Genomic DNA, 144179 nt, shown 5'->3' with positions numbered 1-144179 from the left:
TTCACCTATATCCCACATTACCCTCGGGGACCTCCTTTTTAAATTCCTGCCGAACTAAGGAGAGAAAGAAAAAGAGAGCGAGTTTGAGTGTGAGAAACAGAGAGAGTGAGTGTGAGAGTGCGAGAACGCGAGAGAGAGAAAGAGAGCAAGAGAGCGAGAGAGAGCGATTTGCGCGAGAGACAGAGAATGCCTGTGAGAGAGAGAGCGCACGGGCGCGAGTGAGTGAGACAGAGAGAGTGAGCGCACATGAGTGAGAGAGCGAGAGCGCGTGAGTGAGAGAGAGCAAGCGAGAGTGAGAGAAAGGGAGAGCAAGAGCGCGTGAGAGACCGAGAGCGTGCGAGAGAGCACAAGACCACGCGTGCAAGAGAGAGAAAGCACACGAGAGTGAGTGAGTGTGAGCCCACGCGAGAGAGCGCATGAGTACAAGAGAGCACGAGTGCGCGCGCGAGAGAGAGGGAGAGTGTGCACTCATGCGCGAGAGAGAGTGAGGGAGTGCGCATGAGAGTGAGAGAACGCGCGAGAAAGAGTGTGAGAGCACACACGAGAGAGAGAGAGAGAGTCTGCATGAGAGACACAGAGAAAGCGTGCTTGCGGGTGAGGGAGAACGCGCACAAGCGAGAGAGAGAAAGGAAGAGCACGCGCGAGAGGGTGAGAGCGAGAGCGTGCATGCGTGAGAGGGAGAGGATGAGAGAGAGCACGCATGAGCAAAAGAGAGTGAAAGTAAGCAAGCAAGAGTGCATGTGAGAGAGAGAGAGAGAGAGAGCGAGCCGTGTGAGAGAGAACGCGCAAGAGAGAGAGCAAGTGCGAAAGAAAGGGAGAGCAAGAGATCGCGAGACTGTGCGCGAAAGAGAGCGCAAGGGGAGAGAACGAGTGAGCGTGAGTGCGCACAAGAGAGATTGAACATGAGTGCAAGAGAGAGAGCGTGAGTGCGCAAGAGAGAGCGTGAGAGACAAAGAGGGAGCGTTTGTGCGAGAGACAAAGATCGAGTGTGCGAGAGTAAAAGAGAGAGCTCGTGTGCGGGCAAGAGAGGGGGAGAGAGAGCGCACACGTGAGCAAGAGAACGCAAACGAAAGAGAGAGAGCACGCCCGAGAGAGTGAGAAAGAGCGTGCGTGAGAGAGAGAGCACACGCAAGTGGGCGATAGAGTGTGAGAGTGCACACGCAACAGAGCGAGAGACCGTGAGTGCGAGAGAGACAGAGTGTGAGAGACAGTGAGCGAGAGCAAGAGGCCATGCGCGAGAGAGAGAGAGAGCGAGAGCACAAGCAAGAGAAAGGGACAACAAGAGAGCGTGCACGAGGCAGCGAGAGAGCCCAAGACCGTGAGCGAGCACGCAAGAGAGGCAGTGAGAGAGCACGAGCGCGCGCAAGAGAGAGGCAGCAAGAGAATGAGACGAGAGGGTGAGCAAGAGAGCGAGCGAGCACACGAGAGAGCGAGTGCATGAGAGAAAGACAGTGAGACCGCACATGCGCGCAAGAGGGAGAGCGAGCGCACGCACAAGACCAGGGGTGAGCAAGTGAGCAAAATGGTGAGAGAGCACGCGAGAGAGACAGCGAAATGGAGAGGGAGCAAGAGAGAGCGAGCGAGTGCCCGAGAGAGCGAGCGAAAGGGAGAGAGACAGAGAAATAGCGAGAGAAAGAGCAAGAGAGAGCGAATGAGTGCATGAGAGAGAAAGCAAAATGGAGAGAGAGAGAGAGCATGAGAGAGCGACAAGAGAGCATGTGAAATGGAGAGCAAGCACAAGAGAGAGCGCACGAAATGGAGAGAGAGAGCGAGCGCAAGACAGCCTAAGAGCGAGAACAAGAGAGACCGCGTGAAATGGAGAGAGCGAGACAGAGAGAGAGAGCGCAAGAGAGCAAGCAAAATGGAGAGCGAGCGTAAGAAAGCGAGCAAAATGGAGAAAGAGCATGTGAGAGTGAGCAAGAAGGCGCGAGAGAGAGCGCGCACGAAATGGAGAGAGAGCAAGAGCGCGCATGAGGGAGAGCAAGAACAAGAAAGACTGCGCAAAATGGAGAGAGAGCAAGAGAGCGCATGCGTGTGAGAAACAGCGTGAGAGAGAGTGAGCAAAATGGAGAGAGCCCGCGCGAGAGAGCAAGCGAAATAGAGAGAGTGCACGCGAGAGAGTGAGAAAGAGAGAGAGAAAGAGCAAGAGAGAGTGTGCGAAATTGAGAGAGAGAGAGCAAGCACGAGAGAGAGAGGAAGAGAGTGCAAGAGAGAGAAAGTGAAATAGAGAGAGAGCATGAGGAAGTGTGAGAGCACGAGAGGGGAGGGGGGAGAGGGAGGAAAGAAAGAGGGGGGTGGGAGGGGTGGGGGGAGAGGGAGGAAAGAAAGAGGGGGGTGGGAGGGGTGGGGGGAGAGGGAGGAAAGAAAGAGGGGGGTGGGAGGGGTGGGGGGAGAGGGAGGAAAGAAAGAGGGGGGTGGGAGGGGTGGGGGGAGAGGGAGGAAAGAAAGAGGGGGGTGGGAGGGGTGGGGGGAGAGGGAGGAAAGAAAGAGGGGGGTGGGAGGGGTGGGGGAAGGGAGGAAAGAAAGAGGGGGGTGGGAGGGGTGGGGGAAGGGAGGAAAGAAAGAGGGGGGTGGGAGGGGTGGGGGAAGGGAGGAAAGAAAGAGGGGGGTGGGAGGGGTGGGGGGAGAGGGAGGAAAGAAAGAGGGGGGTGGGAGGGGTGGGGGAAGGGAGGAAAGAAAGAGGGGGGTGGGAGGGGTGGGGGAAGGGAGAGAGCAGGAGGTGGGGTAAAGGGCAGGAGAGGGGTGGGGGGAGAGGGAGGAAAGAAAGAGGGGGGTGGGAGGGGTGGGGGAAGGGAGGAAAGAAAGAGGGGGGTGGGAGGGGTGGGGGAAGGGAGAGAGCAGGAGGTGGGGTAAAGGGCAGGAGAGGGGAGGGGGGAGAGGGAGGAAAGAAAGAGGGGGGTGGGAGGGGTGGGGGAAGGGAGGAAAGAAAGAGGGGGGTGGGAGGGGTGGGGGGAGAGGGAGGAAAGAAAGAGGGGGGTGGGCGGGGTGGGGGAAGGGAGGAAAGAAAGAGAGGGGTGGGAGGGGTGGGGGAAGGGAGGAAAGAAAGAGGGGGGTGGGAGGGGTGGGGGAAGGGAGGAAAGAAAGAGGGGGGTGGGAGGGGTGGGGGAAGGGAGGAAAGAAAGAGGGGGGTGGGGGAAGGGAGGAAAGAAAGAGGGGGGTGGGAGGGGTGGGGGAAGGGAGGAAAGAAAGAGGGGGGTGGGAGGGGTGGGGGAAGGGAGAGAGCAGGAGGTGGGGTAAAGGGCAGGAGAGGGGTGGGGGGAGAGGGAGGAAAGAAAGAGGGGGGTGGGAGGGGTGGGGGAAGGGAGGAAAGAAAGAGGGGGGTGGGAGGGGTGGGGGAAGGGAGGAAAGAAAGAGGGGGGTGGGAGGGGTGGGGGGAGAGGGAGGAAGGAAAGAGGGGGGTGGGAGGGGTGGGGGAAGGGAGGAAAGAAAGAGGGGGGTGGGAGGGGTGGGGGAAGGGGGAGAGCAGGAGGTGGGGTAAAGGGCAGGAGAGGGGAGGGGGGAGAGGGAGGAAAGAAAGAGGGGGGTGGGAGGGGTGGGGGAAGGGAGAGAGGAGGAGGTGGGGTAAAGGGCAGGAGAGGGGAGGGGGGAGAGGGAGAGAGTTTGTGGGTGTCTGAGGGAGAATGTGTATGAAAGAGGGTCTGTGGGAGTGTGAGAGCATGTAAGAGTGTACATGTATGTGGAAATCAGCTTGGAGAAAGTGAGGACTGCAGATGCTGGAGATCAGAGGCAAGAGTGTTGTGTTGAAAAAGCACAGCAGGTCAGGCAGCATCCGAGGAACAGGAGAATTGATGTTTTGAGCATAAGCCCTTCATCAGGAATGTGCACGTATGTGTGTGAGTATATCATGGAATAGGGTCACCTGTAGTTTGACATGAACCCAAGGTCCCAGTTGAGGCCATCCCCATGATGGATACCAAACTAGACTATCAGCCTCTGCTTGGCCACTGTGCATCGTTGCAAATCCTGAAGTCCACCTTGGAGGACAGTTACCCGAAGATTCGAGGCAGAATGCCCGACTGCTGAAGTGTTCCCTGACTGAGAGGGAACGTTCCTGTCTGGCGATTGTTGTGCAGTGTCCCTTCATTCATTGTCATAGCGTCTGCTTGGTCTTGCCAATGTACCATGCCTCAGGGTATCCTTGTCTGCAGCCTCTGAGATAGACAATGTTGGCCGAGTCACAAGTACCTGCCGCGTACATGGTTGGTGGTGTCCCCACATATAATGGTGATGTCCACGTTGACACTCTGACATGTCTTGCAGTGGTTGCCGTGACAGGGTTTTGTGGTGTTGTTGTCTATGTTGCCCTAAGGGCTGGGCAGTTCACTGCGAACGATGGTCTGTTTAAGATTTGGCAGTTGTTTAAAAGTGAGAAGTGGGGGCATGGAGAAAGTATTGTTGAGAATGAGCACCTCGCCAAGAAGGTGTTGCAGGCTGCAAAAAAAACATGGCGTAGTTTCTCCGCTCCCAGAAAGTACTGGACAATGAAGGGAACCTTATCGATTGCATTCCATGTCTGTCTCCTGAGGTCATTATGGTTTGACGTTTCACGCACAAGGACTTCATCAGGAATTCTCCTGCCCCTCTGATGCTGCCTGACCTGCTGTGTTTTTCCAGCGCCACACTTTTCGAATCACCAAGATTGGTGTCTAAAGTCAATGTTGAGCATTCCTACAGCAACTCCTTCCCAACTGTATAACAGAGGTAAAAGTGAGGACTGCAGATGCTGTAGATCAGAGCTGAAAAATGTGTTGCTGGAAAAGCGCAGCAGGTCAGGCAGCATCCAAGGAACAGGAGAATCGACGTTTCAGGCATAAGCCCTTCTTCAAGCATAAGCGCTTTTCCAGCAACACATTTTTCAGCTCTGTATAACAGAGGTGACAGCTAAATGGTAAGTCTGTACTGGCAGTTGGATAGGACATACCTCGAGATGGGGATAGTGGTGTCTGGGACATTGTAAGGTTTGATTTGGTGAGCATATAACATTAACAAATCTGTCCATTGTCACTTTCAGTCCTGGGTGGATGCTGGTGCTGCTCCTTTCAGACTTTTTAGCCATTTGATAGAACTGAGTGGCTTGCTAAACAATTTCACAGGCCAGTTAAGAGTCAACAAGATTGTTGCAAATGGTTCCAGAGATGAAGAACTTCAATTATGGGAATAAATTGGAGAAGGTAGGGGTGTTTTCTTGGGGACTATCGAGGAGATTTGATAAATGTTCAAAATCTAGATAGAGTAGATAGAGAGGTCGAAGAGTTGACAACCAGGGAGACACAGGTTTAAAGGTGATTAGCAAACAAACCAAAGGCGACAGGAGGAAAACATTGTTGTGGTTCTGTTCGCCGAGCTGGGAATTTGTGTTGCAGACGTTTCGTCCCCTGTCTAGGTGACATTCTCAATGTTTGGGAGCCTCCTGTGAAGCGCTTCTGTGATGTTTCCTCCGGCATTTATAGTGGTTTGTATCTGCCGCTTCCAGTTGTCAGTTCCAGCTGTCCGCTGTAGTGGCCGATATATTGGGTCCAGATCAATGTGCTTGTTGATTGAATCAGCGGATGAGTGATTCAATCAACAAGCACATCGATCTGGACCCAATATACCGGCTACTGCAGCGGACAGCTGGAACTGACAACCGGAAGCGGCAGATACAAACCACTATAAATGCCGGAGGAAACATCACAGAAGCGCTTCACAGGAGGCTCCCAAACATTGAGAATGTCACCTAGACAGGGGACGAAACGTCTGCAACACAAATTCCCAGCTCGGCGAACAGAACCACAACAATGAGCACCCGAGCTACAAATCTTCTCCCAAACTAGGAGGAAAACATTTCTAAGCAGCAAATGGTTAGGATCTGGAATGTACTGCTTGAACGTGCTGTGGTGGAGGCAGATCCAATTAAGGGCTTTAAAAGAAATTTGAAGATATTTTCCAATCAACCTGTTCAGATACATTACACATCTCTGGAGCAGGTGGGACTTGAACGTAGCCTGCTCTCTGAGGCAGGGATATGACCACTGAAGAGAGATTTGGATAATTATCTGAAGAGAACATATTTGCAGGGCTGCAGGGAAAAGATTGGGAGTAGGATGAGGTGAATTGCTCATGCAGAGAGCTAGCAAAGGCATGACAAAGCACATGGCCTTCTTCTGGAAGTGTTCTATGATTACTTTGGTGCACAAAATGTACCAGAAAATAGTTATATAATGTAATAGTCATATTACAGTGTTTATTTCACTGTTCAGAATATTGATAAATCTTTGTTATGCACAGGTTTAACCAGGTTTTTTTATTTAAAACTTCTATCCTTTAAACGTTTAAAATAACTATTACTACACAGAATGGGCAGCTCAGTAATGATAATGACATGTCATTAGGAGGAGTTTTGACACAAAAAACCATGAGGTTCTGTCCGAAATACATACATTAGTCAAAAGAAACCATGTATTCAGTAACAAATTCTTTTGCGGCGTGTTTTAAAAAGGCCATTGACTGTAAATCTGTACAAAGATACATTAGTCATTCAGCCATTAGAAATGAGCAAAAAGATCAAGCTCAATAAACTAGGAGTAGTTTTATTACTTAGTACTTTTTCCATATCTCAACATATTTAATGGTTCCGACCTTGGCAAAGAGCCAGGGCAAATCTTTCCATCACTTGTTTGATATATAAACATAACTCAGCAAAATCAATAGATGTCAATCCTGCATTGTAATCTTGGTGACCAAACAGATCAAATCACTGAATGTGCTTAAGTTAATAGAGTCATAGAGATGTACAGCACGGAAACAGACCCTTCAATCCAACTCGTCCACGTCGACCACATATCCTAACCCAATCTAGTCCCAATTGCCTGCACTTGGTTCATATCCCTCTAAATTCTTCCTATTCATATATCCTTCCGGATGACTTTTAAATGCTGTAAATTGTACCAGCCTCCACCACTTCCTCTGGCAGCACATTCTATAGATGCACCACCCTCAACATGAAAATGTTGCCCCTTTAGGTCCCTTTTATATCTTTCCCCTCTCATCCTAAACCTATGCCCTCTAGTTCTGGACTTCCCCACCTCCAGGGAAAGGCCTTGTCTATTTACCCTATCCATGCCAGTCATAATTTTGTAAACCTCTATGAGGTCACCCCTCAGCCCCCAACACTCCAGGGAAAACAGCCCCAGCCTATTCAGCCTCTCCCTGTAGCTCAAATCATCCAACCCTGGCAACATTCTTGTAAACCTTTTCTGAACCCTGTCAAGTTTCACAAATCCTCCCAAAAGGAGGGAGACCAGAATTGCACATAATATTCCAAAAGTGGCCTCACCAATGTTCTGGTTAATGGTAGGGTCTTGGGAAGTGTTGCCAAACAAAAAAAAGAGTCCTAGGAATGTAGCCGTGCAGGTGCATAGTTCCTTGAAAGTGGAGTCGCAGGTAGACAGTGTGGTGAAGGTGGCATTTGACATGCTTGCCTTTATTGGTCAGAGCATTGTATATAGGAGTTGAAACATCATGTGGCAGTTGTACAGGACACTGGTGAGGCTCCATTTGGAATACTGCGGGCAATTGTGGTGGCCCTTCTAATAGCAAGAATGTTGTTAAACTGGAGAGGGTGCAGAAAAAATTTACAAGAATGTTGCTGGGATTGGAGGGTCTGAGTTATAGGGAGAGAACATAAGAACCAGTAGCAGGAGTAGGCCATCTGGCTCCTTGAGCATGCTTTGAGAGGCTGAATAGGCTGGGGCGTTTTTCCACTGGGGTATTGAAGACTGAGGGGCAATCTGAAAGAGCTTTATAAAATCATGAGGGGCATGGATGGGAGAAACAGCCAAGGTCTTTTTCCCAGGAAAGGAGAGTCCAAACCTAGAGGGCATAGGTTTAAAGGTGAGGTGGGGGGAAAAGATTGATAAAGGACTGGAGTCATAATTCTTTTTCATGCAGAGGGTGGTGCAAGTACAGAATGAGCTGTCAGAGGAAGTGATGGAGATAGATACAATTACAACATTTAAAAAGACAGCTGAATGGGTGTACGAATAGGAAGGATTGAGGGGGATATGGACCAAATGCTGGTAAATGGGACTAGGTCAGATTGGGATGTCTGGTCATGTCAGATAAGTTGGGGTGAAGGGGCTATTTCTGTGCTATATGACTCTATGACTGTAAATCCCCTTTCCACTGATCAACAGAAATATTTGCAAATGTTCTGAACTCCTACCCTAAGATCTGAGAACTCTATGCTCCTCCAATCTGTTGTTTTGTCTATCCCTGGATTTCCATCAGTCCACCAGTGACAGCCATTGCTCCATGAACCTAGCTCCATGAACACTATCTCTTATCCTTCTTCAAACCTCTGTGCTCCTCCTGGTTTGGCCCTTCACATATCCCTTCACCATTGGGTCCCAAGTTCTGGAATTTGCTCCCCAAGCACCCCTCTGCTTGTTAGACCAAACCGCTTTCTGTCCTCCTATCTCTATGTGGCTCATTTCAAATAATTGGCCAATAATGGTTATGAAGCACCTTAAATTGCTGCGTGATCCAACAGCTTTGCAAATTGAAATATGCTGGCTCGTTTCCTACTAAAGAAGGACACGGCATTTTAGGATCGTGAATTGTGAAATCTCCACAGAGATTCGGAAATAGCCAATCCTTATTATAAAAAGGCTCTATACACTTACTTGTGGTTTATGGGAAAGAAAGGGTTTGAGCAGATTGCAAATTTGAATCAATTTTAAACACATTTAAAATATTACAGAAAAAGCTACTTCAGCTCAAGTGCTGTTAAAAACAGCTGCTCAAATGCCAGTAAACACAAGCATTGTGTTCAGTGCCCTCACACAAAAAGCATTACTTCATTCCATCAAAAGTGGCTGGATTTTCTGAATGGTCACTAATTTAAAAATTTATAGAATACACGTGGAACATAAACTTGCAGTTTTAAAAATCCTGAATTGATGAAATAAAATATTTATAAAATACAAAGTGACAATAGGATCCCAATTCAAGAGTGTGTAGATGAGAATGAACAAAAAAAATGAAGCCAGAGTTTCTGCAAAACCATGGTAGATTTCACAGACAAATTGTGAATACTGTTTAAAAATGTAAAAAGGCATACAAGTAGCCTACAGAACTTAGCCTACCCAGAAAAAAACGTATTCGATTGACTTATATGTTGGAATTAAGTTTTTAAAATACATATTTGGCCCTTACAACTCTAACTCAGTGACCCTTTCAGTTAATTATTGCCCTTCTTTTACAAGCTGTGTGCTGTAACTACTGACCTCATCACCTGAAAGCACAGCAACTTTATTGCAAATAGTCAAAAATTCTGTATCTAAGAAGTGCACATTTGCCCTGTAACCAGTGTCAAAATACATGACACTGTTCAATCCAATCTATTAAAGTCAACTAGAAACAAGATTGTATACTTTCATGATCATATTGGTAATGATGCTAGTGAACCTGGCACCTGTTGTGACAGCAGCAATGAACCAGTCTGATATTAATGCCTACTGACATATTGATTATTGAAACCCCAACAATATTATAAAGTTTCAATTAATGGCAAATCCATTTGAAGGAGAATTTTGTTCAATTTCTTTTTTTAAAAAAAGGGTTATTTATTGGGAACAAGATTGGAGACAAAATCAAAATTTGGCAGAATTTATGAAATTGAAGTGTGTGTTTTAGAATGTTGTGTTGCAGGTGTCAGTTCCAGTAGTCCACCGTTTCAAACTAAAATATCTTAATGATAACATTGAATCAGAATAATGAATATCTACTCTTCAAAAGCAAAAGATCAAAATAGTCTGTTTTCATTACAATATGGATTAAGATCAAGATAATTTTTACTCAGTGGCCACAGTCAACTAGCCAATTTTAGTTTTTTTCATAGCTGAAAATAAATATTAGAAAAAGAAAATAACCAAATGAACCAGCTTGAATTTATTTTCTATATCTGCAGGATGTCCTACAGTGGTACACATTTAAATAAATACCTTTTAAATGTATGGTGGTGGAGGTGCTAGTGTTGGACTGGGGTGGACAAAGTTAAAAATCACACAACACCAGGTTATAGTCCAACAGGTTTATTTGGAAGTACAAGCTTTTGAAGTGCTGCTCCTTCACCGAGCTAGCTATCTGACAAAGGAGCAGTGCTCTGAAAGCTAATACTTCAAAGTAAACCTGTAAGACTATAACCTGGTGTTATGTGATTGTTAACTTTGAAATGCAGTTACTTTGTATGGTAATGATTTGCAGGAGTGAAATTATTCACAATAAGAACATTTTTGAGAACATTGTTGCGAGATGAATGTTGACCAGTACACTGGGAGAATTTTCTGAATGGATGATAATTAATTTCAAAGATAGACGATAATTACTTCATCGGTGAGGAGACTTCCAACAGTACAGCAGTCCTTATATGATGAGTCAGATTCAAACTCACAATCCTGTGACTCAGAGGGGCATGCTATCAATGGAGATAAGATGACACTCAAGGTACTAAAGGAAGCAAAAGTAGTTATTATTAATATGGCATTCAGCCTGCTTGATAAATCCTCTGATGTAAAGACAGGCAGACAGAATTGTATTTGTATACTGCCTTTCACAGCCTCAGGAAACCAGAAAATAATTAATTGGGTTTTGGGAAATGTCATTACTGCTGTAGTATAGGTAGCTGTTTAAGAAGCTTTAAGTTCAAGCATGCATCTTAAAGGTGATACAATTCTTAACTGCAGCAAGACTAAACAAAAATCAGTCACAGTGAAGACTTCTGATGTACATATTTCAGTAGAATCCTTTACATTGATTTTTAGAGCCTGAAATAAGGAATGTAGCATTGATAAATATTTTACAACCATAAAACTAAACGTCTGTAAATTGCCTCTAGGTAACCAATGTTCAAACCCTTCACTTATACTGTTGATATGTAACATTCATGCAAGAATGTACAGTTGCCAACACTTGTATTTGAAGACTGCCATTAAGGTTATTTTCAGTTCATTTAGGTGGGCCACCCCACCTTCAATGCAGTTTCTCCAGTTGTAGCCACCAGAGTGGGTCTTGTGTGTTCCAACTGACGTGTGCTTACTGCTTTGTCACTTGCCTCTGTGAAATCAAATGAGAGTTCCTCTCAGGACTTTTGCTCTTCAATTTTCAGCTTCTGGTTTTTATCCTCAACTCGTTGAAATACCGCAGTAAAATTCTGTCCTCCATTCCTTAATACTTTTTTACCTTCTTCTGTGCAGACACCAAGGCGATCAATGATGATGTCATCTTTCTGTTTTAAAGAAATAAATAAGACATCAGAAAGGTATCCCAAGTTTCTTTTAAAAGATGCCTCCCACTTCACTGACCCAATTTGAAATGACAAACTAGGAGCTGCATTAAATAGTAGCACAGGCACAACTCTCATTTTCCTTCCCCATAGCAGTGAAGGGTCACAAAATAACAGATTTTGCAACAAATTAAAGATCAAATTCCATTGGAAATAGGAGGGGATCCGAAGAAAGTCCCATAGCCTGGGATGAAGCAAAATTAGAAAGCACAGATACCGATAAATTCAAACTGAAATGGTCAACTTGGCATTAGAAGATTTCCAACTCAAGACTCAGAAGAAAATCTTGATTTCAGAATTATTTCACTTTTAAAAACAAATCTAAGTTGGACCTGGACATGGCTAGTTCAAAATGTTTGTGCCAATTTTCTCCTCAAAATCTGTTGAATTCTTTACTGGAACAGGGGCCCCATGGGCACAGAGACATAGAGTCATACAGCATGGAAATAGATCCAATTTGTCTGTGCCGATCACACATCCCAATCTGACCTAGTCCCATTTGCCAGCATTTGGCCCATATCCCTCTAAACCCTTCCCATTTGTGTACCCATCCAGATGCCTTTTAAATGTTGTAATTGTATTCGCCTCCACCACTTGCTTTTGTTCACATAGTTCAGTGTCTCTGACCTTTGGACAGGGAATAGAAAACCAACTAGTTCCTGCTGGATAGTGCATGAAAACAAACAACAGGATTGGGGGGCTGGCAAACTAAGAAAGGTGGAAAAAGGTTTTGTTCAAATTCAAATGTGAAGAACAGCAAGTTGGGAGATAAATCAAAAGGACTGTCAAACCTTATGGGAACTATCCAGGACCTGGGGGGGGAAAAAAATAGTATGAATCGAGGGGAGTGTTGATAAAACAATTGATGAAGGAAGAATTCTCTGAAATGTATTATATGCTTTAAAGAATTAGACTTACCATTATGCAAACCTTACATTTACATAGTGCTTTTCACAGTCATCAGATACTTCAAAGTGCTTTACAGCCAATGAAGCACTTCTGAAGTATACTTTTGCACAATTCAAATTTATATTGTAACATCTATGTGTATGCAAGTATAATTCTCACCAGTTTCTCTAGTTGAACGTATTCAAACAATGGGTGTTCCGTGAAGTGTTTGACCATCCACTCATGTACTTCCTGCACATCAGTAATTGTGTAGACCAAACCCTAAGGACAGAAAAAAAAAGTCAACATCAGATAAAGAGCTCTTATTACCCAAAAAGCACAATTATTTCATAAAACCAGAAGCAAGTACAAATCTGCACAGAGATGACCTTTCTCTGCACCTTCTTAGCTGTAACACGATATTCTGCATTCTGTTCTATTACCCTGATGTACTTATGCAAGGTATGATTTGTTTGGTTGGCATGCAAAACACTATATCTTGATAAAATGTGACAATAAATCAAATAGTACTGCCGAGATGAAGTGGAAGCTTATAATCAGGTGCTATCATGAGTCTTAACACCAATTATGGAATGAAAAGACACTTACCCCGACACGCAGTACATGAGCATATTCAGCCAGCAATGTAGAGCTAATTATTCTCCATTTGTGTTTTGTCTTTTTAAAATGTGGATCCGGAAAGAGGAAAAACATCTTACTTAGCTGCAAATAGAAACAATTGTTGTAGAGTTTTGAGAAAGTGCCAAATATTCCAGAGAAACATTAGATGATAAATGATTAAACTACCAAGGGGATTCTGAAATTTTCAGCACAGGAGTTCTACTATGGGAAAGTCACAGTTAATGAATAAACCAATCACTGTACCTGCCCTTTTTTGAAGAAGTTTGGTAAATACTTCATGGCATTGCTTCTAATGCACGCGATATTCTGGTACTTTCCAGGATTGGAAGCTCTTAGCGATTTGATGCGATCAATGACATAGTCAGATACCTTCACTCGGATTTCGAGACCCAGAATCAATGAATTGGGAAATAGATCAGATAACTCAACTGTGAAAAAAAGGTCCATTAATAAAATCTGCTGTGTGCAATTTAAGACCACCCTTTGGTGCTTAGCTCCAAGGAATAATGTAGGTTTGACTTAATCTGAACTGCATTAAACCTGACAGGATACAACAGTGTCACGCAAGGTGCAAGTAACAACAGACCTCTGCTATAGGAGGGTTAATTGGCTTTAAAGAGGCACCAAAATCCTAGATTGAATGTATTGCGGAGGATCTGACTAAAATTAGTGACAGAGTCATAGATGCAAGGACAGTTACTGATCAGGAAGAAAGAATTAGGGAACAATGAGGTAGGTGCTACAGTGCAATGTGAGCACTAGTCCCTGGTATTAACTCTTTGACACATGTACAATGTCAGCAATCATTGGGAATATTTTTGATAAAATAATGTGTAATCGAAATCCGATTGAATCGATCATCAGAGACAATATTTTTCCTCTTTTAAGTAAAATATTCTCCCAATATGTTCAATTAAACCAGACTCTTTTTAATTTAGCTCACTGACAATTGACTAGTTCATGATTTGTAATTATCCTGAACAAACATAATAGCAAGTTTGAGCTGAAAAATGTGTTGCTGGAAAAGCGCAGCAGATCAGGCAGTATCCAAGGAGCAGGAGAATCGACATTTCGGGCATAAGCCCTTCTTCAGGAATGAGGAGGGTGTGCCAAGCAGGCTAAGATAAAAGGTAGGGAGGAGGGACTTGGGGAGGGGCGTTGGGAATGCAATAGGTGGAAGGAGGTTAAGGTGAGGGTGATAGGCTGGAGAGGGGGTGAGGGCGGAGAGGTCAGGAGGAAGATTGCAGGTCAAGAAGGTGGTGCTGAGTCCAAGGGTTGGGACTGAGATAAGGTGGGAGGAGGGGAAATGAGGAAGCTGGAGAAATCTGCATTCATCCCTCTACATTGGGGAGACAGGCCGCCTACTTGCAGAACGTTTCAGAGAACACCTCTGGGACACCCGCACCAACTAACCCAACCGCCCCGTGGCTGAACACTTTAACTCCCCCTCCCACTCCGCCAAGGACATGCAGGTCCTTGGCCTCCTCCATCACCAGACCCTGACCACACAACGCCTGGAAGAAGAGCGCCTCATCTTTCGTCTAGGAACCCTCCAACCACAAGGAATAAATGCAGATTTCTCCAGCTTCCTCATTTCCCCTCCCCCCCCACCTTATCTCAGTCCCAACCCTCAGACTCAGCACCGCCTTCTTAACCTGCAACCTTCTTCCCGACCTCTCTGCCCCCACCCCCTCTCCGGCCTAGCACCCTCACCTTAACCTCCTTCCACCTATCGTATTCCCAACGCCCCTCCCCCAAGTCCCTCCTCCCTACCTTTTATCTTAGCCTGCTTAGCACACCCTCCTCATTTCTGAAGAAGGGCTTATGCCCAAAACGTCGATTCGCCTGCTCATTGGATGCTGCCTGACCTGCTGCGCTTTTCCAGCAACACATTTTTCAGCTCTGATCTCCAGCATCTGCAGTCCTCACTTTCTCCATAATGGTAAGTTTGCAGATGACACCAAAATTGGAGGTGTAGTGGACAGTGAAGAGGGTTACCTCAGAGTACAACAGGATTTTGATTTGATGGGCCAATGGGCCGCGGAGTAGCAGATGGAGTTCAATTTAGATAAATGAGGTGCTGCATTTTTGGAAAAGCAAATCAAGCCTTCGTAGTAAAGTCCTGGGGTGTGTTTCTGAACAAAGAGACCTTGAAGTGCAGGTCCATATGCCCTTGAAAGTGGGGTTGCATGAAGATAGGATAGTGATGATGTTTGGTATGCTTTCCTATATTGGTAAGAGCATAGAGTATAGGAGTTGGGAGGTCATGTTGCAGCTGTACAGGACATTGGTGAGGCCACTGTTGGAATATTTGTGCAATTCTGGTCTCTTTCCTATCGAAAGGATGTTGTGAAACTTGAAAGGATTCAGAAAAGATTTACAAGGATGTTGCCAGGGTTGGAGGATTTGAGCTACAGGGAGAGGCTGAACAGGCTGGGGCTGTTTTCCCTGGAGCATCAAAGGCTGAGGGGTGATCTGATAGAGGTTTATAAAATCATGAGGGACAGGGACAAGGTAAACAGACAAAGACTTTTCCCTGGGGTGGGGGAGTCCAGAACTAGAGGGCATAGGTTGAGAGCAAGATGGAGAACATTTAAAAAGGGACCTAAGGGGCAACTTTTTTCACGCAGAGGGTGGTGCGTGTGTGGAATGAGCTGCCAGAGGAAGTGGTGGAGGCTGGTACAATTCCAAATACCTTTTAAATGTTGTATGGATATATGAATAGGAAGGGTTTAGAGGGATATGGGCCAAATGCTGGCAAATGAGACCAGATCAGTTTAGGATATCTGGTCAGCATGGACGAGTTGGACTGAAGGGTCTGTTTCCGTGCTGAACATATCTGTGACTTTAAGTATACGGATTAATACAGCAGTAAGCATCTTTCCTTGTGTGAAGGTTTATTATTTGGAAACTTGGTTTACAAAGTGGGTTTTAGGCTGTAAGTTCTGTGAATGCTACTTTTTTGTTTAAGAGTCAGAATTGTTTTTTTAAAAAAACGTAGTGGGTCAAAATATCATTTTCAAGGCTAAATGCCTGGATAAACTACCTGGTGAGATAATTGCTGAAGTGTTTACTTGGTTAAACTTTTTTCTGCAATTCATAAAAAAGACCAAGGCCAGAAATAGGTTCTGTTCAGAAAGTAAAGATCCATACCAGCAAAAGGGCAGCTTACTTTTGGCCATTCGAGCTGGAATTAAGTATAAAGTTATTCTTGCAGTCTAAGTAGACAGGGCTGGAAAAAAATTCCTCAGCTTTTCTTAGAATTCTAAATCACAAACCATCAGTGAGTTACCCTCACTGTCTCTGGAGAGAGACAGAGAATTGGACCTGCAAAAGTGCAGAAATTTGCTGAAAAGAAGTGCATGCAACCTTGTCAAGTGAGTAAGAAATTAAAGAGTGATTCTTCACTCTGGTTGACTATCTATTAATAAAAGGATATTACTGGGCGAAAAAGGGTTGAATATTTCTTTTTGCTGCTTTGTTTTTGTCCTTTTGGCTTGTAAATACATTAACAGGCGCGTGAACATATTCAGTGACTGACCACAGTTGTCAAGTAGCAAAAAATAAAACTAATCAGATTTTCCTCTGCAATCTGACTTATCCAGTATTATCATTAGTTAGGATCATAACACCTTACACTGTGCAATAGAATGGCAGCAGTGTTAGATAACAAATTACAAAGATGATATTTCCAAAATGGTAAGTAGAAAAATCAGCACCCTGATAAGAGAATGAATACTCCAATTGAAAGCTGAAATTAAACACAATGTCTAAGTATTGGACTTCTGAATGCATTTGTAGAACTTTAAATTTTTTTAGCAATTTTAAAAATCAATGAATGTTCAGAAACAAAATTGCCCTCAGCCATTGATTAAACTTTGACACAAGCCTTGAACATTTAAAAATATAAGTCATCTTGGTTTCAAGTACCACAAGTTCCAGGAACTATTTGCTGTCCAAACAGTTCTGAAATATTACTTATTGACAAAGGATTAGTGGATACACAATTGGATTTTTCACCACTTTGTAATAAACACAAAAATCCCAAAACTCCTGTTCCCATAACCTAAGACACACTACATCAGGTTGTTTAATATTCCAGTACAACATTAAATTCCCATCACTAGATGGAGCTACTGCTTTAAGAATATTTTGACAATTCACAGACAACCAAATAACCATAATTCAGATTTTGAAAATGTCTGCTGGGCTAACACAGGAGTCTCTCAATTATTCCACATCATGTGATACTTCATAATTATCAGCTGTTCAAATATAATAGCTTTTGAAACATTTGAGACAATGTTTCATGAAACATATTAAATGTTTATATTAGAAAATTAGAAAAGTAATCTTTTAAAACAAATATATTGGAGGGTCAGAACTGGAAATAAATCCATCACTTGTATCCAATATTATGTAGTAACTTGACGGCATTTGTTTATTTATTCCTGTCTTCAAGTTGCTAAACATAGATCCCCATTGAGCATTTTTTTGTCTTCTTGTTGTAAGTCCTTCTCAAAAATACTCCAAAATAAACTTGGTGCATCCTAAGAATTTGAGCACAGGTGCTAGCCATTTGGCTCACAGCAATTGTGGAACATTGTAGAAGGACCTCTTGTAATGCAGTGGTAGTGTCCCCACTCCTGAACTGGGAGGTCTGGGTTCAAGTCCCACCTGCTCCAGAGGTGTGTAATAATATCTCTAAACAGGTTTATTAGAAAAATAGGCTGTGGAATGCTGTTTTAATCACTGCAATGCTTACTCTACAGTCCACATTATCTTTTGCGCACGATCTGAGTACTTTATGCTGAAACTGGGTAACCAAAATTTATTTCACTGCCAGGCACTGAAATCCTGAAATGAGGGGAAAATATACTAAAATGTCTTTAAAGAAATTTTTTAAAAATCGAAGGATCACACCTTCTCTCAATCAAATACAGTGACACTATCAGCACAACCACAAGCATTTGTTCAGCATTCCAAACTCAAGGCATCCAAAGGCTCTTTTCAAGTAGAAATAGAAAAGGTATGAATGGAAGATTAGGATTTCAATAACAACATTTGGATTTGGTTTGAAATAAAAACAAAAACAAAAATGCTGGAAATACTCAGCAGTATCTCTGGAGGGAAATAGGGTTAATGTTTCAGACTGATAATCCTTCATCAGAATGGAGGAAAAATAGAAAACAAGTTTGGAGCAAGTGAAAGGGTAAAGAAGACCAGAGGTCGCTGATAAGGCAAAGCAGAAAGATTAAATGATAAAATACTTCTTGGTACAAATCACAAAGACAGTGGTGATGGGTATAGCAAAGAAACAAAAGATGTGTTCAGATGAAATGTGAATGGCTGGACAGCAGCTATTTGAATGTATTGTAAAGGAGTAAAGAAAGAAATTAGAAAAAAAAAGCTAAGCCAGCAAAAAAAAAGGATACAAGATGGAGGCAGAGATTTGGACTTAAAATTGTCAGACTCAATTCTGAGTGCAAAAGGCTGGAGGGTGCCTTTCTTTGAATTAAATTGAATTTCACTGGAACATGTAGCAGGTCATGAACAGAAAGGTCAGAGCAGGAGTAAGATGGAAAAGTGAAATTACAAGCAATAGAAGCTCAGGGTCATGCTTGCAGACCAAATAGATACTTTAGTTTGAATAGATTGCTCTATTCCATTTTCCTCATGGAATATTGAGAGAATTGGTCATATGACCAGATTGCTCTACATCATTCATACCTAGTAAACCTCCATATCCACAGCCTATATCTGCAAACTCCACCTGGAACTTCAATTTCTTTTCATCAATGAGATCTTTCTCATCATCGTGATGGTAATTTTCTGAGCGTGGTTTGAAATATTCAGGGTAGTGCTGGGACCAGTCCATCTCTTCAGGCTTTACAGGGCTGCAGAAAGAAAGGCATATGTTACAAACACAAGGGATTGTTATCTATAACCTTGAGGGAATCATACGTTATCTGCTTGGTAAAACTGCAAATTCTCCATGGAAATTTGAATGGTTCTTGCTGATTGTTTTGAGTTCAGGAATTTGAGTTGATTTAATCAAGCTGTTTAAAATTGATAAATTAGTAAAAACAACAAAAGATAACCAACAAAAGGGGAGAGAATTTTTGAGGGTAAACTAGCAAATGATATAATGGAAAAGGGTAGTAATATGGAAAAATGTGAGGTTATGCACTTTGGCAGGAATAATTTTAAACTGAATATTATATAAATGGACAAAGACTGCAGAAGGCTGACGCACTGATGGATTTGGGATGCCTCATGCATAAGTCATAATAAAAAATTAGCACACAAGTTCAGCAGGTAGTAGAAGAGGCAAATAGAACATTGGATTTTATTTGAAAGAGTGTGGTGCTGGAAAAGCACAGCCAGTCAGGCAGCATCTGAGGAGCAGGAGAATCGACATTTTGAGCATAAGCTCTTCATCAGGAATGAGGGGGTGGCCCAAGGGGGCTGAGAGATAAATGGGAGGGGAGGGGTAGTCAGGAATGCAATAGGTAGATGGAGGTGGGGGTGAAGGTAATAGCTTGGAGAGGAAGGTGGAGAGGATAGGTGGGAAGGAAGATGGACAGGTAGGGCAGTTCAAGAGGGCAGTGCCGGGTTAGAAGGTAGGATCTGGGATAAGGTGTGTGTGTGTGTGTGTGTGTGTGTATGTATGTGTGTGTGTATGTGTGTAATCCACATTGATCCTGTCTGGTTGAAGGGTCCCAGGCCGGAAAATGAGGTGTTCTTCCTCCAGGCGTATGGTGGCTAGGGTTTGACGGTGGAGGCAGCCCAGTACTTGCATGTCCTTGGTGGAGTGGGAGGGGGAGTTAGTGTTCGGCCACAGGGCAGTGGGGTTGTTTAGTGCGTGTGTCCCAGAGATGTTCTCTGAAACATTCTGCAAGGGGAGGCATTCTGTCTCCCCAATGTAGAGGAGACCACACCGAGAGCAACGGACACAATAGATGATGTGTGGAAGTGCAGGTAAATCTCTATCGGATGTGAAAGGATCCTTTGGGGGCTTGGACAGAGGGTGAGGGGGGAGATGTAGGCGCAGGTTTTGCACTTCCTGCAATGGCAGGGGAAGGTGCCGGGAGTGGCTGGTGGGTTGGTGGAAGGTGTGGACCTAACAACGGAGTCACGGAGGGAATGGTCTCTCCAGAATGCAGCTAGTAGTGGGGAGGGAAATATATTCCTGGTGGTGGGGTCTGTTTGGAGGTGGCAGAAGTGGCGGAGAATGATGTGATTTTTCCAGAGGTTGGTGGGGTGGAAGGTGAGGACCAGGGGTTTCTGTCATTGTTGCAATTTGAGGGATGGGGTTTGAGGGCAGAGGTGCGGAAAGTGGAGGAGATACGTTGGAAGGCATCGTCAACCACGTAGGAGGGGAAATTGCAGTCTTTGAAGAAGGAGGCCATGTGGTGGAACTAGTCCTCCTGGGAGCAGATGCAGCAGAGGCGGATGAACTGGGAATAAGGGATGTCGTTTTTACAGGAGGCAGGGCGAGAGGAGGTGTAGTGCAGGTAGCTGTGGGAGTGGGTGGGTTTGTAGTAGATGTCAGTCGCTGGAAATGGAGATGTAGAGGTCCAGGAAGGGGAGGGAGGTGTCCGAGATGGTCCAGGTAAACTTGAGGTCGGGATGGAAGGTGTTCGTGAAGTTGATGAACTGTTCAACCTCCTTGTGGGAGCACAAGGTGGCGCCGATACAGTCATCAATGTAGCCGAGGAAAAGGTGAGGAATAGTGCCGGCGTAACTCCGGAAGATAGACTGTTCTGCGTGGCCGTCAGAGAAACAGGCATAGCTGGGGCCCACGCGGGTACCCATGGCTACCCCTTTGGTCTGGAGGAAGTGGAATGGTTTGAAGAAGAAATTGTTGAGGGTGAAGACCAGTTCTGCCAATTGAATGAGTGTGTCAGGAAGGGTACTGGTTGGGTCAGTGGGAGAGGAAGAATAAGAGGGCTTGGAGGCCTTCGTCATGGCAGATGAATGCGTAAAGGGACAGGATATTCATGGTGAAGATGAGGCGTTGAGGGCTGGGGTAACGAAAGTCATGGAGGAGGTGGAGGGCGTAGATGGTGTCCCGAACGTATGTGAGGAGTTCCTGGACCAAGGGGGACAGTACAGTGTCAAGGTATGCAGAGATAGGTTCAGTGGGGCAGGAGCAGGCTGAGTCAATAGGTTGACCGGGGCAATCAAGTTTATGAATTTTGGATAGGAGGTAGAAACGGGAGGGGTGTGGGGTTCCTGGACTATGAGGTTGGAGACTACTGGTGGGAATCCCCTGAGGTGATAAGGTTGTGGATGGTCTGGGAGATGATGGTTTGGTGATGGGAGGTGAGGTAGTGACTGAGGGGGCAGTAGGAGGAGGTGTCTGCAAGTTGGCACCTGGCTTCAGTGGTGTAGATGTCGATGTGCCAAACTACCACTGTGCCCCCTCCTTGTCTGCTGGCTTGATGGTGAGGTTCGGGTTGGAGCAGAGGGAGTGGAGGGTGAGAGGTTGGAGTGGGTGAGGGGGGTAGACAACAGAATGGAGTATAAAAAGAGCAAGGTCTTGCTAAAACTATACAAGGCACTGGTCAGTCCACATCTAGAATAATGTGAACAGTTTTGGTCCCATAAACAGAGGAAGGATATGTGAGCATTGGAAGCAGTTCAGATAAGGTTCACTGGGCTAATCTTGGGGATGAAGGGATTGTCTTCTTAAGGCGAGATTGAGTACATTGGATTTGCGCTTGTTGGAATTTAGAAGAATGCGAGGCAACCTTATTGAAACAAGATTCTTAGGTTGCTTGATGGGGTCAATGCAGAGATGTCGATTCACCTTGTGGAAGGCTCTCAGACGAAAGGGCAGAATCTCAGAATAGGGGGTCATACATTTAAGACATACAAGGAAGAATTTCTTCTCAGAGGGTAGTGAATCTATGGAATTCTTTACTTCCGAGGGTTGTCGAGGCTGAGACAGAGATCTTTAATCAGTAAAGGAATCAAGAGTTATAGGGAAAAAGCAGGGAGGGGAGTTGAGGATTATGAGATAAGTGATGATATTATTGAGAGGTAGGACAGACTCAATGGGCCTTGATTAAGCATGTTACACCATTCAGTTGAAGGTTTCCAGTCAAAAATGACAGACTTAGCAGGTAAGATTATCATGGACAAACACAGAATCCTGGAGAAACTCAGGTTTGGCAGCATCTGTGGAGAGAGAAATAGAGTTAACATTTCCAGTGCAGTATGACTGTGAAAACTTCTAACTCAATTCCAATTATAGAATCCCTAGTGTGGAAAGAGACCATTCAGCCCATTGAGTCTACACCGACCCGCCAAAGACCATCCCATGCAGACCCCCACTTTATTTTCATAAACCCATATTTACCATAGTTAATCCACCTAGCCTGCACATCCTGGACACTTTGGACAATTTAGCATGGCCAGATCCACCTAACCTGCACATCTTTGGATTGTGGGAGGAAACCAGAGCACCCAGAGGAAACCCATGCAGACATGGGGAGAAAGGGCAAACGCCACAGACAGACAATCACCCAAGGCTGGAATCAAGTCCAGGTCCCTGGTGGCGTGAGGCAACAGTGTCAATCATTAACCACTATGTCGCTCCAATTGCCATCAGCATCCACAGCCTTTTTGAGGGGGCATGGAGAACGAGAGAGAGGTATCCTAATGTGTGTGGAAAAGTGCTTCCTGTTTTCAATTCTTGAAGGTCCAAATTCAAGATTGTAGCCCCTTGTTCTGAATTCCTCCAGAGAAATATGTTTCTGGACCATTAGATGAAGGAGCAGAAGTAGACCATTTACTCCATCTAGGTTGCTGTGCCACTCAATGCAATCATTGCTCATCTGATAATCCTCAGCTCCACACCTCTTGATTCCTTTACTGATTAAAAATCTATCTATCTCGGTCTGAAATATACTTGACAACCTAGTCTCAAAAGCCCCATACTAGACTGGACTCGAAACATTAACTCTGTTCCTCTCTGCACAGATATTGCCAGACTTGCTGAGTTTCTCCAGCATTCTCTAAGTTAGTTTCAGATTCCAGCATCTGTAGTATTTTGCTTCTATTATTTGGGTATCAAGGGATATGGGTCAAAGGCAGGTAGATGGAATGACAGTATAGATTATCCACAGTAAGTGTATGGTAAATTGTATTCAAGGGGTGGGTTCCTTTAATGATGTATTATGGACTTGAGGGAGATTGGGGCTGGGATCAGTATAGAAAGGATTGGAGGATGCAACAGGAAGGCAGAAATTCTTATGTCCACCAAATTCTGATCTGGAAAAAAAAACCTTACTTTTCATTGTCATAGTTTTTCTGACAGATTTTCTACTATACATCCCTAAGCTTATGATTTAAACATGACCAAAAGTTTGTTCAAATGGGAAGGTTTTAAGAAGCAGGAGACAGCGATTTCAGGAAAGAATTGCAGAGCTTGGGGATCTGGCAACTGAAGACACAGTGACAAATTATAGAGTGATGGAAATCCACAATGTTCAAGAGGCCAGACTGGAACAGTTTAGATGGCTTTACGGTTGTGTGGCCGGGAAAAGGTTAGACAGCTAGGGAGGTGGAAGGAAGTGGCTGTGGAGAGATTTGAAAATAGAATGAGTATTTTAACATTGTGGCATTGCTGGGCCATTAGAGTTAGATCCTAATCATTGTCAATCAAGTATCTTGTGGGACTCAGCAATGAGCTTTCCAATGTTGAGAAAGTGACAGACAAACTGTGATTCCATACCAAAAGATAAAAGATCTGAGTATGTGAACTCAATAAAGTTATTTCCTTCTACATACACATTTCACAGTATAACAGTGGTCTGCTCAAATACGCTGCAGCGTGACCTCAATATTACAGTGTAGAAAGAAAATGTGACCCATGACACAATGTGGAGTAGGAACCCGATATTACAGTGTAGTTAAATAATGTGACCATGCTACACTTTAATCAACAAGGTTTGACCACCAAGATGTCCAGCACCCCAGATGAAGAGCAATCCACACATATGAGATGCTCAGGTCTACCAAGCCGAATATTTTTTTCTTCTATTTGCTTTAAAGTTGCTTTCAGTGCTTGAAAAGATTTTAATTTCTTTTGGTAATAATTTTGGTGCTTTAATTAAAAATTACCCGAAAACTAAGGTGACCACCCCCCCCCCCATGAATCTCTTCCTCCCTCACTCACTAATCGAAGACATGATCCGCCATAGGATTGGAGTGAGCACGCTGCCGGTAAAAACGTTTCTGAGGAGCAGATACCGCCATGATCACCGAGTTTGGAAAAGGAAAAGGAAAAGCCGAGTTTAAATAACGATGACAGCCCGAGAACGGCGCACACTCCGTGATCGGGGAGAAAACGTCATCACCGAGCGCCCGACTAGAAATTCGTGAAAACTAGGGTCCTTGCATTTATATAACGCCTTCAATGTAGAAATGTTACCCAGAGCTTTTAACGGGAACCTAAGGAGACCATTCAGTCCCCTCTTTGAGATTGTTATACAAGAACAGGAGGAGGTGCTCATTTAGTGTCCTCCTCTGAGCCAAGGATTCAAAATATTATATTTCTGACATACCTCTTGAAATTTTTTTGAGGGCTACTTTCTGATTTTCAGGGGCTCATTTTTCATCCTCACTAAGTATTTCATTGTGTGATGCATTTGTGTAGTAACATTGTATTATACTTTTGTATTCTTGTTGACATACATAGTATCTGGACTTTCAACAAAGCAAAATTAGCTTATAGCTGTGACAATTATGGAGGATACTGATATGTTAGACTTAAAAGCCATAACTCTCAAAGAAAGCATTAAACTTACTAGCCACAACAATATATAAATTGGCATAAGATAACAGGCATAATTTGTTTTTGGTCAGTTCAGCAAGTTGGTTCTTTTTCAGAATGGCAGCCGGTGACGAGCGGTGTCCCGCAGGGTTCGGTGCTGGGGCCACAGCTGTTCGCATTATATATTAATGATTTGGATGAGGGAACCGGGGGCATTCTAGCGAAGTTTGCCGATGATACAAAGTTAGGTAGACAGGCAGGTAGTACTGAGGAAGTGGGGAGGCTACAGAAGGATCTAGACAGGTTGGGAGAGTGGTCCAGGAAATGGCTGATGGAATTTAACGTGAGCAAGTGCGAGGTCTTGCACTTTGGCAAAAAGAATATAGGAATGGACTACTTTCTAAATGGTGAGAAACTTAATAAAGCCAAAGCACAAAGGGATCTGGGAGTGCTAGTCGAGGATTCTCTAAAGGTAAACATGCAGGTTGAGTCTGTGATTAAGAAAGCGAATGCAATGTTGTCTCTTATCTCAAGAGGGTTGGAATATAAAAGCAGAGATGTACTACTAAGACTTTATAAAGCTCTGGTTAGGCCCCATTTGGAGTACTGTGTCCAGTTTTGGTCCCCACACCTCAGGAAGGACATACTGGCACTGGAACGTGTCCAGCGGAGATTCACACGGATGATCCCTGGAATGACAGGTCTAGCATATGAGGAACGGCTGAGGATACTGGGATTGTATTCGTTGGAGTTTAGAAGATTAAGGGGAGATCTAATAGAGACGTACAAAATAATACATGGCTTTGAAAAGGTGGATGCTAGAAAATTGTTTCTGTTAGGCGAGGAGACTAGGACCCGTGGACACAGCCTTAGAATTAGAGGGGGTCATTTCAGAACGGAAATGCGGAGACATTTCTTCAGCCAGAGAGTGGTGGGCCTGTGGAATTCATTGCCACGGAGTGCAGTGGAAGCCGGGACGCTAAATGTCTTCAAGGCCGAGATTGATAGGTTCTTGTTGTCTAGAGGAATTAAGGGCTACGGGGAGAATGCTGGCAAGTGGAGCTGAAATGCGCATCAGCCATGATTGAATGGCGGAGTGGACTCGATGGGCCGAATGGCCTTACTTCCACTCCTATGTCTTATGGTCTTATGGTAGGTTTGTTGGCAGACATTTTGTCCTCTTTCGAGATGACATCATTAGTGTTGTGTTGCCTTCTATGAAGTGCTGCTGTACTGTTCTGCTTTAAATTGATGTGGTTCTGTTTGAGCTGTTCCCAGTTGATAACGGTTCCAGTTTTTAATTGCAGCGGTTTGTATTCTGGGTCCAGGTCAATGTGTTTGTTGATGGAGACCGTGGATGAGTACCATGCTTCCAGGAATTCCTTTGTTCTTTGTTTGGCCTATCCTTGAATCGTTGTGTTGTCCCAGTCAAACTTATGGTTCTTGTTGTCTGTGAGTATGGATACCAGGGAGAGTTGATTGTGTTGCTTGGTTGCTAGTTGGTGTTCATGGATGTGGGTCACGAGTTGTCTGCCTGTTTATCCTACATAATGCTTAGTGCAATTGCTGCATAAAGGAGAGAAAGCCCTAGAAGGACTAAGAAGGGACACAAACATAACAATAGTACCAGCTGACAAAGACCAAATGATAGTGGTAATGGTCAAAACAGTTTACAGGGTACATTCAAAAGGCTAAGAGACTACTTACAGATACCAACACCTACTAATGAAAGGAGTCGGACCCGACACCAGTACTAGCTAACAGAATCATCAACACACTACGGAACCTACAACGAAACTGACTCATAACCAAGACGAACTGACAAAGCATGAAACCAGAAGGTACAAACACCCCATGATTTTTTGGACTCCCAAAGGTACATAAACCCGACACCACCCTCAGACCCATTGTGCGTAGGTGTTCCTGGTAGGGACACTGACTTGCTAAGGAATTACAGCGATGGCTTCAATACCTCATCAGTGGAGCTACACACTCCATACATTCATCGCAGAAATTTCTGGACAACATCAAGAACATGAATATTGACAAAGACGAGGAGATGGTCTCATTTGATGTTATGGCACTTCAATTGACATAACGTTAGCCGAGGAAACTATAGCAAAACTCCTGGACAACCAGAACAGACAAACTGAATACAAACCCATCAACAAAGCCAATATATTAAAAGTACTCGACCAATGTCTAACAACACACTTCACTTCAACAGCCAGGTATATGAACAAATCAATGGGACACCTATGGGCTCACCTATCTCAGGCTCATAGCTAAAGCAGTAATGCAAAGACTTGAACAGACAGACCTCCCACAGATCCAACCCAAGGTATAGATCAGGTAGGTAGATGACACTTTTGTGGTAATCAAAAGAGCTGAAATCGAGAACACACACCAGAAAATCAACAGCATTTTCACTGGGATCAGATTTACCAGAAAAGACCAACTCCCATTCCTAGGTGTGATGGTTACAAGGACACAGAATGGTGAATGCATAACAAAAGTGCAGAGGAAGACCACACATACTGATCATATCTTAAACTACAACAGCAACCACCCAAACACCCACAAGAGGAGCTGCATTAGGACCCTGTTTAAGATAGCAGCAACACACTGCAACAACCCGGAACTGCAAGGACATGAAAAACACCGAAACAAAATATTTACCAAAAACGGATATCCCCACAGCTTTGTGCACAGATGCCTCACAGACAAGCAACACCAAGAAGACAAGACACCTCCCAAAGCACTGGCTATTCTCCCCTACATTAGAAACATTTCAAAACTGACTACCAGACTGCTGCGGCCACTAGGGATTTTGACAGTACACAAACCGGCAACCAGCAGCTCACTAGAATAAAGGACCCGATAACCACTGTAGAGACCGAATGTAATTTATAGCAACTGCACTAAGCACTATGTAAGATGAACAGGCAGACAGCTTGCGACCCACATCCATGAACACCAACTAGCAACCCAGTGACACAACCAACTCTCCTGAGTATCCATACACATGGACAACAAGAACCATGAGTTTGACTGGGACAACACAATGATACTAGGACAGGCCAAACAAAGAACAGCAAGGGAATTCCTGGAAGCAGAGTACTCATCCTTGGACTCCATCAGCAAACACATTGACCTGGACCCAATATACAAACTGCTGCAATGGAAAACCAGAAACAGCTCAAACAGACCCACATAAATTCAAAGTGGAACAGGACAGTAGCACTTCACAGGAAGCAACACAGCACTCAAGATGTCACATGGAAAGGGGATGAAACATCAGCCAACAAACATACCAGCTCGGCGAACAGACCAACAACGAATCCAGCCAACTCCCAAGTGACAGATCTTCATGAAAACTTTAAATAACAGGCATAAATTAGCAACAAAAGATTATTTTAAAACCTGACACTTTACGCAATCACCTTACGTATACTTTCTGGGAACTGGTGAGGTCATAGCTAAATGGTGTATGTTTGTCTATAACAAAGTCACCATGCCTCAAGTTATTCATAGTATGCGAGATGTTACAACTGTAAATCTTTGAGATAAAACTGTTGAGTACTGTATTAAATTATCCAATTGACAGTGTTCAATACAATAGCGTCCACTATGTTTTCCCCATGTAGTAAGTCTTTCGCAGCCTTAGAAACTCTACATTCATGTACAAGCAATTCATTAACTCAGCGATTTAGTTTTTCTGACGTTATGACACAGGGACAGCAAGCCAGACCAAGTCAGACTTGCTAACACTGGATTTGCAACACAGTGAAATTAAACCATTTGATGACTTTCAAAATTTGCTTAATTGTACCTAAATAAACTTTACAAATAATTAACACCAAGCTTGGAACTTGAACAAAAAATTAACAATTCATTTGTAATAATGTAACTTTAGCAGAACACAGATGAACTATAAGGCAATCTCATTAATATCTATGAACGAAGTCTTTGATTGCCAACCCCCAGTCACATCAACCAACAGAGGTAGTTCAGACAGAAATTGAAAACCAATAAAAGAATTGTAAATTATAGAGTTACCGAGCTGTACAGCATGGAACAGACCTTTTGGTCCAACTCATCCATACTGACCAGATATCCTAAATTACCTAATCCACCTTGGGGAAAGAAAACTTGTCTATTTACCCTCTCCATGCCCCTCAGGATTTTATAAACCTCTATAAGGTCACCCCTCAGCCTCTGACACTCCAGAGAAAACAGCCCCAGCCTATTCCGCCTCTCCCTATAGCTCAAACCCTCTAATCCTGGCAACATCTTTGTAAATCTTTTCTGAACCCTTTCCAGTTTCACAACATCCTTCCAAAGTAGGGAGACCAGTTCCTGTTTAACAACCATTTCAATGAAGAGTACCACACTTTCATGAAATCCAATGGGTTGTATTACAGGCATGTAGGATTGTACCTTGCTTGAATTATCAATCTTCCCTTGATTGTCAAATTCAAAATCCAACCAGTTGCAAGTCCCTGAGTATACTGAGGTACTACTTCATCTATAATGTTCTAAGAGCAGTAATTAACCCTTCTTTATCCTTCCAGGCCAGTTCCCAATAGCAATCATCAGTGTTTTTGTTCTCTCATTATTTTGAAACAAGCTGCTGTTCAAAGTTTAATTCTCAACTGCAACTCACAGATTCGAAACAAAAATTGAAGAAAAATAATGACTGGTCTCAACACTGATTCCAGGTTAATTGAGAGTAATCCTTTCTTGAAAGGTTTAAAACTACATCCTCCTTTTTGCAGCCCTTCTTCCTGACCCCCATCCACCTTTTGCAGCCATTCTTCCTGACCCCCACCGCTGTGCAGCCGTTCTCCCGACTGCCCCCTTTACAGCCCTTCTTCCTGACTCCTGCCTCCTTGCAGCCTTTTTTCCCAATCTCCCCACTTTGCAGCCCTTTTTCCCTGAACCCCCAACTTCTTGCAGCTCTTCTTGACTCACACACACCACCACCGCCATTTTTCCATTAATAACATGAATTACTGACTATGGAAGAGAGTTACAATATTCAACCTCCGTAATTTTCTAATTTGCTCCTGAAAGGCATGGCTCTAACTTTTTTTTTTACTGTGCCCCAGTCCTTGACACTTCAATCAGTCGACTAACTGTGAAAACTTCGATCAAAGCACCTGTTAACTTTCTAAAGGGCGGCACGGTGGCACAGTGGTTAGCACTGCTGCCTCACAGCGCCAGAGACCCGGGTTCAATTCCCGACTCAGGCGACTGACTGTGTGGAGTTTGCATGTTCTCCCCGTGTCTGCGTGGGTTTCCTCCAGGTGCTCCGGTTTCCTCCCACAGTCCAAAGATGTCCAGGTCAGGTGAATTGGCCATGCTAAATTGCCCGTAGTGTTAGGTAAGGGGTAGATGTAGGGGTATGGGTGGGTTGCGGGTCGGTGTGGACTTGTTGGGCCAAAGGGCCTGTTTCCACACTGTAATCTAATCTAAATTCCAGGAGAACACAACTTGAGTTTGTGTAATTTCCCCTATAATTTAACCATTAGAGTCCAGATATCTTTCTGACAATCTAATTAGCACTTTAAGACCATAAGAAATAGGAACAGGAGTAACCTGTTCAGCCTCTCAAGCCTGATCTGCCATTCCTCGTGTCCACTTTGCTGTTCTTTCCCCGTAACCCTTGATTTCCCTCCTTTGGATAAATCAATATGCCCTTCCTATTGGAATAGAATCACACAAAAAAAAACAAATGAGGAAACCTATCAGGAGATGTTAGGAGAGAGGACAAAAAGCCAGGTCAAAGGGAGAGGTAGTGAGACAGGTGAAAGAAGGGAATTAGAGTTTAGTGACCTCGGCAGCTAAAGGTGAGGCTGATAAATGGTGGGACGTTGAAGGAGTCTGGGGCTGTGCAACAGACCAGAGTTGGAGAAAAGAAGAGCTTGAGAAAAAGGAATTGTCAGACTGGACAAGCTGACAAACAACAAAAGGGGCTCCTTTAAGCGTGAATTCAAGAATTTGAAACTAGGAATAAAAGACAGACAGGATACGGGCAACAGAGCTTCGAATAAACTGAGATCTTTGGAACTTTGTGGATGTGACACTGAATTGGAGAGCATTGGAAGTTAATGATAATTTCAATAGGAGCAATGGATGATATTACTGCAGTGAATAGTTTAGTGATAGGAAAGGGAATGAAAGGCTAAGTCAAAATTGCAAGTAATCTGGTTCTGCCAGAGTCAGGGATCTGGCATTGTTTGTCAACTGAAATGGGTGGGGGGTGGGGGGTTAAATTTGTCTTGAAGTATCATGTTAATAACCAATAGAGAGTCCATTTTCCACTGCACCTGACATTCCTTTCCAGTCAAAATGACACTGATGGGAGAGTTAATGTATGGGGGGGCATGCTGTTATTATGATTGATTAATTCCATTTGAGCACGTTTTAAATTGCAGTCTTTTGATGGGAACTGTAGTCCACTAATGAGGTAGCGAATCACAAACAGCCATGTGAAGGAGTAAAATCCTTGGTTAGAACACATTTTTACACTTTCCTTCAAACGTGCCTGGCTCAACTTTCAACTTTTTTGGCAATGGGAATTGCAAGGCTGTCTTTCACTGGAAGGAAAGTAAATGGAAGAAATTAATGTGTGCCAGTTGTAGGTCTCAATTTGAGTGCCACTCCCTGGGACCGCTCTCCAAACTCAAAGTCGGGAAGGAAAAGTTCATCAACAGACCACCAGCCCCCCAATCCCTGCATGGAGTGGAAAATATTTCATTCACATTTATCATTAAATCAGATATTAAAAAGAAATGAATCGAATGCACAGTTCAGCAATATACATCTAGGAGGTCTGTGATGCATGAAATTCGGAAATTACTTTGTTAACTTGACCTCGTTACATGCTTGGCAGTGATTCCCTGTCAAAAGAACTATTAGAATTTTGTTAAGTCTGCACTATTTCTCAACCAGGGTGACTTTTTTTTTGTTATGTCACAACCCTGAGTTCCTAACTGGCAGGGAACTATGCCACCAATTTGCCACTTAGTTTCACGTTAATGGCTGTAATGTCTTAAAAGAAATACAGATCATCTGTCACAATTACTTGCCAAACCCAGCAAGTAAGCCACAAGACAAGAAAAGGACAAGTTTCTTTCATCTTTCTAACTCAGTCATGCTAAGGCTAGTGACAAACAGTTCCAGGGATAACTTCACCAACACATTCCATCCCAACCTTAAATTTACCTGGATCATCTCTGACACCTCCCTCCCCTTCCTGGATCTCTCCATCTCCATTAATGACGACCGACTTGACACCGATATTTTTTACAAACCCACCAACTCCCACAGCTACCTGGATTACACCTCTTCCCACCCTACCTCCTGCAAAAATGCCATCCCGTATTCCCAATTCCTCTGCCTCTGCCATATCTGCTCCCAGGAGGACCAGTTCCACCACAGAACACACCAGATGGCCTCCTTCTTTAGAGAACGCAATTTCCCTTCCCACGTGGTTAAAGATGCCCTCCAACGCATCTCATCCACATCCCATACCTCCGCTCTCAGACCCCACCCCCCCAACCATAACAAGGACTGAACCCCCCCTGGTGCTTACCTTCCACCTTACCAACTTTCGCATCAACCACATCATCCGCCGACATTTCCGCCACCTCCAAACAGACCCCACCACCAGGGATATATTTCCCTTCCCACCCCTTACTGCCTTCCGCAAAGACCATTCCCTCCGTGACTACCTGGTCAGGTCCACGACCCCTACAACCCACCCTCCCATCCTGGCACCTTCTCCTGCCACCGCAGGAATTGCAAAACCTGTGCCCACACCTCCTCCCTCACCTCCACCCAAGGCCCTAAAGGAGCCTTCCACATCCATCAAAGTTTGACCTGCACATCCACCAATATCATTTATTGTATCCGTTGCTCCCGATGCGGTCTCCTCGACATTGGGGAGACTGGACGCCTCCTAGCAGAGTGCTTTAGGGAACATCTCCGAGACACCCGCACCAATCAACCACACCGCCTCGTGGCCCAACATTTCAACTCCCCCTCCCACTCTGCCGAGGACATGGAGGTCCTGGGCCTCCTTCACCGCCGCTCCCTCACCACCAGACGCCTGGAGGAAGAACTCCTCATCTTCCGCCTTGGAACACTTCAACCCCAGGGCATCAATGTGGACTTCAACAGTTTCCTCATTTCCCCTTCTCCCACCTCACCCCAGTTCCAAACGTCCAGCTTAGCACTGTCCCCATGACTTGTCCTACCTGCCTATCTTCTTTTCCACCTATCCACTCCACCCTCCCCCTTAACCTATCACCTTCATCCGCTCCCCCACTCACCTATTGCACTCTATGCTACTTTCTCCCCACCCCCACCCTCCTCTCATTTATCTCTCCACCCTTCAGGCACTCTGCCTGTATTCCTGATGAAGGGCTTTTGCCCGAAACGTCAATTTTACTGCTCCTCTGATGCTGCCTGAACTGCTGTGCTTTTCCAGCACCACTCTAATCCAGACTCTGGTTTCCAGCGTCTGCAGTCATTGTTTTTACCTAATTCCAGGGTTAGGATATCTCCCATGTCTTTCAGTGACCATGTCTGGAACACTGCTAATAGAATTCTGAATTGTATCATAGTCTGAAGAAGCTCAGTGTGGTGAATCTTACAGCATAGAAAGAGGCAATTCACCCCACGATATCCATGTCATTTCTTTGAAAGAGGTATCCAATTAGTCCTACTTCCCTTTCCCCGAAGCCATGCAATATTGTCCATCTTCAGTTCCTTTTGAATCTTACTGCTGAATTTGCTCCCACCACAGTTTCACGCAATACATTTCAGATCATAACTGATTCATTGCACGAAAGAAATCTCTTCATCTCCTCTCGGAGTCTTCTGCCAATTATCTTCAGTCTCTATCCTTCAGTTGCTGATCCTCTTTGTCTACACTTCTCTTGGCCATTTTCTTTCCATATTTGTGTTACTCAAGTTGCAGTTATCTCCTCACGTACTCATTTTTATTCATTATGAAAGCATCAGCTCTGTTGAGGCCCTTGTCTAATAATTGAATTTTAACTGAAGCCAGAGAATTGAGTGGTAATGTGGTTTAGACACCATTGTTTCAGCTCTGCCACCTTGCATCAAGTGCAGTTCAAACTGATGGTGTGAAATCACCATGTCAAACAGACTTAGGCAATTTCAGTTCAACACCACATAAAACTCGAAGGGCAGATCAGAGGTTGACTCCTTTCATTCTGGTGCATTTGTGAAGGGGTGGGAGGCTGCTCTCTCAGCAGCATGTTGGGTCAGAGTAGAGGTTGATTCACTCTAACTGCCTGTTAGGTTTTACTCTGGCAGTACTTCATGCTACAATGGGAAGAGTTGTATTTCTCAATATGAACACCCTCATTTGGACGAGCACAACATTTTACATTTGTGCTGGAGAACTGGCTTTGTAGATGGGTAGGGCATAGCATGAGACACACAACATGGGGAAACTCCATCATGAGTGGAGAACTCACGTCCTATCATGGTCAATTCAGATTCAAGCCATTCAGTGAGACAGAAACCAAGGTACCTTTCTTTTAAGTACTCCATCTTACTTTTTCTTTTTATCCGGAAGTACTTTCACATACAAATGAACAGTTTTTTCTCCACCACCACCAAATCACTTATGGTATTTTTCACCTGTTATCCACCACCACCCATGTTTCCAATTAATTAAGTTATGTGCAAAACTCAATGAAGGCAATGCAGACTATCAAAAGTAACAGAACTACTCCGTCTCGCAGCCCCTTGCACACATCAGTCCCATCTGATACCCCTTTATAGTTTTTTTTTAATTGAATTCAGCATTTGTTGAAGCTGTGGTGAGATTTCAGCCCATATCCCCAGAACATTATCGAGGGGTTTTGGATTACTAGTCCAGTGACCATACCATTATATCACTGCCTCGCTTTTCCACCTTTTATAGATTTTTTTAAAAAACCAGCCTGTTCAGACATGTTATTACATGTCACAGATCAGATAGGACTTGAACCTGGGTCTCCTGGCTCAGAGAGAAGGTCACTGCCACTGTGCCATAAAAAAACCCCTTTCCACGGTTTAAAAAACATAACCTATTTTCCTAATCAACCTGTTCAGCAATGTTATTACACATCTCTGGAACAGCTTGGGTAGGGACACTACCCAAACAGCTCACATTTTCATGTGTGCAATTTTATTTTTAAACAGAGCTCACCCACACAAAGATACAACATGACAAGCTACCCCCATGTGGGATTCTAACCCTGGCCTCCATAGAGACCAGCACCTTAGACCACTAAGCCACATGACCATGCCCTTTCCCTCTTTATATTCATTTAGTCAATTAATTAATCAATTAACTCCAATCGCTTGCTTAACTACTTGGCATATGGAAGATAGTGCAATGAAGGGTTTGTAGGTTAGTCTGATCTTAGAGTAGCATAAAAGGTGGGCACAACATCGAGGGCCACAGGGCCTGTTCTGTTTTATGTATTTTATTTTAACTCCAGTATCTGTAAAAGAAAGAGGTGGTTGTGGTAGAGTGATGTCTACCTCTAGTGGTTCAAGACCCACCTGCTCTCTGTGAGTCACAACATGTCATAGAGATGTACAGCATGGAAACAGACCCTTTGGTCCAACCTGTCCATGCCGATCAGGTATCCTAACCTAATTTAGTCCCATTTGCCAGCACTTGGTCCATACCCCTCTAAACTCTTCCTATTCATAGACCTATCCAGATACGTTTTAAATATTGTAATTCTACCAGCCTCCACCACCTCCCCTGGCAGCTCATTCCATACATACACCATCCTTTGCATGAAAAGATTGCCCTTTAGGTCCCTTTTAAATCTTTCCTCTCACCCTAAACCTATGCCCTCTAGTTCTAGACTCCCCTAAGCCAGGGAAAATACCTTGTCTTTTACCCTATCCATTCCCCTCATGATTTTACAAACCTCTATAAGTAATCCCTCAGCCTCCGATGCTCCAGGGAAAATAGCTTTAGTTTATTCAGCCTCTACCTATATCTCAAACCCTCCAAACTTGGTAACGTCCTTATAAATCTTTTCTGATCCCTTTCAAATTTCACAATATTGTTCCAATAGCAGGGAGACCAGAATTGAACGTAGTATTCCTAAAGTGGCCTAACCAATGTCCTGTACAACTGCAGCATGATCTCCTAACTCCTATATTCAGTGCACTGACCAATAAAGGAAAACATACCAAACGCCTTCTCCACCATCCGATCAACCCATGACTCCACTTTCAAGGAACTATGAACCTGCACCCCAAGGTCTCTTAGTTCAGCAAGGTCATTCAGAAGGTCAGGAGGAATGGGATTCAGGGGAACATAGCTGTCTGGATACAGAATTGGCTGGCCAACAGAAGACAGCGAGTGGTAGTAGAAGGAAAATATTCTGCCTGGAAGTCTGTGGTGAGTGGTGTTCCACAGGGCTCTGTCCTTGGGCCTCTATTGTTTGTAATTTTTATTAATGACTTGGATGAGGGGATTGAAGGAAGGGTCAGCAAGTTTGCAGATGACTCCAAAAGGTTGGAGGTGTCGTTGACAGTATAGAGGGCTGTTGTAGGCTGCAGCGGGACATTGATAGGATGCAGAGATGGGCTGAGAGGTGGCAGATGGAGTTCAACCTGGATAAATGCGAGGTGATGCATTTTGGAAGGTCGAATTTGAAAGCTGAGTACAGGATTAAGGATAGGATTCTTGGTAGTGTGGAGGAACAGAGGGATCTTGGTGAGCAGGTAATAGATCCCTTAAAATGGCCACCCAAGTGGATGGGGTTGTTAAGAAAGCATATGGTGTTTTGGCTTTCATTAACAGGGGTATTGAGTTTAAGAGTCGTGAGATCTTGTTGCAGCTCTATAAAACTTTGGTTAGACCGCACTTGGAATACTGCGTCCAGTTCTGGTCGCCCTATTATAGGAAAGATGTAGATGCTTTGGAGAGGGTTCAGAGGAGGTTTACCAGGATGCTGCCTGGACTGGAGGGCTTATCTTATAAGGAGAGGTTGACTGAGCTCGGACTTTTTTCATTGGAGAAAAGGAGGAGAAGAGGGGACCTAATTGAGGTATACAAGGTAATGAGAGGCATAGATAGAGTCGATAGCCAGAGACTATTTCCCAGGGCAGAAATGACTAACACGAGGGGTCATAGTTTTAAGCTGGTTGGAGGAAAGTATCGAGGGGATGTCAGAGGCGGGTTCTTTACACAGAGAGTTGTGAGAGCATGGAATGCGTTGCCAGCAGCAGTTGTGGAGGCAGGGTCATTGGGGACATTTAAGAGACTCCTCGACATACATATGGTCACAGAAATTTGAGGGTGCATACATGAGGATCAGTGGTCGGCACAACATCGTGGGCTGAAGGGCCTATTCTGTGCTGTACTGTTCTATGTTCTATGTTCTATGGTCCCCAGGACCTTACCTTTAAGTGTATAAGTCCTACCCTAATTTGGGTAGAGATCAGAGTGGTGCTGGAAAAGCACAGCAGGTCAGGCAGCATCCGAGGAGCAAGAATATCGACATTTCAGGCAAAAACTCTTCATCAGGAAACCCTAATTTGCCTGTCCAAAATGCAGCACCTTGCATTTATCTAAATTAAACTCCATCTGCCAGTCCTCGGCCCATTGGCCCATTTGATCATAAGATTCTGGATTCCTGCCCGTAACCAGAAGGGTGATTACAACTAGTAGAAAAGTTCATTAACAGCCTTTTCAATACATTTGATAGATCACTTCGTAATGAGACAGCTCCCAAGATTACTTTCATCACAATTCCAATGGGAACGCTGGAATTATGCCTATTATTGCCCTCCTGCAATGGCTTTGCCAAATCTTGCAGGGTTAGTGACCTTGTAGAGGCACTTGTGTCCTCCCGACCAATTTTAGGGCCCATTCACCATGCCTGTGGATGAGGTGGAAGTGAAGGGGTTACTCAAGTGGGCGGCACGGTGGCACAGTGGTTAGCACTGCTGCCTCACAGCGCCTGAGATCCGGGTTCATTTCCCGCCTCAGGCGACTGTCTGTGTGGAGTTTGCACATTCTCCCCGTGTCTGCGTGGGTTTCCTCCGGGTGCTCCGGTTTCCTCCCACAGTCCAAAGATGTGCAGGTCAGGTGAATTGGCCATGCTAAATTGCCCGTAGTGTTAGGTAAGGGGTAAATGTAGATGTAGGGGTATGGGTGGTTTACGCTTCGGCGGGGCGGTGTGGACTTGTTGGGCCGAAGGGCCTGTTTCCACACTGTAAGTAATCTAATCAACCTCCTGGCAATTTGATTAACTCAACCCCCACCCCCAACATCACCACTGAGGGGGCTAAAGTGATAGTTATTTTAAGTTTAAAACAAAATTGAAACTGCTTTTCTGTCTCCCCTCGAGTCTCACCTTTTTGAACAAGATTTGGAGGTGCCAGTGTTGGACTGGGGTGTACAAAGTTAAAAATCACACAACACCAGGTTATAGACCAACAGGTTTATTTGGAAGCACTTTCGGCTCTTTGAACAAGCTTTTGATTCCTGTCCTAATACCTGTTTCCATCACTTAGTGCCAAATTTTGAAGGATTATGCCCTCAAGGAATGCCTTGGGATGTTTTCCGATGTTAAAAGCACTATATAAATGAATGCTGTTAATGAACATGTGAATGGCTTTGGATTAGTTCCTGAGGTCTGCTGTTTTCTCAAATTCTTTAAGCCATTTGTTTGTAAATATGACCCTATGCCAATATCGTGCAAAGACCATATGAACCCCAGAGAGATTTAGGGGTCTGGGAAGGTTCTAGCCTCTGCTTCCAAATATTATTCTGATGAAATCTTAGGATTGGATAGTTCCCCAGAAATGATAGGGCTTGGCAACTGTGATCTTCAGATCAGGGTAGATATTGTAGCTAAAAACACAAAGTACAATGTGCAAGGACACAGAATCTAAGTCAGTGACCTGTTTATGAGTAAATCTAATCATAGTGCTATCAAGCAGATGATGGTTATATTTTATATAAAGACATAATTTTTAAAAAACTATGAAATTGCTGGATTGCATTAGGCAAGTTTGTGACTCAAAGTGTTTTCCTCTAATGCCAATTTTGTTTTGATTAAGAAAAGCTTGCTTTTTATAGAGGTTTCATGACAACTGTTCGTCCCTAACTGTTTTACAGATAATGAGGTATGATTGGACTGTAATGGCAATCTATTTGTGCACAAGCTCCCACAAACAGCAGTGTGATGATGACCAAATAATTTGGTTGTGTGCTATGTTGATTTGAGGGCCAAATGTTGGTTTATGTCCTCAAGGAGATTTAAATTAAAGCAAAATACTACAAATGCTGGAGAAAATGTTGGAGAAACTCAGCAAATCTGACAGCAGCTGTGGAGTGGGGAAAGAATGTTAATGTTTTGAGAAACCTGAGAAAAGACTGTTATTGGATTCCAAAGTGTTTGTTTCTCTCTTCACAGATGCTGCCAGACCTGCTGGGTTTCTCCAGCACTTTAGGTTTATATAAGGGGGAGAAGTCACATACATGGGAATCTACAGCGCTGAAACAGGCCACGTAGTCCCTGCTGATACATATGCTTCGTACAAGCCCCCTTCCAACTTTGCTCATCTAAATCGATAAGCGTAACTCTCAATTTCTTTCTTCCTCAACTGCTTGTCTGATCTCTTATATGTAACTATAGTATTCGCTTTTGACATCGTGCTATGGGATCATTTATATCCACCTGAGAATCTCACTCAGAAGATAACATTTCTACCAGTGTAGCAATTTTCGTTTCTTAAGCCTCTGGAGTGAGAATTGAACCAACAACCTATTGACTTAAAGAAGAGTGGGCTATCCACTCAGCCACTGCTGACATTTGTTATGCTTCACTTTTTAAAGCCTTTCTTTTTAAAGTTTGGCAAGTAGCATATTACCACCCTATCATGTGGATAAAAGACGATGAGTGATAAACATGAGATTTCAGCTAGCCCCCAATGAACCAGCAAGAAGTCCTGTCCACTATTTAATCTTCAACAACACCAGCAAAGCAGATTAACTGACCAATCATCTCCTTTACTATACTATAAGTGCTGAGTGACATAACACATTCATCAATTTGGCAGAAAAGGACATTTAAGAGGCCCACAATACATCGAGCACAGTCATTAGCAGCATGGAAATGCTTGCCATTTTAAAGAGTGGCTATTATTTCTGAAGCAAAGCTGAGCAAAGCATCCCCTGTTTGCCTGCTCAGTGTGGTTGTGCAATTTCTGTTGCAACTTGTGTGTGACAAAATTGTGCCAAAAATGCTAACCTGGCTGTCCTTCTTCAAACAAACAAAGGAGGTTTGGAAAACATGTTTTCAAGACACTTGTCAAGAAGTTCTCTCCAAATTTGCTCCAGTCTATAAGGTCATGCTGTTCTGTACAAGAAAATCCATTGGCAGTTCTCGGCACTTGGCAGCATATTAGAGTCAGGACCTGAGGGCTTGATCACTTATTAATGTATCATTCCCTGGGAATATAAGATTTTCTGTAAACTGTGCCTCCTTTTTCATAAACCCATCAAATTTCCTACGCATGGCACAATTCAGCTAAGAAACAGCAGCTAACAAGTAAAATACGAATACACGCTGTCTGATTTGTTTAACTAATGAGACATGGAAAGCCATTGACATGGAACTAAGTAACGGATTGCTATCTCCTTGGGGAAAATCAGTTTGTATTGCACACTAATCATTGTAATCTGCCCTCAATATTATGTGCAGTGCTTCCCCAGTGCGATGGATATTGGCTTAATTGTAAGAATATCCTAGAATGACTGTGGCTGGTGCTCGAGTTTAAATCACTAGTTTTTTTCCTTTCTTCTGGGGCTCCCCTTTTCCTTCATGCCTTACTGTCGAACAGAGAAGACTGGAAGATGTCAGTTGAATCTTGGTGCCATATTTCTAATTGGTCCATACTGCCAGCTAGAACTGTCTGCTGCCAAAGTGAAGGCTGTCAATCCTGTCCCAAATTGCAGAGATTAGGATGGCTAAAGTCAGTGACACCAGCCCTGCCTAAGGCCTGGAATCTTGGTGTGAGTTCACAATGCTCCAATGCAGTTAATATGGTTTAGTGGAGGATCTTTTAGGCTCCCAACTCAAAACTGCTATTGACCAACTTTTTAGGATAAGCAAACTCTACTCTAAGCAGTTCTATATATTAGCCCCTCTATGGAATTTCCTGTCTTCCTCTCCATGCAGTAGAATAAAGTTCCATCCCATTTTCTTATCTCACCATGTGCATAACTCCTTAATCCGCCTGGCAACAATATCTGAGAATTGACCAATTTATCTGTTTTAGAGGTGGTCTGGCTGAAGGATAGAAAGGACAGCTCCCTCTTGCATAGTGACATAGGAAGGTTTCTATTCTCATGTGAACAGTTTAACATCAAATACAAAAGACAGCATCTCCAAACTGAGGCTGACGTTCCCAGTGCACTCCCTCAGCACTGCACTGAGAATGTCAGCCTCAGTTTTCTTAAGTAAGACTTGAATCTATCACCTTCTGACTTAAAGGCCAGGAAACTGTTCACTGAGTCACAGCTGAGTTAAAAACAACACAAAAATGGGTGTCAAAACGTTACAGTTACCTGAAGACTAAATAAAAGTGGAAATCAGAAAGCTAGCTCCTATAGGTAGTTCTCTTATAATGCTGTAGTTGTATTCTAGCGAAACCTTGCTTAATACAAATGATGGGGCCTGTGGGAAAAGTGGGGTTAGGGGCAGGCCAGCAAAACATTACCACTCACGATTGCTCAAAAATCACCCAAAAGTCTAATGCAAAGTATAGCACAGCCTGAATGATGGTTGAAATCATATTTATTAACAAAGCAAAAGTAAATTTAACACAATACATTTAAAACATGTAAGAAAGCTGCTCTCTGTACAGTATCTCTCTTAGCTGCTCTGTTGACAGCTGACATTGGCACGTGCACAGTATGGCATGAAGACTGGCGCACACATCACACATGCACACAATGGTGCAGAGGTTTTCGTGTGGACACCGGCACATGCGCAGAACAGCACGAAGACAGGAACTAATGTGGCACATGCGCAGAACGAAGCATGCAAACTGATCCCCACTGGAATAGTGCTATTGCGAACGGAGGTAAGCGTTCTTGAAAAGACCGTTCCCTAATTCTTCAGCAAAGTTATAGCCAAATCATGCTGCTGAAACGCTTGTTATCCCAGAACTACCTGTATTTGATGAAATGGCAGTGCACAAGGACTGGAACAACTGAATGTGGTTAGCTTGAGGCCCCCTCAAAACAGAAACCAGGAAAATTAAAGTTTGTTGATGACCTACTTGCATCATTTGGTTGGCCTTTGAATATTTCTGTCAGCTTCAGGTGTAAGCACTATGCAGACCTTATTGCTGGATAGAGGGAACTTTGGAGTTGTGGAGGCAACATAAAGAGGTGTAATGGTTCACTAATCTTCTCTCCTCTGCCTTTAGCTTGAGAAATCAGACCCATGGAGCCTTTCCTAATCTCAGGGATTTGTAAAGCACTTCAGAGTTTATGAAGTGTTTTTGAAGTGCTTTGCAACCTAAGAAGTACTTCTTGAAGTGTAGTTGCTGTTCTAATGTAGGAAACATGGTATCTAATTTGCACACCTCAACAGCAATGTGATAATGATCAGATCATCTGTTTTTTGTGACATGGGTTGAGGGATAAATATTGGCCAAGACACTGGGGGTGTCTCTGAAGTAGTGCCATTGGATTTTTCACATCCAACCAAGGAGGCAGATGGGGCATTGATTTAACATCCCATCTGAGACTGTGCCTAAAACCATGAGTGTCATCAAAACAACATAATCCTGACTGCACACATCTATGTCTGCTTTCCAATATAGAGTCACTGATTAAGCAGGAAATGGAAATCAAAACTGGGTGAGTTTTATAACAGATGGGCAATCCACTTTGTCAATTTAGTCCCCAAGCAGTGAAGGTGAGAATAAGCTTTCAATCACTGTATAAGAACAGCTTAGATAGGTGCTTGAGCAAAAGGACATGCAGTAAGAACTGACTATTTCCATCTCATAATTTATATTTAAAGATTCTACCAAGTAAGCCAGTAAAAAATAAATACTTAAAAAAGAAATCATTCAAGGGATGTGTGTATTTATTGTCCATCCCTAACTGCCCTTCAGAAGGTGGTGATGAGCTACCTTCTTGTCCATGTATTGTAGGTTGACCCACAATGCCATTAGGGAGGGAATTCCATGGTTTTAACCCAGCAACACTGAAGGAGTGGTGATATATTTCCATCTCAGGATGTTGAGTGGCTTGGAGTGCAACTTACAGGGGCTGGTGTTCCCATATATCTGCTGCCCGTGGCCTTCTAGATGGAAGCGCTGGTGGATTTTTGAAGGTGCTGTCTGAGGGGTCTTGGTAAATGTCTGCAGTGCATCTTTAATTATGTATTGGTGGGGGAAGGAATGAATGTTTGTGGATGTGGTGCCAATCAGGCAGACTGCTTTGCCTGGATTGAATCAAAGTTCCCTCTATCCAGCAATATTGATGGAGCTGCACCCGTCCAAACAAAGTGGGGAGGATTCCATCACATTCCTGACCGGTGCCATCTAAATAGTGGACTGGCTTTGGGGAACCAGAAGCCAAATTACTCACTGCAAGATTCCTAGTCTCCAACCTGCTATTGTAGCTACAGTATTTATATGGTTAGTCTAGTTCAGTTTCTCATTGATAACCCCCAGGATGTTGATGGTGTGAAATTCAGCGATGACAATAGCCATTTAATATCCAGGGACAATGGTTAGATTCTCTCTTGTTGGAGATGGCCATTGCTTCCCACACATGTGGTGCGGATGTTATTTTGGCACTTGTCAGTCCAAACTGGTATATTGTCAAGATCTTGCTGCATTCGTATGGCGCCTTTCACCACTTCCAAACATCCTAAATTGCTCTACAATCAACAAAGTAGAAGTGAAGAGAACTGGACAGAATAAAATCAGTAATTGTGAAACAACTTAATGGATACGTATACCCGTTGTTGACAGTAATGAATTTAATGTCACATCCTGATGGCTGGTTGAGAGAAGACTTTCTGTCACAGTAGTCTGGGCTTTTTATTTCAAAACTGGATTCTATTGATGAACAGGTACTGTTCTACCTGATGCCACCCCTTTTTGTTATATTTTTAATCAATGGTATTTGTGATAAGTTATGGATTTGCCTGGTTTAAAATCCTAAAATACTCTGAGGGATATTTGGGAGTTAGTCAGCTGGTGACTACATTAAATTGGTTCCTGCTTCCTGGGATCAGTTTGCATATGAAGTGCACGTGTATTTATACTGGCTGGTTTGCAGACTCTGACGTCAAAGATGGATGAGTCATTTCCAACTAGGTGGACTGGTTAATGAGTGTTTGACGCAAAGGTCACCCAGGTGGTAGAAACAAATTATATTATCACCACAAAAAGGAGACAGAGATAATTGTTTTAAGATCGCAATCCAGGAAAGCTGTCACTCTTTGTATGACAACTGTTTTGTTTCAGGAAAACCTCAGACAGGTTGAATGCCTTGAAACTATTTTTCAATGACAGCTGAATTATGAAAGAAAGCTCTTGATATTATATTGTCTTACTTCTAACTTCAAAGCATAACTGCTGGCCTTTACCAAGGTTCCAGAATGAAGAGAAACAAGGTGGTTTTGGAGGGACCATGCAAAGAATATTGAATGGAAAACTTTCCTCACAGGTGTGTATTTCAAATTGTGAGGACGATTGATGGTGCAAGCTTATTACTTTGAAATAGACCTGAAGTCAAATGTATTTTTTCACGGTAATCTAGTAAAATCTGTTGAATCTGTATTTGCTTCAGTTAAATTTTAATTCTTAATAAACCTGATTTGCAGTTCCAAACCTGAAGTCCAGGTTTGTCCAGTAGTATTAGGGATTAAGAAAAAGACTTCAAAACTTTACTCTTTAGCAGTAACATAAGGGGTTGATTGCTGATCCCACCCATGTAACGAACCACATTACTTTGCATTTATGCTCATGTATTTATTCCAAAGTCAAAAATGGCCACTGTGCTCCATCTGTACATGCAGAGTTGCACCAGATTCGCAGTTCTGTGGGAATCAATCCTTGTTTGTACCATTCCTTTCGTTTTCAATCAGAGCTGAGTGTGCCCTTTGATGAAGACAAGCAGCTGGAGCAAGTCCTATTCTGTGCTGTGCTCCTGCAGAGAATGACTGTTCATGAAATGGTGAATCAGTGAACATGTCAAGAATCGAGGCGAAGGACCATTCCCACACAGAACAGCTGCTAATACAGTCAATTAGAGGCCATGAAAGTAACTTTCAGCACAAAGCGAAGGTGGGTGAGAGAATTATGGGTCAGTCTTCAGTTTACACATCAGGAGACACAAATGCAGTAGCTTGAGAGTTATATGAATCAGGTGCAATTCTCTCACATTTCATAGCACTTGCAGTTGGTGCCATAAACACAATCATCATAGAATCATCCAGCATGAAATGAGGGCATTTGTCCTCATGTATCTGTCCTGATTCTTCCTCTCTCTCATGCTCTCTTCCCGTAGCCCTGAAAAATTTCCTTTTTAAGCGTATATCTAATTTAAATCTCTTTCCACCACTGTCTCAGGCAGAACATTTCAGGCCTTTTAACTGGAAAATGTGATCTTCTGTCCTGGGCACAAGAACAACAATAGAGGCCATGGACAGAACTGAGAGACTAACTCTTGTTTTTGTCTGTGTTGCAATGTTTGATTGTTGTAACCTCCATATACATTTAATTTTGTGTATTTGATCAATAGTGGCTCTCTTGTTTCTGACTCATTAGGAATTATGGATTTCAAGACAAACTTGTGGGAATACTAAGTGAAGGGAGATTAAAGGTACACCCACTGCACTAATGAAGTGAGTCCACTTCTGATGTGAAAAAGTTTCTTGCTTTGTATGTTTTGAGTATTTTCAGTGAAATCAAAATTATTTTGGAACTCAGCTCCAAAACACTGTCATGACTTCCATATGAGAGCACAATTTGACTTTTTGGCTGAGATTTTAACTCAGTCAAAACCCATCCTCCTGCACAGTTCAAATGGTTCAGTGACCAAAAACCAAATCTATGGAGGAGTTGCAAGTAGCAGGTGCATTATATCCACGACTATATCCCCGTAATTATGTGTAAAGTTGTGTTTTAGGAACATAGAACACGCAGAAGCCATTTCCCCCTTTGAGCCTATTATACCATTCGATGAAATAGAGGCTGATCAACTGAACACACCTTTGCTCCATATCCCTCGATATCTCTTTGAAGAGACTCAGGAGACTCTTCGGCTATGTATATTCTGTTTCTGCAACAGTGTGTTCTCTATCTTTTTAAATCACACCAATTAGCTAAATTTTCCACAAATGATAGCATACCTTCATAATTAGCCCCCTCTGATGGGCATGTACATAATTACAAGTCATTGCCATTCCAAGCACAGTCCTCCATCCACGAGCAAGGCAGTACAGATGACCCTGATTTTACCTATGCAGTATGTGATTCACCAGTTGGTGATACATTTGCTTTTTTATTAAGTCAGGAACATTACAAAACCAGGACAAATGCTGGTGCGAGGACTAGAAGATACCTTTAAGTGCTCAAGAGACAGTCATCCATGAAAAAACAATTCGAAATTTGCTTCCTGAATTAGGAGTAGTCGCTGAAGTGAATAATCACAGGTTTGCATTTCACAATAAATAAAACATTCTCCCACCTCTAGAAAGGAAAAAGACATTAATTGACTTGCCCCAAGGGAAGTTCACCGAACCCAAATCAACATTAATGACAAGACCATAATAAGATCGTACAGTGAAACCCGTCCACTTCACATTTTAATCAAAATAGTCTACAACTTGGGGTGATTTAAGTCTTCCTTACTGATCAGCAATGAAAGGTTATTGGGTGAAAAAGAAAGGAGAATAGCAGAAGATGTCTGAGAAGATTTTCTATCTCCATTCGCCCAATTATCTGTTATTTGCGATGTTATATGCCCACTTTTCCAGTGCTTGCACTCCTTTCTATCAGTAACGTGATTTCAAAGTGAAGTCACATCACTCAGCACCTTGACAACATAACACTTGGTTATCCAATTGGACAACATTAGGCTCTTAAAAATGCAGCTATTGCCTGTAACCATCCTAGACAATGGTTAAGCCACTATCCCACAGAGAGTTATTAGTGGAGAGTGTCAAGCAAGCTACCTGCTTGCCTATCTAAGCAGGTCTATTGTGACCAGTATGAGGGGCACTGGAAAAGCTTAGCTTATCAATCCTGGAGTCTATAGGATAATCCCAAAGGATTGCCAACCCTGGGGAATGAGAATATTGGAGAGGTTTTGGAGTTTGTGGCAGGGACAAAAGTTAGTGGAGTTTCAGTTAAACAGGGCTTTTGAAAGTCCTGAGGTTAGGGAGATGTATTCAAATATAGGATAAAAATGGCTGAAGACTGTGCCACTAATGGTAGGATAGCGAGGGTGGTGAAGGGAATGATTTGTGTAGAGAAAGCCATTGTATTCAATTTATTGTACTATGTCACTGTGATGTCTACCTCATAGGATTTTTAAAAATTAATTTCAGTCCTTCTCATGTGATTAAACTTTGTAGGATGACTAACTTGCTAGAAACAATTAGAAAAATGGACTAACTTTATGTAATATTTGTTCTCTCCCAACAATCCCATTGCGCTTGTTTAATCTGAACATCAATTTTTTTTCTTCCTTCTGGCTTATTCAACCTTAATTTCCCCTGTCCAGTTGGACAAATGTCATTCAATTAAACAGTTCTAATTTAATTCAAGGCAAGTACCAAATCATGTCACTTAGAAAACCTGCTCATTTATATTTAACAATTCCTTTGCATGCACCAAATAACTGCAGTTGAACAATGGGAATGGTTAGATTCTGTTTTAATGGCATACAACCAATAGGTTATTTTCTGTTTTCTTTGATGCTTAATGACAGGTGCCCAGAAATATAGTTGGTGATGTTGGCAAATGTATTACATTCCTCTGCTCATCTGAGGTGTTAACCTGTCCAAATGTGTTAAATCAGCATCAAAGTAGTGTGGAGAGACATAGCTTAAAAATATAACTTTGGTAAATTGAATATCATTTTGTCCTAATTGGAGCGGTGGAGGCTGAGGGGTGACCTTAGAGGTTTATAAAATCATGAGGGACATGGATAGGGTAAATAAACAAGGTATTTTCCCTGGGGTCGGGAAGTCCAGAACGAGAGGGCATAGGTTTAGGGTGAGAGGGGAAAGGTATAAAAGGGACCGAAGGGGCAAAGTTTTCACGCAGAGGGTGGTGCGTGTATGGAATGAGCTGCCAGAGGAAGTGGTGGAGGCTGGTACAATTACAGCATTTAAAAGACATCTGGATGGGTTTATGAATAGGAAGGTTTTAGAGAGATATGGACCAAGCTTGGGAACTGGGACTAGATTAATTTAGGATATCTGGTCGGCATGGACGAGTTGGACCGAAGGATCTGTTTCCATGCTGTACATCTCTATGATTCTAAATACCCTTTTGAGAGAGACATTATTTTCAGGGAAAAAGAATTGGAAGTAAATACGCTTATTTTTCACACCTGTACAATAAATGGGAAGCTGCGTAATACATGCTTAATCCTATTCTCCAGGGAGAGCCTATAAAGCAAAGTCCAGTGGAGTCACCAGTAGGTTCTGCATGTTTTGTACAGATGAAATGTATGTTTCAAAGTTAAGATTTGTACAAGTGTCGACAGTCCCCTCTTTCCTGAGATTTCAATCTCTCTCACCTATTTCTGGACAGAATACAAGAAAAAGCTTGTGTGAATGCCAAACCTTCTTTCAACCTCCAGTCTCCAATGACTCTCAATGGCTACCTTTCTACTGTCAATTTATATTGTTCATATTGTGATGGTAATCACCCTGGTCACCCAGAACACACTCTCCTGTTCTAACTCATTCTTTCTCTGGGTTTCAGGACTGTGGTTCTCACCTGTGTTGCCTTTTCCCTGTATTCTACGTTTGAGGTCAACTAAACTTCACTTCATTAGCCTCATGTTTTCTGTGACTCATCAACCTTGGTGGCATTTTGCACCGAGAATCTTAGTTCTGTGCTTAGGATTCTCCACTTAAAACTGCCCTCAATAACTTTGTGTTTGACTGCATCATTAAGTATTGAACAGAGTGAGGCAAGCACAATTTGCCTGTGAGTGAGCAGCGTTTTGATTTTACAGACTGTCATATCAACATAAATAAATCTGGCTGCATGTGAGCTTGAAAGAAAACCTATCGAAGGCAGCTAATATGGCAGGGGGGGAAAAGAAGAAAAACAACAACAATTGATTTACTATGAACTCAATCAGTGTTAAATTCTCTACCTTGCTTCTTGGAGTACGCCTCGAATCCTGTAGTGTTCATACATCAGAAACCTGCAGAGAAATTATAAGTTAAAAAACAAATCTGTAACATCACAGTGTACCTGGCATGTAGTGTGTTCAATCTTCACGTGAAAAGGCATGATCAATTGTACTTATCTTTTCCTCTGCAGATCATGAAGACCCTCAGTGTGAATCTCAGTAACTGGCAGGTGCCAGTGGGGAGGTAAAGAGTGAAAGGGCCATCAGTTATTGGCTCATAGACTGTGCAACATTACATAAATGGAGTGTCTCTTGTCAAAGGCTGTTAAAAGAAAATGGAAACATGATTGTCTATTTGGATACTAAGAATGGTGCTTAGGATATCAAAACAACTTCAAAATTGAATGTGCCATGATCAGGAGAGTCCCAGGCCCATAATTTTTCGTATGCAGTTGCTTCAATTTTTTTCCCCACTCAACTTCAAAGCCTCAAATGAACCCTGAACAAAGGGCACTGCTGATCCAAGCCTGTACCATACAGAGGGCACTGTTTATTCAGGATTGTACACAGCCAGAGGACATTGCCGACCTGGGGCTGCACACAGACAGAGGACACTGCCAACCATTGGATGAACACAAATTCTCTACACGGAGCAAATCTTGGCGCTAACATGTACCTATAATCTGTAACAATACTAGCATTATATCCAGAATCAATGAATTAGGAGCAATTCAAGAAAAGTGCAAAGAATTATGTGACTTCATCACCAAAGCATGGTAAAACTCTCATTATGGGAAAGAATGTGAATTATTTAACCAGCATAAACTAGTGGGCCTAATAATAAATGTATGGCATTGCAACAAGAATTCCCAAAACTTCAGTAAAAATTCAAGAATTAAAATGGAATTTGACTTATTCAGGCATCATAAATTAGGGCTCTGGAGATTTCTAATTGTTTGTTCCCACTGATTAACTTGTTTGATTAGATGGTTTATTTGCTGTATGGCAATAAGACAAAGTACAGCAGAAGAAACTGAAACAAGGTCAAGCTCAAAGCAACTTTAACCCTGAAGTCAGCTGGCAGATTTATCAAAGAGGAAAGGTCTCACTGGTGGAATCATAAAATGCTACATAGAGCCATAGAGATGTACAGCATGGAAACAGACCCTTCAGTCCAATCCATCCATGCCGACCAAATATCCCAACCCAATCTAGTCCTACCTGCCAGCACCCGGCCCATATCCCTCCAAACCCTTCCTATTCAAATACCCATCCAGATACCTTTTAAATGCTGTAATTGTACCTGCCTCCACCACCTTTTCTGGTAGCTCATTCCATACAAGCACCACCCTCTGCATGAAAACGTTGACCCTTGGGTCCCTTTTAAATTTTTCCCCTCCCACCATAAACCTATGCCCTCCAGTTCTGAACTCTTCCACCCCACAGAAAAGGCCTTCTCTATTTATCCTATCCATGCCTCTCATGACTTTATCAACCTTTATAAGGTCACCCTCAGCCTCTGACGCTCCAAGGAAAACAGCCCCAGACTATTCAACCTCTCCCTATAGCTCAAATCCTCCAACCCTGGCAACATCTTGTAATTTTTTCTCTGAATCCTTTCAAGTTTCACAACACCCTTCCAATAGGAGAAAGACCAGAATTGCACACAATATTCCAACAATGGTCTAACCAATGTCCTGTACAGCTGCAACATGACCTCCCAACTCCTGTACCCAATACTCTGACCAATAAAGGAAAGCATTCCAAACACCTTCTTCACTGTCCTATCTACCTGCGACTCCACTTTCAAGGAGCTATGAACTCCAAGGTCTCTTTGTTCAGCAACACTCCCTAGGACCTTACCATTAAGTGTATCAGTCCTGCTAAGATTTGTTTTCCCAAAATGCAGCACCTCGCATTTATCTGAATTAAACTCCATCTGCCACTTCTCAGCCCATTGGTCCATCTGATCATGATCCCGTTGTAATCTTCGCTGCCCACTACACCTCCAATTTTGGTGTCATCTGCAAACTGACTAACTATACCTCTTATACTTACATCCAAATCATGCATATAAATGACAAAAAGTAGTGGACCCAGCACCGATCCTTGTGGCACTCCACTGGTCACAGGCCTCCAGTCTGAAAAACAACCCTCCACCACCACCCTCTGTCTTCTAACATTGAGCCAGTTCTGTATCCAAATGGCTAGTTCTCCCTATATTCCGTGAGATCTAACCTTGCTAGCCAGTCTCTCCCAGGGGAACCTTGTCAAATGCCTTACTGAAGTCTATGTAGATCACATCTACTGCTCTGCCCTCATCAATCCTTTTTGTTACTTCTTCAAAAAACTCAACCAAGTTTGTGAGACATGATTTCCCATGCACAAAGCCATGTTGACTATCTTTAATCAGTCCTTGCCTTTCCAAATACATGTACATCCTGTCCCTCAGGATTCCCTCCAACAACTTGCCCACCACCGAGGTCAGGCTCATTGGTCTATAGTTCTCTGGCTTGTCCTTACCACCTTTCTTAAACAGTGGCACCACGTTAGTCAACCTCCAGTCTTCCGGCACCTCACCTGTGACCATCGATGATACAAATATCTCAGTAAGAGGCACAGCAATCACTTCCCGAGCTTCCCACAGAGTTCTCTGGTACACCTGATCGGGTCCTGGGGATCTATCCACCTTTATGCATTTCAAGACATCCAGCACTTCCTCCTCTGTAATCTGGACATTACATTCTATATCTTCCATGTCCTCTTTCACTGTAAACATTGATGCAAAATACTCGTTTAGTATCTCCCCTATCTCCTGCGGCTCCACACAAAGGTCGTCTTGCTGATCTCCCTAGTTATCCTTTGTCCGTAATGTATTTGTAAAAACCCTTTGGATTTTTTGCCAAAGCTATCTCATGTCCCCTTTTTGCCCTCCTGATTTCCTACTGCCTTTATATTCTTCTAAGGATTCACTTGATCTCTCCTGTCTATACCTGCCATATGCTTCCTTTTTCTGAACCAAACCCTCAATTTCTTTTGTCATGCAGCATTCCCTATACCTACCAGCCTTTCCTTTCACCCTGACAGGAATATACTTTCTCCGGATTCTCGTTATCTCATTTCTGAAGGCTTCCCATTTTCCAGCCGTCCCTTTACCTGCGAACATCTGCCTCCAATCAGCTTTTGAAAGTTCTTGCCTAATACCATCAAAATTGGCCTTTCTCCAATTTAGAACTTCAACTTTTAGATCTGGTCTATCTTTTTCCATCACTATTTTAAAACTAATAGAATTATGGTCACTGGCCCCAAAGTGCTCCCCCACTGACACCTCAGTCACTTGCCCTGCCTTATTTCCCAAGAGTAGGTCAAGTTTTGCAGCGTCTCTATTTGGTACATCCACATACTGAATCAGAAAATTGTCTTGTACACACTTAACAAATCCCAGTCTATGTTTAGAAAGCTAAAATCAGCTACCATAACCACCCTATTATTCTTACAGATAACTGAAATCTCCTTACAAATTTGTTTCTCAATTTCCCTCTGACTATTAGGGGATCTATAGCACAATCCCAATGAGGTGATCATCCCTTTCTTATTTCTCAGTTCTATCCAAATAGAACTTGTTCAAGGAGCAACTATTGAGTGTCCTTGATAAGTACGTACCTATCAGGCAGGGAGGAAAGGGTCGTGTGAAGGAGCCGTGGTTTAATAAGGAGTTGGAATCCCTTGTTAAATGGAAGAGGGCGGCCTTTGTAAAGATGAGGCGTGAAGGTTCAATAGGGGCGATTGAGAGTTATAAGGTAGCCCGGAAGGACCTGAAGAGAGAGCTAAGAGCAGCAAGGAGGGGACATGAAAGGTCCTTAGTTGGTAGGATTAGGGAAAACCCTAAGGCTTTCTATAGGTATGTTAGGAATAAAAGAATGACTAGGGAAGGAATAGGTCCAATCAAGGATAGTAATGGGAAGTTGCGTGTGGAGGCTGAAGAGATTGGGGAGGCGCTGAATGAATACTTTTCGTCAGTATTCACTCAGGAACAGGACATTGTTGTCGATATGAATACTGAGGCACGAATAAGTAGAATGGATGGCTTTGAGATATGTAGAGAAGAGGTGTTGGAAATTCTGGCAAGGGTGAAAATAGATAAGTCCCCTGGGCCTGATTGCATTTATCCTAGGATTCTCTGGGAAGCAAGGGAGGAGATTGCAGAGCCATTGGCCTTGATTTTTGTGTCCTCTTTGTCTACAGGAGTAGTGCCAGAGGACTGGAGGCTAGCAAACGTGGTTCCCTTGTTCAAGAAGGGGAGTAGGGATAATCCTAGTAACTATAGGCCAGTGAGTCTCACTTCTGTTGTGGGCAAAGTCTTAGAGAGAATTATAGGGGATAGGATTTATGCACATCTGGATAAGAATGATGTGATCAAGGATAGTCAGCATGGTTTTGTGAAGGGCAGGTCGTGCCTCACAAACCTTATTGAATTCTTTGAGAAGGTGACGAAGGAGGTAGATGAGGGGAAAGCGGTAGATGTAGTATATATGGATTTTAGTAAGGCGTTTGATAAGGTCCCCCATGGTAGGCTACTGCAGAAAATACAGAGATATGGCATTGAGGGTGAGTTGGAGGTTTGGATTAGGAATTGGCTCTCTGGAAGAAGACAGAGGGTAGTAGTTGATGGCAAAGATTCATCTTGGAGTGCCGTCACTAGTGGTGTTCCGCAAGGATCTGTTTTGGGACCATTGCTGTTTGTCATTTTTATAAATGACCTGGAGGAAGGGTTAGAAGGTTGGGTGAGCAAGTTTGCGGATGATACGAAAGTCGGAGGAGTTGTAGACAGTGAGGAAGGATATGGCAGGTTACAGCGGGATATAGAGAAGCTGCAGAGCTGGGCAGAAAGGTGGCAAATGGAGTTCAATGTAGCTAAGTGTGAAGTGATTCACTTTGGTAAGAGTAATAAAAAGATGGATTACTGGGCTAATGGTAGACTACTTGGTAGTGTGGAAGAGCAGAGGGATCTTGGTGTCCATGTACACAGATCTCTGAAAGTTGCCACCCAGGTAAATAGTGCAGTGAAGAAGGCATATGGCGTACTGGCTTTTATTGGTAGAGGAATTGAGTTCCGGAGTCCTGAGGTCATGCTGCAGTTGTATAAGACTCTGGTGCGGCCGCTTCTGGAATATTGTGTGCAGTTTTGGTCGCCATACTATAGGAAGGATGTGGAGGCACTGGAACGGGTGCAGAGGAAGTTTACCAGGATGTTGCCTGGTATGGTAGGAAGATCCTATGAGGAAAGGCTGAGGCACTTGGGGTTGTTTTCTTTGGAGAAAAGAAGGTTTAGGGGTGATTTGATAGAGGTGTACAAGATGATTAGGGGGTTAGATAGGGTTGACAGTGAGAACCTTTTTCCGCGTATGGAGTCAGCTATTACAAGGGGGCATAGCTTTAAATTAAGGGGGGGTAGATATAGGACTGATGTTAGGGGTAGGTTCTTCACTCAGCGAGTCGTAAGATCATGGAATGCCCTGCCAGTAGCAGTAGTGGACTCTCCCTCTTTCTGGGTATTTAAGCGGGCATTGGATAGGTATATGGAGGATAGTGGGTTAGTGTAGGTTAGGTGGGCTTTGATCGGCGCAACATCGAGGGCCGAAGGGCCTGTACTGCGCTGTATTGTTCTATGTTCTATGTTCTAAATAATTTCTCTGGATGTATTTCCAGGAATATCCTCCCTCAGCACAGCTGTAATGCTCTCCCTTATCAAAAACGCCACTCCCCCTCCTCTCTTGCCTCCTTTTCTATCCTTCCTGTAGCATTTGAATCCTAGAACATTAAGCTGCCAGTCCTGTCCATCCCTGAGCCACATTTCTGTAATTGCTATGATATCCCAGTCCCATGTTCCTAACCATGCCTTGAGTTCATCTGCCTTCACTGTTAGGCCCCTTGCATTGAAATAAATGCAGTTTAATTTATCAGTCCTACCATGTTCTCTGCTTTGTCCCTGCCTGCCCTGACTGTTTGACTCGCTGCTGTTCTCAACTGTACCAGTCTCAGATTGATTTCTTTCCTCACAATCTCCCCCCGACTCCACCCCCCACCTTACTAGTTTAAATCCTCTCGAGCAGCTCTCGCAAATCTCCCTGCCAGTATATTAGTCGCCTTCCAATTTAGGTGCAATCCGTCCTTCTTGTCCAGGTCACTTCTACCCCAAAAGAGATTCCAATGATCCAAAAATGTGAATCCTTCTCCTATACACCAGCTCCTCAGCCATGCATTCATCTGCTCTATCCTCCTATTCCTGCCCTCACTAGCTTGTAGCACCGGGAGTATTCCAGATATTACTACTCTCGAGGATTTCCTTTTTAAATTCCTGCCTAACTCTCTGTAATCTCCCTTCAGAATCTAATCCTTTTCCCTTCCAATGTTGTTGGTTCCAATGTGGACAATGACCTCCTGCTGGCCCCTCTCCCCCATGAGAACATTCTGCACCCTCTCTGAGACATCCTTGATCCTAGCACTAGGGAAGCAACACACCATTTTGATTTTTACTGCTGGCCACAGAAACATCTGGACCTCAGACTGGAGAGTCACCTAACAAGATCAATCACTTGGAACCCGACATACCCCTCGTTGCATTAGAGCCAGTCTCAAACCAGAAACTTGGCTGTTCATGCTATGTTCCCCTGAGAATCCATCAGCCCCTACATTTTCCAAAACAGTATACTTGTTTGAAATGGGGATAGCCATAGAAGACTTCTGCACTACCTGCCTACCTCTCTTATCTTTCCTGGAGTTAACCCATCTATGTGACTGCATCTGCAACTTTTCTCCCTTCCTATAACTGCCATCCATCACATCCCCTTGCTCTTGTAAATTCCTCATTGCCTCTAACTGTCTCTCCAACCAACCCATTCGATCTGATAGGATTTGCAATCAATAGCATTTATTGTAGATATAATCCTCAGTAACCTGTAAACTCTCCCTAAACTCCCACACTGACAGGAAGAGCATATCACTGTACTAAAGACCATTTTTGCTCCTTCACAATCTACAGACCCAGAAAATAGCACTGTCTTATTCCTCTACAAAACACTGCTAAATTAATAGTTATGGCTTATATTTTAAGTTTAATCAAGAGACATATCTCAATAAAACATATAATCAAGAAAGAACCCATTCTACTCACTACTGCAGGTTACTGTAAGGCCACTTATCTGCTTCTGTGCTGTGACCTTTCCCAAACAGGTTCCTCCAAGATTAGTTGTGAATTTCATTGTTTGTTAATTTCCCCAGACGCACTCCAATGTCCAGCGATACATGAATTCAAACGAAGCAAAAATCTTGGTGTGAGGTTTCTTGATATTCATCAATGCCACAGTCTTTGATCAGGAGATAAAAACCCAAGATTGGGCTGATTATTGCATTCTGCTACCTTCAGCTGCAATATGGCCCACAATTATGAACAGGGTCTCAAAAGTATCCTCAGTAATCCTGGAACGTAAAAAGCATTTGCCATTTCAGAAGGTTTGAGAGACCAGTTGACATATCCAGTCCCACTGATCTTTGTGTCATTAAAATTTTGAGAGTTTTCACTTCCACATTCTGTCCATTCAGTACATTGATCAGTCTTTGAGAAGTACTTCATGATTTCCAGTCTGACGTTTGCTTTTCCATAGTTTGGCCCTGTGCCCTCTCATCCTAGAAAGCATGTTCAGTTTGAAGTGTGTTCTAAGTTAGTGATAAAATCCATTTTTATATTGATTTATGTTATGTAACCTGTGTGTATTTTAACATTCAGGGCATATCGTTCCACAACTGGTTACGTTTGATCCTGCCGAGGAATGGGGTGGGGTTTGTTGCAAGATTTTTAATAGATCGCTCGATCGGTTCAAGTGTTAGTCAGTTTGTCAGTGAAGGAGAGTTGGATGAGGTGACTCTGTATTGTTAAACTGCTCCATGCAGTTGAGACAAAGGACAATCCATGGGCAAGAGATTTCTGTTCACTAAAAAGAGAACTGGAGCTGTGCTAGTGATTAGATGCTGGAGTGCAGTCTTGTGATGCCCAATGGGATGCCCTGTCTGTAGAAGAAATTGAGCAACTAGGAAAAAAGAGGAGGGATGGCATTTTAGGTTAAGGACAATATGGCAATACTGGAACAAGAGGATGACTCAGGGGATTCAAGGATAGAAATGACTTGGCTAGAGTTCAGGAATAAGAAGGTTGCAATTAACATTGCTTGGTGTAAGCTATAGACCACCAATTTGTCGGAAGGATGTAGAGGAAGAAATCTGCAAAGAAATTACAAAGATGTGTGAAGATTATAGTTATAATGGGGGACTTTAATTTACCACTGTCACAGTCTATATGCAGATTATGTAAGCGGTAGCAAGGGACAGGAATTCCGAGATGCGTTGAGGAGAATTCCTGTAGCAGTATGTGTGAAGTCCAACAAGAAAGGAGACCCTGCCAGACCTGGTTCTTGGGAATGAGATGAGCCAAGTAGATCAAGTGTAGTGGGGGGACATTTAGAGGACAGGGGTCATTGTGTCTTAGGGTTTACAGTGACAGTAGAAATGACATTGATCAATCGGAAGTAAGGATAGTCAACTGGTGGTCAGCTGACTTAAAATTGGCAAGAATGGAGCTTAGCCAGATAAATTGGAACCAGAGGTTGGTGGGAAAAAATGGGCTACTTTCAAAGAGGAAAAGTCAAGATTATTCCCTCAAAAGGGAAAGGTGAATAAACAAATCCAGAGTTCCCTCGATAGTGAATGGGGATTATGAGAAAAGATTGGGAGCTGAACTTAAAGAGAAATCGTAGTCTTCTATAAGCACATAAATAGTTAAAGATGGGTAAAAGAAGGAGGAGGAGGACCACTAGGAACCGAAAAGTAGATCTACACCTCGAGACAAGGCATGACTGAGATGTTTAATGAATACTTTGCATCTGCCTTTGCCTATGAGGCAGATGCTGTCAGGCCAGGTCACGGGTGTGGAAGCTCAGTCACTAGAAGGGTTTAAAGTTGATAAGCAGGATGTATTGCTGTCTGTAGTTACAGTTGATAAGGCACCGGGATGAGGTGCATCCAAGGATATTGAACAAAGTGAGAGCCAAAACTGCAGAGGTGCGGGCAATAATCTTTCAATCTTCCCTAGCTTTGTGGGTGATGCTGGAGAACTTGAGAATTGCAAACATTGCGTTCTTGTTTAAAACGAGTTGTAGAAAATAGGTCCACAGGCCAGTTATTTTAACTTCGGTGGTGGGGAAATCTCCAGAAACAACTATTTGCAATAGAATTAATCATCACATTGAAAACTCAGAAGAGTCAGCATGAACTTGTTCAGGGAAAATTATGTCTGACTAACTTATTGGGAAGTGTGGATGTATAGAGGGATCTGGGTGTCCTTGTACACTAGTCAATGAATGTAGACAGGCAGGCGCAGGAAGCAATTAGGAAGGCAAATGCTTTATTGGCTTTCGTTGCAAAGGATTTTAGTTCAGAAGTTGGGATGTCTTACTGCAGTTATACAGGGTCTTGATGAGACTACAGTAGAGTATTAGATACTGTTTTGGTCTCCCTACCCAAGAAAGGCTGGACTTGCCATAGAGGGAGTGCAGCAAAGCTTCACAAGGCTAATGTCGAGGCTGGCAGGACATCCTGTGGGGAGAGAGGTTCAAACTGGGCCTGGATTCACTGGAATTTAGAATGATGAGAGGGGATCTGATTGAAACATAAAATTCTCACAGGGCTGGACAGTCTAGATACAAGGCAGATACTACCCTTCGTTGTAGAGTCTAGAATCAGTGGACACAGTCTCAGAATGTGAAGTAGACCATTTAGGACTGAGATGAAGAAACGTTTCTTCACTCAAAGGGTGGTGAACCTATGGAATTCTCTATTACACAATGTTGTGGAGACCAAGTCACTGAATATGTTCAAGAAAGAGATAGATGATAATTTTTTAGATTTTAAGGCATCGGGGGTATGTGAAGAAAGTGAGGATATGGCATTGAGACAGAGGATTAGCCACGATCATACTGTCCAGCAGAGCAGGTTTGAAGGGCAAATGGCCTACTCTGCTCGTTGTTTCGATGTTTATGTTGAAGTTTTTTGAAGAGGCAACAGATGGTTAAGCACAAGGATGTTAATGTGGTGTACATGGACTTCAAAACACATTCAGTACAGTGCCACACAACAGACTTGTAAGGAAGGTAATAGGTCATGGAATAAAAGGGAAGTAGCACCATGGATACAAAATTGGATGAGGGATCAGAAAAGAAGAGTGACAGTTAATGGCATTTTTCAGGCTGGAGTACTGTTGATAGTGGAATTCCTTAGGGCTTGACATTGGGACCTTTGTTTTTCCCGATTAAATATAATTAATCCAGATCTTGGTGTGCAGGGAACAACTTCAAAGTTTACAAATGACACAGAATTTGGAAGAAGAGAACAGTGTAGAACTTCAAAAAGGCATTGATAAGTTGGTGGAGTGGGCAGATAGGCATCAGATGAAGTTCAATGCAGAGAAATGTGAGGTGATACACTAATCTTTGGTACAAAGAACATAGTGAGTATAAAATAAAGGGTGTTATTCTAAAGGAGCAGAGAGACTTGGGAGTATAGGTGCGTCAGTCATTGAAGGTGGCAAGACAGGTAAAGAGAGCAGTTAGTAAAGCATATAGTGTCTGAGGCTTCATTAATAAGGACATAGAATACAAGAGCAGGGAGGTTATGCTGAACCTATATTGGACACTGGTTAAACCTTAGCTGGAGTATTGTGTACAGTTCTGGGTGTCACACTTGAGAAAAGCTAAAAATACATTAGAGAGAGTGTAGCAGAGGTTTATGAGAAAGTTTGGTTAGAGTCATAGAGTCCTACAGCATGGAGACAGATCCTTTGGCCCAAACTGGTCCATGCTGACCAAAATGTTCATCTACGCTAACCCCATTTCCCTGCACTTGGCCCATATCCTTTAAACCTTTCCTATCCATGGATTTGTCCAAATGCCTTTTAAATGTTGTTAATGTACCTGTCTCAACAACTTGCACTGGTAGCTCATTCCATATGTGTACCATCCTCTGTGTAAAAAAGTTGCCACTCAGGTTACCTTTCATTCTTTCCCCTCTAACCTTAAACTGATGCCCTCTAGTCCTCGATTCCTCAACCCTGGGAAAAAGACTAAGTGCATTCACCCTATCCATGCCTCTCATGACCTTATACACCTCTATAAGGATCCCCCCCCAGTCTCCTACACTCTAAAGAAAATAGTCCCAGTTTGTCTAATCTCTCCCTATAACTCAGACCATTGAGTCCTGGCAACATCTTTGTAAATTTCTTCTGCACTCTTTCCAGTTTAATAACATCCTTCCTATAATAAGGTGACCAAAACTGAACAAGTGCAACCTCACCAATGCCCTGCACAACCTCAACATAACTTTCCAAGTTCTATACTCAATGCCCTGACTGATGAAGGCCAGTGTGCCAAAAGCCTTCTTCACTGCCCTGCCTATCTGTGACTCCACTTTCAGAGAACCATGCACCTGAACCCCAAGGTCCCTCTGTTCCGTTACACTCCTTAAGGCCCTACCATTCACCATGAAACTCCGACCTTGATTTGACTTTCCAAAATGCAACACCTCTCACTTATCTATATTAAACTCCATCTGCCATTTCCTGGCCCATTTCACCAGCTGATTAAGGTCCTGCTGCAATTTCTGAGGACCTTCCTCACTGTCCACAATACCGCCTGTTTTAGTGTCATCAGGAAACTTACTAATCATGCCTTGTACGTTCTCATCCAAATCACTGATATAGTTAACAAACAGCATTGGGTCTAGCACCAACCCCTGAGATACTCCACTAGTCACAGGCCTCCAGTCCAACAAGCATTCTTCCACTATTACCCTCTGATTCTTACCAGCAAGCCAACTGTGTATCCAATTTGCCAGCTCCCCCTGGATTCCATGTGATCTGACCTTCCAGAGCAGCCTCCTATGTGGAAACTTATCAAAGGCCTTACTGAAATCCACATTGACCCTGCCCTTGTCAACCTTCCTAGTCACTTCATCAAAGGACTCTAACAAATTTGTGAGGCATGATCTCCCATGCACAAAGCTGTGCTGACTGTTCCTAATCAAACCCTATCTTTCCAAATTCATATATATCTCATCTCTCAGAATCTTCTCATGTAACCTACCTGACACAGATGTTAGACTCACTGGTCTACAGTTCCCAGGTTTTTCTTTGCAGCTCTGAATGAATAATTTATTCCTTGTTGGATCATAAATATTTATCTGAGACTGAGATTCAATTTAAATGTGCCTTGGACCATTAGCGTTCACAGGGAAAGTGGTGTGAAAGCTTAGACAAACTGTCTACGGCATTAAACTCATACAGTTAACTTTTTCTGACTTTAGGTGAACATATGTTGTGATGGGGTTATGGAAAGGGAAGACCTGATCTTCAGAACCTTGCATTGCTGATGTCACCTGGGACAGCAAGAAGGAAAAGAGAACTCCATTTATACAATGCATTTTACAACTGAAGGACATGTTTTTCAGCAGATTAAGTATTTTTTGAACTGTAATCATTTTTTAAACATTCTCCTCTTTGGTTTCAAATCCCTTTATGGCCGTGCTAACCCCTACAAGGCCCATGGGGATCACTAATTAATCTCCTCTTGGAGCTCATCAACTATGAATTCCCTTGATAGCAGGAAATGGCCTGCTCAGCTAGAACTCATCACCTGAGACCTTTTTGGTGCAGTTGTAGTGTTCCTATCTCTGAGCAAGGAAACTTGGGTTTAAATCCCGCCTACTCCTGAGGTGTGTCACAAACTCTCTGATCTGGTTGGTTAGAAAATCTGTCCCAACCCGTGGCCTGAGAGTCCCACCTGCTCCAGAGGTCTGTAATAATATCTCTAGACAATTGATTAGAAAAATAGGTTCAATTTTTTTAAAAAGAGCCAAGCAGGTTAAAATGTTTGTAAAAATTATATAACCATGGGTGATTTGGGCGGGGGGGGGGGGGGTAGAAAATAAAAGTCCTATTAAAACTTGTATATATAAATCCACGGGAAAAATGAAACAGTGGACAGGCCCTGTTCTAGCACAAAACAAAAGAGCCAAGCAGCTCCTCGTCAGTATAGTGGTGAACATCTCCGTCTGTCAGACGGGAGACTGGGGTTCAGTTCCCCAGTTCCCCAGCCTAGTATCTCTGAGATGAGGTGGGGCAAGGTTTAAGGCCTCCTGTGGCGCAGAGGTAAAATCTCTTCCTCTGGATTAAAAGGTTTGAGTTTGTTCCACCTAAAACATTTATACATGTCATAACATCTGTGAACAGGTTCATTTAAAATTTAAGAGAAAACCGACCCAGGGTTCTTGTGATGCAGTGGTAGTGCCCCTACCTCTGAGCCTGGACACCTGGGTTCAGGCCTCACCTGCTGCAAAGATGTGTAATAACATCTGAACAGGTTGATCAGAAGATATAAAGCAGACCCTGAGCTCTTGTGGAGCAGTGGGAGTGAACCCACCACTAGAGGCCCACATTCAAATTCCACCTGCTCCAAACCTGTATCTTGACATCTCTGAACAGACTGGAAAATATCTTTAAAAAGTAGACCAAGGAGGGTTCTTGTGATGCAGCTGTAGTGTGACTACCTGTGGGCTAGGACACCTGGGTTCAAGCCATACCTGCTCCAAAAGTGCGTAATAACACCTCTGAGTGGGTTGATTAGAAAACAAAAGCAGGTCCAGCATTTTGATTTAGCTCCTTCCCGCGCTATCAACTTCTCCGTCGTGTTTGATTGTTTACACTGCCCATAATGGGCCTTGCCAGGGAGCTGACCTTTAACACCCCAGTGGGGCGATCCCAATCCTTTGTTAAGCCTGGGGTCAGAGCATTGAAGATTGATGGTCTGTACATTTCATGGGTGTACATTCCAGCAGCCCCCATGCAGCAGGGTGCCACCCACCTGGTGTGGGTGGAGCTTCGTCTGTTTGGCATCCAGCTCGGGTCCACGTACTGGCCCTTTAACAACCTGCTGCTGGAGGGTGAGCGGTTCCCAGAACTCGCTTTGTTAGTTCTGGGCTGGCTGGAGAAGGAGGCAGGGGGGCTTCCCCTTCTTGAGGCTATGGTGGGATGTGGGAAAGACTTACAGCTGCATCTTCAGCCAGGAGTACACAAGGCAGAAATCCAGGATCAAAAAGTTGGAGAAGGAGAAGCTCAACTTGAAGTAATGTCTTGGTCAACCCGATGTGGACCCAGCCCTGCAGGGTGTGTACGAAGAAAAGAAGGCCGCGCATCAAGACTTGTAGCTCGTTGTGTCCCAGGCCGTATACGTGAAGGTGCTCCTCGAGGACCTGAACTGTGGCTCCCCCTTCAACTCATTGGAAAAAAAGACACCTTGTGCTGCTGGCCGACAACAGGTCCCTTGCCTCTAATCCGGAGGACATCAGGGCCCAGATCAAAGCCTGTTACTCAGCTCTGTTCTCTCTGTATGTGTCCAGCAAGGATGCTTGCAGTTTTGTGGAAGGACCTGTTACAAGTCGGCCTGGGGAATGCCAGGATGCTCGATGCTCCTACCACTTTGGAGGAGCTGACTGGTGCCCTCACCTAGCTCTCAAGGGGCAAGTCCCCAGGGCAGGACTGAGAGTTCTTCAGGGCATTCTGGGACGTCTTGGGAAGCGACTATGCATGGGTCCTGGAGGAATGTTTTGCTGCTGGAGAGCTGTGCCTGTCATGGTGCAGGGAAGTCGTCATCCTGCTGCCAAAAGAAGAGAGACCTTCACTTATTTAAAAAACAGTGTCCAGTCTCCCTTCAGATTTTTGTCAGGGTATTGTCATCCCGCCTGGAATCGGTGATGCGCCACATAATCCACCCTGACCAGTCTTACACAGTCCCTAGTTGGAGGATCCATGACAATGTCCATCTGGTTCGGGACCTGATCCATTTTTCCCAGAGGACAGGTCTGTCAAGCACCTGCCTGTTTCTCAGTCAGGAAAAGACATTCAACAGGGTGGATGATGAGTATCTTGTCTGGTCAGCTGCATTCCCTGAACGTGGAGTCTTTCCTGTGCCTCTTGCGGAGGAGGTTGTCAGGATTGGCTCTACGAAAGCTGGGGACTGTTTTTTAATCCTATGCAGATGACATTCTCCTCACATTCACTGAGCTGGCTACCTGGGGAGGATGCATGAGTGCCAGGGGTGTACCAACATCAACCTGGCCAAATGTTCCTGCCTCCTGGTTGATCCGTGGTGGGTGGATTCCTTTCCACAGGAGTTATGGAGGTTCAGCTGGAGCACCACTCATCCTCTCTATCTGGGGGTCTATCTTACCTCAGCTGAGGAATCCTGGCCGGTGAATTAGAAGGCACTGGAGGCTCAAGTCTCAGTTTGCCTAGGCCGCTGGACAGGACTGCTCTGAGTGCTATCTTACAGGAGCCGGGTTCTGTCACAAACTAACTGGTGGCCTCCATGCTGTGGTACTGGTTGGTCCCTTTGCCCCCTCCTGATTTTATCACAGAAATCCAGGAGATGCCATTCCACTTCTTCTTGGACACGAAGGTGTGATGTGGAGGTGCTGGTGTTGGACTGGGGTGGACAAAGTTAAAAGTCACACAATGCCAGGTTATAGTCCAACAGGTACATTTGCAGACACATTCTATTTGTTCAAAAACCACACAATCTGTCGGCAGTCAATATTTTTTATAATCCATGTGACATTTTCTAAATTCCTACTTTGCAAATAGAACCAGTCTGACCCAAGATTGGAATACAGACAGACTCTAACCTCACACCTTTAATGCATTGTCTGAGCTGAGATGTCATTTCTTTTTATAAAACCTTAAGTTATTTTGAGAATGTGACTTGGAGGAAGTTTTGGGATCTACATATTAATGAATCAAAACCTGCAACCCCTTCTAAAACATGAAATACTTAACAGCAGTCTAAGTTGTTCAACATGTCGCATCAATTATAAAGTCATAGAGCCGCATGACACTGTAATCTTTTGTGAAACATTCTGTGTCCTATGATCCTATTCCACTAGCCACCTATCGAAGGAGCAGTTCTCCAAACGCTTGTGCTTCCAAATAAACCTGTTGGATTAGAAACCTGGTGTTGTGTGATTTTTAACTTGGAACAAGAAGAGACACTGAGTCTCCCCATTGAGGAGAACATTCAGTCGCTGGTACGCCTTTGCACTCTGGTGGTGTCTTTCCACCTTTGGACCCTGCAGCAATATGTCCCAGATGGTGCACCCTGGCGATGTATTTTTTTCTGCTGTGTGCATGACCTCAATTATGACATGCAGCTCTTGATTATTGACCACAAGAGTCTGCAAGTCTCTCTCAGGATGCTGCCTGTCGTTTACCAGCATCTGATCAATATCTGGAAAATAGTCAACTTGCACCAGGTCTTCCTGCCATCAGGAGCAGCATGTGTCAGCAGAGAGCCATTGCTCAAGAATCTGCATCTTCAATATCGAAAGTTCAAGTGGCTAGTGGAGAGGGTGGCCATGGGGCTATCCAGAGTTAGGAATGTGCTGGGTGGCGGAGGCTCCGGCCTGGATGTTGCCACAGGAAATGGCAGACAGGGTGGCAGCGGACATCCAGTTTGTGGCCAGGACTATCTATCACCTGAAAACAGGTGTGCGGTGGAATCCCGTCACTGCTGACCCCTGCTTGGATGGAATTTCACATTGGCCCCAAGGTCCTAAACTTCCCTCAGGAGCCCGTGCCCCACAACCTGAACTGCCTCATGGGAATGTCCTACATGTGGTGCTGTGAAGTCCATGTATTTTAATGGTTGTGGAAAATTGCTCCCCCTTTTTAGTGGTTTGAGAAATCTTTTGCTGTGCTTTTGATTGCACTTCAGACTCCATATTCCTGATCTTTGGACATCGGTATAGAGGGGTGTGGGCAGACTGAAGGACCTCCTGGTGGGTGTGCTCCTGGCCTGACCAGGCTGGCAGTAAACAGGTCCAGGCAGCAGGCTGTGGGAGGGGGTCATATCTGCTGGCTGTCTGACCCTCCTATGTGGCTGTGTTCGTGCCCAGGTGTCATTGGAGAGGGAGCACACAGTGTCCACCAATGCTTTTGATGCTTTTAGACAGAGGTGGGCACGTCCGTGGATATAGTGCTTTATCAGTCCTACAATTCAATTTTTATATAGCCCCTTCCCACTCTCCCTACCTCTCCCTCACTTTATGATGGTTTGCATTATTCTTAAAGGGTTTTTCATGTGAAGTATTCAATTGGAGACATGGCTGATTTACTGGCAGTGGTGAATAGAAGGACAAAAAACCTGCAGAACTGACTGTCCTGGGTTGGGACTAGCCAGTGTGTGCCACGAGTAGTGGCTCTTCTTTTGGTGTTCAACAATAAACAATGTTCCTTTCCAGTTGGGCTTCCTGAGTTATTACAATGGCCTTGCAACTCTATATGTCTGCAATCTCCCCCAATTACACAACTCTTTAATGCCTGCGCTCCTTTAACTCTGGCCTCCTGAGCATCTGATTTTTAAATGCTCCACCATTAGCCTTCAATTGCCTGGACCCCAAGTTCTGTAATTCCCTCCTTAAACTTCTCACTCTCTAATTTGCTTTTTTTCTCTAAAACACTCCTTAAAACATCCCTCTTTGACCAAACCTTTGGTCATCTACTCTAAGATCTCCTTTATATGGAATGGTGTCAAATGTTGCTTTATATTTCTCCTGTAAAGTGCCTTGTGATGTTTTGTTGTAAACATAGGTTCTTGTAATGTAGGTAACATGGCAGCCAATTTGCAAAAAAGCACTCTCTCTTAAAAAAGCAATGAGATATTGACCAGTTAATTAATTTTTGTGATGTTCAGGGGTAAATATTCGCCAAGTAAAATTTCTCTGTTGTTCTTTGAATAATATTATGGGAAGCTTTACATCCACCTAAGCTAGACAGGTAATCAGTTCACATCTCATCTGAAAGATGGCAGCTCAGCGTGCAATATTCCCTCAGTTCTGTGCTGCAGGATCAGTCTAAATCTCTGCTCAAATCTCTGGTGTGGAACTTATGCCTCTGAGTCAGAAGGTCTACCTGTTGAGCCCCGCCCCACATATAATGTTAGAATTAGAAAGTGCCCACAAGAAATGAAAAAAGACCATGTTTGGGATACTTATGTCATTTAAGAGAACATGGCACTTACCACAAGCAGTGAGTGAGAGATGGCAGAGTGAGGATAATGTCTTTGAATGTAAGAGGAGCTTGTGAAATCTTCTGAATGAGGGTCTCAGGGATTTTGTAATGTCACTTGATCTTGGCAGTTGTGTCAGGTAATTACTATCTTACTGTCTGGGGAGAACGTCAGGAGCAATCCCATAATTAATAACTAATGCAATTACACAGTGTTTGCAGAGTCTCAAATAGTTTCTTTTGTGTGAAGCCCAAAGCAGATTGGTGGTTTTTGTTCTATTTTAAACATAATCAGCTCTGTGATTAGAGACCCCAAATGCACCAAGACTGCTGATACTGATTTGTAACAAAGTTGACTTCAATCCAAGAAGAAGAATTTTTTTCCATCTGAATTAATGCGAGCTTCAGCACCCAGTGCAGTGAGACATCCCTCAAATCAAATGAAAATCTTCAGAGCCCATGTAGTTTTCTGTTAAGTCACCACTAAACACAAGGAACAACAACTTGTCTTGATGTAGCAGCTTAAATGTGGTAAAATGTCCTAAGATATTTTGTACGGGTATAGGTTAGACAAATATTTACCATACTCTACCTTGTTTTTGCCTTTTTAAGATGCTTTTTAAAACCTTCCTCTTATACCAAGTTTTTAGTCACCTGTCCTAATATAGAGTCATAGAGATGTACAGCATGGGAACAGACCCTTCGGTCCAACCCGTCCATGCCGACCAGATGTCCCAACCCAATCTAGTCCCACCTGTCAGCACCCGGCCCATATCCCTCCAAACCCTTCCTATCAATATCTTTTTACTCAGTTTGCTAATCGCATCTGTGAAGGTCCCAGCTTTAAGTCTTCCTGTTGAATGGTTTTACACCTCTATCCTTTTTAGGCTGTCTCCCTAAACAAAATGACCATCTTCATCTTTAAATTCAGCAGGTGGGAGCTTTAATCTGTGGTGCGCATGAGAGCTCAGCGCTTCCTGGTTGTGCACATGTCATCGTAAGCCATGTACTGAGAAAGATGGGGAAGATGTATTGGGAACCTCTGTAGTGGGGAAGATGTTTGAGTCTGTTATCAAGGAAGAAATAGCAAGACATCTCAAAAGAAATTGTCCCATTGTACAGACGCAGCATGGGCTCATAAATGGCAGGTCATGCTTCACAAACCTTTTGGAATTCTATGAAGACATTTCAAGCAAGGTGGACAATGGGGACCCAGTGGATGTAGTGCGCCTAGATTTCCAAAAGGCCTTTGACAAGGTGCCGCAAATGAGGCTGCTGCATAAGATAACGGTGCATGGTGCTAGGGGTAGACTATTAGTGTGGATAGAGGATTGGTTGACTGACAGGAAGCAAAGAGTGTGGATTAATTGTGCTATTTTGGCAGGCAAGCAATGACCACTAGTGTGCCTCAGGGATTGGTGTTGGGACCACAAGTATTTACAATTTATATAGATGATTTGGAGTTGGGAACCACATGTACAGTGTCAAAATTTGCCAATGACACTAAGATGAGTGGCAGAGCAAAGTGTGCAGAGGACTGTGTAACTTTGCAGGGAAACATAGATACACTGAATGAGAGGGCAAAGGTCTGGCAGATGGAATACAATGTTAGGAAATGGGAAGTTGTGCATTTTGGTAGGAATAACAGCAAAATAGATTCTTACTTGGATGGTAAAAAGTTGCAGCGTGCTGCAGTGCAGACGGACCTGGGTGTCCTTGTGCATGAATCACAGAAGGTTGGTCTGCAGGTGCAACAAGTAATTAGGAAGTCAAATGGAATTTTGTCCTTCATTGCTAAAGGGATTGAGTTTAAAAGCAGAGAGGTTATGTTGCAGCTATACAAGGTGCTGGTGAGGCCACTTCTGGAGTGCTCTGTGCAGTTTTGGTCTCCCTACTTGAGAAGGGATGTACTGGCAGTGAAGGGGGTTCAGAGGAGGTTCACTAGGTTGATTCTGGAGTTGAGAGGGTTGTCTTTTGAGGAGAGGCCGAGTAGATTGGGATTATATTCATTGGAATTCAGAAGAGTGAGGGGAGATCTTATTGAAACATACAAAATTGAAATAGATAGGATGTTTCCACTGATAGGTGAAACTAGGACAAGAGGGCACAGCCTCAAGATTAGAGGAAGCAGGTTTAGAACTGAACTGAGAAGGAACTTCTTCACCCAGAGGGTTGTTAATATATGGAATTCCTTGCTCAGGGAAGTATTTGACACTACTTCAGTAATTGCTTTTAAAGCTTTTTGAAAAATAAAGGAATTAAGGGGTATGGTGAAAACATGGGTAAGTGGAGCTGAGTCCACAAAAAGATTAGCCATGATCTTATTGAATGGAGGAGTAGGCTTGAAGGGCCGGACAGCCTGCTCCTAGTTCTTATGTATCATGTGTACCAGGAGACACCATGAAGTGGTGTCATCAGGAGCAATCAGACCCATGACTTAATTTGGTTCCATGTACACAGTAATCAAGGCAACTTCATTTTAGCCTGGCTCAATTTATTCTTCACTTAAGCTGATTTTGATTGTTTTTTTACTTTTACTGCACGTAAGTGAAGTAAAATTGCTTTCCTCGTCTCCAGGCTTTTTGAGTGAAAAATACTGTACGGGAGTCTGACTCCCTTGTCTGTTGTAGGTGTGACAGAGGAGGTAAAAACAATGACTGCAGATGCTGGAAACCAGATTCTGGATTAGTGGTGCTGGAAGAGCACAGCAGTTCAGGCAGCATCCAAAGAGCAGCGAAATCGACGTTTCGGGCAAAAGAAGGGCTTTTGCCCGAAACGTCAATTTCGAAGCTCGGAGAGACAGAGAAGCCATTTTATAGCCCGTGAGATAACAGGTGAATTGGTGGAAAGTGTGCAAAAATCCTCTGAGCAACTCAGCTAACTGATGTCCCATGCAACATTTGTACACTTATGGCAGCCTGGAGAGTGCGCATTGGACTTACCAGTCTTCTCAGAACCCATCAAGCCACAGTGGAATCAAGTCAATCCCGGGTCAGAGGGGCTACTTAAGACATACTGGTGAGGATTGTCTAATTTAAAATTTTACAGTATTTTGGTTTTATTCAGGGATCTATTTTGAGTTACACTTCATTTCAGCTAGGTATGCACAATGTTGTACCAGTATGGGACACTATTTCAACTCGTACGTTGGTTTTTCCAGGCAAGAAATGTCTGAAGAAACCTAATTCTGGCTCTGGATTCCTACGGGAAACCAGGCTTCACTTAAAGTTGTTTCAAATGAAGTGAGGACTTGCCGGCTGAATAGTTTCCCTTGGCTGGAGAGTCTAGAGCTGTGGGTCATAATCTCAGGATCAGAAATTTAAGACCCAAGGTGAGAAGTTTCTTCACTTTGTCTTTGGAATTCTGTATTTCAGAGAGCTCTGGATGCTGAGTCATGAGTATATTGGGGAAAAAAAAGAAATTGATGCGTTTTTGGGTATTAATAAATATAGTGTTAGTGTAAGAAGGTGAAGTTGAGAGATGAGATCAGCCATGATCTCGTTGAATGGTAGAGGTGGCTGAAAGGGCTAGTCTTCCTCTTGGCTTTCCAAGTTGAATGAAATTATGGTTAGAACTGTTGGTGCCATGGAGCCACGTCTCAATTTAATAAGCACCTCATTCAAAAATAATATGAAAAACGCATTTAAACCTCAACGCTTGTTAGTTTTTCAGTGTTCAGAAATTACTCCACTCTGGGAATTTTTAATGGTGTTTCTTACGTAGGTGTCATCCACTTTTTATTGGCTATCTTTTGAACTTCCACAAGCTCTGTAAATCTTTCATTGTTCAAGCATTACATTTGAATTGTCTTGTTCAAGGCAATTTCAAAAGGAATCAAGCTCCCCACTCAGTCCCAGATTTACTTTTAATCCTTTAACTGTTATTTTTTAAAATGTGAATGGATTGATTAAGGAAAGGATTTGCAAAGCCAGCATTGCAACGTACTCCTCCCCTCCACCTCTCAACTATCCCATTTTAATAAGGGTCACTCAGCATCAAACAACATAATTAGGGAATGTGCCAGGGTGGACAAGGTTCCTGTTAGCAAAATCAGAAACAGAAACCTGTGCCTTGGCATTAATGCAGATTCCACATATTGCACTGTTGGATTGGATTCCTGCCCCTTGCTGTGCGCTCCCAGCAAGAATTTCAATGTGTTTTTGCATTGCTTTTATTTTGAACAAAAACGAACAGTAATATAAATGGAATTGGTGTAAATCATGTTCTCAAAGCCTGTGTTTTCTCCTCAATGATGCAGACAAGACTATATTAGAGAAAGAAGAATTTCAGGACTGAGGACCTGGTGCTGTAAAGATAGGAACACATAAATAAGATGAGAAATACTGGGCTTAAAGAATCAATGACATTGAAATGCATAAGCTTTTAAAACACAAGCTTTTCATCACAGCGGGGGGTAGTGAGAGAGCAGGAGATTGCTGCAACATAACAGGCAAAGATGTCACTATATAAAAGCATGAATCAAAGGTTGCTTACAACAAAGCTATGGGTCAAGGAAGGCCACGATTGGAAGTAATACTGTGGTGTGAAAAGGCATGGGGTCTCTTATTTCTACTTGGCAATTAGTTTGAACAACTGGAAGATCATAAACCATCAGATATTGTTGCATCCAGCATGAACCAGTTCATAACAAGAATGGTAGAAAGAGATGTCTACTTGAAAAGAATGAGACCTATTGCTACCTTTTGGACCCGGTGACATAGTGAGGCTTGGAGAAGCCATCTTTATGCTTCCTCATAAAACGTTATGCACAGATTTATCATATGTGAGACTAGTGTGTGTTTTTCTTATGGGTATTTAAGGTTAATGTTTTGAGATGAATCAATGCAGTGAATTATCAAATATTACTGTTTCCAGCTTTATGAATCCATTTAAAGGGTAAAAGGACTTACCCAACATTCTCCATATCCATAATACTTTTAAAATCTTACATCTACATACACTTGCTGTTTGTAAAATTTCACTTCCTGCTGTTATATTTTTGTCAGACCTTTCTCAGCTTTTCTCTTTTATAAATGCCCATCATCACCTTTATAAAGAATTTACGTATATAAACATGTCACATGGTAAGTATGCCCTCCCAGCAGTGGTGAGACTGAAGTACCCAATTTTGTGTCTCTCCAATTCACTGTACAATACAGTAGAGAATTTCCAATGTTCTGTCAGCTCTGTTTTCCAAATTATCAAGAGCCTTGTTGAACTATAAACACCAAAATCAATTGAAATTTTAAAAAAAGACAACATTTGACTTTAAAATAGAGTTGATATAAAAATAATTGGACACATCCTGTTCCAATTATCTTCTACCCTAAAATTCTATTTTCCTGGTACTTTGTTTTAATTCCTACAAACAAAGCCATAAGAGAGGGGTTAGGTGCACCCGACCTGCAATTGTCATACTTACTGCCTGTAGGACTTATTACACCTTATAACATCACTGTTGTCATATCATTATAACTCATTGTAAGCAGCAAACGAGGAGATCTGCCTGAAGTATGTTTAAAAGCAGTACATCTTGCATACAAAACACCTGAACACAGGAGTCAACCATTCTGTTCTCTCTGAGTGATTGGATTTCAAAAAGAAATACACAGGGATTTCATTCTTAGTTCTGACTGGCAGCCTTGAGCTCAATTTGATTCTGACTTCACCACAGACATTTTCTTCAATTACACCAAATACACTGTAAATGACCAGAGGCTGTTTACATAAAAACAAATAGACTTTGTGGCTTTAAAGAAATTATTCTCCGTCTTAGCAGCAGATATGTTGCCCATGATATGGCAAATATCCTTAAAGTAACAAATTGTACAGATACACATAAATATATATGTGTGTGCATATATACAAGTGTCATGTTTGAGATATGACCCTTTTTGCAGATGTAATCTGATTTTATTTTAAAAAGAGAACGGAACTGAAGCCTGAAATTGACAACTGTGCTCTGATTGACTTCAGCAGTAGCAACTGTCAGGATTTTCAACTCAGACTTGTGGTGTTAAAGGGCTAGCAGCGAATGATTATTAGTGTACAATACTAAAAGAATCCACTGTTACTTTTTAAAATCACATACCAGATGCCACAATTTGTTACAAATGCAAATTAATCGGAATGAAAAAGATACCACCTGCCAGCTTGGTCAATTGATTTTGGTGAAATAGCTTTGCAGTGATCTATATCCAGAAATTTTCAAACACCTAACAATCTGTAACTTGACTTATTCCATGAATTAACTTGTAGTAGGTCTGACCTTGAATGAAGTTACATTCCCCTTCACTACTTCAGTAACACTTGACTTGTCTCCAACATTCATGTTTCAACATTACAGCTGTGACAATTGAAAAGTACTTCTTTGACTGTAAAGTTGTCTGAGGTCCTAGAATCGTGACAGGCACTATATGAATGCTAGTCTTCTTTTCATTTCCAAACACAAAGTAGAACCCAGGATGCACCTAATATTTTTTATTCTCATGAATCATCCTTATTGAATAACCCAAGAGAATTAATGTGCTGGAGTGAGTTGATCTGTTCGCATTAAATGTACCGTTACAACTGATAGAAACTATACTAGACTGTGTCATAAGCTCATTTTAGGTCTTGAATGACTTGAGACAATTCTGTCCCATCCAATGCAGTGGCCAAAGTGGAAAGGCAGTGTCTGACACTCTGCATTACCCAACACTCTGCATCACTCAGTTTTGATTCAATTACACTCATAGTTGGACACAGGAGAGTCTAACGTTTACTGCACAGAAAGGCTGCTCCTTGCTCATGATGTGAAACGGTCATTAAATGAGTTGTGCATGCGAAATTTATTAGCAAACAGGGTACAGCACAAGTAGTGAGGTAAGACAGTGCTACATAGCTGAGACACTGGTACTGGGTTTATAGTTTTTAGAATGACAATGAATAGAAACAGGCTGATTTCCCTGCTGCATTCTGGCTCTAGGCGCTTTCCATCGAAATTTTGACTTTCAGCACCAGAGGTTCCAATAGGATCCAGAACTTGATTATAATATTGGGCTAGTTCTTTCTTCCATTGTAGCCTCATGACTGGTGTATTGAGCAACTGCAGCCACGTGAAAGAACAGCTTTGAGAACATCAACATTTTGGAGTGGGCTGGTAACTGCTCTCTCTTCATCATTTTTGTTTCCCCAAATTGAAGAGAAGACATATTTTCCAACCTGATAGCATCAAAACTGATGTGATATAAGTACCAGGCAAACCTACCACATAAGCTGCCTGACGAATTGACGTGTCTCTGGGGCATTCTGAGCTGGACTTGGTTAGGGCTTTCTTATGCCCCCAAACCTTCGGTGAATCAGTCTGCCAGAACTTGGTGTTTAGATTCTCACATAAAGAAAGACTAATTGGCCAAGGTACCAGAGAACTGTCAATGACTGTGAAATCAAACCAGAAATCTGTACTTTTCAGGAGAGGCTAGAGTGTGCAGGACAGAAGAAAAACAGAAAATCATCCCAAAAATGAGACAGTGAGATATATTACTCAGAGAAAAGGAAACCAGTTGTCATTAGTAGACTGTTTTGGAATTCCAGCGTATTATAAAAAGGCCTGACTAAACTAGCTTTCAGAGGCATTTTGTCTGTGTCTGGATTTCTGTAAACTGCTGATTGAAAAGAAACTACTATCTCATCTCAGATTTACTTAGTCGCTGATGGGCAACTGAATCTAAATGCTGTTACGACTGAGGTGATCTGCTGTTTTACAAAGTGGTGATAATGTTTTGGAGGAAGGAGGTGTCAAAGACCTGGTGTTGTCTTGGTTGACAACGCATTCTGCAGAGTCAAGACAATGCCAATATTTGGCCACCTTTTGTAATACTTGTCTGTTCCGTCTCTCCTGATTTTTCTCAAGCATTAAACCTATGCCAAGGGCACTATTACCCAGTTTCAGGCCTACTACACCATTCAAAATTTCCTTTCTTCACACGTGAGTTGACAGCTTTCTGACTATGTAGGGAAAGGAAAGCACACTCAAGTCTCATGCCATCAACCCAATGTCTACACGTTAGCTGCTTCAGTTGCATTACAGAAAGCACCAGCAATTGGTTCGCTGATGGCAGGTATTAATCTGTTCAGAAATGTTATTACACACCACTGGAGCAGGTGGGATTTCAACCCGGGCCTCCTGGTTCAGAGATAGGGAGATACTACTGCACCTGTAGGATAACCGATGGCATCACCAGCAACCATGTCAGGTCATATGATGTGCAGAAGATTTATTGAAAGATGGTCCTGCAGGGAAATCTCAATAAAATTCAATAAAAGGTTCTTGTGCCAAAGACTTGTTCCATGTCTGTCCCTGTGCATGTTTACTAAACAGAGATCAGGAGGATGGGAACCCTCGCTGACTCCATGCTCCTACCTAACCCAGGGGACTTTAATAGAAACTCTGCTACACTTCAAAGCTAAGACCAGCAAACAGTACAGACTGGAAACGAAAACTTGGAACCTCATTGGCTTATACAACTCAGGTGGACATGACACACAGCAACTGTAGAAACTACAAAGATGGTTCTGCATACATGGGAGATCATTTTAATAGACTGGAACTTTCTCACCTGGATTAGGAATGGTACGAGATGGTTAGTGAAATACAAGTGGATAGCTGTCGAAGTAAAGGAAAAAGAAAACTTGAATAAGCCCAGGAAGTCCCAAAGTGCAATGAAGTACTTTTTGAAGTGTAATCACTGTTGTAATGTAGGAGACATATCATACAATTTGCACACAGCAAACTCCCACAAACTGTAATGTGATTCTGATCAGAATCAGATGTTGAATGAGGAATAAATATTAGCAAGACACTGGGAGAACTGAGGTTGCTGGAAAAACTCAGCAGGTCTGGCAGCATCTGTGAAGAGAAATCAGTGTTACCATTTTGGGTCAGGTGACCCTTCCTCACTAGCTAGGAAAATGGTGGTTTATATGCAGAAGCTAGGGTGGGGGAGGGGCTAAGGAGTAAATGCTAGGTAGGGATACAGCCCAAAGAGAGAGAAGGACAGTTGAACAAACAAAAGAGTCAGTAATGATCTGGCTGGGAGGGTGAATAGCTCTTAATGGAGATTGTTTGTGGCTAACAATAGGTAGTGTCTAATGGCAGACTATGTCATAACAAGGCCTGGTGTGTGTTGTCAGGGACTAGGACATTGGGGGAGTTCAGGCCCTAAAATTATTGAACCTGATATTGACTCCAGAGGGTTGCAGGGTCCCCAAGCGGAAAATGAGGTGTTGTTCTTCCAGCTTGCGCTGAGCTTCACTGGAGTACTGCAGTAAGCCTGAGACAGATGTTGGCCAGGGAACATGGTGGTGTGTTACACTGGCAGGTAACTGGAAGTTCAGGGTCTTTTTTTGTAGGCAGCATGTAGATGTTCTTCAAAGCGATCACCCAGTCTACACTTCATTCCCCAATGTAGAGGAGACCACATTGTGAGCAGTGAATGCAGTAGACTAAATTGTGAGAAGTGAAGGTCAAGTGCTGCTTCAGCTGGAAGGTACGTTTGAGCACTCAGTTACTGAGGAGGGAGGAGGTAAATGGGCAGGTGTTACACCTTCAGTGATTGCAGGGGAAGGTATCGTGGGGCTATAGGAGGATTGTTGGGAGTGAAGGACGAGTGGACCAGGGTGTCCCGGAGGGAATGGTCTCTGCGGAAGGTGGACAAGGGAGGGGAGGGGAATATGTCTGGTGGTGACATCTCGCTGAAGGTGGTGGAAATGGTGGCTGATGATCTTCTGGATGTGGATGCTTGTAGGATGGTAGGTGAGGACAAGAGGAACCCTATCGCTGGTGCAGGAGAGAAGACAGGGGGTGAAGGCAGAAGTGCAGATGGGTCAGACCCGGTTGAGGGCCCTGTTGGCAACAGTGCTGGGGAGTCCTCAGTTGAGGAAGAAGGTGGACATTTTGGACACTCCTTTGTTGAAGTTGGCCTCATTGGACAGAAAAGGAGGAACTGGGAGAATGGAATGGAGTCTTTACAGGAAACTGTGTGCGTGGATGTATAGTCCAGGTCGCTGTGGGAATTGGTGGGTTTATAGTGGATATTAGTGGCCAGTCTATCCCCAAAATTGGAAACAGAGATGGTGAGGAAGGAAAGGGAGGAGTCAGAGATAGACCAGGTGAAAGTGAGGCCAGGGTGGAAATTGGAAGTGAGGTTGATTAACTTTTCCAATTTCGGACAGGAGAGGGAAGCATTATCGATATCTTGCAGAAAGAGTTGTGGGTGGGAGCCAAAGTAGAACTGGAACAAGGAATGTTCCTGGATTCAAAGCACAAGGGATGAAACTTCAGTTGAAATCCACTTGGGGTGAATTTGAGCCAGAGGCAGTCACTGGGAATGTGATTTGGCTGTGGAAACAAGTTTTAGCAAATACCTGATCAAACACCAGGAATGACAGTGAAATTAATGTCAGTGGACTGGAGAACAGATTGAAACAGATTGAAATCCTGTCAGAGAGAGGAGCAGATCTTCAAGGTGGGCATGCCTCAAAGAGATGTGGCAGTGAGTTAAATACTAAATAAAAACCGAAAGAACTGCAGATGCTATAAATCAGGAACAAAAACAGAGGTTGCTGGAAAAACTCAGCAGGTCTAGTAGCATCTATGCAGAGAAATCAAAGTTAACATTTCAGATCTGGTGACCCTTCCTCAGAATTGGGAGACTTCCCCTGCTGTTCTTCGAAATAGTCCAGCAAGACCTTTTACATGCTCTTGACAGGGCCTCTGATTATTGTCTCATGCAAAAAAATGACACCTCTCACAGTGCAACACACTAACAGTACGGCACTGGAGTGTCAGCCTGGATTATGTGTTTATTGAATTGAAATTATTGTCACGTGTACCGAGGCACAGTGAAAAGCTTTGTCTTGCGAGAAATACAGGCAGATCACATAGTTAAATAGCATAGCTAAGTAAATAATAATTAGTAATAAGTAAATAATAATTAGTAATTTTTAAAATTATGAAGTTTAAAGAGTGTAGAATGATTGTAGGAAATAGGAAACTTAGATCTGCACACAGGAGCTCGCAAAGAGTCGGCCATATCCAGCGCCATCTTGCATCATCTCTGAGACTTGACTCAGGTCAGAATTGTGGATGTCGCTGATGATCAGCACCTTTTGTGACTCCTCAGATACTGAAGCAGTCCATATCCAAATGAAGCAACACCTGGACAATATCCAGGTTTAGGCACTTTTTTCTTCATTCACAAGATGTGGGTGTTGCTGACCAGGCTAGTGTTAATTGCCCATATCTAATTGCTCAGAGAGCAGTTAAGAATGAACTGCATTGATGTGGGTCTGGAGTCACATGTAGGCTAAATCAGATAAAGATGGCAGTTTACTTCCCTGAAGGGCATCAGTGAACCAGATGGATTTTTTCAACAACTAAAAATAGTTTGATGGTCATCATTAGACCCTTAACTCCCAAGTTTTATTGAATTCAAATTCTACCATCTGCCATGGCAGGATTCAAACTTGGGTCCTCAAAATGTTATCTGTGTTGCTGTATTACTAGTCTCACAATGATGCTACTCGGCTATCTCCTCCCAAAGAGGTGGGGATATATTGATAAATGGTGAGTCATATTTGTTCCACACAGGTGCTAGGCAATAACCAACCCTAAAGAAGTATCTAACCATCATTCCTTGACATTCAATGGCTTTTCCATTGCTGAATATCATACTATCAACATTTGGGTCCATAAAAAGATTACCATTGACTAGAAACTGAACTGGACTAACCACATAAATACTGGGCTACAAGAGGAGGTCAGAAGGTAGGAATCCAAAGCAAGTAACTCACCTCTTACCTTCCCAATGTCTGTCCACAATTTAGGACAAAGCAGCCTTCTTGGTTGGCATCCCATCCACCAGCTTCAAGATTCACTCATTTCACCATGGACACAATGGCAGTGGTGTGTACCATCTACAAGATGCATTCCCACAACTCTCAAAACCTCCTTCAACAGCATTTTCCTAACCTGCAATTTCTACTATCTAAAACCTGACGAAGAAACAGTGCTCCGAAAGCTTGTGATTTTGAATAAACCTGTTAGACTATAACCTGTTGTCTTGTGGCTTTTGACTTTGTCTGCCCCAGTCCAACACTAGCACCTCCACATCATGGACACTATCTAAAAGGTCATAGAGATGTACAGCACGGAAGCAGACCCTTCGGTCCAACTCGTCCATGCTGACCAGATGTCTTAACCTAATCTAGTCCCATTTGCCAACACTTGGCCCATATCCCTCTAAACCCGTGCTATTCATGTACCTTTAAAGATGCCTTTGATATGTTGTAATTGTACCAGCCGCCACCACTTCCCCTGGCAGCTCATTCCATACACAGACCACCCTCTGTGTGAAGAAGTTGCCCCTCAGATCCGTTTTAAAATTTTCCCCTCTCACCCTAAACAGAACCTCTAGTTCTGGACCCTGCACCCCACCCTATCCATGCCCCTCATGATTTTATCATGATTTTATCAACCTCTGTAAGGTCCCCCCTCAGCCTCTTTCGCTTCAGGGAAAACAGCCCCAGCCTGTTCAGCCTCTCCCTAAAGCTCAAATCCTCCAATCCTGGCAACATCCTTGTCAAGGGTAGCAGATGCATGGTAACGCTACAATCCACAAGTTTCCATCTAAGTCACACACAATCCTAATTTAGAACTATCTCGCTCTTCCTACTAGATGGTAGTGGTCATGGATTGGGAAGGTGCTGTCTAGGAAGCCTTAATGAATTTCTGCAGTGCATCTTGTAGATGGTATACACTGCTTCCACTGTACAACCATGCTGAAGAGAGTGAATGTTTATGCCAATCAAGTGTGCTGCTTTGTCTTGGATAGTGTCAAGCTTCTTGAATACTGTTGAAGCTGCAGTCATCCAGGCAAGTCTATTTCATCACATTCCTGACCTGTACTTTGTAAATGGAGAACAGGCTTTGAGGAGTCAGGAGGCAAGCTACTCATTACAGGATACCTAGCCTCTGACCTCTTATAGTCACAATATTTATATGGCTAGTCCAGTTCAGCTTCTAGTCAATGGTAGTCTTTTGGATGTTGATAGTTGTGGGGGGATTTAGTGATGGCAATGCCATTGAAAGTCAAGGGCCTAAGTTTAGGACCTCTCTCATTTGATACGGTTATTGCCTGACACCTATGTGGCGTGTATGTTATTTGCGCAAACCTGGATATTGTCTACGTTTTGCTGTATTTGGAGGTGCATCAGTTTGTAGCTGGATTGAGATATTGTATTCCATTTTTTGGCAAATTCATTGCAACACATCTTCACTTTATTAGCTTCTTAAATCAATGTGACTCACATCATGATTTCCATTAACATCCTTTTAGTTTGAAGGCTTTCCAGCTTGTGTAGCCTTGCACTGTATTTTCACTTCTGACCTTCATCTGTATTTTCCACACAGCCTGAACACCATGCCACTCTGTTTCACTTTTTAAACTTCTTTCAGCCAAGATAGAGGGTCATTCATTGCAGGCTGCTCATTGGGCACCTTCACTGCCAATTTAGTGGACAAATTGTGGGCAAAAAAGACCAAAGTTGTCACTTCTCCAGCTGTACAGATCTCCAACCTGCTAGAGTTTCAAGATGTCAGTTGCATGAACCCTCAACCTCCAGCTCCACACAGCATACAGGCAGAATGGGAGGTTATTATTGGTAATTGGGAAGTCATGAAATCAAACCCAATTGCCCATCAATATTTACTGAGTCTCATAAGATCACATTCTGCACAGAGAGATTGGGTTCTTACTATGGTGCACTATCATCTCCTCTGTCTAACCCAATCAACAGAGAAAACGTTAGTCAAACTAAATAGATAAAATGAAACTGAAAAGAAGATTTAGCCAAATTACCTGGTGGGGTTGAATTATGCTTGTATGATATTAATACAAGACATGTTTTAACAAGTCTGTGTTAAAGTCCTCTGTTTGCTAATTAGATCTTTTGTTCAAATATATATAGGAACCTTACCCTGGATTGTATTCATGTATGTTTAAAAAAAGTGCCCTGCACAAGATAGAATGCAATATGTTATCAAGAGAAGCCATTCTTGAATATGACATGTACACTTTGTTACACCATGATAGGCTACTCTAATGAGAATATTTGTATACTTTGTGGGACCAAGATAGGTTACACTAGGTTGCAGTGGCACATTGGGCATTGTACATAAATTAATCCAGAAATTCTTCACAAACCTATATTTAAAATTTGCTGAATACTCTGAGGACACCCACCTGAAAAAAACAAATTTATTTGCAGACCACCATTTGCATATAAATTATTTTTCTCCCAATTTGAGGTGGGAGGAGATGAAAACAATGACATGCATTAAATTAAAAGGTGAAATACATAGATAACTTATTGCCGAGATCCCACAGCATATTGGAACTGATGTTCGTTATTGCACATTTTTGGGGGGGCAGTTTTTAAACAAACTCTTTTGCGTTCCATTATTCATTGATTCAGTTTGTTTCTTTTTTTTCTCTCCTTTATAAAATACTGGGTCTGGGTTTCTGAGCTTTCTTCAAGTGAGATTTTTTTTAAAAAAAAGTTTAGAAAACAAAGATGGCGAATTCCAGGCGTAGAGGCTGGGGCCTGTGTCCAGGCCTATTTTTCGTTCCATCACACCAAGCTTACTGATTTCATTCTGAGACTTCAGTTAATATCCTTTCACCACCCTGGTGGTGGTTTTTTTTTGTGGAGAGTCTGTAAAGTTTGTGAACAGTAAGTTTTCCTTTATATCTCGTTTCAGACTGTCGTAACTCGCATGACCAGCTCTCTATTTGAGCTGTTACCATTCTGAGTGTTGTTAGGCCTCAGATAGCTGAGAATGTGCAGGATGGTATATCCACAGTGATGATTCAAAATGGTTCCAGTGCGCTGAGTGGAACTCCTGTCATTGTTTGATGAATGGTTCGTCCGTGAATTTCTTCCCCCTGTCTTGCTTGTCCCACTAATGGCTTCCCCTAGGTCCTTGGATTTTTCATAGTTCAGTACCTTCCATTGCTGATTAACAGCTTGCCAGCGCTTAAAGATTCGGTACACAGATGATCCCTCATGAATGATGAGGCCTGGAAAAGAGTGTTCAAATTTTTAAACTCAAAAACTTCAGTGTCATTCATTATGTTATTCAGCCAACACATCCCGAGCCGACAATGTGGTTCAACTCCCATTCAGCTGGCCATACTTGACCTGCAAAATCATTCAGAATTCCATTTAGTTGGGTCATCAGATTACTTCCTTTATTGATTTACGAAGATTAATAAACCAGAGGAAACAAAGCATGAGCTCAATATGAGATAATGATTTATCCATAAGGCAATATTGCCTTTTATGGGAGTGCAGGTGACAACTCAGATAGCCCTCTCTCTCTGTTACAATTAAGACAGTAAGACTTGCATGAATTTGAAGGCTTTGCAGACTCTAGGTTAAATGAGGGAGAGCCAATATCAAGGCAACTTCATGAGTGTCTGTTTCATGGAGTAAGCATTCAGAAAAGGCCTCTACACAAAGTCAACCCCACAAACAAAGGTAAATTAAGGAAGGGGGCACTTAAAAAATTACTCTCTGCCCAGATTAGAACAAAAACCAAAGCACCATTACTCAGTAAAACTTCTTTAAAAAAGGATACAGTTTGGAATCTAGTGTTCCATAATGGGTTTCCCATTCTCCAGGATTGCCCTGAAGTTCTCCACAAATTAAAGATTAAATCAACAGGACACTGCTACAAGTAAAACCAAGGCAAAAAAAGCCTCAGGGAAATTATTAAGTTTTGAACATTTTCAATTATTAGCTATCAAAATCTTGGGAGCTATCAAGAACAAATTGTCTCATCCAAAGACAAGTTGAATCAAATTGGTTAACACTTTCCAGTTATCTGTGGAGAACCATCTGGAGGATTGACCAATTGTGGGAGTATGGCAGATTGTGAATATACCCAGCCAGAGTTGGCAACCATCGTTCTTTTGAACAGAGATTAATTAGTGCCCCCTTACAATTCCTGCCCGATCCTATAAAATGAACAGTTAGGAAAATCTGTGGCCTTAAATCCCTGGAGAAAATGTAATTTGATTTTGTATATAAAGATTTATGAAAAATGCAAGTATGACCTGCACTAATGCTGTTAATATAAAATGTTCAGCCTCCTCTTGTTTCAACAGAGTAAGGTTAATCCCATTTAGTACTTTACAAGATGTGGCTGTCTGTTGACCCGACCCACTGCACCCTTCAGTCACTATTGCCACACAACAATTTTTAATAGCTGTCCTTTTAATCAGTTTTCCCCTCTCCTCTCCATTATTATCCTTGCCTTGGAGTGGCAGCCAGGAACAATGGGGGGGGGGGGGGGGGGGGGGGGTGGTAAAGGCAGGGAGAATTAATTATGTCCTGTGTTTTGGAGTTGTTTGCTGGTTGTGCATTGAAAGCCTATATGATCAGATGAGCATATTGTTGAATTTGCTTCACTATGTCAACAAGCTTCAAAACAGGATTCCTGAGAGGGTTAGCCTGGAGTCAGGATGGGGATCTAAAACAATACAGCCTGCAAACCCCAAGGGGGTTCAAGATATTCAAAACTATGGCAAGTGTGAAATTTATAAAAAAAACTTCCATTCAAATTTAACTTCAAGAATTAATTGCAAAACAGATACCGGGGCAATTTTTTTGAGGTATTTCCAAATAAAAAGGGTGATGGCTATACCTGTTGAAATGTGGGGATTTGCCTTTTTAACAAGCATAGAGATTGAAACATTAGAAGGCATGAAAATGTAGCTCAATACCAGGCTGGGGAGTTTGGGTACTAAAGGGATGAGTTTCAATGGGCTGAATAGCCTTTTCATGCCCTTGATTATCTCTCTTTTTGCAGATGTTCCTTGTTGCGCTACTAGTATCCAAAAAGTCACCTGCTGTTCCATAGAGAATGTCCTGACTAGCCTCAAGGCAAAGCTGAATTACTGTATACAAGACAACAAATCCCAATGGATGTTGTATGGAGAAGGTCAGGCTGATATGGTGCATTAACTGCAGACTATTTAAACTGAAGGTCATCTTTCATGATTAGACACAAGAGTTGTTGCAAATGTAAAAGCATTAAATCAGATCCTGTTGGGAAAATTTCACAGACAATTTCACACAATTGATTTGTGCATATGCTCCATTTACCAGTCATCAGTTTATCCAAAATCTTCTCGTTCCAACTTATTTTCAAAGAGGTCTTGCTATATTGGTTGGGATGAAACACTATGGTCAGAAATAAACTCTAATAAAACAGGTTCAACCCTGTTGAGAACAAGGGAATTCTTGAACAGATTAGCCTGTGCACCATTTGCAGCCACTTGGCAACTATGCAATAGATAATTATTGACCTTGGCCCAATGCAAAGTGGGATGCAGAATTTCAGATATTAACACCATCCAGAAGAGTCTTCCACGGGCATGAGGAATGGTGAGGAATTACTCATTGGTATGGAATTCCCTTCCTAAACCTCTCTGCTGCCCTCTCTCTTCCTTTAAGACACTCCTTAAAACCTAACTCATTTGTCAAACATTTGGTTACCTGTCCTAAAATCATGTGGACTTGGTGTCATGTTTTTGTCTGCTAACACACGTGTGAAGCACCTTGGTGAGTGTTACTGTATTAAAAAGTTGCTATATAAATGCAGGTTGTTGCTGTTGTTCTGTGTGGACTGAAACAAAATCTCAAGGCCCCCTTATGTCCCCATGGAGCTTAACAATTCTTACACTGCTCTGTACAGAATCTCAGAGAACTGACAGCCCTGCAGAGGATGGACCAATATCATCCAGTCTATTGATCTGCCTGGCTCTGACTGCAGTGATTCTGTCAAGCAGAGTGACAATATTCCATTGCTGGATTTGAGTATACTTTGCAGTCTTATAAAAGAGCATCACCAAACTAACAGAAAAGGTATTAAGACAGTCCCTTTACATCTGTGCAGAAACATCGAGCACAATGTGACACTGTTTGTTTTTATGATACATTTTACAATATCATACACCTGTCACTATGACACAATGTCTTCTCAGATTTACTATAAGCAATGCCACTGGTGATCTGTTTATTTAGTGATAATGTCATTCCACTGCATGTCTGATTCAGTGGGACTTCTGGTTATATAACCCAAGAATCTTGATCCGAACTGCTGTTAGCCATATGATGGTCAGCAGGCCACCACAGCATTGTAACTGAATCACTACTTATTCCTAATGGATATTTAATACTGATCAACAGACAACTGGCACAGTGCAGACATGTAGTGGGGGAGAAGAGGAAACTCTCCCCCCTACCATTGCCCCTTTCTCAGTCAGCTAACATCGGGTAAGACTGTCAAACTGAGAAAAGCTTGGGATGAACCTGGGGCTCCTGGTTGTAAATCCAAATCACCTTTTGTTATGACTTGCTGAGTTTGTATTGCACAGCTCATAAACATTGTTTTTGTAAAAGACTGGCATATAAATTACATTGGACATAAAAGTAAAATGATAGGACAGTTTTCAGACAGATTTCGACTGTGCTTGAGAGTAACAAATAAATGCAATCTGATTTATTATTTATGAATGGGATTACAAAATTAGGCCACTAAATTGGCTCAGATGGTGAAGTGCAACATGGGAGCTTTGGCCCACTCTTTGTCAATAATTCTTTATGGAGGAATGTTCTACTCCCGTGATGTCTTGAGTCCTTTCTGCACATGCTCAGGAAAACTTAGATAGTATGACATGTTGACAAGCAATTTGTATTTTTTTTTTAAATGGTGAATGCTCAGGTGAAAACCAACAGTGCCAGATACTGAGATTGAAAAAAGGCAGAAGAGAAATTGAAGAGCTGCAATTTTATAGCGCCTTATCACATCTCTCAGAAACATTTCACTGAATTAATTGCTTGGAACACAGAGTCATATTATAAAGCCAAATGCAGCAGGCAATTTGCGCACAGCAAGATAATACTAACAAACAGCAGTGAGATGAATGACCAGCTAATTGGTTTTGCCAGAGTCAGTTCAGAGAGAAATGTTGGCCAGGACAGCAGAAAAATTGCCTGCTCTTCTTCAAAGAGTACCTTAGTGGATCTTTAATATCTCAGGCCACTAGTTTAATATCTTAGCTAAAGGGCAGAACTTCTAACAGAGCAGCATTCCATCAGCTTGGATAGTGATAGTCGTAGATAATGTGCTCAAGTCCTAGAGTGGGGCTTGAACCCACAACCTTCTGATTTAGAGGCCAAACATTTTTCCAACTGAGCCAAAATGACAACTAAAGAAGACAAGATAAATTGAGTGATATCAACCTTCTGTTTTAAAAGTTTGGAAATCATCAGAGGAAGGGAGGCAGAAACGTTCGACCTTAAGGTCCTAGGAAAATTAAACTAGGAGACCATGATCCTGATTTCAACATAGTATGGAAGGAAGAGGTGCAAACTGGGATATTTGAACTTTTAGAAGTCACAAGAAAGAAAGGTTCAGAGGACACTGATTATAGTACGATGTACAGTTTGATGTTTGACACAGAGATGCTTACCTATACAGACGATGTCCATGAAGCCATACATGCCGTAACAGATCTGGAAGAGCAGGTCCTGTCTCTGCCACTTAGCCGACGGACTGAGGGAGGACCAAATTAACCAGGAGATGCTAGCAATTAGGAAGAGGGAGCCAAGGATGATGGCAGCTATCTGCACCTTTTCAATCACTGTGAGGGAGATTGCCTGCCACTGAAATGGAACACAGAAGGGCGCAGAATGTGGAATAGAAAAGCATGGAAAGGTGAAGAAGAGAGAGAAAAATATAGGAGACGAGAGTATGACAAAGTGAAGACAAGAAAAGAAATGAAGAAATAGGAGAGACAGAAATAAAACAGGAACAAACAATTAGAGGGAGAGAAAGAGAAATTAAAAGAAAGGTTGTGATACAAGAGAATGAGTGGGCCAGGGTTGGAGACATAAGAGGGAGAGAGAATAACATTAAAGCCAAGCACCTTATGCCAGTATCACATGACTTGATTGCTATAGCGCATGAAATAATGACAGCACTGGTCTCTGAACAGCAGACAGGAAGTCACCTGAAGATCTGGCTCATCAGCTGGCTAAAGTTGCCATGGTGGTTGGAGATGTTCAGGCCCGTTTTGATCTAGTTTACATCCCATGCACTGATCAGAACAAAGGCACTCAGACATGACAGATCAAGTAGTGTTAAGACTAGCTCTGACAGCCCAAAGCAGCTCCAGGTCCGATAAAGCACAGGTTAGATACAGAGTAAAGCCCCCTGTACTCTGTTCCAACAAGGTGCCTTAACCTGAGCTCCAGTATGGCAGGGCTTGGAAGCAATGCAGCGTTTTGATTTTGCATATCAGCTATCCTTATGGCATCCAAGTTATAGTGGGCTGGATTATCAGCAGTTACATGCTGTGAACTAGTGATTAGATTGTTATTTTCCTGACTCACTTGACATAGGGCCCTTTCACCCAGCAGAGAACAGAGAATTTGTTTCAGCAAGCTAGGTCAGAATTTGACCCTGGCTGAAAGGCCCTACTTCGCCAACCCAGTTCCTGGTCACCAGTAACCTCAAACTATTCAATCAGATTTGTTGCCTTTTTGTTGTGCTATTTTTTTTTCTTCTGTCCTGACACTCCTTATACCCTGCCTCATTTTCCTCTGGAAGGTTGGTGCAATATCATGTTCCTAAGCCACTGGCTTTTAGAGGCAGCTGTTAGGAGATGCAGGAGAATTCTGCCTGGTATGACTGGACCTTTGGAACTTAACTGAGTTATGAAAATCAAAAAAATGCTGTACAGGTTTGTACAGGTGATCCAATGTTAAACTCAGTGCCGGGCAGTTATGAGTAGCAAATCTTAGAGGTGTAAGTGCATTCAAAATATAGATTGTGTGTTGAAAAAAACGAAAACAGGGCATCACAGAGCATGTTTTGTCTGGTCCAACATTACAGAATCAGTCATACCCTTTGACCGATATCAAATGGTATAATTGTAATTCTTTCTCCTCAAGATGGTGAGTCAAGTTGAGGTAGAGTTCAATAGGTGCCAGCAGCCCCCTGATGTCTCACTCAAGTACCATTCCTCACATGAATCTGCACAGCGTTGGCAAGGAGAAGTGGTGGTAGAAATCATAACCCAAGTTTGATCCGACACTCACACACACTCACACACACTCACACACACACTCACACACTCACACACACACACTCACACACTCACACACACTCACACACACACACACACTCACACACACACACACACTCACACACACTCACACACACACACACACACACACACACACACTCACACTCACACACTCTCACACACACACACACTCACACACACACACACACTCACACACACACTCACACACACACTCACACACACTCACACACACACACACACACACTCACACTCACACACACTCACACACTCACACACACACTCACACACACACTCACACACTCACACACACACACACACACACACACTCACACACACACACACTCACACACACACACACTCACACACACATACACTCACACACACATACACTCACACACACACTCACACACACTCACACACACACTCACACATTCATGGAAAGTGAGGAGGAGGAACACTCTTGTCAATGGTGTCCAGCAGGGCTGGGATCAACTATTTCAACACAGGGCTGAAATTAATTAATCTGAGGACACGCGTGGTTTAGAGTGACTCAGTAACACATCAAACAGTGTCAACCAATTGAGCCATGGAGCAGCACAATGTACTGTCATGCTATGGCCTTGAAGTGACCATTTCAGCAAGATTTGAGGGATTATGCGCATTGCTTACACTTTACACAGCAGCAACAGGCATAATATATGACCCAGAATTTTACTTCCTCATGCAATATATTCCTTGCTTATTGTTTTCATGGCAGGGTTTCAATAAAGCACGCAGGTCAATAAGAATAACCAACACCTTTAAAAATGCTAATTCCCTAAAACAGGATCAGGGAGAGCAGGTCAGCTGTTGCATTGCGAATTCCCTGGGCAATGGAAGCAGTGAGTCAGGTGGTCAGGCAAAGTAAGCATTTCTCCATGGATTGAGAGAAAGGCAACCTGTTTGTAGGATTGATCTTCTCAGAAGCACCTGGTACAGGAGAGACAGTAAGTAGCAGAAGCAGCCAATACTATGCCCTTGATGGAAATGAAAGGAGATAAGAAATGATAAATCCAGAGGAGTTGGAGACAGTATACATCATCGTCATCTGAAAGAAGACTTGCATTTATATAGTACAGCCAGAAAAGAAAGATAGAAAACATGGCAGTCAACTTATACACAGTAAGCTCTGTATAAAAACCAAGGTGATATTGATAAGGTTACCTATATATCTGATGTTGTCTAAGGGATAACTTTATCTGCTGTTCAGGTAATTGCTGTGGGATCTTTTGTTTCTGACAGTGCAGCAACACCTCAGTACTGCATTGGGAATGTCAGCCTAGATTATAGTGCTACCTGCTGAACTACAGCCGACGTGTGCGAGCACACACACAATCTGGATCTCAACAATGCTTATTCAATAGTCCAATTATCAATTAATGAGCCTAATGACCAATCCATCACATGATTTAAATGTGATGCAGAAAATCCAGGCACAGCGTGATATCTAGCATCCTGACAGACTGCAGCTATCGGATCTAAAGAAATCTACAAAAGCAAGGTCAAAAGTACCACTGGGCACAAAAGGAAGCTACAACATGCCATACTTTAGCAAGCAGATGTCAATCAACATCACAGATGTGGACCAGAACAATGGATACTTTGCGTGAATTAACTCTCCCACGCAGAAGATGAGTCAAAATGCCTACATTGTGCGCACAGCAACATTTCACATAGGGAAATGCTTGCCTCTGACCAATCTTTGAAGCTGTGTAGACACCACCATCGACATAGTATCTCAGCACTTTAGAAGGTGGCAATATAACCAATGGGAAGAGACCATGACACTGCCTATTCAAAGAACTCAAGACCTTGTCCCCATTTAAGAAGGCCAACCCTGATAAAAATGGGTGGGAGAGCATCAAGGAAACTAGAAAAGGTTTCCTGTTCATGGTCCTCAAACCATTTGATTGGTATTGTCATGATCAGTCATGCAATCATCTACTGAGTGACACTGGATTATGTCAAAGCACGTGATCCACTGAGAGTGTCGTCTCAGGAATAGTGGAAATTAATGACAAGCTAGTCAGTGCTCCTGAGAAAGTCAACTCCTCACAGCACCATCAGTGCCATTCTATAGCACAGCCTCGTGCACCTCCAGCAACGGTCCAGACAACATTGAGGAGAAAAACAAGAAAGGCTTGCATTTGTCTTTCACAATCTCAGAACATCGCAAAGTGCTTTTCAGCCAATGTAGTACATTCTGAAATGTAGTAACTATTGTTCATTTAGAAATAAATAACAGCCAGTTTGAGTACAGCAAGCTCCAACAAACAACAACTTGATACTGACCAGTATCGAGTGGTGCTGGATAAAGGGCAAATATTGGAGCGAGTTACTGTGCACAGATCAGAAGGAGCAAATTATATTTGCCTGCTCAAGGCCATGCATCTACTGGTAGAACACCTGCGATAGTTGCTGCCTTTGCTCCAACATGTCAGGATTCAGATCTCACTGGGTTTGCAAACAAGCCAAATGTCTGCCTGAGGAGCATCATACACATGCGTCACTTGTGTGCAAAGTTATGGAGATGACCATAAATGAGCTTGAAATTCACAACCTTTGGCACACCTATCGGAGGTGTAGCCCACCTTGAAACACATCGCAACTAATGTGGAATCTTCTGCAGAGCACTCAGTGATAGTGCAGATCAAAAACACTTCTTTAGAAATCCTTACGCTGCAGGCTTTTTTTAAGATTACTTACAGTGAGGAAACAGGCCCTTCGGCCCAACAGGTCCACACCGACCCGCATACCACCCAGACCCATACATTTACCCCTTCATCTAACACTACGGACAACTTAGCATGGTCAATTCACCAAACCTGCACATTTTTGGATTGTGGGAGGAAACCAGAGCGCCTGGAGGAAACCCACGCAGACACGGAGAGAATGTGCAAACTCCACACAGAGAGTCGCCCGAGGCGGGAATTGAACCCGGGTCTCTGGCGCTGTGAGGCAGCAGTGCTAACCACTGTGCCACCGTGCCGCCCACATAGGTCTAGAGGTCCTAACTCCCAACTTACAAATGTTAACTTATGGCCAACTTTGGGATGCTGGGAGAGCAGATGGAGATGGATTGAAGCAGGAATTGGCATGGCCATCCATACTGCTGCTGTGAAATGTCTGAGTGAATACTCATTCAAAGTGCGTCCTAAGGCCCATGTCTGGACTGTTATACATCCTTGCATTTATAATGGAGGAACCCAGGAAGCAGAAGCTGTGGCCAACACGAGTTAAAGGGCGTTGCCACGCATGGCACAACGTGATACAGGGCAGTAGAATCTCAGCAGGCCACCAGCACAGTTATTCCTCTATAAAGGAATCCCTTCAGAAAAGCAGTAGGTTGGATGTTCAGCATCACACATTATGAAGCCGCCATCACAAAACCATTATCGTGCATTAAAAACAATAGACAGCAAAGGATAGGATTAAAGGAACTGCCCAGGAATTGTCAGAAGTGGTCAAGCAGAGAATAGTTCATTTGGAGAATGTAGGTTAAACCTGGAAGAAACAGCTCCCACCAGAAGCCACCTTCAATCGGCACTTGTTCGGACAGACTGCCTTAGTTTGTAAGTTAGCGGATCACCAATGAATTCCTGATGAAGGGCTTTTGCCCAAAACGTCGATTCTACTGCTCCTCGGATGCTGCCTGAACTGCTGTGCTCTTCCAGCACCACTAATCCAGAATCTGGTTTCCAGCATCTGCAGTCATTGTTTTTACCTAATGAATTCCTCCAGCCTGACTCCTCCATCTTGCTTTTCCCGGGTCTTGGCAAGGTGAAACTTTGGGACATGCAGCAAATGGAATAATTTATGAACTCCTGATAGGGTTTGTCCTGGAAGGCGCTCCCCAGTTGGGAACATACCATTGTGACGTGCAATCATTCTGGTAAATAGAATGAGCCTCATTGTACCTGCACCCTGTTTCCACCAAAATAGGGTCATGACTCAATGGCCCCAAGCTATTCTTTCCCCTAAAGTGCAATTGTCATAACAAGACATCATCAACAGCATACAGGAAAGGTGGGATTCATCAGTAACAGTGATTATGTAACACCTAGGCATTCAAAGATCAAATTTGTTTTGAGCTCAGAGGGCATATAATTCTATATTGGGACCTGAAAGACAAAATGGGCACAGGCAATGATCCTATATACTTGCAGAAATTGTATAAAATTATATTGCCCTATTGTGCTTTCACCAGTGAAAGTCCTCAATAATGTATCTGCAATCTCCTTCATATGATTGGCTTTCTTGGATTTGCTGCTGTCTAACATACAAATAGCACAGAAATCTTCGCTGTAATTCCAAGTACTTCCAGGCTTAACCTGGAGACAGAAAAAGACTTGCATTTAGATAGTGCTTTTCATAACTGTGGGACATCCCAAAGCAACCAATAAAGTACTTTTGAACTATAAGGAAACACCACAGCAAAATTTGGGCACATCAAGGTCCCAGAAACAACACTGTAATAAATGGCCAGATCATCTGTTCTGGCTGTTGGTTGAGAAATAAATATAGGACCCAGGACACTAAGGATACCTCAAGGTAAAAACAATGACTGCAGATGCTGAAAACCAAATACTGGATTAGTGGTGCTGGAAGAGCACAGCAGTTCAGGCATCCAACGAGCAGCGAAATCGACGTTTCGGGCAAAAGCCCTTCATCAGGAATAAAGGCAGTGAGCCTGAAGCGTGGAGAGATAAGCTAGAGGAGGGTGGGGGTGGGGAGAAAGTAGCATAGAGTACAATGGGTGAGTGGGGGAGGGGATGAAGGTGATAGGTCAAGGAGGAGAGGGTGGAGTGGATAGATGGAAAAGAAGATAGGCAGGTCGGACAAGTCAAGGAGACAGTAACTGAGCTGGAAGTTTGAAACTAGGATGAGGTGGGGGAAGGGGAAATGAGGAAGCTGTTGAAGTCCACATTGATGCCCTGGGGTTGAAGTGTTCCGAGGCGGAAGATGAGGCGTTCTTCCTCCAGGCGTCTGGTGGTGAGGGAGCGGCGGTGAAGGAGGCCCAGGACCTCCATGTCCTCGGCAGAGTGGGAGGGGGAGTTGAAATGTTGGGCCACGGGGCGGTTTGGTTGATTGGTGCGGGTGCCTCCTTCTTTAGAGACCGCAATTTCCCTTCCCACGTGGTTAAAGATGCCCTCCAACGCATCTCGTCCACATCCCGCACCTCCGCCCTCAGACCCCACCCCTCCAACCGTAACAAGGACAGAACGCCCCTGGTGCTCACCTTCCACCCTACAAACCTTCGCATCAACCAAATCATCCACCGACATTTCCGCCACCTCCAAAAAGACCCCACCACCAGGGATATATTTCCCTCCCCACCCCTTTCCGCCTTCCGCAAAGACCGTTGCCTCCGCGACTACCTGGTCAAGTCCACACCCCCCTACGACCCACCCTCCCATTCTGGCACTTTCCCCTGCCACCGCAGGAACTGTAAAACCTGTGCCCACACCTCCATCCAAGGCCCTAAAGGAGCCTTCCACATCCATCAAAGTTTCACCTGCACATCCACCAATATTATTTATTGTATCCGTTGCTCCCGATGTGGTCTCCTCTACGTTGGGGAGACTGGGCGCCTCCTAGCAGAGCGCTTTAGGGAACATCTCCGAGACACCCGCACCAATCAACCAAACCGCCCCGTGGCCCAACATTTCAACTCCCCCTCCCACTCTGCCGAGGACATGGAGGTCCTGGGCCTCCTTCACCGCCGCTCCCTCACCACCAGACGCCTGGAGGAAGAACGCCTCATCTTCCGCCTCGGAACACTTCAACCCCAGGGCATCAATGTGGACTTCAACAGCTTCCTCATTTCCCCTTCCCCCACCTCATCCTAGTTTCAAACTTCCAGCTCAGTTATTGTCTCCTTGACTTGTCCGACCTGCCTATCTCCTTTTCCACCTATCCACTCCACCCTCTCCTCCTTGACCTATCACCTTCATCTCCTCCCCCACTCACCCATTGTACTCTATGCTACTCTCTCCCCACCCCCACCCTCCTCTAGCTTATCTCTCCATGCTTCAGGCTCACTGCCTTTATTCCTGATGAAGGGCTTTTGCCCGAAACGTCGATTTCGCTGCTCGTTAGATGCTGCCTGAACTGCTGTGCTCTTCCAGCACCACTAATCCAGTACTAAGGATACCTCTCCTATTCATTGTCAAAAAACGACCATGATTTTTTGAACATTCCATCCAGAAGGAAAACTCCTCTGACACTCCATCAGTATTGCAAGGGGAGTATCAGTGGGGATCATGTGCCTGAGTCTCGAGATTGGGACTTGAACCCATGACCTTCCGACTTGGAGGCAAAAGCCAAAGGGAAGCCAATTTAAAGATGTACCATGTTTCCACTGCAAAATCTCAGAGTGGAGTACAGGTGCTGATCAGAGCTGATGTCATTAATTAAGCCACTCGTATGCTTTACATCTTCTCATCTACTGAATTGGATTACAGTCAGTAACTCACCTCAAGGTCTGTCATCAGAGGCCTATCAAGTCACAGTGGCAGGATATTGCTTCTTCTCGCTCATCCTCTGTCTTAGAGCTGGATATGTGACAGTGTGCACTGGAGAGGAGAGGTGACTGAGAGATAAATATACACACTCTGGATGGTTTGTTCCCGGTAGCTGGCTTAGACTAGCTGCAAGGAATACATCAATTCATTTGATGTGCCATTACTTTTGTAATTAAAGACTGCCGTCTGGAGGAGTGTGAACATTGAGGAACACTTTCACCAGTAAGCCAAACTAATTAACTCAGGCAACACAGTTTAGATTAGTCCCTCCTCTTCCCCCAGTACCCCGCCACCACATCCTGTTGATATTTCAACTTTCCCTGTGCACAAAATCAGATTTATCATTCATTACAACAGCTTGGTTCAATGTTTAAATGGGGACTGTTCTCAGGAAAAAGTGCTGGGAAGTGTGGAACGTGGGGAGGTGGTGGGGTTTGGGGTGCTCAGTTTCTTCCTTGCTTGCAAAGAGAGCTGCTTCCAGAGACTAGTTTTGCATTACAATGATGTCAAATTTCAAGATAACCTTGCAGTTTTTAAATTAGCAATTGACAAACAGTTGCCAAGTACATTTTTGATGCAGATAATGCCCCTTTAGGAACTTTTTTTACAGTTCCACCTCCACCCCCACCCAACCTGTTGTGTTGTGCAATGCACACAAGACCTGAAGCCTGTGTACAAATAACTGTCTGGTTTCTACAGCTATGCCAACGAGGTGATGGCCAGTCAATCTAGAATGGGCTCTGTGATGATTTTAAGCAACATCCCCAAACGATCAATACCGCTTATTAGCAAGTTTGTAATTCAGACCATTAGCCATGCAATCCACTGCAGCTTTGAGCCATATGGACTGCAGTGATTGTAACAAGGTCAGCTAGGTGGACCTCATAAATATGAGTTCCCTGATTGGGCCTGTTAATCTGGTCCAATCAGGGAGCCTTGGCTGACAGATAAAAACATGAGTGTCAGAGGTTCTGCTCATTCTGAGAGCTGGCTGTGAGAAAGCCAGATCTGTGTCACATTGTATGCATGTGTAAATAGTGACTTGGTGACGGGGTACTGGCCTCTGTGGAGTTATTTCAGAAGCGACGAGAGAAAAAAGATGCTTCTGAAGAAATTCACTCGCAGCAGTCATCTTTGAGTTGGGGTAGATATTTCTGCCACCATGCTCTTATTTGGGAAGCTTGACTTGATCGATTCTGCTGCCAAAGCCTGGGCCCAGTATGTGGAAAAAATGCGTTATTTTTTCCAGGCAAGTGACATTGCCTTTCATCTGTCCCAACGAGTAATTTTCATGACAGCTTGTGGACCCGGAGCTTTTTTTGTTATTAGGAGCTAAATTTTCCCTGAGGCACCAGATACTAAAACCTTTTCAAGAGTTGATTGATTTAGTTAAGGAATATTACAAACTCAAGCCTCCTCTACATCTGAGATGTTATCCATTTTACTCAGCAGTTCAAGGAATCCGTGTTGGGACTTTTGACGCGGTTAAGATGACTGGCAGAGGCTTGTGACTTTGGTTTAACCCTTAATGAGATGCTGAGACACCATTTGGTATATGAGATTGATGATGTAACCATGCAAAAGCACCTACTAGCAGAAGCCCAACTGAACTTCAAACACTACAACTGGCTTTATCATAGGAAAATGCAGCAAGTGGAGCCTATGAGTTACCGGGTGTGCCAATGGAAGTGAACACCCTCGCCAGACTGACTGAACTTGGAGAACACCACTTGAGGGAAGGCAATTGCATAGCCTCACTCAGGACATATCCTGAACAGAGGGACTCTAGGCCAGCCCAAAGCAAAGCCCCAAAACAAAGCAAATCCTCGGCCAAATGGTTAAAATTTTCTTCAGGATCCAGGCCAGCAAGCCACTGTAGACAACCAAAGAGGCCGACTAGGCCTGAATTGAGCAAGAGAATTCATAGGCTGGTATCCAGGAAAGTGCACATCCTGAAAAATCCACTTACATCTGCTCTGGAAAAGTGAAGTTACCCAGTAACAACCAAATCAGAACCAATCAAAATAAATGTCTGGTTTATAAATGGTGTCCCGGTTCTAATGGAGGTTGATACCGGCGCGGCTGTATCAGTGATCGCAGAACCAGTCTTCAGCAAAATTCGCTCTGGACATCAACCCTTAATTTTGCGTAAGACCTTGGCTGGGCTGAGAACCTATACCGGGGAACTTTAGAAATTAAGGGTCCAACTTTGCTTTCAGTCTCTTACGAGAAGCAGCTGGTGCAGTTACCACTGATTGTAGTAAAAGGTTTGGGCCCCAAGCCTGATGGGGTACAATTGGTTGATTGGCTCAACATTTTTCAGTTAGAAAACGGCTGCCTGAGTGAAGTCTGATTCAACAGCTGAACGTTTTTCAGGAAGGTTGAGGGACTATAAATGAGAAATTTCTGATGAACAGCTTATGCCCGAAACATCAACTTTCCTGCTCCTCAGATGCTGCCTGGTCTGTTGTACTTTTCTAGTGCCACACCTTTTGACTCAGACTACCAAAGCTACCTAGCATGTTGACCAAGAAATAATTCCATGATTCTGCAAGGCCCGCCCAGTGCCATTTGCCAGACAGGCAAAAGTAGAGTCAGAAATCAGCAGCCTGGAAAGGGAAGGAATCATCAAACCAGTCCAGTTTGTGAAATGGGCAGCACCAGTTGGACTGATTGTGAAGCCCAACAGGTCGATTTGCCTTTGTGGAGATTTTAAACAAATGGTAAACCACTTCTCGCGGCTGGATGAATACCCAGTTCCTCACATAGAGAACATCTATGCAAAGCTGGCAGAGGGCTATCCTTCAAGAAGCTGGAAATGAGTCATGTAATCTTGGTTAGATGAGGATTCCCAGAAGAATGCGACAATTAATACCCATAAGGGTTTTTACCAATATACTGCCTGCCATTTGGGGTATCATTAGCCTGTGCAATTTTTCTGCGGATGATTGAGAACATTTTACAAGGTCTACCCCAGATTGCCATTTAGCTGGATGACGTGCTAATAACAGGGAAGACCAATCTTAAGGTAATCTTAAGAACTTGGACGTAGTCCTTGGACATTTCTCCAAGGCAGGCGTGCGACTTAGAAGGGAAAACTGTGTGTTCTAGGCACCCCAAGTGACCTACAAGACTAGGTTACACCTGTTGGAAGATAAAGTGAGGGCGATCAAAGGTGCTCTTGCTCCTACATCTCTACCAAAGCTTAGATCTTTCCTTGGCTTGGTGAATTATTACGGAAAGTTCATATTTAAGCTTGCCTCCACCCTGGCACCCTTACATCTGCTATTGGAAAAGGGTCAGCCTTGGAAATGGTATCTGAGCCAAGATGTACCCTTTAGGGAAGTGAAGAAGCAGCTATCATCATGTAATGTGCTGGCACGCTATGATCCCCAGTGAGATCTGGTGCTGACATGTGATGCCTTCCCTTATGATATCAGCATAGTGTTGGCTCACAGATGGCCCAATGGAGAGGAATACCCAATAAGCATGTGCTTCACAGATTGTGGCTGATGCAGAGCATAAATATGCCCAAATTAAGAAGGAAGGTTTGGTGGTCATCTTTGATGTGAGAAAGTGCCATCAATACCTTTACAGACATAAATTTGTAAAAGTAACAAACCCCTGCTAAGGCGATTCAAAGAGGATAACACTGTGCCACCCATAACTTCAGGTCAAATTCAGTGATGGACTGTCATTCTAAATGCGTACAATTACAAGTTGGAACACCATCTGGGAGGCCAAGTAGCACGTGGATGCCTCAAGCCACCTCTCACTGGTGTTGCTGCCAACGCGAGAGTTCATTCTGGTTTTAATCTTTCTGGATCCAGTCCTGGCAAAACTGATGGTGACGAGGGAAACAAAAAGGTCATCACAACCAGAACTGAAATGTTTCTGGATGCGGCGAGACCAGATCACCATAAACAACGGCGTTTTGTTATAGGGAGCGAGAGTGATTGTCCCGAGTAAAAGTCACCTCCAGATAATAACTGAACACCACCAGGGTCATCTGGGGGTTTCCAAAATGGTGAGACATTATGTCTGGTGACCAGGATTGGATGCAGACATGGCCGCATTGGTGGGGCAGTGCCAGAGTGCCAACAAAGACAAAATTTACTGCCAGCAGCTGCTCCACATTCGTGAGAATGGCCGGGTAAAAACCCTGAACTTGACTACACAGCGACAATACAGGTCCTTTCATGGATTCAATGTTCTTAGTCATTGTGGACGCCCACTCAAAGTGGTTAAACTTGCATAGACATCACTCATCAAATGTAGGGATGGATGATAGAAATTCTGTGAGCATCTTTTTCAATACATGGACTCTCAAAGGTGTTGGTCATAGACAACAGGCCATCATTTACCAGCAAGAAATTTGAGTATTTTCTAAAGTTGAATGGGATTTGGCATACAAGAACAGCTCCATACCATCCATCGTCCAATGGTTTGGCAGACAGAACAGTCCAAACTGTGAAGGCAGGCTTAAAGAAACAGCCTACAGCTTTTCTCGATACCATATTGTCCCGGTTCCTATTTGATTATTGGACCACCCCTCATGTAACTACAGGGTTAGCTCCAGCAGAGTTGCAAATGGAGAGAAGACTCCAGACCTGGCAGCGAGGGTTAGACAGCATCAGGAACACCAATGCTGGACACAAGACGCCTCCAAAGGAGAGAGATAATTTGCTTCAGGTGATGCTTTTGGTGCCAACTTCATGGAAATGGCCCTGCCTGGGGTACAAAGCATGGTCGACGCAAGGTTAGGACCTGCAATGTACAAAGTTTGGGTAGGTGAGGCTGTCTTGAACAAGCACATGGACCATGTTAAAGCTGCAACCTCATGAATGGGACAGGAGCAAGACGTACCCATCTCTCAGAGTAGCTGAAAAGGCTGTCAGAACCCGTGGGTTCTTCCCTTCTGTACAGTGTCAAAGAAACCTTGAAGTCTGATATGGAGATGGGGGATATCACAGCCTCGACCCCTTTACCATCTTAAGGAGAAGATGAACTTCTTCCACAATGCTCCAGGTGCAAGAGGCAAGCTATGGTCCAGTACACCGAAACGTCGATTTTACTGCTTCTCGGATGCTGCCTGAACTGCTGTGCTCTTCCAGCACCACTAATCCAGAATCTGGTTTCCAGCATCTGCAGTCATTGTTTTTACCTCGTTGATTTTAACCCTATGGTCCAGCACATGCCACCCGTATCCGACCCTGAGTCAGAGGAACTGGACCTGGTGCAAAAACGCCCCAGGAGAGGTTACAAGAAAAGGAACAGGCCCATGTCCCCAGACCTAGAGGGGGAGGGATATAGTGATTGTAATGAGGTCAGCCAGGTGGACCTCATAGAATGATTGATCACTGATTGATCCAGAAAACAGGCCCAATCAGGGAGCCCTGGCTGACAGGTAAGAACAAGCGTGTCAGACATCCTGTTCACTCTGAGAAAGCTCTGAGAAAGCTGGACCAGTGTCAAGTACTATGCACGTGTAAATAAAGGGTGACTTGGTGACGGGATACCAGCCTCTGAGGAGTTATTTCATGATCCTGACAAGGATTTGGTCTGGGGACTAAGTTCGGTGAACTCAGCCAGTGCAGATGTTAAGCTTCTTCAATGGTCCCCAGCAATATGGGTGAGGAAGGAATAAGAGACAGCCAGGGCTGCTGCCCTAGAATTTAAAAAATATTCATTAACTTTCCACCACCACCATCACCATCACCTCCTCCTCCTCTTCCACCCCCTGCCCCACCTTTACTGGAAGCTGCAGCCGTATAGTTGCTGGGATGGTGACAGGATCAGGCTTGGCTATGATGCCACCCCGGCTGAATGACCCATTGACCTTTGCTGTGTAGGCTCACAACAAAAGAAACAAACAAGAAGCTGAGGTACCCGAGGGCAGCTGGTGCGTGACAAAATTTATGCCAGGCCCCAAATTAAAAGAGTGGAAAAGGTTCAAAAATTGGGGAGAGTATGAAATGACTGAATAGGAAGGGTTCAGAGGGATATGGGTCAAATGCTGGCAAATGTGACTTGATTTATATACCTGACAGGCATGGAGGAGTTGGATCAAAGGGTTTGTTATCCGTACTGTATACCTCTATGACTGTGGATTTCTTGCAGACTCCTGGAAAAAGCCACAGACACAACAGTCTCTGAATCTCTTCCATTTCTGTTACTGTTTAGGTGTTCTGGTTGTAGGTTTGGAAGTCTGTCCATCTTGGCCCAATTTTCACAGTACAGCTGTGACTTCAGTGCAAAATTGGTTCACTGCTCACTCACACAAACATGTTGACGTCAATCTGGAGTCAGATTGAAAGGGAGCGTGTGGAGCCAGACTCCTCTGGGGGAGGACACCTCACTCTCTTTTGCTGCTGTGTCTGTGCCAAACCTGCTCTAGGTTCACACCACACCTGAGTGTCGGTTTACAGAAAAGGCTGTTGTTAGGTTTCGAGTGTGGAGGAGGCTTCACTATCTCTATTCTCAAGATTGGGAAGTGTAGGAGGTGAGGACACATTCTCAGCAGTTAGGAGGTGGAGTCTTTTTAAAATTAAAAGCCTGTCATCATTTTGACTTTTCCTGAATAAATTATTTCTCTAGTAGGTTTGAAACTGGTGCTATATAATAATCTGTACCTTCCTATCAGCTTCCTCTGCCTATTTGTCTGAAAGTACTAACACCTTTCTTTGTGGAAGGAGGAATTCAAAAGGAAAGTGCAACTGAAATTGGAATTAACAACCCACAGCAGCGATCAATAATAAAGGAGGTTGAGGGGGTATATTTCTTTCTATCTGTTGACAATATTGGCCTTTCTGTGGTAAATAATAGCTGTCATCAGCGTGGCACAGGCAGAGTGCTTGGCACCAAAGGGTTTGTGATTGCGCAGCACAATGTGCTGGAGCTTCAATAGATGGCAACCTTTATGGGGTATTTTAATAATTACCCTACTTCATCCTCTTAAAAAAAAACCCTCATTCTTCACACTGGAATCTGACAGTTTGCCAGTACTGCAGTAAATAGCCACCAGGAGGCAGTAGAGTCTCCTGTAGCATGATACACCATCCCCAAGGGAAAAAGCACTGGAACATTATGAGGCAGCTCATACACCATCTGCCAGCCTTGGAGCACTGGCAGGGGCTATTGTACATTCCACTAAAACTGTGGGCTGGTGATCTGTCATGAAGAGGCCAAGCAGGAGACTACAACTCAACAGGAAATAAAACACATCCAAGGTACATTTCGGCTGCCCTACTTCCCCAGGTGTCAGTGGATATCTGCAACTGACCTGCAGGGGATTTTTGGTGCTGATTGCCAGGACCTGGTATTTAAAGTAACACAGCTCACAGCTCCATGAGCCTCGCTCGCTGATCCAGCGGATTAGGCACGGCTGGTGGGTGCAGCGCACGGAACCGTCACACCGACAAGGGCTCAGTAAATCACCCTGCAAAATAGATAATAAACAGCACATTAAACAAACGTATTCGGCAAGTTGGGAGAAAAGAGAATAATCTCCCTATAGGTGCTGCACACAGGAAGTCACAAGCATTTAAAGAACAAACTTCCAGTCATTTCATGCCTTTTGTGACCTCAACACATCCCAAAGCTCTTTATTGCCAATGAAGTACTTTTGAAATGCAATCACTGATCAAAACTGCCTGAAATTTGGCAGCCAATTTGCACAAACAGCAATGCGATTTACTTTTCTAAAAGTAATGTTAATTGAAGGACAAATATTGGCCAAGATTTCAGTGAGAGCTCCTCTGCTGCTTTTCCAGTGGTATCATGGATTCTTTCACACCTGGCAGAAAGGGCAGACAGAATCTTGGCCCAATGTTTCATATGAAAGACAGCACCACTGACAACATAGCATTCTCTGAATACTGCACTGGTCATGACTGCCTGGATTTGGGGTTTAAATCTCTGGAGTAGGATACAAGAGCCATGCTTGAGACATGGGCTGATCTATTCAATGGCTAAGAATTTCTGTTTGATTCTTTTGAACTACGTTGCTCCTGTCATCTCCAACATGTCTCAGTGCACACAGATCCACATCAACTGCAATAACACAGCCCACACATACAGAGAGTCTATTATTATCCATTCTAGATGGCACAATTACAGATGACATCCCCACAGGGATTCTGAATCGCAACAGCCCTGTTATTTTCACACTATGTTTTTAAAAAAAATTTAACAAGAGCTCACATCGAGCAACATGCTTTCCTTGATCTGTTCTTTTTGATGAGATTTATTCTAGTCAAACACCTTCTCCACTGCCCCAATTCACCACGTGTGTCTCCTTCTGGGATACAAAAGCCCTTCAGGTATCTTATGCAAAATTGACATTCTTCATGTGTGAGCTCAGTGACGTTTGCCAGGCTGTTCAACCATGATTTGCATTGCAGCCCAGTCAGATGCCAACATCACCAAAAGTCTCGACACAATAAATTTTTCAAACAGGGTGGGAGATCACAGGGTAGCAATCAAGACAAAAATCTCTGACTGAACTGTAGCACTTATATACTTGCAGGCACCTCCATGCAAAGATTTATTAAATATACTCTGAGGCTGAGGCCTAATGTTTTTCTTTGTTAACCAATTACCTCAGTTAGTTACAGATCTCACCAACTGGTTATTTTCATTGCTTGCCTTTTGACGATAAATTCCTCCTATTATCCCCAGTCCCAACTGCACATCTACTGAAAGGAGCAGTACCATTAAGAAGGTATCACTGCCAACTATGCCACTGCATACAATGTCAGGGGTGGAGTGAGTGAATGTTTGTGGATGGGGTGCCAAGGCTGCTTTGTCCTGGATGGTGGAAGGCATTTTGAGTGTTATTGGAGTTGCACCCATCCAGGAGAAAGTGAGGACTGCAGATGCTGGAGACCAGAGTTGAAAAGTGTGGTGCTGGAAAAGCACAGCAGGTCAGTCAGCATCCGAGGAGCAGGTAATTCGACATTTCGGGCATAAGCCCTTCTTCAGGAATGAGGCTGGTGTGCCAAGCGGGCTGAGATAAAAGGTGGGAGGGAGGGAATTTGGGGGAGGGACGCTGCGAATACGATAGGTGGAAGGAGGCGAGGGTGAGGGTGATAGGCCGGAGAGGGGGTGGGGGCGGAGAGGTCGGGAAGAAGATTACAGGTCAAGAGGACGGTGCTGAATCCGGGGGTTGGGACTGAGACAAGCTGGGGGGAGGGGAAATGAGGAAGCTGGAGAAATCTGCATTCATCCCGTATGGTTGGAGGGTTCCTAGGCGGAAGATGAGGCGCTCTTCTTCCAGGCGTCGTGTGGTCAGGGTCTGGCGATGGAGGAGGCCAAGGACCTGCATGTCCTTGGCGGAGTGGGAGGGGGAGTTAAAGTGTTCAGCCACAGGGCGGTTGGGCTGCCTCATAGCGCCAGGAACCTGGGTTCAATTCCAGCCTCAGCTGACTGTCTGAGTGGATTTTACATTTCAGGGAACACCTCTGGGACCACTACTGAACAGCCCAAATGGCCTCCTTCTTCAACGACCGCAATTTCCCCTCCGACGTGGTCGACAATGCTCTTCACCACATCTCCTCCACTTCCCGCACCTCCGCCCTTGAACCCCGCCCCTCCAATTGCCACCAGGACAGAACCCCACTGGTCCTCACCTACCACCCCACCAACCTCCGGATACATCGTATCATCCTCCATCATTTTCGCCACCTCTAGACAGACCCCACCCCACCACCCCTCCCCTATCAGCATTCAGGAGAGACCACTCCCTCCGCGACTCCCTCATCAGGTCCACACCCCTCACCAACCCAACCTCCACTCCCAGCACCTTCCCCTGCAACCGCAAGAAATGCAAAACTTGCGCCCACACCTCCCTCCAAGGCCCCAATGGATCCTTCCATATCTGTCGCAAATTCACCTGTACCTCCACACACGCCATTTCCTGTATCCGCTGCACCCAATGTGGTCTCCTCTACATTGGGGAGACAGGCCGCCTACTTGCGGAACGTTTCAGGGAACACCTCTGGGACACCCGCACCAACCAACCCAACGCCCTGTGGCTGAACACTTTAACTCCCCCTCCCACTCCGCCAAGGACATGCAGGTCCTTGGCCTCCTCCATCGCCAGACCCTGGCCACACGATGCCTGGAGGAAGAGCGCCTCATCTTCTGCCTAGGAACCCTCCAACCACACAGGATGAATGTAGATTTCTCCAGCTTCCTCACTTCCCCTCCCCCCACCTTATCTCAGTCCCTACCTTCGGACTCAGCACCGTCCTCTTGACCTGTAATCTTCTTCCCGACCTCTCCGCCCCCACCCCCTCTCCGGCCTATCACCCTCACCCTCACCTCCTTCCACCTATCGTATTCCCCCCCACCCCACCCCCCACTTTTTATCTCAGTCTGCTTGGCACACCAGCCTCATTCCTGAAGAAGGGCTTATGCCCGAAACGTCGATTTTCCTGCTCCTCGGATGCTGACTGACCTGCTGCGCCTTTCCAGCACCACACTTTTCAACGTTGCACCCGTCCAAGCAAGTGGGGAGTATTCCATCACATTCCTGAGTTGTGTAGATGATAGACAGATTTTGAGGAGTTAGGAGGTGAATTATTTGCTGCAGAATTCCTATCCTCTGACTTGCACTTGTAGCCACAGCATTTGTACGACAAGTCCAATTTAGCTACTGGTCATTGGCAGAACCCCAGGACATTGATATTAAGGGATTCAGTGATTTTCCTTGACATTCAATGGTATTACAATGGTTAGATTCTCTCTCTGGCTGGAGATGGTCAGTGCCTGGCACTTATGTGGCCCAAACATGGATATTGTCTTGCCACATATGAACATGTGCTGCTTCAGTATCTGAGCAGTCATGAATGGCGCTGAACATTGTGCAATCATCAGCAAACATTCCCACTTCTGACCTTATGATGGGCGGAAGGTCATTGATGAACAGCTGGAGATGACTGGGCCTCAGACAATACCCTGAGGAACTTCTGCAGAGATGTCCAGGAGCTGATATGACTGACTTTCAAAATCCACAAACGTGTTGCTTAGTGCCATGTATGACTTCAACCTTTGGAGAGTTCTCCTCAATTCCGATTGGCTCTAATGTTGCTAGAGTCCTTGATGCCACACTCAGTCAAAAATTGGCAATCACTCTCACCTCCCCTCTGGAATTCAGCTCTTTGGTCCATGTTTGATCCAAGGCTGTAATAAGATCAGGAGCAAAGTAGCCTTGGCAGAAACCAAACTGAGCGTCAGTGAGCAGTTTATTAGGAACCAATTTTCCACATTGTCGGATAGATGCCGCTGTTGTGACTGTACTGGATAAGATTTTGATGATAAATATTGCACAGAACACCAAGGAGAACTTCCCTACTGTACATACAATAATACCATGGGATCGGTGGCATTCACCTGAGTGGACATACTCGGCCTCAGTTTAATGTCTTATCCAAACTTTCAAGAATACAGCACAGCTCCTCTGAAGGTGCATGCCTTCTCAGCATTACATGGGGATTATCAGTCCTGATTATAGAACCCAGTCTTCTGATTTAAAGGCAAAAGGGCTACCCACTTCCACACTTAACATGTAACCAAGATGTGCCTGTGGTACCTTTGTACTGCTTCCTGTGTCACTCAGTACTCCTTTAGCTATCAAATGAGTCCAGTCCAACATCGCGGAATTAATCAACGTAGCAGGTTTCTTGTAACATGTTTAAACAGTTGTTAAATTGAACTGGGTGAACTGCCATCAAATTTACTTTTCAGTATAAAAATAGAGATTTATAGTCAAGAATGATAGACAATTTCTAAATCCACTTCTATAGTTATTAACCGAAGCTGCTAACAGAAAAATCATTTATTGCTTTGAAATGCCCTAATCAATCACATTCTTATGACAATAACCAAGGAAGTGATGTCAGCAAAATGCTGTACAGGGCCCTGGTGAGACCGCACCTGGAATATTGTGTGCAGTTCTGGTCTCCAAATTTGAGGAAAGACATTCTGGCTATTGAGGGAGTGCAGCGTAGTTCACGAGGTCAATTCCTGGAATGGTGGGACTATCTTATGTTGAAAGATTGGAGCGACTGGGCTTGTATACCCTTGAGTTTAGAAGACTGAGAGGGGATCTGATTGAGACGTATAAGATTATTAAAGGATTGGACACTCTGGAGGCAGGACACATGTTTCCGCTGATGGGTGAGTCCTGAACCAGAGAACACAGCTTAAAAATAAGGGGTAGGCTATTTCGGACAGAGATGAGGAGAAACTTCTTTACCCAGAGAGTGGTGGCTGTGTGGAATGCTCTGCCCCAGAAGGCAGTGGAGGCCCAGTCTCTGGATTCGTTTAAGAAAGAGTTGGATAGAGCTCTCAAGGATAGTGGAATCAAGGGTTATGGAGATAAGGCAGGAACAGGATACTGATTAAGGATGATCAGCCATGATCATAATGAATGGTGGTGCAGGCTCGAAGGGCAGAATGGCCTACTCCTGCACCTATTGTCTATTGTCTAAATAGAGAAAAAACTCAGTGAATGTTGTCACATTGAAATTTAGAACTGGAGTCTACATCATTCCTGCAGTAGAGGAAAGAACATGAACAAACAGTGATCAAATCTCCCCTTTCTTTTAAACTTTTCACAAAAGCATTGTAAATAGTTTTACCATATTCTCAAAACTACCAGAACTCTTATTATGTTTTTTCACATTTAAAGTTTGAAAACCTAATTAGTTTTCTCTGATATAATTAAAATATTCTTTCATACTGTGGGAGAGAACATTTACTTCAAAATGAAGGAAAGTACACGAGTTAAATAGTATCATATGAATGTTTTCTGGGAGTCTGTTCCTTGACATATTAAAAGCAGTTCTAAAACTGCTCCTGCACCATTGTGTACATGTACACATACACACCCCATGCACACTGTAGACCAATGATTCTCCAACTGGAGTCTGCAGAGACATTTCAGGAAATCTGCAGCACAAGGTGGCCACCCAGGACACCATAATCAAAAGTAAGGAAGGTATTGGCAGTCAGAGCTCATTGTCTGCTAATGCTTCATCCAGAAGTGTTTTCTCAACTGTTTTTGCCTGTGGGGGCTGCCATTGCCTTTTACTCCCAAGGGCAGAGCAAGAAGGCAGGTCTCAGGCCTACCTCATCCAGAATGGAAATTGAACTTGTGGTATTGGCATTATTCGGAATCACACACTTACCACCTAATCAACTCAGCTAAAAAAAAAACCCCAAAAGAATTGCAGATGCTCTAAATCAGAAAAACAGGAATTGCTGATGAAGTGTTAGTGTTGAATAAGAAGGCCCGTTGGGGGATTTTCTCAACTCACCAACAATCCAACTCTTAAGTGGTCAATTAACAAACAGTTAAAGCCCTCAACTCACCCCCAGCCTGATTACCCATGTTCCTGCAGGCAAGAAAGGTGACTGGTTTCTGTGACCTGCCTGCTCGGTTAGAGGGTCCATTTGCTTCAGTCTGAAGCCAGGCATTTTCAGGGGTGCCTCTGACCTTTGTCTTCCCACAAGACCCAAAAGAGAAAGACCTTTATTCTCATAGGCCACAGCAAGTGAGTCCACACTGACATTCCAGCAGTGTTGCACTGTGGATGTGATTTTTTTTGGATGAGATGATAAACTGAAGTCCTGTCGGCCCTCTCAGGTGGATTTTAAAAATCCCATGGTAGTATTTTGAATAGGGGATTTTAAAAATGTTTATATTCATCTGAAGTTCCCTCCGTTTCCTCATCCTACAAGTTTCTCCAGTCCCCACAGCCCTCAGATACGTGTAACACTGCAATTCTAATTATTTGAGCACCCAAATTTTAAATTGCTTCACCACTGGCAGCAGCCTTCCCTGAGCTCTGGGATGGCCTCGCTCTCTCTCTCTCTCTCTCTATTTTAAAAGGCTCCTTATAACCTACTTATTTTTACTAAACATTTGGTCATCTGCACTAACGTCTCCTAAGATGTGTGTGTGTGTGTGTGTGTGTTCACACTTCTTTTAAGTACCTTGAGCTATTTTACAATGTTTTACAAGGTGCTATATAAATACATTGTTGTTGTACCCTGGGCCAGCATCTCCTATCCTTCCCAGTCTGAGATTTCCACCACTAGATTTCAGCCTGTGTCTGGAGCTGACCTTTGTGCACTTGAAATATTATTGCTGTCATTTCTTTACAGGGTGCAGTGCATCGTGCTGAATGTTTCCCTCTAGCTATCAGCATTCTGAGGCACTGACATTAAAAATGGAAAAAGGATCCCTCTTGTCTTCTGCCAGAGGCCATGTTAAAACTGCCACGTTCTCTCCCCCACCCCCGCTTGTTCAGCAAGTAAATTCAGCAGCCAGTGAGTAGGTGTGTTACATATGATTGGACGCCATTCTGTGTTGAAGGAGCTTATTTATTCATTCATGCAACGTGGGTATTACTGGCTGGGCCCAGCATTTATTGCCAGTCCTTAGTTGGCCTTGAGAAAGTAGGTGAATTGCCTTCTTGAACTACTGCAGTCTGGGTGCTGTGGATTGACCCACAATGCCATTAAGGAGTGAGTTCCAGGATTTTCACCCAGCAACACTGAAGGAACAATAATATATTTCCAAGTCAGAATGGTAAGTGGCTTGGAGGGGAACATGCGGGTGGTGGGTGTTCCCAAGTGTCTGCTGTCATTGTCCTTCTAGATCAAAGTGATTATGGGTTTGGAAGGTACTCGTAAGGAGCTTTGGTGAATTTCTGCAATATGCCTTGTAGATAATACCCACTGCAGTTTCTGAGGGTGGCAGGAGTGGATGTTTGTGGATGTGGTGCCAGTCAAACAGGCTGCTTTGTTCTGGATGGTGCCAAGCTTCTTCAGTGTTGCTGGAGCTACACCCACCCAGGCAAGTGGGGAGTATCCATCACACTCCTGACTGATATCTGAACTGGTGTGATCAGGGCAAGGAGCAGGGGAGTGGAGGGATGGAAGTTCTATAGCTTTGTTTTCTCGGTTGGTAGGTCAACCTTCCAAAGTTTGTGCTCCTGGTTGGTGTCCAGTGTGAAAATGCTTCTGTGGGGATGTCCAGTGAAACTCCCCGGACTCCCCCGGCTTGATTCCAGTGAAACATTCCCTCTTCAGTGCACGTACATATTTCCAGACAACTGGTGCTGCAAACTCACCCAATTGAGCTGAATTCTGTGTGCAGAAATCAGACCCATTTCACATTCTGGACTGAAAGAAGTAATTTTAATTGGAGCCTTTGTCTCAATAATACCATATCCTACACAGTGGAGAGCAGATACAAACCTAAACATCATACCAGGCTAACTGATGACGAGATAGTTCACCCAATCAGGAGGATGCAGGAGATTTGAACAAAGTATTCGCAGTGGTCTGGAGAGAAATAATCTAGATTTAGTTCTATAGACTTGCCTTTTCAGCTCACCGAGAATCAATACAACTAGAAGGAACAAAACTGAAATCCGTCAGAAAATTCACAGCTACAAGGTGAAGCCTTAAGTTGCTATCTATCAGAAAATCATTGAGACAACTGGTGATAGACAACATTTTCTAGATGGATGGCGAGCAGAAAGGTAGTACTCATCAGGAATCAATCCACAGCACAATTTAAAGAAGGATTGTTTCTGCAGCTAAGGGGAGGGGCACAGAGTGAACTGACGTCTTTGTGACAACGACTACATCGCTGTGCACGGCATTTCTGGAAATATATTGCACTTTACTGTGATGTTTCTCGTTGTCATTTCACCACTGGCACTCATTGCATGCTTGCCCTTGAACAATGGCACGTGGAGAACTGGATCTGGCTCAGCAAGAATCTGCATTTAGAATATGGAACATTACAGCACAAGCCCTTCAGTCCACCCTGTCTGTGCTGACCATGATGCCATTCTATTATTTTCTAATCAACCTATTCAGAAATGTTCATACTTCTGCAGCAGGGTGGACTTGAAACCAGTCATCCTGGTCCCAAATATAGGGAGACTATCACTGCACCACAGGTACCCTTGCCATTCTAAACTCATCCTATCTGCCTACGCGTGGTCGGTATCCCCCTGTTCACTGACTGTTTGTCTGTTTAAAAGCCTCTTAAACATTGCTGTCGTATCTGCTTTTACCACCTCACCTGGCAGCGCATTCCAAACACCTACCATCCTCTGTATAAAAAATACTTTCCTCATACATCTCCTTTAAACTTTTCCCCTCTTCACCTTAAACCTATGTCCCGTAGTATTTGATATTTCCACCCTGGGAAAAAGACTCCATCTATCCATCCAATTCATGCATCATTTTATATGCTTTTCTCACATCACCCCTCAGCCTTCAACGCTCTAGCAAAAAACAATCCAAGTTTGTCCAACTTCTCCTAATAGGCTAAAGTGAGGACTGCAGATGCTGGAGATCAGAGTCGAGAGTAAGGCACTGGAAAAGCACAGCGGGTCAGGTAGCATCCGAGGAGCAGGAGAATCAACGTTTCGGGCATAAGCCCTTCATCAGGATTCCTAATGCTGCCTGACTCGCTATGCTTTTCCAGCACCACACTCTCAACTTCTCCTGATGGCTACTACACTCTGTCTAGGCAATATCCTGGTAATCCTCTTTTGCACCCTCTCCAAAGCCTTCACATCCTTCCTATAATGTGGTGACCAGAATTGCACCTAATACTCCAAATGTGGCCTAACTAAAGTCTTACACAGCTGCAACATTACTTGCCAACGTTTATACTCAATGCCTTGACTGATAAAGGCAAGCATGCTGTACACCTTCTTTACCACTTTATCCACTTGTGTTGCAACTTTCATGGAGCTAAGGACTTGCAGCCCAAGATCCCTCTGTATATCAGTGCTCCTGTTTTTCAAGACAACCAACACCACCACTTTCTTAATACCAACATGCCCTGGAATATCAATATACCCCTCCCTAATCTTACCATCATCCATGTCGCTCTCCTTGGTGAATACAGATGCAAAGTACTCATTAAGAATCTCACCCACTTCCTATGGCTCCATGCATTAATTCCCTCCTTGTCCTTGAGTGGAGCTGACATTGCCCTAGCTATCCTCTTGCTCCTAATATACGTATATAATGCCTTGGGATTCTCCTTAATCCTACTTGCCAAGGATATTTCTTAGTTAGAGACAAAAACTGCAGATGCTCGAATCCAAAGGCTATTTCTTGGCCCTTCTTGACCTAAGTTTTTGTTTAAGTGCTTTTCTGCTTCCTTTATACTCCTCAAGGGCATTGTTTGATTTCAGTTTCCTAAACCTTACATATGCTTTCTTTTTCTTTTGACTAACCTTTCAATATCTCGTCAGCCAAGGTTCCCGAATCTTGCCAGTCTTATCTTTCATCCAAACAGGAACACGCTAGTCCTGAACTCTGATCAACTGACCTTCAAAACGGTCCCACGTGTCAGATGTGGATTTACCCTCAAACAGCTGCACCCAATCGAATTTCTCATGTCTAATACTGCTGTAATTAGCCTTGCACCAATTTAGCATTTTCACCTGAAGACCAGTTTAATTCTTATCCATAACTATCTTAAAACACATGGAATTATGATCACTGTTCCCAAAATGCTTCCCCACTGAAACTTCGATCACCTGGCCAGGCTCATTCACCCCCCCCCCCCCCCCCCCCACATGTTTGAGTACAGCCCCTTCCCTAGTTGGACTATCTACATATTGTTTCAAGCAACCCTCCTGGATGCACCAAACAAATTCTGCCCTCCGGCACTAAAACAGTCCCAGTCAATATTAAAAATCACACAACACCAGGTTATAGTCCAACAGCTTTAATTGGAAGCACACTAGCTTTCAGAGTGACGCTCCTTCATGTAAATCACATGAAAGAAGTGAAACTATCACTGTATTCTAACAGATGAAAGGCTTACCAGACAATCAATTTTTCAATGTATAATTTCAGTTACATCACACTGCAAATTTTTGCTATAAATTCTGTGTTACGATCGAGCCCTCCACAATCACCTGATGAAGGGAGCGTCGCTCTGAAAGCTAGTGTGCTTCCAATTAAACCTGTTGGACTATAACCTGGTGTTGTGTGATTTTTAACTTTGTACACCCCAGTCCAACACCGGCATCTCCAAATCCAGTCAATATTGGGGAAGTTAAAATCACCCACAACAACAACCCTGTTTTTGTTAACATCTTTCCATGATCTGTTTACATATCTGTTCCACTATCTCAGGCTGGCTATTTGAGGCAGATAGTAAAACCCCATCATAATGATTGCACCTTTCTTATTCCTGAGCTCTACCCATATGGCCTCGCTGGTTGAGCCCTCCAAGATATCCTCTCTTAGTACAACTATGACGTTCTCCTTAATCAGTAAGCAACTTCCCTCCCCTTTTACGCCCCTCTCCATCTCGCCTGAAACATCTACACCTGGGAACGTTGAGCTGTCAGTCCTGCCCTTCTCTCAACCCAGTTTCTGTAATGGCTCCCACATCATAGTCCCATGTACTAATCCAGGTTCGAAGCTCATTTCCCTTACCTTTTAATACTCCCTATCCTAAAATAAATACATGCCTGTAGTGATTGTAACAAAGTCAGCCAAGTGGACCTCATAGAATGAGTTCCCTGATTGGGGCTGTTAACCAGGTCCAATCAAGGAGCCCTGGCTGACAGATAAAAACATGAATCTACCTCCTGGTGGGTCTGCTCCTGGGCCTGGCCAAACTGGCCATAAACAGGTCCAGGCAGCGGGCTGTGGAGGGGGTCATTAGGGCCGACTGCCTGCCCCTCTTCCGCGGTTATGTTAGAGCCCAGGTGTCTCTGGAGAAGGAGCACGCAGTGACAACCAACACCCTGGAGTCGTTCAGGGAGAGGTGGGCGCCGCAGGGAGTGGAGTGCATTATTCCCCCCTCCAACTCTATTTTGATTTAGTCCCTACCCTCCCCTTCACTGTTTGATCACACAGCATTGCCCTTTGATGTGTAGGGCACTGCTTGTCACTGGCCACTCGGGTGTTTCCTCTCTTCCTGGTGGTTGAAACTGAATAAAGATTTGTACACCTTGTGTCTCTCACAGTGTCTCACACCTGCACACACACAGCATGGGTGCTGGGGAAAAAAAGCACTACCGCAGTTAGGCGGTAGTGAGGGGGTTGAAAAAAACTGGAGTATCAGATATCCTGAAAAAAAACATGAATGTCAAGGGTTCTGTTCATTCAAAGCCGGCTCTGAGGGAGCTTGATCAGTGTCAGGGACCTCCGTGTGTAAATAAAGGGTAACTTGGTGACGGGATATTGGCCTCTGTGGAGTTCTTTCAAAGCCAGTCCCACCATATTTATTAAACTGGTCCTGCCTGTCCATCCTATTAGACTTATTTAACGTTGACTTTGTCCTCAAATCACTCCACATGCTGACTGACTGATCTGTCACACCAGTTTAAACCTTCCTGATTGGCTCTAGCAAATCTCTCTGCAAGGACACTGGAGCCTCTCTCGGTGCAACCGGTCCTTCTTGCACAGGTCCCACCTGCCCTTTATGCAGCACTTTTAAGGTAGCAAAGTGTTCCAAGCTGTTTAAAAGGAAAAGTATCAAACATGAGAGTATGTTAGTATAAATGACCAAAAGGTTAATCAAAAGAGTTGGTTTTCAGGATTGACTTAAAGTGAATAGATCGAGAGGTGGCATGGTCTAAAATGAGAATTCCATATCATAGAGCCCAGGCAAAGGAAGGCACAGCTGCCAATGGTGAAGTGATTACAATCAGGAATGCTCAAGATGTCAGAATTGGAGGAGCACAGATGTCAGAAGCATAGAAGTTAGAAGAGGTTTGAAAGATAAGGAGGGGCAGTGGTATGGTAGGATTTGAAAACAAGAATGCAAATTTTAAAATCGAGGTGTTGCCTAATCGGGAACCAACGTAAGTCAGTGAGCATGATGAGGGTTTCAGTAGCAGATAAGCTGAGGCAAGGTGGACCCTGTCATGTAAACTTCCATACCAACCCAACAATCATTCCACCTCTAAATCACAAAGGATGATATATTCAATAGCTTGGAGACTCAAAAAGGCAAAGGACAAAACATGTAGTCCGGCCAAATAAAAATGAAAAAAGGCAACTGAGGATGTCAACAAAGCAAAAGTTGAGACTTTATTTTTTTTAAAAAGCTAGATAATGGCCTCAAACTATTGAAGGATCTCAAACAGAAAATGAAGGAAACATATTAGGTTTGACCATTATGTGGTCAATAGTTGATGGGCTGAATGGCCTACTTCTGCACCTGTACCTTATAAATGGTAGAATTTGAAATTCAGTTTGAGGGTGTGAAACTTGGTTGGAAACAACTGTACTAAACATAAGGGTAACCACAAAGGAACGATGGCAGAGTTGGCTTGAAAGGTTTTCAGTAGAAAAGATGGTTGATGAACAATGGCGGATGATTGATGAGGGCAGAGTGGTAGATGTGATCTATATGGACTTCAGTAAGGCGTTCGACAAGGTTCCCCATGGGAGACTGATTAGCAAGGTTAGATCTCATGGAATACAGGAAGAACTAGCCATTTGGATACAGAACTGGCTCAAAGGTAGAAGACAGAGGGTGGTGGTGGAGGGTTGTTTTTCAGACTGGAGGCCTGTGACCAGTGGAGTGCCACAAGGATCGGTGCTGGGTCCTCTACTTTTCATCATTTATATAAATGACTTGGATTCGAGCATAAGAGGTACAGTTAGTAAGTTTGCAGATGACACCAAAATTGGAGGTGTAGTGGACAGCGAAGAGGGTTACCTCAGATTACAACAGGATCTGGACCAGATGGGCCAATGGGCTGAGAAGTGGCAGATGGAGTTCAATTCAGATAAATGTGAGGTGCTGCATTTTGGGAAAGCAAATCTGAGCAGGACTTATACACTTAATGGTAAGGTCATAGGGAGTGTTGCTGAACAAAGAGACCTTGGAGTGCAGGTTCATAGCTCCTTAAAAGTGGAGTCACAGATAGATAGGATAGTGAAGGAAAAATCAATGTGGCAAAGATTAGATGGGAATGTGGGAAGGTGATCAGTAAGTTTGTGAATGATGTGAAAATTGGCTGGGTGGTTAATGAGGAAGATGGTCTAAGGTTTCAGGAGGATATTGACATTTTGGTCAGATGGGCAGATCAGTGGCAGATGGTATTTAACCCTGAAAGGGGTGAGGTAATGCACTTTGGAAGAAATAACATGAATGGCAGGGCACAAGGAAGCTCAGAAATAGAAGGATCTTGGTGGTTTTGTCCATAGATTCCCGAAGGCAGTTGGTTCATAATGTGGTGATGAAGGCACACTGGACACTTACCTTTATCAGTCATGATGTGGGGGTGCCAGTGTTGGACTGGGGTGGACAAAGTTAAAAATCACACGACACCAGGTTATAGTCCAACAGGTTTATTTGGAAACTCTAGCTTTCGGAGCGACGCTCCTTCATCAAGTAGCTCCCTGATGAAGGAGCGTTGCTCCGAAAGCTTGTACTTCCAAATAAACCTGTTGGACTATAACCTGGTGTCGTGTGATTTTTAACTTTATCAACCATGACATAGATTAAACGAGCAGGGAGGTTATGTTTGGGCTGTCCAAAACTTTGGTTAGGTCACAGCTAGAGTACTGTGTGCAGTTCTGGTCACTACAGTATAGGGAGGATGTGATTGCACTGGAGCGGGTGCAGAGGAAATTCACCAGGATGTTGCCTGGGTTGGAGCATTTTAGCTCTGAAGAGAGACTGGATAGGTTTGAGTTGTTTTCTTTGGAGCAGAGAAAGGACTTAATTGAGGTGTATTAGAGTATGAGGGGCATGGACAGGGTGGATAGGAAACAGTTAAAGGGTCAATAATAAGAGGGCATAAGGGATATACAGATTAAATGAGTGTGCAAAAAATGTGGCAGATAGAATATAATGTGGGAAAATACAAGATTATGCACTTTGGCAGGAAGAACAGAAAAGCTGAACATTATTTACATGCAAAAAGACTGCAGAAAGTTGTAGCACAGAGGGACTTGGAAGTCCGTGTGTGTAAATCACAAAACATTAACACACAAGTTCAGCAGGTAATATGTAAGGCAAATGGAATGTTGACCAGATATTGACCAAAGGGAATGGAGTGCAAAAAAGGGATGCCTTGCTAAAACTTTACAAGGCATCAGTCAGGCAATACCAAAACATTGCGAATAGTTTTGTTGTCCTCATCTAAGGGAAGGTACACTGGCATAGCAGAGAGTCCAGAGAAGTCATATGAGGCTGATCCTAGGAATGGAGGCATTTTCTTATGAGGAGAGATTGAGAAGGTTGGACCTGTACTCATTGGAATTTAGAAGGATGAGAGATATGCAGAAAGGTGGTTTCTGGGAGAGTCTAGGACCTGAGTACATAATCTTAGGGTAAGGAGTCATCAGTTTCAGAGGGAGATGAGGAGGGATTTCTTCTCTCAGAGGGTAATTAATCCATGGAATTCTTTATTACAGAGGGCTGTTGAAGATGGATTATTAAGAATATTCAAGGCTGAGGCAGACATATTTTTAATCAGTAAGTAAATCTTGGGGTATGGGAAAAGGCAGGAAAATGGAGTAGAAGATTATCAGATCAGCCACAATCTCATTGAATGGCAGAGTTGACTCAATAGGCTGAATGGACTACTTCTATATCTTATGGTCTTATAAAAGGGAGACAAGAAAGCAGATGAGGCCTGGAAACACAAGTGGAGCAGTCCATTTGCATTCCCATTGGGTCCTGAAGCAGGTGGAATATTCATCCATGCCACAGAAAGCTCACAACCACAAAGAGTCAGGGTGCCTTCCCATACTGGAGGTCCTGCTGCTACATCTCTCTGACACTAAATGACCTGGACATTGGCAAGTCACCACTATTCAGGTCCCTGGATTGGTGAAAGTTAGGACAATAGAGGCATCCAGGCCCAGACAAGACAATCATAGTTGCACAATTTACAGAAGGCCTGGCCTATAAACAAGGCAAATTAACAGCCAAAATATACCTTTGAATCTGGATCCATTGGCTGCTCACCAATGTAGCCTTCTAGTACATCTTCTCCCTCGCTTTTCATCTGAACCTCCACTTTCATTAATGGGAACACAAATTTCAGCCACATTACTGCAAACAGTCAATCTACCCCTCCCCTTCCAATTCTGACCCCAAACACTCTAAGCCCTCAAAAGGACCTACATGAGAGGAAAACTTCACATTCCTTCTTTCACTTCAGTCTCTGGTTTAAGTCCACAGTAGCTCAGCCTCTGAATCAATGCTCCTAATCCATATAGGTCTGTTTGCCTCACTGAATGTCAATGGTGTTATTCTCTGATCTTCAAACGCTCCTCATTCTCATTGAGTGTACCAAGGTTAATAAATGTATCTGCTGAACATAGGAAGGAAAGACAGGCAACACATATAATCTATGAACAAGTGTTTAAATAGCTTTGAATGAAGTTGCTAGGGACCTAGGAGCCTAAAGCAAACTTGACATTCAACATATTCAACCAACACACATATAAGACTATCAGAAATAGTAGCCATTTGACCCCCAAGCCTGATGTGTCATTCAATAGGATCATGGTTGATCCAATATTCCTTACATGCGCTTTCCTGCCTTTTCCCCTGTAATCTACTAATCAAGAATCTAACTATCTCAGCCTTAAAAATACACAAGGAGACTCTGCCCCCCACAGCTCCCTGTGACAAGGAGTTCCAAAGTCTCTCAAACCTCAGAGAAAAAAATTCCTCCTTATCTCAGTCTCAAATTTGGCACCCCCTTATTCTGAGACTATGTCCTCTGGTCTTAGACTGTCACATAAGGAGAAATATCCTCTCAGCATTTACCCTGTCAAACCCCTTAAGAATCCTACATATTTCAATGAGATCACCTCTCATTCTTCTGAACTCCAGTGAATAGAATCCCAATCTGTTTAGCCTTTGCTTATAAGACAATCCCTCCTTAACAGGGATCATCCTAGTGAGCCCTCAATTAAATGATGTCTTTCCTTAAATAAGGGATCAAAACTGCTCACAGTATTCCAGATGTGGTCTCCCCAGCACCTTGTACAGTTGCAGTGATATTTCCATACTGTTATACTCCAACCCCCTTGAAATAAGGGCCCACATTCCATTAGCCTTCCTGATTATCTGCTGCACCCTGTGTGCTAGCCTTTTGTGTTTTGTGCACCAGTACCCCAAAGTCCCTTTATGTTGCAACTTTCTGCAGTTTTTCTCCATTTAAATACCTTTATGTTGTGTTCAGTTCTGGACACTGAGACAAAGGGAATACATTTCGGTGGTGGAGCAAGTGCAGACAAAGCCTTGTATCAGATGTCTGAGTTGCAAGGGAAAACTAGGACAGGCAGAGGTAGATAAATTAACACTAAGTGAGAGAGTGAAAGGTTGTTGGATAGGTTGGATCAGATCAGTCATGATCTTACTGAATGACAGAACAGATCGAGGGAGATTGTGAGGTCTGCAGATGCTGGAGATCAGAGTTGAGAGTGTGTTGCTGGAAAAACAGATCGAGGGGTCAAGTGACCTTATTTCTGCTCCTATTTCATGAGTTTGTAACAGACTCAGACATTGGATTCTCAGACGTAAATGCCTGTGAAATGTACAACATTAATAAGGGAATGAAAAAGATTAACCTGAAATCTTACTTTACACAAAGCTGTGGGAGGGTAGATATAGAGGACACAGTTTCAAACCAATAAAACTGACAAATTTTATCAGGAGGTTTTATTCAACATACAGAACGACTGACATGGAGATTAGTGTAGGCAATCATGGTGGAACCAGTTAAGTGACAATTTGATGCAGCAATTGGGGTTTGGGGGACATCTTTGGATGGATGGATGGATGGGCAGATAGAGTCATAGAGCACAAAAACAGACCCTTCAGTCCATCTTGTTCATGCGGATCAGATATCCTAAATTAATCTGTCCCTATTTGCCAGCATTTAATCCATATCACTGTTAACCCTTGCTGTTCATGTACCCATCCAAATGCCTTTTAAATGTTGAAATTGCACCTGCCTCTGGCAGCTCATTCCATACAAGCACCATCCTCTGTGTGAAAAAGTTACCCCCAGGTCCTTTTTAAATCCTTCCCTCTCACCTTAAACCTATGTCCTCTAGTTTTGGACTCCATACCCTGGGGAACAGACCTTGACTATTCACCCTAACCATGCCCCTCATGATTTTCTAAACATCTGTAAGGTCACCCCTCAGCCTCCGGTACTACAGGGAAAATAATCCCAGCCTATTCAGCCTCTCCCCATAGCTCAAACCTCCCAACCCTGGCAACATCCTTGCAAATCTTTTTTTTTAAGATTACTTACAGTGTGGAAACAGGCCCTTCGGCCCAACAAGTCCACACCGCCCCGCCGAAGCGCAACCCACCCATACCCCTACATTTACTCCCTACCTAACACTATGGGCAATTTAGTATGGCCAATTTACCTGACCTGCACATTTTTGGTCTGTGGGAGGAAACCGGAGCACCCAGAGGAAACCCACGCAGACACGGGGAGAACGTGCAAACTCCACACAGTCAGTCGCCTGAGGCGGGAACTGAACCCGGGTCTCTGGCGCTGTGAGGCAGCAGTGCTAACCACTGTGCCACTGTGCCGCCCTTTCTGCACCCTTTCAAGTTTCACAACATCTTTCCTATAGCAAGGAGACCAGAATTGAACGTAGTGTACCAAAAGTGGCCTAACTGATGTCCTGTACAGCCGCAACATGATATCCCAACACCTATACTCAATGCACTGACCAATAATGGCAAGCATACCGAAGGCCTTCTTCACTATCCTGTCTACCTGTGATTCCACTTTCAAGAAACTATGAACCTGCACCCCAAGGTCTCTTTGTTTGGCAACACTACCCTCTCATGAAGTGTATAAGTCCTGTCCTGATTTGCCTTACCAAAATGCAACACCTCATATTTACCGAAATCAAACTCCATCTGCCACTCCTCGGCCCATCTGATCAAGGTCCCATTGTACCCTGAAATAACCTTCTTCACTGTCCACTACAACACCAATTTTGGTTTCAACTGAAAACTTACTTATCATACCTCCTATGTTCACATCCAGATCATTCATATAAGTGACTAAAAACAGTGGACCCAGCACTGATCCTTGCAGCACACTGCTGGTCACAGGCCTCCAGTCATAAAAACAACATTCTGCCATCACCCTCTGTCTCCTACATTCAAGCCAACTTTGTATCCAAATGGCTAGCTCTCCCTGGATTCCGTGGGATCTAATATTGCTAACCAGTTTACCATGCCGAACCTTGTTGAGTACCTTACTGAAGTCCATATGGACAACAACCACCTGTCTGCCTTCATCAATCTTCTTTGTCAATTTTTCAAAACAGTCAAGTTAGTGATACACGATTTCCCACGCACAAAGCCATGTTGACTATTCCTAATCAGTCCTTGCCTTTCCAAATAAATGTAGATCCTATCCCACAAAATCCCCTCCACCAACCTATCCAACACTGACATCAGACTCATCAGTCTATAGTTCCCTGGCTTTTCCTTACCACCTTTCTTAAATAGTGTTACCACATTAACCACCCTCCAGTCTTGACGATACAAATACCTTGGCAAGGGATCCAGCAATCAGTTCCCCAGCTTCCCACAGAGTTCTGTGATCGGGTCCTGGGGATTTATCCACCTTTATGCATTTTAAGAAACCTGGCACCACCTCCTCTGTCATATGGACACTTTAAGTTATCACTGTTTATGTCTCCAAGTTCTGTATAGTAAATACTGATGCAAAATACTCATTTAGTATCTCACCCATCTCTTGCGGCTCCACGCATAGATGGCCTTGTTGATCTTTAAGGGGTCCTATTCTCTCCCCATTTACTCCTTTGACCTTAATATATTTGTAGAATCTCTTGGGATTCTCCTTAACCCTATTTGCCAGAACTATCTCATGTCCCCTTTTTGCCCTCCTGATTTCCCTTGAGTAAAGTTCTACTGTTCTCAAATTCCTTGAGAGATTCACTCAATCTCAGCTGTCTATATGTGCCATATGCCTCCTTCTTTTTCTGGACCAGACCTTCAATTTCTGTCGTCATCCAGCATTCTCAACACCTACCAGCCTTTCCCTTCATGCTAACAGGGACATACTGCCTCTGGACTCGTGTTATCTTATTTTTGAAGGTCTCCCACTTTCTAACTGTCCCTTTACCTGCGAATAGCCTCTCCCAATCAATGTTTGAACGTTCTTGCCTAATACTGTCAAAATTGGCCTTACTCTAATTTAGAACTTTAACTTTTAGACCAGATCTATCTTTTTCTATAGCTATTTTAAAACTAATAGAATTATGGTAATTGGCCCCAAAGTGTTCCCCCACTGACACCTCAATTACTTGCCCGGCCTTTTTTCCATAGAGAAGGTCAGGTTTTGCTCCTTCTCTAGTAGCTCCATCCACATGTTGAATAAGACAATTTTCTTATACACACTTTTTAAAAAATCCTCTCAATCTAAGCCCTTAACACTATAGCAGTCCCAGTCTCTGTTTGGAAAGTTAAAATCCCCTACCATTACAATCCTATCATTCTTACAGAACTCCGTCTCTCCTCACAAATTTGCTTCTCAATTTCCTGCTGACTTTTGACAGGGGGCCTACAGTACAATCCCAATAAGGTGATCATCCCTTTATTATTTTTCAGTTCCACCCAAATAAGCTCTCCCTGGAATATCCTGCCCAAGTACAGCCAAAATGAAATCCCGAACCAAAAATGCCACTCCCCCTCCTCTTGCCCCTCCCCCCCTCTCTATCCTTCCTATACCATCTATACCCTGGAACATTAAACAGCTAATCCTGCCCTTCCCTGATCCACATCTGTAAACACTATGATATCCCAGTCCCATGTTCCCAACCATGCCGAGTTTATCTGCCTTACCTGTCATGCCTCTTGCATTGAAATAAATGTAGCTTAATTTATCAATCTTAGCTCATCCTCTGCTTTGCTCTTGCCTGCCTTGACTATTTAACTTGCTCCTCTTTTCAAAATATACCAGCCTCAAACTTTCTTTTCTCATTATCTCCCTGGTCCCATCCATTCCCCCATCCCACCCTTACTAGTTTAAAGGTCCTGAATAGCACTAGCAAATCTCCCCACCAGGATATTGGGCCCCTTCCAATTCAGGTGCAACCTGTCCTTCTTATTCAGGTCACTTCAACCGCAGGAGAGATTCCAAAGATCCAAAAATGTGAATCCCTTCCCCTGCACTGGCTCCTCACTCACGCATTCATCTGCTCTATCCTCCTATTCCTACAATCACTAGCAATGGGCTGAATGGCCTTCCCCATCTGTAACTATCTTCAACACAAGTACTGCAACAGAAATGAAGAATCAAGAAGAGTGTGAGAAACAGCACGGTAGATCCGTGAACACATGTCAACAGTGGGATGGGTAGACAGAGTTGGACAACCACTTGTGAGTTCACTTAAACAAACTCTTAGAATTTCACACTGTGCCATTCACTCACTCCCTCGGTTGGGAGGCAGGTAACTACATTTTCCCACTGTGATGCTGATTCAGACAAGTTCCACCACTATCTAAAGCAAACCAGTTGATGCCTTGGGATAAGATGACTTCAGTACAGGCAGGTTGATTAGATGCCCACTTTGCTGCATACGCTGATAGGGCAGTGATGTCAGTCAATAAACTGGTTGACAGATTGAAAAACAAAAGGAAACCTTCATGCAAAAAATGTGGAAAGGTGGAATGACTATCACCTCTCGTGAAGTCTCCTCCACCTGATTTCTAACTGACACCAGCACTCGCCTGGTGTGGTAACTCCAATGTCATGTCCTATTCTGCGATGCAATTCACCTTTCTCTGTGCTTCTACAATCACTCCCTTATCTTTTTTCAAACTTTGACTGACTATCAGTCTCCCAGCTATCTCCTCATACTAGTAAGTCAATGCAAACCTGGCAGCCTCCCTTGCTTCTTGCCTGTAGCTGTTCCTGTGTACTTGGGAGAGCCACTGGGACTCACCATTCTTTCCTTACCATATGCCTCCATAAGCTATCGTGTCCAGTTCCCGTTTCTTCACTTACTGCTTCTCGGCACACCTATTCTCCAGGTTTTTATAAACACTTCATTCCTTCAACTTTTGTCAATAAGCCAAGAAAACAGAAGACTGGAACCACCTTAAAGTACTGCAGGACATAAAGAAGACCAGAGCCATATTGGCTAAGTTCACTATCTATGTTTCTTTGAATCCCAGTTTGGAATTGACAAACTTCGCACTGAGCCTGATCTGCACAAGTGACAACTAAACCTCTCTCTGATCCTCTCGATCACATGGCTTACTTGAAGGTTGTCACCGATGAGGCAAGCGGCCTCAAATCAAATTACAGAGACAGACTGAAGCCATTGACGGCTCACACAAATTATTACACTGAGGCCTAAAGACCACCCTTTGAGCCTCCACGTTCAGGAACATGCTAGGAGTCTGCTATCACTTCTAACAATGATGTGGAAGAGCTGGTTTTGGACCAGGGTGGACAAAGTTAAAAAAAAAATCACACAACACCAGGTTATAGTCCAATAGGTTTAATTGGAAGCTGTAGCTTTCAGAGCTCTGCTCCTTCATCAGGTAGCTGTGGAACAGGATCATAAGACACAGAATTGTGAGAAGATTTGTAGCTCGGGTGCTTGGAACCACAACACAGGATTTATAGCAAAAGGTTAGTGTCATGTAACTGAAATTATATATTGAACAAACCTAGATTGCTGTTAACTCTTTCGTCTTTTAGAATGGCTTGCAGGTTTTGGTTCATTGATATGTAAATCCCAGAACTTTTTTAAAAGTCACATTCTCAAGGTAACTTTTATAAAAAAAGGTGACATCTCAGCTCAGACAATGCATTGAAGGTGTGAGATTAGAGTCTGTCTGTAGCCCAACCTTGAGTCAGACTGGTTCTATTTCTAAAGTAGGAATTTATAAAATATTACATGGATCGACTGCCTGCAAATTATGCACTTTTTGAGCAAAATAGAATTTTTGCTCAAAAAGTGCACAGTCTGCAGGCAGTCAATCCATGTAATATTTTATAAGTTCCTACTTTGGAAATAGAACCAATCTGACTCAAGGTTGGGCTACAGACAAACTCTAACCTCACACCTTTAATGCATTGTCTGAGCTGAGATGTCACTTTTTTTATCATAAAACCTTAAGTTGTCTCGAGAATGTGAGTTAAAAGAAGTTCTGGGATTTACATATCAATGAACCTAAACCTGTAACCCATTCTAAAAGATGAAAGACTTAACAGCCATCTAGGTTTGTTCATTATGCAACTTCAGTAATGCAACTACTGTAATCTTTTGCTATAAATTCTGTGTGTTATGATCTTGTTCCACAGCTACCTGATGAAGGAGCAGCGCTCCAAAAGCTAATGCTTCCAAGTAAACCTATTGGACTATAACCTCGTGTTGTGTGATTTTTAAAAATCTGTTATAATGCCCACAAACAAAAACAGAAATTGCTGAAAATCTCAGCAGGTCTGGCAGCATTTGTGGAGAGAAAGCAGAGTTAACATTTTGAGTCCAGTGACCCTTCTTCAGAAGTGTTGTGAAGAAAAGTCCCCAGACTCGAGGCATTAACTCTGCTTCCTCTCCACCTATACGGCCAGACTTGCTGAGTTTCTCCAGCGATTTCTGTTTTTGTTTCAGATTTCCAGCAGCCGCAGTTCCCTGTTTTGGTGATAGTATTCAATGTGGTCTTAATCGATACTGACGGAAAGATGAATACTGGCCATGATACCAGGTGAGCATCTCAGTCCTCTTTGAAATAGTGCCACATAATATTTTCTGTCCAACTAAGAGGTTAGATGGGCACTTCAGTTTAATGTCTCATCCAAAAAGAAGTGACACCTCCAACAGTGCCACACTCCCACAGTACTACAGTAAATTTCCAGACAGGCAGTGGTTGAAATCCGAATACTCCTTCCTTCAGCAAATGTTTGATGGCGTTTCAAACTGTTAGCAATTGCAATCACTGAAATTGTCTGTAATTATATACTAAGAGGGATAACAGACAATTCATTTTGATTTTCTGATGAATACTGACAGCAACTTGGAAAAATTAAATCTTTTCTCAATTCAGGCATTTTATGAATTTTCACCTACGTAGTTGCATTTTCATTAATTCATTTGTTAGCTGTAATTAAACCATTCTTAAAGACTGCACATGTATAGGTGAGCTACATGTTTGGCTTGTGTTACCGAAAAACAGATTTAAAAGGAAAAATTAAACTTTGGATGCTACTGGCTGACACATGAACTGGAGGAGGCCATTTTACCCTTTCTTGAGGCTGTTGCACACGAACAGGAGGAGGCAATTTTTTTTTACACAGAGTGAGGTAAATTAGCGAAGCCAATCATATTATGGCATGCATGGGGCAATATTGGGGTCAAATGAGCTTTTAATAAACTCAATTAACCCTTAAATTATTTACCTACATACAATGGATGCGCAGGTAATAGGCTAGACGATCCCTACTATGTGTGCCCCCTCCCCAACCCCCATCAAAAATATACTCCATGGAGACATGTAATATCCAACCCACCAATCTGTTCTGCAAGCCCCTGGAGTCTATTTACCAATTTAGTTTGCAATACCCATTTGTTGCTTGCTTCCCAGCTATAAAGTTACAAGACTTATCTCATCATTCCATGGATCCCACCTCATCTCTCTAAAGTTCCTTCAACCCTACTACCCTCTAAGATATCTGTGCTCCTCCAATTCCAGCTCCTGAGCATCCTGGTTTTAATTGCTCCACAGCTGGCAGCCCGGAACTTGAAATTCTTTCCCTAAACCTCTAACTCTGCCTTTAAGACATTCCTTGCAAGTTTACTCTTTGGCTAAACTCTTGATTACCTGTCCCAAAATCTCACATGGCTTGGTGTCAAATTGCATTTAATAGGCACTTTGGTGGATGTGCCTCACAAATGCAAGTTATTGTGAAAACCACGTGCATTTGAAAGCTTTTGCACAGGTGCAGTTGAGTTTGTTCAGCAAATGAAACTGACATCCTACCCAATATGCGAGTCAGTTCCACAGCACAGAAATCTCTTGGGCAATATTCCAATCCCATTCCTCCAAGCAATTCAATAACATAAATACAGCATTCAAGGCAGCTAAGCTCTCACCCACCGCCCCCACACTTTGACAAGGATTGCAAAAGCATCCTATCAGTTAGAACAGATTCTTTCTTAGTTTGTGGTTTTAAGTACAGCTGGAGGTAAGGAAAAGCCAAAAAATGGACAGGAAAAGGAAAACAGGGAGAAAAGGAAGAAAATATGAAAGGGGACAAAAATGTTGCAAATAAAAAGGGTGAGAAAAGAATTATGTACAAGGTTTTAAAACCAGTGTATTTAGGGAGCATGAAGATACATGGATAAACAGCCAACTTTACATTATATAAAACTCACAAATTCACACACACACACGCAACAACTATGACACAGTGCACATAAATATTTACAGCATTGTCACTAACGAATCTCCAGATTTTGGCATTTCTGTTAAAAGACAAGTGGCAGGATGAGGTGATATGGTTACATCTACAAATTGCAGTAATTGTTTCGCTTCTCTCTCTTCCATCTCTGAAAAGCGTTGACATGTCAGTGATATGTTCAACACTGCCTTCTGCTACCTCACCCAGGTAGCCATTCTTCCTCTGCAAACCTCACAGCAGACAAAACTTTTAACTTGGACAGAGACACAAGTGACAAGTGGCCATTACAAACACAATCCAATCAAATTGGTCTGTTGACTTCAACCAAAAGGAACATTAGTTCCAGGGAGAGGAAAACTGGTGGCTAATCCAACTGTCTTATATCCCTTCCAAAGTTGAAAGCTTTGCCCCTTCAGCAGACCACATGACTGTAGATGGGATCACAGACAGGCCTGGATTTTATCCAAATCAAACAAAACACACAGACACCATTTCCACATTCCAGTTACAGAAGAGTGATCAGGAGATGGGTGCCTTAGCTGAATTGTCCTCTGCTTAATCCAGAGAGGTGAGCACAGATCAAAAAAACAAATAGGGGACTATAGTGATTGTAACAAGGTCAGCCAGCTGGACCTCACAGAATATGAGTTCCCTTATTGGGGCTGTTAATCAGGTCCAATCAGGGATCCCTGGCTGACATAGAAAAAGGGTTAGTGTCAGAGATGCTGACACTCTGCCTGACTCTTAAGAGGCAGTACTATAGTCAAGGACTGTTCATGTGTAAATAGAGGATGACTTGGTGATGGGATGCCAGCTTCTGTGGAGTTATTTCAGGGACTTTCCTTGCTAAGTGAGCTCAGTATTACATACAGGTATTTATTTCTTTATTTAGCCAAAGGAAGTGATGATCAATCACTTTCCTTTAAAACATAAAGTATGATTCAGAGGGTAGCATCCTTGCCTCTGTGTCAGAAGGTTCAAGTCTAACCCTATCACAGCACAGAGACTACAGCATAAACTTTAGATTGACACTTCAATTGAGTCTTATGGGAGTGCTGCACTCTCAGAGATACCGTCTTTTGGACAACGCATTAAACTGAGACATTTTCATCTGGCTGTAACAATCCTCTGGCACTATTTAAAGAACACAGAAATTAGTCCTAATGCCCCAGCCAAGATTTATCTCTTAAACATGACTTAAACATTTAAAGTCATCGAGATGTGCAGCACGGATACAGACCCTTCGGTCCAACTCGTCCATGCCGACCAAATATCCTAACTTAATCTAGTCCATTTTCCAACACTCGATCCTATCCCTCAACCTTTACTATTCATATATAGTACCCATCCAGATGCCTTTTAAATGCTGTAATTGTACCTGCCTCCACCACCTTTTCTGGTAGCTCATTCCATACAAGCACCACCCTCTGCATGAAAATGTTGACCCTTGGGTCCCTTTTAAATTTTTCCCCTCCCACCATAAACCTATGCCCTCCAGTTCTGAACTCTTCCACCCCACAGAAAAGGCCTTCTCTATTTATCCTATCCATGCCTCTCATGACTTTATCAACCTTTATAAGGTCACCCTCAGCCTCTGACGCTCCAAGGAAAACAGCCCCAGACTATTCAACCTCTCCCTATAGCTCAAATCCTCCAACCCTGGCAACATCTTGTAATTTTTTTTCTGAACCCTTTCAAGTTTCACAACACCCTTCCAATAGGAGAAAGACCAGATTTGCATGCAATATTCCAACAGTGGCCTAACCAATGTCCTGTATAGCTGCAACATGACCTCCCAACTCCTGTACTCAATACTCTGACTAATAAAGGAAAGCAGACCAAACACCTTCTTCACTATCCTATCTACCTGCAACTCCACTTTCAAGGAATTATGAACCTGCACTCAAAGCTCTCTTTGTTCAGCAACACTCCCCAGGACCTTACTATTAAGTGTAAAAGTCCTGCTCTGATTTGCCTTTCCAAAATGCTGATTATTTGCTATTTGTACAAGTAAACTGGCTGCTATGATTCCTAAATTAAAACAGGGACTATACTTTGAAAGAACTTCATTACATATGAAGCACTTTGCAATGACTTGAGGTCACACAAGACACAATATAAATACATTCTTACTTTCTTTCAACAAGGCACTGTCTGTCCTCATTTGGCTAGACTCGTCAGATTAAGTCTCTACCAGCCAGTATTGGCAGTCGGGGCAAAGTAAATACTGAAAATATGTATGGAAAAGACCTTCCAATTATTCAGAGACTAAAATCCTAATCCTAATCCTAATTGTTCCCAGGCTGGATTGATGGGGAAAATGAATTAAGTTTGCAGGACAAAAGGAAGCAATTTTGCTTTGGGCTGTGCAGCCTCACAAGCTTCTTAGTCTTCCTACTTCATCTGGCCCAGCAACCTAACTTTCCATTCTTTTCTCCCTCATGTACTTATCGAGCTTCCCCAATTCCTTTTTGGTAAGCATTTTAAAATTATCTGCATGACGATCTGATGGTGTAAGCAATTAATACACATCTCCTTCACTGTGGAATTTGGGGTTGAAAATAAACCTTGTGTACCTGTGGTAATCCCTTGGAACATGGATCACACATGCTTAAGGCAAGAATCGGTGTAGGCAAAAGTGAGGACTGTAGATCCTTTTCCTGCTCCTCGGATGCTACCTGACCTGCTGTGCGTTTCCAGCACCACTCTAATCTTGGCAAGAATCTGCATGTAGAGCCTGTTAACGTGGGGTGGCTGTCATGTGGCAGTTTCTATGCCATTCTGGCTGACCAGGAAACTCTCCCTCTCTGACAGCCTGCCATAGGAGAATCAGAAGGATTGACTGATTGATCATCAATCTGTTTGGACATACACTTGAACTACAACTTCTGGTCCAGAGATACAGGCATTACCACTATTCCAGAAGGTCTCCGACAAACCCAGACTGATGAGATGAAAATTCCCCTTTGCTTGCTACCTGCAGTTACGTTATGTTAGGATGAGATATGAAGGCTCAGTTAGGGCACTTGAGAGTTACAAGTTAGCCAGGAAAGACCTAAAGAAAGAGTTAAGAAGAGCCAGGAGGGACCATGAGAAGTTGTTGGCAGATAGGATCAAGGAAAACCATAAGGGTTTCTATATGTATATCAGGAATAAAAGAATGACTAGAGAAAGATTAGGGCCAATCAAGGATAGTGGTGGGAAATTGTGCATGGAGTCAGTGGAGATAGGGGAAGTGCTAAATTAATACTTTTCGTCAGTATTCATACTGGAAAAAGACAATGTTGACAAGGAGAATATTGAGATACAGTCTACTAGACTAGATGGGATTGAGGTTCACAAGGAGGAGGTAATAGCAATTCTGGAAAGTGTAAAAATAGATAAGTCCTTTGGGCCAGATGGGATTTATCCTAGGATGCACTGGGAAGCCGGGGGGAGATTGCAGAGCCTTTGGCTTTGATCTTTTTGTCGTCATTGTCTACAGGAATAGTGCCAGAAGACTGGAGGATAGCAAATGTTGTTCCCTTGTTCAAGAAATGGAGTAGAGAAACCCCTGGTAACTATAGACCAGTGAGCCTTACTTCGATTGTGGGTAAAGTGTTGGAAAGGGTTATAAGAGATAAGATTTATAATCATCTAGAAAGGAATAAGTTATTTAGGAATAGTCAACACAGTTTTGTGAAGGGGAGGTTGTGCCTCACAAACCTTACTGAGTTCTTTGAGATGGTGACCAAACAGGTGGATGAGGGTAAAGCGGTTAATGTGGTGTATATGGATTTCAGTGAGGCATTTGATAAGGTTCCCCACGGTAGGCTATTGCACAAAATATGGAGGCATGGGATTGAGAGTGATTTAGTGGTTTGGTTCAGAAATTGGCTGAAAGAAGACAGAGGGTAGTGGTTGATGAGAAATGTTCATCCTGGAGTTCAGTTACTAGCGGTGTACCGCAAGGATTTGTTTTGGGTCTACTGCTGTGTGTCATTTTTTATAAATGACCTGGATGAGGGCATGGAAGAATGGGTTGGTAAATTTGCGGGTGACACTAAGCTTGGTAGAGTTGTGGATAGTGCTGAAGGATGTTGGGGGTTACTGAGGGTCAGAGATAAGCTGCAGAGCTGGGCTGAGAGGTGGCAAATGGAGTTTAATGTGGAGAAGTGTGAGGTGATTCACTTTGGAAGGAGCAATAGGAATCAAGAGCACTGGGCTAATGGTAAGGTTCTTGGTAGTGTAGCTGAGCAGAGGGATCTCAGTGTCCATGTACATAAATCCCTGAAAGTTGTCGCCTAGATTGATGGGGTTGTTAAGAAGGCATACGATGTCTTAGCTTTTATTGGTAGAGGAATTGAAGTTCGGAACCATGAGGTTTTGCTGTCACTATACAAAACTCTGGTGCGGCCGCACGTGGAGTATTGTGTACAGTTCTGGTCACTGCATTATAGGAAGGACGTGGAAGCTTTGGAAAGGGTTCAGAGGAGATTTACCAAGATGTTGCCTGGTATGGAGGGAAGATCTTCCAAGGAAAGGCTGAGGGACTTGAGGTTGTTTTCCTTGGAGAGGAGAAGGTCGACAGGTGACTTAATTGAGACATAAGATAATCAGAGGGTTAGATAGGGTGGACAGGGAGAGTCTTTTTCCTTGGTTAGTGATGGCTAACACAAGGGGGCACAGCTTTAAATTGAGAGGTGATAGTTATAGGACAGATGTCAGAGGTAGTTTCTTTACTCAGAGAGTAGTAGGGACGTGGTATACTGCCTGCAACAGTAGTAGACTTGCCAACTTTAAGGGCATTTAAATGGTGATTGGATAGACATATGGATTAAAATGGAATAGTGCAGGTTAGATGGGCTTCAGATTGGTTTCACAGGTCAACGCAACATTGAGGGCCGAAGGGCCTGTACTGTGCTGTAATGTTCTATGCTCTGGTTTTCAAGCAAGTTCCTACAAGGCATAGGCTTAAAGCATAAAATTAATCTGATGTTCCCTAATTCCATGAGGCCACACACTGCCTGGTGTGGAGAATGGAATTATTGTCCTGGTGCAATAGGGGTTTCAGCACTGTCAACATCCAATGTGGCAATGTAAATTTCACGAAGACTTTTAAAATGACAATCACGCCCTCAATTTAAAAAAATACTATTTTGTATCCAGCAAACACAAAACCAGCAACATCTGCATCAACTGTATGCAGATGAAACTGTTAAAAGTAACCACATAATAGCGTACAATGTAACTGTGCGGCTGTAAAGTGGGTGATCCAAAGGCTATTTTGAGGGTCACAACTGCTGCCAGAATTGGAATTTTAAATAATTTCCAAGAAATGGAGGAAAAAAAGCTGAAGGCAGACATGCTGGGCTGAATGTCCTTCTCCCATGCTGTATAATTCTGCAAGAGGTGCGGTTCTTTTCAGCATAATGTTGTTCAAGTTCACTTCAGGTAAGAAAATAGAAACAAATTTTCATGTTAAACCCTAAAACCAACGTATCTAATTCTCAGCCAATACAATTTAATGGAGCGAAGCAAATTCATTTCTTCACTGTCCAACATTGCTAAAGTTGGACATATGTCATTTGTCCTCAAACTCAAACCTATTGCAAGTCTATTGCAGAAAAGCCAAACATTATCCTCCTGTGGATTTTTATCCAAGCAGGCCTCTCCCTATAAAATGGAACATACAGTCAAAGACATGCTTTCTATGACACCTTTCACAACTTTAGGACAACTTTAGGCACTTACAGCCATAAAAATGTAGGCACTGTTACAATGCAGGAAGCAAAGCCAATTTATATTTAGCAAGCTCCCACAAACAGTAATGTGATAGTAACTAAACAATTATTTTTAAGTTATATTGCTAGAGAGATAAATGTTGGTCAGGACATCAGGAGAACTCCCCTGCTCTTCAAAATAGTGCCACTTTACATCTACCTGAAGGGACAGTTTAATGTTGCATCTGAAAAATAGCACCCCCCCTCCCCCAATAGTGCAGTACTCCCTTGTTCTGCAATGGATTATTTTATTAAATCTCTGGGAGTTTGAATCTGATTTCTTCTTCTGACTTAGAGGCAAGAACAATAACATGGTGACAAGCTCAGCACATACCCCATTTGTGCATGTAGAGTCATAGAAATGTACAGCATGGAAACAGACGCCTCGGTCCATCTCGTCCATACTGACTAGGTGTCCCAACCTAATCTAGGCCCATTTGCCAGCACTTGGCCCATATCCCTCCAAACCCTTCCTATTCATATACCCATCCAGATGCCTTTTAAGTGCTGTAATTGTACCAGCCTCCACCACATCCTCTAGCAGCTCATTCCATACACATACCACCCTCTACGTGAAAAAGTTGCCCCTTAGGTCTCTTTTATATCTTTCCCCTCTCACTCTAAACTTATGCCCTCTAGTTCTGGACTCCCATACCCCAGGGAAAAGACTTTGTCTATTTACCCTATCCATGCCCCGATGATTTTATAAACCTCAATAAGGTCACCCCTCGGCCTCCGACGCTCCTGGGGAAACAGCCCCAGCCTATTCAGCCTCTCCCTATAGTTCAAATCCTCCAACCCTGGCAATATCCTTGTAAATCTTTTCTGATCTCTTTCAAGTTTCATAACATCCTTCCAATAGGAAGGAGACCAGAATTGCATGCAATATTCCAAAAGTGGCCTAACCAATGCATGTAGCAGAACAGCAATTATTATGGTCTAACCCCTCATTCAGCATAAACTATCATCAAGTTCTTGCTATATTGCGATGTTTATCCACGAGGCAAAAAATGTAACAATACTGTACAAAAAGACAAAACTCTTAGTTGTGCTTCACTTCATTCCCTCGTGGAAGCAGATATTAATATTTACCATTGTTGAGTTTGCTCTGCTCTGTAAAATGAGATTCAACAAAAGGTGGTTTCAGACACTCCAATACTAACTGTGGCAGATTTCTTCTGGTCACTTAAAATTCACTTACGATTTCATGAGAACTAACACAGCGGAAATCAGCCCACCATGTTCACAATGTGACTAAGGCACAGCAACCAAAAGAAAATCCTCCCCATGCACCAGAAACCACTTGGTTACAGACACTGAAGCACATTCCAATAAGCATAGCTGAAGTGAAAGAGCATCTTTGACTATCTCAGCTCACATCTGTAATCCATTCTTAAGTGTAAAGGACAGACTCAAATTGGGGGCAATTTTAACCTTATTTGCTCATTAGGAATGTGATGGGAACAGATGTAATCCTGATTTACACCCATCCAGTATCACTGTCCATAATGGATGGGCTCAGAAACTGCATCCCACGTGATCCCATAGATTTCCTGCTTCCCAAGCTAGGTTAAAATTGCTCCATGTGAACTAATGCACAATGTGACAAAGCAGCAATCTTCTCAAATAGTTTAAGCATACTTGTAGACAGATAGCAAAGTATAGAATCATTGATCATTCCTCCAAATTCTCCTTAATAGCACCATGGAATTGGGGGGGGGGGTCTTTTTTTAATCCGTTTTCCATCTTTTTGATTGGTACTGAGCCATGAATTCAGTGAGTGATTACTTCCATACTGCAGGATAATTGATATAGAAATTGTGGCATAAAAATCCCTAATCACCAAGAGTATCTTACCCAATTTAATTGAACCAAAAGACAAAACTCACAAAATCAGATTTGGCCTCAATATAAATTTCAAGAACAAAATCTGATGTTCATTTTGTCTTCCTCAACATCAAAAACTCTCATGAACGCCAGATCCCAGCTACCTCAGCCTCATTTCCTGCTGGTCTCTCTGACATTCAGCCACTCCCCCACCCCCAGCCTTATCCCAAATTTATTTTGGTCAGTTCTGTGAAAGGACCTCTTCACACTGGAACTATGTCAATTCTCATAAAGACACCAATAACCTTTCCCCTGCTGATTTCAGAACAGTTCCAATGTTGATGGTGCCAGGGATCATTTATAATACCACTCACTCAGTAAAAGCAATTAAAATATCTTTTTGTCAACAGCAACCTGGAAAGAGGAGGCCAGTCAGCCCTTTGTACCTGCTCTACCGATTCAATTAGATCATGATTGCTCTGATTCTTAATTCTGCTTAACCGCTTTGGTTCCACATCACCGAATGCCCTTACCTAACAGAAATCAATCAATCAATCTCAGTTTTGGGAGGTATACGGAAACACAGAGTCCCAGATTCCCATTCCCCTTTGTGTGTGAAGACGTGCTCCCTGAGCACCCCCCGCCGCACTCGAATTTCTGTTCTGAAGATTCCCCCCTCCACCAAAAAAAGGGGAAAGGGTACATGGAAAGAAACCGTCAAATTCTTTGATTATTTTACACACCTTAGTTAGATCATCCTTTAATCTTCTATACTCGAGGGAATAACAATATTTCAATACCAGTAAATGTATATTCCCAGAAATGTACAAACGCTGTTTATTCATTATTCCTTTAACAACTGTTAAGCCTTCGATGCAAACCCTGGTGCTGAGAATCGTGCCTCATCGGGGATATGTGAGCAGAATGTACTATCTCAGCATTTATGCTCACTGTACCTGGTCTGGTCCCTGGAAACAGATCCTGCACAATGGGCTCTCGGTGCTACTGAGAGACACCGAGTCCATCCCCGTCTGGAGGGGCGCATTCCTCTCCTTCTCTTCCTGTCCCCCTCCAGCTCCGGCACCTTCCGTCCCGTAACAATCCTCGTCGGCCTGGGACGAGCAATTGGGGAACGGAGGCCAGCCGCATCCCGAAGCAGCCAGCCGCCCTCCTCCTCCTCCTTCCTCTTCGCCTTCCCTCCTCTGACCCGTTTCTAAATCCGGCTCGCTCCTTTGCATCGTAAAAGATCTCATCAAAACCAGCACTTTTAGGTCATTGAAAACCATGCGGATGTGATACTTAAACATCATTTACATCTGGTGTTTGCACTAAATCAGATGCAAAACAACAAAAATGTCGATCACTGCTCAAAAAGAAACGCTTAAAAAGCCTGGCAACAAAATTCCTCGACGGAGTATTGAATTGGTGCTGCGGAAGAAATTGCCGGTGCCATTGTCGGAGCGCATCCCATTGTCCGCGGTTTATCCCGAGGAGAGGGAGCTGCTCTCTTCTCCCGAGCCGCTCAACGCCATCCCGCTCCTCCCCGGCACCAGGCGCCGCCCGCCGGCTTCTTTCATCTTTTCTCGCCACATTCCCCAACCCGCGCACGTCTAAACCCGACGTGTGCGCGTTTCAAACCAGCCAGAGCCCTGCCTTCATCTCCTGGGGGGGGGGGGCGAGCCCACCCTGAGAGAAAACAGGAGCCAAGCACCGCTCTCCCACTGCCCCCTTTGCACTTGTCTGAGATCACCCAGCTGAGCACCTCTTCCTTCCACTGTTACATATTTATTTGACTTTTTATGCCCTCCTCCCACATTCCATTGAAATTTAGCAGCTGCACGTTGACGTCGTCCACGTGTGAATTTCCCGCGGAAACAGCTTCCTCCTCCGTTTTCACGGATTGAATTGGACAGCGGTTCCCCGGGGTCACATCTGCTCCCAAACCCTGATATTTTGATACCTCACCCAGAGAGTGATGGCTGTGTGGAATGCTCTGCCCCAGAGGGCAGTGGAGGCCCAGTCTCTGGATTCTTTTAAGAAAGAATTGGATAGAGCTCTTAAAGATAGTGGAGTCAAGGGGTATGGAGATAAGGCTGGAACAGGATACTGATTAGGAATGATCAGCCATGATCATATTGAATGGCGGTGCAGGCTCGAAGGGCAGAATGGCCTCCTCCTGCATCTATTGTCTATTGTCTATTTTCCAGCTTCCGCGTTGTTTTTTTGACGGCAGTCTTCGACTTTACCTGCGACTGACTTGGAAAAGACAACTGTCCTAAACACTTACCTCTTTGGTAACTTTGGCCTTTGCTCATCTGCCCGGCTGTGACTCTTGTCAAATTTTGTTTGATAATCAGTCCGTGAAGCACCTTGCGCATTTCTTATTGCAACAAGACTATTGTATAAAAGCAAGTTGTTGGAAATTCCAACTGGTCCCATCCCGATAGGATGCAGCCTACAGACACCATCAACTCCACAAGGTCAATGCTGAACAAAATCAATACTGCACCCATCAATCCCACCAGTTTCCTAATAAGTAGATTTTGTTGAAATACTCTTCTGTGGATCATCACCTCTAGGGAAGAGTATATTACAGTATTATATACTCTGTAATATATTACAGAGTAATATATTACAGAGTATATTACAAATATTTCCAGAGCAGTTGGGTCTGAGGATTGGGGTTTACAGATTCTGACCAGCAGTGTATGCTATGATGCCAAAAGTGGCTTTGGAGCTTTACTGCATAAAACAGCTTCGTCAAGTAAAATATCACAGCCAGCAGCTAATTACAGTGCAACATAACTTTATTATTTAGCTCTGAAAACTTCAAAGTCTGGCCCAGAAACAAAAGCAGAAATTGCTTGAAAGACTCAGCAGGTCTGGCAGCATCTGTGGAGAGAGGTTAGAGTTCATGTTTCTGATTCAGTGACCCTTCCTCAGAACAGTCCTAGCCCAGTATAGACGCATTTAAAGAGAAAACTAGACAGACATAACAGGGAGAAGGGAATAGAGGGTTAGAATGGTTAATTTAGATGAGAGAATATGGGCGATGGCTGGAGTGAAGAATCAAACACATCTGTTGGACTGAATGGCTTGTCTCTGTACCATGTATCCTATGTAATTATAAAATATTCATGGTGTGATTGTGTTATCTCTCCAGCTGGAATACCAACAATGTGCAGGAATAACTTATGCACTTGTACTTTCAACACAGTTTTATATCAGGAATTTTCCTGGCACTTCCCACAATGTTCTATCCACTGAAACAGCCCCTGTGAAGACTGTAGTGATTGTAATGAGGTCAGCCAGGTGGACCTCATAGAATATGAGTTCCCTGACTGGCGCTGTTAATCTGGTTCAATCAGGGAGCCCTGGCTGACAGGTAAGAACAGGAGTATCCAGGAAAAAAAAAGAACAGGAGTATCAGACATCCTGTTTCTTGTGAGAGCTGGCTCTGAGGGAGCTGGATCAGTGTCAAGTACTTTGCATGTGTAGATAAAGGATGACTTGGTGACAGTAAACTGGCCTCTGTGGAGTTATTTCAGGGACAATATGATTGTCTGACCAAATAACACATTATCCAGGGGTAGATTTCAGCATTCCATGCACAATCGATATGTAGGCAGCCTAAAAATGGCAAGTTGTTTTTTGCCACACTGAAATTGTTTAATTTCTCTTTGAACTATTAAGACCACAAGACATCGGTGTGGAAGTAAGGCCATTCAGCCCATTGAGTCCACTCCGCCATTTAATCATGGCTGATGGGCATTTCAACTTCACTTACCTGCATTCTCCCCGTAGCCCTTAATTCCTTGTGACATCAAGAACTTATCAATCTCTGCCTTGAAGACATTTAGCGTCCCGGCCTCCACTGCACTCTGCGGCAATGAATTCCACAGGCCCACCACTCTCTGGCTGAAAAAATGTCTCCGCATTTCTGTTCTGAATTTACCCCCTCTAATTCTAAGGCAGTGTCCACGGATCCTAGTCTCCTCGCCTAACGGAAACAATTTCCTAGCGTCCACCCTTTCCAAGCCATGTATTATCTTGTAAGTTTCTATTAGATCTCCCCTTAATCTTCTAAACTCCAATGAATATAATCCCAGGATCCTCAGCCGTTCCTTGTATGTTAGACCCACCATTCCAGGGATCATCTGTGTGAATCTCCGCTGGACACGTTCCAGTGCCAGTATGTCCTTCCTGAGGTGTGGGGACCAAAACTGGACACAGTACTCCAAATGGGGCCTAACCAGGGCTTTATAAAGTCTCAGTAGCACAACGGTGCTTTTATATTCCAACCCTCTTGAGATAAATGACAACATTGCATTTGCTTTCTTAATCACGGACTCAACCTGCATGTTTACCTTTAGAGAATCCTCGACTAGCACTCCCAGATCCCTTTGTACTTTGGTATTGTACTTTGTACTTTGTATTCTGATCTGTCAGCACGGTGGCTCAGCAAGGGTGGCACAGTGGCTCAGTGAGGACGGCACAGTGGGTCAGTGGTTAGCACTGCTGCCTCACAGCGCCAAGGACCCAGGTTCAATTCCAGCCTCGGGTGACTGTCTGTGTGGAGTTTTCACATTCTCCCCATGTCTGCGTGGTGTTCTGGTTTCCTCCCACAGTCCAAAGATGTGCAGGTCAGCTGATTTAGCCATACAAAGTTGCCCATAGTGTTAGGTGCATTAGTCAGAGGGAAATGGGTCTGGGTGGGTTCCTCCCCAGAGGGTTGGTGTGGACTGGTTGGGCTGAAGGGCCTGTTTCCACACTGTAGAGAATCTGATCTTGTCATCTGTGGTTGTCTTCTTGCACAATGCACAAGCAACCTTTCTTTATTGACAACAGGTGAACATGTTTGCACAGTTGGATATACTGTTACAATTTAAGAAGATTTGTAGTAATTTTGAAATGAAATGACATTGATTCTGAAGTTCATTGTGCATTTCCTTAAAGTCATTCGAGAAGGAAATCAAAAGTTGTGGAAAATAAAAAGTTAAAAATCACACAACAACAGGTTTAATTGGAAGCACTAGCTTTCGGAGCGCTGCTCCTTCATCAGGTGATAGTGTCCACTACCAAGTCCACACCGCAGCGTAACCCACCCATACCCCTACATCTACCCCTTACCTAACACTACGGGCAATTTAGCATGGCCAATTCACCTGACCTGCACATCTTTGGACTGTGGGAGGAAACCGGAGCACCCGGAGAAAACCCACGCAGACACGGGGAGAACGTGCAAACTCCACACAGTCAGTCGCCTGAGGCAGGAATTGAACCCGGGTCTCTGGCGCTGTGAGACAGCAGTGCTAACCACTGTGCCACCGTGCCGCCCAATATCTCCTCTTTCATGACATCAGGTCATCCCAAACCCTTTACCACCAGTCACATACTTTTGAAGTGTGGCCACTGTCATATTATAGGAAATTCAACAGTCTATTTGCACATAGCAAGTTCCCAAAAGCAACAATGAGATAAATGACAAAGTCATCTGTTTTTAATGGTGTTTGAAGTATTGTGTCTTTTGAAAGATAGTATTTCCAACAATAATTTTTCACTTACCAGAGGGCACGTCAACTTACATATAATGTGGATTTTTAGTCTCGCAGAACAGACTAAATGCAAGCATCAAAGCAATGACTCTTCCACAGAGTCATGGGTTCCTCACCCTATCCCTAGTGCAGAAGTACATTTTAAACTCCCATTCTCTGTACATGTGGAATCAGCACCTTTTCCATTATTGAGTCAGCAATTCAAGACTGCTCAAATTCTCTGCAGCCTAAACTGAAAAGTATCAATTTTCTTTATAATAATGAGTCGATATGTAGACAGGAGATAGTGTTCAAGGGACCTGCAGTCTCACTGAATCACCTTTCTGTGAGGCATTCTGCAGCCTTTCACTCTGAGCTACTCTGCATACATCATTGTGTGACTTTGTTACAAAATGTTCTTCTGTTAGAATCAAAAGGCCTAAGACTCAGATAACCCGCTAACAGGACATCTAGCTTCTGAAGATCTTTCTTCCATAGATCCATGGACTTTGTGTCGATACACCTCTGATTTGTGGGACACATGGTGATGCTCCTGGAGCTATTACTTAGTTCAAGATCCCTTGCACAATAAGGGATGGCATTGGATTCTGCTGCTAATCCTGCCATCTGCCACATATTTTCATACTTTCCTTATGTTGCCTTCAGGTGGATCTGACATCACTCATCTTTTCATTGGTAGGATTTTTAAGAACAGAGTCTGAAGGTTCAACAGTCAGTGTCTAACATCTCCAAAGCTTCCACTCAGGTATATCCTGGTCGTAGCATACTGGTAATGTCACTGGTCTAGAAATCCAGCACACATACATCTCCCACCCCACCCAGACCAGGACATGGGTTCAAATCTCACCATGGCAGATGGTGAAATTTAAGTTCAATTTTTTAAAAAATGTAATGGTTATTGCAGAAGCTCATCTGATTCAGTAATGTCCTTTAGGGAAGGAAATCTGAGATCCTTACCTGGTCTGGCCCACAGGTGAGTCCAGACCCACAGGAATGTGGTTGATTCTTAACTGCACTCGAGGCAAGAAATGCTGGCCTAGTTCGTGACACCCATGTCCTGTGAACGAATATTAAAGAAAAGGTCAGGTTCTGCAGACAGGGTCAGATATTTAAGCTCTAATTCTGATTCTCTGGCTCTCTTTTTCCCTTTGTCTCTCTCCTTTTCTTTTGTGCTTCTGCCTTTAGTGGAGACAAAAAGAATGGAATTTCCTGCACTCCATGTTTCTCTGCCTGTGAAGCTCATGGAATGGTATGAAAAAGAAGTGGGAAAGTTTTTTTTCTTTAAACGGGAACACTTAATCAGCACTAAGTAGTTGTGGATGAAGGCCACCCCCAATTCGCCATCTGCCACAGCATTAGTTAAATTAATTGCTTGGATTTGTTTTATCCCTTCCTTCTGGCCTGACTTTCTTGGGAATTGGGTACAACCCTTTCCTGAGGGAAAGAAAATGCTAGATATTGCCGATTATGACCTGTTGAGTTTGAGAACTCATATCGGGTTCACATAGGATTCACATGCCATGCATTCAGTGAAGGGCCACTGGTCCATTACATTGAAAGCTTCTACATGCATGGCAAGACAGACCATTTACTGTACAACCCCTTGAAGACAACGTCCCATAGTTATCAAAAGAAATATAGTTGGTGTATGTTGGTAGTTGTAGCCAATCCGGCTATGCTGGCTGTTGATCATTCTTGTCTGCATCCTCTGATATAAACAGGACTAGCTGAGATTGATTATTTCCACAGAAATCTCTGCAAGCACAAATCCTCTGCCAGAGCGAAGTATTAAACCTCTGTCTGTAGATATAGGTATGCGCATATTAATGAGAGTCCAAAACATATCAATTGTACAACTGGCCAGTTGACATCCTGCCACAAAATTCAGGGCTCACTGGGACATCACAAACTGTCCACTGACCAGGCTTCTTGTGATTTGTACAGCAGTATATCTTGCCAATGCTGGATTTGCCCTTGGAGTGTTTGACCCCGACACCACAAAGAAAGAAAATCAAAAGTGTCACCCTATCTTGGTCAGCAAGAAATGTCACCAGAAATATCTAAGAAAAATGGCTTTGAATGCTCAATGTCAAACAGCCAAATTAAATTGTGTTCCAAGCACTGCTGGAGAGATTCAAAAGAGCAGTTTTTTCTACGCTAGCCTCCCTTGCAGCTGCTGTGATGAGATTACCCATTTTGTGCCATATTATGGTCAATCTTGTTCTGTGAACTCAGACCTCATGGGACCCAGGCTGCGAATAAGACTGTCTGGTTCCATTTCATTTAGGACCTCAGTGAGCTGATCGGGAGAGACTTTTGTCTTCTTTGTTACAAGTGATTGGATCTCAGGTCCTAGAGGTGTAAAGAGCTTTAGTTCATTGTACCTTGACAGCAACTTGCTGAAGGATAACCTCATTCTCAAGTCATAATTACATGGGAGATATGATTCAGGATTTGAGGTCCCAAGATTTATTTTGAAATTTTGTCTTCCGGCCAATGGTCATAAATCATGGGCTAGTGCCAAAATTGGGAAAGCTGTCTTACAGACTCATCAAGCAGCAGCTTGGTAAAGTCATATTCACAGATAAAGTTCTTATGTCCTATGTATCTGCTGCCCTTGTTCTTTTAGATGGTAATGGTTTGGAAAGTGCTGTCTAAGGAGCCTTAGTGAATTTCTGCAGTACATTGTGTAGTTGGTAGACATTGCTGGTATTGTGTGTCAATAGTGAAGGTTTGTGGATGTGGCACTTAAAGCTCAAAAAGGAGGTTGGAAAGTGTTTTCACACAATGACTCATTATAATTATATCATAACTCGTGTTCTTGAAGCCAAAGCTGTCACAGAATTTAAGCAAGAATTGAAGAAACCTGTGAGAAGGATCAAAGCATAAAATGAAATACAAGGAAAGAGCAAGGAATGAGATTGGCATAGATAACTCTGATGGGCTGAATGATCAATGAACTACAGAAGCCATGGTCCTTTTTCCTTTATATTCATTCATATGATGTGAGCATTGCTGGCTGGGCAGATGTTTGTTGACTGTCCCTAATTGCCTTTGACAAGATGGTGGTGAGCTGCTGTCTTGAACTACTGAAATTTATTTGTGATGCTCAGAGAATTCCAGGAGTTTGACCCAGCAACAGTTAGGAACAGCAATATAGTTCTAAGTCAAGATGGTAAGTGGCTTGGAGGGAAACTTGCAGGTGGTGGTGTTCCTATGTATCTGCTGCCCTTGTTCTTTTCGATGGTAATGGTTTGGAAAGTGCTGTCTAAAGAGCCTTAGTGAATTTCTGCAGTACATTGTGTAGTTGGTAGACATTGCTGGTATTGTGTGTCAATAGTGAAGGGAGTGAAGGTTTGTGGATGTGGTGCCAATGGGAGATTCAGTGATGATAACGCTGTTGAATGTTAAGGAGAGATTATTAGATTCTCTGTTCTTGGAGATAGTCATCACCTCGCATTTGTGTGGTGTGAATGTTATCAGCCCAAACTGGATATTGTCTAGGACTTGCTGCATATGGACATAGACTGCCTCAGAATCTGAAGGGTGGCAAATGGTGCTGAACACTGTGCAATC

At 43.5% G+C, this 144179-nt stretch overlaps 2 protein-coding genes across 2 annotated transcripts; both read right to left on the bottom strand.

Annotated features, from left to right (window-relative positions):
- Window positions 1-6543: 6543 nt before the first annotated feature.
- mettl1 (methyltransferase 1, tRNA methylguanosine) lies at window positions 6544-24199 on the bottom strand. Its single transcript, XM_072567037.1, has 6 exons — window positions 24042-24199; window positions 18584-18750; window positions 13097-13281; window positions 12821-12934; window positions 12392-12493; window positions 6544-11266 (listed from the first exon to the last, which is right to left on the bottom strand). The coding sequence occupies exons 1-6, from the start codon at window positions 24119-24121 to the stop codon at window positions 11120-11122; spliced, it is 795 nt and encodes a 264-aa protein (XP_072423138.1). The 5' UTR covers window positions 24122-24199; the 3' UTR covers window positions 6544-11119.
- Window positions 24200-81502: 57303 nt separating this feature from the next.
- On the bottom strand, window positions 81503-136811 carry marchf9 (membrane-associated ring finger (C3HC4) 9). Its single transcript, XM_072567270.1, has 4 exons — window positions 136005-136811; window positions 102283-102438; window positions 86800-86992; window positions 81503-82338 (listed from the first exon to the last, which is right to left on the bottom strand). Exons 1-4 carry the CDS (start codon window positions 136356-136358, stop codon window positions 82016-82018), a joined length of 1026 nt encoding a protein of 341 aa, XP_072423371.1. The 5' UTR covers window positions 136359-136811; the 3' UTR covers window positions 81503-82015.
- Window positions 136812-144179: the final 7368 nt, after the last annotated feature.

The sequence above is a fragment of the Chiloscyllium punctatum genome, chromosome X (genome assembly GCF_047496795.1).
Source record: "Chiloscyllium punctatum isolate Juve2018m chromosome X, sChiPun1.3, whole genome shotgun sequence".
Lineage (NCBI taxonomy): Eukaryota > Metazoa > Chordata > Chondrichthyes > Orectolobiformes > Hemiscylliidae > Chiloscyllium > Chiloscyllium punctatum.
The sequence above is the reverse complement of the archived record's forward strand: the minus strand, read 5'-3'. Positions and strand labels throughout refer to the sequence as shown.

What these genes read in the sequence shown, in the direction of transcription:
- marchf9 (XM_072567270.1), bottom strand. Translation starts at nt 136,358, where the DNA reads ATGATGTTTAAGTATCACATCCGCATGGTTTTCAATGACCTAAAAGTG. An exon ending in GCACCAAAAATCCCCTGCAG is followed by an intron (nt 86,993 to 102,282) that starts GTCAGTTGCAGA and finishes GTTCCATTTCAG; the next exon opens with TGGCAGGCAATCTCCCTCAC. An exon ending in CATGGACATCGTCTGTATAG is followed by an intron (nt 82,339 to 86,799) that starts GTAAGCATCTCT and finishes ACTCTTTTCCAG; the next exon opens with GCCTCATCATTCATGAGGGA.
- mettl1 (XM_072567037.1), bottom strand. Translation starts at nt 24,121, where the DNA reads ATGGCGGTATCTGCTCCTCAGAAACGTTTTTACCGGCAGCGTGCTCAC. An exon ending in GCGGATCATGTCTTCGATTA is followed by an intron (nt 18,751 to 24,041) that starts GTGAGTGAGGGA and finishes TTCTTTCTGCAG; the next exon opens with CCCTGTAAAGCCTGAAGAGA. An exon ending in CTCATGTACTGCGTGTCGGG is followed by an intron (nt 12,494 to 12,820) that starts GTAAGTGTCTTT and finishes TTCTGTCCTTAG; the next exon opens with GGTTTGGTCTACACAATTAC.